Genomic DNA, 132912 nt, shown 5'->3' with positions numbered 1-132912 from the left:
CCCCGGTGTATGTATGCGCGAGAGCTGAAGATGGGGGGTGGTCGGGGTTTGGGAAGGAGGGGGGATGGGGGTTACTTGAGGGGGCTGTTTTTTTTCCCAGCTGCACCCCGGCCCTGACAACCAACGGCGCGCTCGTGAGCTGCCCCCCCCACCCCCGTCTCTTTTTGAGGCTCGCCATAAAGAGCGCGCGCCCACAGACCGCCCCGGCCGCGCGCGCGCGCGCTCGCTCGGGCGGCGGTGACGCGCCCCACTGTTGATCAGGTGCAGCGCAGCGCGCATGCGCATAAGCTATCAATCAAATATGCGTAATAGTTAAATATGCATGTATATTTGTATAAACAAACGCTTGATTTTCCATTTTGTCACTACCGAAACAATAACAGCGCTACTGAAACTTTACCAAATGTTTCAGTAGTGACTGTTTCGGTACTGACAATTTCAATTTTAGCTTATTTTGAGCAAGATTTGAAAACACAGCTTTGTACACCAGATAATCATCATATTTTTTATTAAAACGCAAAAAAAGTTTACTTAATTGTTTCGTTACTGACAACCCTCAATGTTCCACACTGATTTTCAGACTTTGGGACACAAAACAATGGGTTCTAACTGCTCAGCATGTGGTCGTGAGGGACAGGGATGCAGTCCAACTTCTTGCTCTAAAATGCAGGGGCGGGGCTAGAATAAGACCCCGCCCACATTGTAAAACTCTGTTTCTGTAGTGACATGAAAACGTAGGACAGCATTTTTTGAATGATTTTTTTTTTTATTTTAGAATGAAACTCATGATTTCATTAAAGAAAATGAAACGAAATTAAAAAGAACTTTTAAAAAATAAAAATGCAAATGTAATTTTTACAAGTGCAAATTTAGAAGTTAGGGTTTGGGACAGATACCTCACCTCAGGCTATGAAGTAAAACTGTGTTTCGGTAGTGACATGAAATACTGTGACATTTTTTTGAATAAAGTTTTTTGATTAAAAAATTAAACATGATTTCAGTAAAGAACATGAAAAGAAATAGAAATCTTTTTTCATGAACAAATGCAATAAAATTTAAATTTTTACAAGTGTAAATCATTTTTTAAGTGTAAATTCAGGAGTTTGAGTTTGGGACAGACACCTCCCAATAGAAAGTACCCTACACTCTTTAAAAAAATGGGTCTTCAAGGGTTCTTTAGTAAATGCAGTGACTCTATTTAGAACCATGGGTGCTAGATAGAACCATTTTGTGCTTAAAAGGTTCTTTGTATGATGAAATGGTTCTTCAGATTGATGGAGAATGTGTTGTATATGGTTCTGCATATGGTATTTTTGCAAATATAGCACAAAAAGAGTTCTTCTGTTAGAAGAACACTTGATTATTATTGTATATACACACACACACACACACACAACATATATATATATATATATATACATACATATATATGTTTTATGTCATATATATATATATATATATATATATATATATATATATATATATATATATGTATGAGTGGGGGGGCTAAACTGGTGTAGACTGAACAGGCTTATATGCAAAGGTCACATCACAACCATGACAACCATGACAAAGAGCTGTTTTTGCAGATATTTTTTATGTATATGGACTGTATGGATTGGGGAGTGAACAGTTCATTTTATGCTTTACAAACTACCCATGCTTTTTTTATTCAAAGTATTTATTTGAGTATTTGAACCAAATGTACTTTTTTCAAGTATTCAGAAGCTAAATAGCTACTTTAACAATTCTTTAAAATCTCCTGCATCTGATAGGCCTCATGAAGCGCCTTTATGAGCCCTTTGCTAACGAAGATTGCTGAACATTATACACATATCGGTAAAATTTGGGAGCCACTTCACGCTGACTGAAGTTTGGATTTTGGAGTTTGCAGAGCTGTGGCCTGGAAGGAACAGAGTTTGACACTCCTGGCATAGACATTGTGAAGTTTTACATGCATTTATCATATATTGCATTTATCATATATCTCTCCCTACTTTTAATGAGTTAATTTAATGAGTTACTGTTTCGAAATAATGGCAAAAGTAAGGAACTATTTCAGGATAATAGGTCGTTACTTTGAGCTTATTAGGCAAAATTAGGTAAATATGTCATTTTGCTCCGCCCCCTGTACCGCTCAGTCGGTGATTGACATCGGTTTCACCCATTCAGACATCAGCTTGGGGCCCTGCGTCACGTCCCGTTGGTCTGTTTTTGTTCCTGGAAGCCCACGTCATGGATTAAGGGTCCGTGCGTCCGTTGTGCTTGAGAAAATGGAGAGCTAGGTTAGCTAGAACTACCTGGTTAGAGAACAGTCCCTCAGGATCAGGATAGCCCACCGTGACCCTCAGCGAGACGCCCCGGTTCGTCTGACTGAAGAGAGGCTCCGTTCCTATGGAAACGAGCCGCCTTGAGAACAGGATGCCGTGTCAGAAGGAGCTGGTTAACGGCGGCAGGCAGCAGGAGGAGCACGCGGCGGTGGCGGCGGCCAAGCAGGTCCGCTTCTCGTCCAGCGCCGGCGGAGAGCACAGTCCTGACCGCGAACACGAACACGAACAGGACGGCGAGATCCAGAAGCAGATAGGACCTCAGCTCAAACTGCTGCCTTTAAACGACCAAATACGAGAGCTGCAGACCATCATCAGGGACAAGTGAGTGGCATCGGGTCCTGTCGCGATGCTTCTTAGTCCAATTTCCCGTTCCACCTTAAATGGTGCAGCAGTTACATTCGAGAGCTTGAATTTTAGGGGAAATTCCGCTGGTTTTTCAACATTTTTGCATAATTAAGTGGTCGAAACGTCAACAAAGTCATCCAGAGTGCTTTGATGTAAAAAGGTCCATTGTGGATGAAATTATACTCCGGTTTCTTTACAGTGGTGGTGACAGGAACCAGGGGTCGCCATGACTACAGCTCAGATATAGACATTTTATTTACTATCCAGAACCACCAGTGAACCTACACATGTCTTCTGAGTGCCTATATGTAATGATAATGATGGTAAAATAGTAATAAATCTGAGAAAAAAAAAGTTTTATGTGGGGACTATTTTGCCTCACAGCGCCCTGCATGTACCCCTCCACCATAAATAGATAGACTAAATGGATTAACGAGAGATTTTAGCCAAAACATTTCACAAAACTATCAAAATATAATGTCTTATTCGTTAGACAACATATTCATTTTCATTTTGTGTAGCAACTTTCTATGATGTGGATGTCTGGTTCCTATCACCACCACTGTGAACCATTCTGACTCTTTCTCTAGAACAGAGCATTTCACACCAAACTCTGAATGACTGTTTACATCTTAAACGTTTAGTTATGCAGACATTTTAAAAATTGGTTTCACTTTAACTGCTGCACCATTGCAGGTGGAACGGAAAATTCGAAGAGGATCCTGGAGCGCAAGAAGCATCTCCTGAGTAGGAGAGCTGATCTGCACCTAAAGGGGAACTCCACCGATTTTTACAAATTTCTGCATGATTAAATGTTTAAGATGTAAACAAAGTCATTCAGAGTGGCTTGGTGTGAAATGCTCCTTTCCAGGGAGTCAGAATTGTTCACAGTGCTGGTGATAGGAACCAGACGTCTGATGCCTCTAAAAGCTGCCCCCCTATTAAAGTCATTGTATGAAATGGTTATGAATATGCTGCCTGATGGCTGAGTCATTGTTTTAAACGTGTGTTGAGAAGATTGTGGCCTAAAAACAATCACTGGTGGTTTTGGATAGTAAATAAAATGTCTGTATTTGTGTTGTTATCATGGCGACCCCTGGTTCCCATCACCACCACTGTAAAGACATCTGAACCATTTCACATCGAACCACTCTGAATGACTGAATTGGGCAGAAATTCAAAATAATCAGTGGAATTCCCCTTCAGTGCACAAAGTGAGTCATCTTCTTGTTGGCTGTTGTGTCATTTCCTTGTATTGGCCAAGACATCATCGGTGCCATGTTCTGTCTCCCTCCCCTCCTCTTCCCCCCTCTCTCTCTCTCTCTCTCTCAGGTCTACTAGTAGAGGCGATTTTGTGTTTTGTGCTGATAGATTGGTAAGAACCAGTGAACTTTTTATCTTGGCTAATAATGTCTTCCTGTAGGCCGGTTTAGGGGAACATACTGTGTTTAAAAGTGTCCAGCAGCCCTGCAGATGAGTGGAATTCAGCTACTTTAAGGTCACCCATTACTGACACCAGTGTTCAACTGTGCACACACAGTGCTACAATCTCAATAGAAAAGCACTGACCAATAGAATGGAACGTTCTGGAGCAGCTGTACATGAGGGTCACGGTGCCCGATGCCAAGCGTGGACTAGAGGGGTATAAAGCCCCCCAGCACTGGGCTGTGGAGCAAATACATGTTCCAACCTCCAGTGTAAAGTCTTCTCAGAAGAGCAGAGGCTGTTACTGCATCAAAGGGACAAATTCTGTATTAATCACAGTGGTGCCTTCATAGTTTCAAATTGATTGAAATAGTGTTTTATAATTATTAACACTTATAGTCAATTAGAAAAGACTATTAAATATGATTGCTGATATAACTAGTTTTGGGATTTTAAAACTGTCAGTGCTTCTGAATGAAGAGTTTTGGAGCTCAAAAAGTCGGTTCTTATTGGTGATCTGAGCCAATTAATCCACAGTTTCGAATAAAAATTCTGCATTTAGGAGATTTTTCAGTTGTATAAAAAGTCTGTTTAGCTGCTGGTTGTTTTGGTTGCTTGTTTAAATCAGTACGCTTGGCTTTAATATGTTTGGGCCGTAGTGGCTAATAACCCCTGAGATTTGCAGGTGTCTGCAAACCTTTGGATGTATATTGTAGCCTGTTACCGTTCCATGTTTTGTGACACATGTCCAATTTGAACCCATTAGTCTTAATAAAAGAAACAACAATTTCAACATAATTTTTACTTTTTGAATGGGGCTGTGGACTTGGGACCAGGCCCAGAGTGCCACCTCTGAACCCTCATGCTTACCTGTGTTCTGTAACTGATGCAGGTTTTTTGCATTTCCTCATTCCCAAATTCATATGTTCATGCTTATGTTGGTGAATGACCAGTCCTAGATTGTGATTGGCTGTTTGTATTCATTCAGATAAGACTAGTGGTTGAAGAGGGACTCAATCAGCTTCCCTACAGCGAATGCACTGTGACCACGCCAACAGGTGAGCGTGAACCTGTGCTAACTAACCCCACCCGCTGTCACCTGTCAGAACAGTGACAAATAATTTAATCTATTTATTTAATAGCTCGCACTTCTCAAGTGTGATGTAATCATATTACACGCTAATTGTATGTCTGTGATGTTTCCTACACTTTGATTTCTCCACCATAACATTATCACCTACATTCTTAAAAAGAACCCTTGAAGAACCATATGTTTTTAACAGTGTAGCTTTTGTTTTGTTTTCTGCTCTGTTCAGGTCACAAGTATGAGGGAGTGAAGTTTGAGAAGGGGAACTGTGGTGTGAGCATCATGAGAAGTGGTGAGTGTCACTGTGTATTATGCTAAAGGAGAATTCCATCAACTTTGCAAAATTTCTGCATAATTCAGTCATTGAGATGTAAACAAGGTCATTCAGAGTGGTTTGCGGTGATGACTACAGCACAAATATAGCCAGTTTATTTACTATCCAAAACACCAGTGAACCTGCATGTGTCTTCTGAGGTTTAACATGTAATATTGATGATTAAAAATAGATTAAAAAAGAGAGAGATTAAAAAAACTTTTTTTTTTCAGATTTTTCTTTGGGGACTATTTTGCTTCACAATGCTCTGCATGTATCCCTCCACTATTGTTGTATTTTAATTGTACATTTTACATCAAAATCTTTTCAAAACTTTCATAAAACATGGTCTGTGTTCACATGCTAAGTTTTTCTCCAATCTGATTTATACAGTCTGAATATAGATTAAGACTGAGGGGTATATATCTTACTCTACTCAACAATCTGACGGAAAATCTCTGTTTACATGCTCACTACAAGTACAAAATTACGTGCATGTGTAGAGAACCACTTATTGTAGACGTTACCATGACAACCAGCATCACGTGAGTCAAGTCAGAGTGAGATGAGCAGCAGTGAGCAGCGCTTGTATTTTTGATGAGTTTAAAATGATGTCAGACTCAGGAAAATGTCCTTCACATGTCCTTATTAAAGAAGGCCGAGAGGAAGACGTCGTGTTCTGAGACACATAAGCTGGACGTCCGTCCCACCGCCGTCTTTTAAAGATCAGAGCATAAACTTTGTCTCCTCTGCAGACCAGTTTCTGCTCCGCCATGTTGAACGGTATAAACTCTCACTATGACGTGACGAACATGATCAGAACAGACTTAAACTTTCAGATAGGGCGGACAGAGCGTTTCACACCAAACCACTCTGAATGACTGTTTACATCTCATCCATTTAATTACGCAGAATTAAAAAAAGAAATCGATGGAATTCTCCTTTAAAGCTACCCAGCTGAGTTTGAAATAAATTATGTAAAATTACAACATGTTTTTTTTGTTTTGTTATTGTTGACGATAACCGTACAACTGAGGGTTGATGAAGGATTCCAAACCTTTGACTTAAAGGGTCCATATCGTACATTTTTCTTGTATTTATCTCTTACCCTGAAGTCTACCTGTAATGTTTGGGTAGTTCTATGTACTTAAAAACTGCTGTATTTCTTTTTTATATTACAATTTCCATCATATATTCATTCCTTTGAAGTAAACAGGCTGTTTTTGTTACTGTGCCTTTAAGACTGACGTATGTAAATGGCCTCTGATGTGATTGGCTGCCCTGTATTTTGCCTCATTTTGAAAGCAGTCTGGTTTGAAACGCTTATAACTTGTGTGACTGAGTGAGTGGGGCTAAACTAGTTGCATAGGTGGGTATATGCAAATATGTTGGTTTTTGTGATATCAAAAATATGTTGGTTTTTGTGAAACTGCGAAAATGGGCTGTTTTTTGCAGCTTAATTTGCATATATGAACTGGTCAGTGAACAGTAATAATGTTTACATACTACAACATACTCCTATTTTAAAAAAGGTGAGGAAAATTTATTTTTCCATTATAAGCGCCCTTTAATGGTCAGGAATCCTTCCATGGGTTTAATGAGGGAATGTATTTGATTTAGCTGAATTGATGGTCATTTGATGTGAGGAATGTTTGCTAATGTGTTTTTTTTTCCACAGTAAAGTATCCTGTACTGAGTAAAGAGTATATCATGAAGTACTTTAACGAGACTGGACCAGTGAGGTGTTTTATCATGTGCCTGTAGGTGAGGCTATGGAGCAGGGCCTGAGGGACTGCTGTAGGTCAATCCGCATTGGGAAAATTCTGATCCAAAGCGATGAGGAGACTCAGAAAGCCAAAGTTTTCTATGCCAAGTTTCCCCCCGACATCAGCCGCAGGAAGGTGCTGCTCATGTACCCCATACTGAGTGAGTATTAATCTGATCCATCCATCATCAGTGAGGTTTCAGAGAACGTGTCCTAGACGTTAATGATGAACTTTTATTAACTATTTACCACTTACATGTTTATTTAACCAAGTCTGGGATTTAAATCTGTTTGATTCAAGTGTCCAAGTATATTTTTGTTGGAGAGTACAGAATCAGTTGTGCTGTGATGGACGTGAACTGTTCATGTGTGTGTTCAGGGAAGAGTAACGCAGTCTTTATAATGTACAGGTACAGGTAACACAGTGATCGAGGCGGTGAGGGTGCTAACAGAACATGGGCTGCAAGCCAAACACATCATACTGCTCAGTCTCTTCTCCACCCCGCACGGTAAGACAAACGTTTGAAATCACTATTTTCAAAAAAATAGAATCAATTTGGTTGTACAGAAGAAAGCGAAGTAAAAGTGTAGAAAGGCTAGATGTGTCCAGAATGATGAACAGTCACCCAACATGTCACCCAACACTTCCCTCTCACTGCCATCCAACACGTCCCCCTCATCACTCAACACGTCATTCCTAATATGTCCCTCTCATCGTCTCCCAACATAGTCATCACCCAGCGCCTCAAGTCGAGTCAAAGTTTATTTTTGTAGCGCTTTCACAGCAGGTACCAATGAAACAGTATCTATGATTTAATAGTATGAGTCTGTGCAGCACCAGTATCATCAGAAGGGAGAGTGGCATGCAGGTGAGGCTTTCTGCACAGCACTGGGCAGCAGGAAGCTTCATGGTGGTCAGTCTGGTCCACCTCGCTCTCGTCATCGCCCAACACGTCCCTTCCAACACGTCTCTCTCACATCACCCAACATTTTTCTCTCACGTCATCCAACACGTTCTTTCCAGCATGTCCCTCCCAGCGAATCCCAAAACGTCCCTCTCAGTCACCCAACATTTTTCTCTCACGTCATCTATCAGGTTCTTCCCAACACACCCCTCTGTCACCTAACACTTCTCTCTCACATCATCCAACTCGTCCCTCTCGTCATCACCTAATACATCCCTCTCACCATCACCCAGCATGTCCCACCAAACACATCCTTCTCACCATCAGCCATCACGCCCCTCTTGTCATCACCCAAATCGTTCCTCTCAGTCACCCAACACCTCCCTTGTGTCATCACCCAACCCATCCTTCTCGTCATCTACCAACACGTCCCACGCGTCATCACCCAACCTGTCCCACCCAACACATTCCTTTCGTCATCCACCAACACGTCCCGCCCAACGCATCCCTTTCACCGTCACCCAATACGTTCCTCTCACCATCAGTCAATATGTCTTCTCTCACCGTCACCCAATATGTCCCTCGCATGCTCACCCAACACATCCCTCTTTTTATCACCCAACCTGTCCCACCCAACAATCCTTTTCATCATCCACCAAACACGTCCCACCCAACACATCCCTTTCACCATCACACAACACCTCCCTCTCATCATCCACCAACACGTCCCGCCCAACACATCTCTCTCACCGTCGCCCAACACGTCCCTCTTATCATCAACCAATGTGTCCCACCCAACAACACATCCCTCGGACCTCTAGTCCACACAACTGCCATTTCTTTCTCTGATCTTCTCTCCACCCGAATATGGTGTAGTTTGTAATGTGTGATTGCAGTAAACCTTATAAATCATCTTATAAATCATCATTCATGCTAATGTAACTGATTTGAACTGTGTGTGTTCATACAGGTGCGAGGTCCATCATTGAGGAGTTTCCTGAGATCACGATACTGACAACTGAAGTTCACCCAGTTGCTCCGACACACTTCGGCCAGAGATACTTCGGCACAGACTGACGATCACACCTCAGATGCAAACGCTGCATGTGTGTGAACTGACTAACTGACTTTGAGTGTGTTTTGCTATTCAGTTGGTCAGGAAATGATGTGCTCTGGCTTGTTTCTTATTGGTCCATTTGGGGGCTCCACTCTTGTCTTGATTGGTCCATTTTTCAGTGTTTCCAAAACTTGACTCGTCCAGCAAACTCAACATTTATTGACGTTCAGCCTTTCTAGGTTTCACAACTTTGAGTGCCAGAACGGAGGGGTGCGTTCTAGAATGTGCTAATGGTTTGGAACTGAGAAGACACATTCCAGCTTTGATGCATGTGTTGCCCCAGTGGATTTTTCTCTGCACTGTCAATCAGTGCAGAGCCTTTAGAAAAAAGGAACAAATATAAATAAAAGTATTTTGTATTAAACAGCTTTTGTCTTTATTTGTCATTTTTTTTACAATATTACAGAAAAACAAAATCTACAACTGCCAAATTCTCAGACAATAAACTTTAGCTTATTCCCAAACGTAGTATGAACGACACATACTGAAATTCTAATGTTAGCTATTGACGTCTCACGCATGATCAGAAAGAAACCTTTTACTACCAGAAAGATCTGGACGTATGGAACATTAGAAATACTGTAACAGCTACATGGAAAAATCTTCACGAAAAACCTTCGTTTTCCAGCTGACAGCTTGGTGTAGCAAAGCTCTCGTCTGACCACCCTCAGTGCCTCATACAGCTTCCGAAACAGCCTGAAAGAGCAACATGTACAAACATAATTATGTACTTACCTTAATCTAGAGTCAGTTCTGACATTCAGTCATGGTAAACATTTTGATAACACTGTAGATGCTTTGAACAGCACTGCAAAAGGATGACGCACTAGCATAAGGAATGAGGAAGTCGAATAAAAAAAAACAGGACTTTCTAAAACTGGAGTTCAAAAATGATTAATCTCTACAGAGAAAGTGGGGGTCCTAACTACCACCTGGAAGACCTGGTAGAGACCAAAACTGCCCCATCAGATAAACAGCACTTAAAGATCTCATCTTTGAGAGAGAGGAGAAAATCAAGCTGCTGTTTCGTAAAGTGTGTTTGGGATTACTTAGATCGAGAAAATACTAAACCAACTTCTAAGACTGAACTTTGGAGGTGTGTGCAGATTCTTTGAGGAACTGAAAGTGAGTCTCCTGAAAAGAATGGAAGCTGGAATAAAGAGCGGACAAACTAAACACTGATACATCTGATACTGTATTCAGTTGTTGAAGTTTCTATTAAAACCTCTTACATGGCCATTACACACCAGTGGGTACAAACTTTTATTCTTCTTTAACTTAATAATAACTCAGTCAGTTTGCAGTGTAGTTACTAAATAACACAACTTAAGATGTAATAAGAAAGTTAAGGATATTAACCCCTTAAAACCCAGGCTTATTAAATACTAAAGCATAATATTCAGTAACTACAAGGACTTCAACGCAAACAAGCTGAACTATTTTTAGGTTATAGACATCTGTAATAAAACTTTGGGCCCGCTTTGGTCATTTAAGCGGTTAAATCTAATCATAAACCCAAACTTAACCTTAATTTCGACTCAAAACCGAAATCTAATCTTTACCCTGACGCTTTTCTCATATGTAGAATATGTATGGGGGACTATCAAAATAAAGTGTGACCCATTTTACTTACCTTATAATTACTGCTGTCAGTCATCTATTGCTATGGAAACAGGGCTGTCCTGCTGGGAAACTGCAAAAGTTAAAGTTGGTTAGATAGTGTAGTCCAGGAATGGATTAGCCACAGCACAATGCATACAGACTGACCAACAGTAAGACCACTTTTACATTTAAAAAAAAATACTGAACTTTAATGGAATCAATCAGTTGAGACACTTTTGGTGTGTGAGGTTTGATTATTTAGTTGTAGAGCAAGGGAAAATGCATCCATTTCATCTGCAAGTCATGCAGTTTGGAAAGTAACTGCAGAAAATAACTGCAGTCAGCTTAAATAATTGCAGTTATCTCAAATAGCTGCGATCAGGTGACCATGTTGTAACTGTGACAGGCCTAGGGGTCACTTAAATAGAGAAATTTTAAAATCTGTCAAGCAGACAATGTGTGCAGCGCATTCATTCAGCCAGCAGGGGGCAGCAAGCGCTCACAGTTCAGATGTGTGCAACACTGCAGCATCCTGGTTTCACTTGGTTATTTTCCACTCCTAAGGCTGATCTAAGATCAGCAATCCTCACCACAAAGCACAGGGGGCAGTGTTTACATGCTCAATATCACTGCTCTCAGACAGAATGTGAATGACTGGCACTGAGTGACCTCTCATTAGGTCATTTGTAGCTGCCTTTCATGTCGCTGTTATTTTAAAGGGGAATTCCACCAATTTTTCATCTATTTCGTGTAATTCGGTGTTTGAGATGTGAAGAAAGTCATTCAGAGTGGTTTGATGTGAAATGGTTTATTCAAGAGAAACTGACTCAGATGTCCTTACAGTGGTGGTGATAGGAACCAGACATTTTATTTACTGTCCAAAACCACCAGTGAACCTACACGTTTCTTCTTTGATTTTCTTGTGCTGTTTATCTGATGGGGGCAGTTTTGGTGTCTACCAGGTCTTCCAGGTGGTTGTTAGGAGTCACATTTTGTCTGTAGCTTTAATTTTTTGAAATGCTGCCTGAAAAATGAATAACTTGTACTTGATGGCTGTTTTGACCATTTTGGAGTTTTGTACAGCACTGCAGCTTTTAGAGGCATTAAACTCTTCAGACGTCTGGTTCCTATCACCACCACTGTGAACAATTCTGACTCAGTAAGGCTAAGACACAAACACACACACACACACACACACACACACACACACACACACACACACACACATCCACTCACACACACACACACACACATCCACACACACACACATCCACACACACACACATCCACACACACACACACACACACACACACCATCTAAACCGCTTATCCTCCTGGGTCGCAGTGGGGTGCTGGAGCCTATCCCAGCTGTCGTTGGGCGGAAGACAGGATATACCCCCTCATTGAGTGTGCGCAACTCTGTGCGTGTGCGCTCTTAGCCATCAGTCGGGGTGGGGGTGTTGGTGGGGGCGAGTGTGTGACAGTAACTCTACTCTTTGAGGTAACACACTTAAGATAATGATGGAGAGAGGAGAGAGACAGATAGCCTGCAGAGACAGCGTGAGAAGTGGGCTGAATTTAGTCTCGGTTTAAATTACAGATTGACCAAATCACCACGTTGAGCCCGGACCGGCACACACCGGCACCGAATCAGGCGAATCTCTCAATACTGGATGAGTTGGAGCTGATTAGGTCACTAATTGATGGGGCTGAGGTTGATTAATTACATCTAAATTAATTACATGAAGCCACGTCTGGACTGAAATTCAATGATCTGATTAAAAAGGTGCAGCAAATAGAATTTTTAATTAAAAATTAGATGAAGGTTAAAATGCAATTAAATGATTAATAGTACCACAAAATGGAATTTTCCAAAGGTGATGGCAACTGAACTCAGAAATAAAGTATCGTTACGGATCCCAGTGGTGCTCAAGTATAATTTCTTTTGGGTAAAGTTTGAACCCCAGTGGGAACCCACCAGTTCGTCTAGGCCTGCAGGCGAGGCCTAATGATTTCCAGGAATTAAGACATATGAATCAGAATTTTTTTGTTTATTTTTATTTCATAGAATCATCATGTTTGTTGGATTTAAATCCTGCAAGTATTGTAGTAATGCATGTATTTTTATTAAGTCTTGACTAAAAATAAAAATGCTAAAATATTGAAATGCCCAAAAGAAATTAGTTCAGTTTAATTTGTTTCTTGGTGGTTTCCAGGTAGATACAGCCAAGCGAGCTCTCCCACTGGTTAGGACTTCAGGAGCTGGACTGAAGGCCCTACACGTTAGACTACCAACACAATAGGAAGCGACAGAGAAATCAACCAATCATGTTTTGATTTACACTGGGACCAAACATCACTTTAGGCCTTCTTGAAGTTCTGCATACGTCACTGATTTTAAATATGAGCAGCAGTCTAACCAGGTTGCAGGCAGTTTGTTAGGAATGGAAAACACTGACAGCAGGAATCTGTCACTGTAAAACTGATACATGCAAGCTCAAATATAGGTTAATGTCTGTTAAAAGCTTCAAACAAAACATTTTCAATGTCTTTTACAAGCTTCAAATGTCATGTTTAAACTGTTCACTTAGTGCTAACATACCATTAGAAATCCCATAGGTGGGCAGCAGAAATTAGCATTGTGGTAAAGGTATTTTTAGGAGTTTTAACATTTATGGCCTAAACTGAACTGAAAAAATGAGATAAAATAAAAAATCTGCCAGGACTCTATGGCTGTTTCGCTTACCCACAGTGCCTTCCTGCTCCCAGCATTCAGCACCATTCGCCATGATCAGATGGTGGGTTGTGGTCCGTCTTAGGGGAAAAGAGTGGCCATCGCCTTGACTACAAAGAAAACAAAAAGTGTATTTAAAACCAGGCTGTTTTTCAATCTCTGAATTTGCTTAAAGTGCTCTTCACTAGCGGTCAGTCAATGTATCCTACACTTGGAACGCACAGAGATCTCAAAAAGTACTTCAGATCGAAATAAAATATTTTATTTATTATTAAAAACAAACATCCTTCTACTAGTGGGTTGTCATGTATGTTGCAGCATCAGTTACTCTCTCTTGTCCACTAAGCAAGGCTTAAATATAGAGCTAAATATCTAATCTAAAGGGGAACTCCACCGATTTTGCAAAATTATTGAATCATTCAATGGTTTTTACAAAGACGTAAAAAAAAAATCATTCAGAGTGGTTTGGTGTGAAATGTGCCTTTTTAGAGAAATTTACAGTCAGAATTGTTCACCACTGTAGTACTAGGAACCAGACGTCGTTATGTCTACACTACAAATATCACCATTTTATCTGCTATCCAAAATGGGCCGTGACCTTGCATGTGTCTTATATGTGTTTATATGTAACGTTGATAATGGTAAAATAGTGCTAAATTTGAAAAAATATGTTTTCTTTGGGTACTATTTTTTCCTTACAACACCCTGCGTGCATCTCTCCACCCCGCATGCAGTTTGTACTGTTTGTGTAGGTGTTGTTGCGTCACATGGTGTCAGCAAAACTCGTTTTTCGTAACGTTATTCATCAGGGGAGCTGCGATAGATCACAGCGTGGTGGTGAACTGTGCTGAACCAGGACGCAAAAATAAATGGAGAAAATACAGGATGGTGCGTTTTCCAGTTGCCGTTACAAGTAACAGAAATACTAAATTGTGGCTAATTGTTTTGAAGCTACACACAAATACCGAAGTCGAACAGCTTCACTGATGAAGACTAACGTTTCTCGAGACCAGTGAAAAAATGCAAAGCGGATTTCTTCAAATGCGGCGGCTAAAGAGAGAAAGAGAACGGCTGTTCCCTCTGTTGCATTTTCCGCCACAGAAACTGGAAACAAGGTAAGAAACGTTTGTGAGTGAAATAAATTAGTCTTCCAAAAATATGTAAGAAAACTGTAAAAATAAATGCTAAACAAAACAGCTGGCGTTGGCTGTACTGAACAGCTGTAGTTACAGGCTAGTAACAATATATTAAAAATAAGTTTTAGGTAAAAACTTTATAACAAAACTAACACAAAACAGTGTCTCAGGTCTCAAGTAACACATTCATAACCATTTTTTGTAATAACTTACTGGGATGTAGCTTTTAGAGCCATAAAGTGCTTCGGACGTCTGGTTCCTAGTACTACAATGGTGAACAATTCTGACTCAATAAATTTCTCTAGAAGGGCACATTTCACACCAAACCACTCCAAATGATTTTATTTACATCTAAACTATTCGATGATTGAGTAATTTTGCAAAGTCGGTAGAGTTCCCCTTTATTAGCATAAGGTTTTAATGCTAATTTTTCTACTAGTCTTTTTTTTCAGCAGGATTCTCTCTAAATGAAGTTAATGTGGCTAAAAGCCAGTGGGAATCAGGTGGCATAGTCCAGTTAGCATACAAGCTAACTGGCCCCTGCTAGCTTTCAGTCATTGATATGCTAGCTGTGTACCTACGTTAGCATTTTGGTATCTCTTTCACTGCAACAGGAGAAGATACTCAGCATGGGTCTCAGATAAAGAGGGAGACTCCAAAACTGAAGCAGACGTGCTCTGAACACCACCTAATGCTAATAACTACCACTAGTAGTACTACTCAAACAACAATTAGCCTTTTAGCGTTTTTAGCATTTTTAGCACTTATAATGATCGAGCAATCAGTGCTAAACGCTTTATTTTTATACCCTTACCCTTTATACCCTTAGATTTGCTAAGGGTTTCAGTGAATGTACAAGGGGAGCAATGACCTGCTGGAAACAGGAAGTAGCCAGAGTCTCCAGTCCAGGCCAAACACCTGGAGGATGTTCTCTCTTACGCTCACATCAAATGCTCCGCCATCCGGGCCGTCTGGGAAAAATGGGGCTGATAACCACTCTGAGAGAGATTATTAGTGAGTTAGAGCGATGAAACATTGAAGTTTTGTTACTTCACAATAATGTAGAAATCACTGAGTGAATATAATGTGTAAAATTACATGAAAAGACAATGTTCCGCTCTGGAACTGTAGACAAATGACACTAGCACTACATCAGTGCTTCACCCAGAGCATTCATGAAGCTGGGCGAAGGTCCGATTAGCATTAAAGGGGCTAAAATGAAGAAGGTAACCATCATTATGTTCATTGTAAACATGTCTGGGTCGTTCTCCATTTGGAGTGAGATTTCAGGTGGATACATTTTTTAAAATTCAGTTTCTTTCATCCCAAAACTAAATAATCTAAATATGTCCATTAACAGCGCTGTCGCCTCACAGCAAGGAGGGCCTGGGTTCGATTCCCGGGTCTGGCGACCAGGGTCCTTTCTGTGTGGAGTTTGCATGTTCTCCCCGTGTCTGCGTGTGTTTCTTTCAGGTTCTCCGGTTTCCTCCCACAGCCCAAAGACATGCAGTCAGGCCAATTGGACACGCCAAATTGCCCCTAGGTGTGAGTGTGTGTGTGAATGTATATGTCTGTCTGTCTATCTGTCTGCCCTGCAATGGACTGGTGACCTGTCCAAGGTGTATCTTGCCTTTCACCCAATGACTGCTGAGATAGGCTCCAGCTCCAAAGATCCAAAGAAGCAGCTTAATAGAGCTGAAAATACTGTGTTAAAATGTAAAATAATATTCCTGATAACACCAGTGACCAAAATCTCTGTGACCAGTGAATTTTTTATAAAATACATGTTTTTTTTTAAACATAGTAAAACCTTAATTATATAAAAAGTAAACATGAATCTGTTTTATACAAATTTCTAAGTTAAACCTCTTAAAAATATTGTTTTATATTAAGAATGGTTTGAAAACTGGTTTTGTGACGAGCTGTTTTATAGATGCAGAGCGACTATGAAACAGGATAAAAAGAAAAATCAGAGAATCATAAGGGAAAAGTGTTATTTAATCTTAGCTCAACTGTGTAAATGTACATACTGACTTTTGGAGCTGTGCCTAATATTTTGAGCATCTTTTTAAGCCCTAAGACCTTTGTAACACGGTTTCCCCCCAAATGGAGAATGACCTGTCTACTTGACTTACACAGTGGTGCCACAGTGAGAGTGGTGCCACAGTGAGAGTGGTGCCTAGTTTAAAGACTAGGAAAACCCCTTCTAATGATGAATCTTGAAGGTGGGAGGAACTTTTGTACTACAGCTGCTTTGGGGATGATTTTTAGGGACTGACTGTTTGGAATGCTTCCCCCCTACTGCGTAGCTAATGCAGAAGAAAGGCAGATCACTAACATTAGTGCTACACAGTCAAATATCACATCTCTATTTATTAGCCTCTACATCAGTTGACTTCTTTATAGCTGTGGTGGTCCCGATGGTTGTATGTCATATTTGTGCAGTGCATGATGGGTATTGTAATGAGAGAACATTCATGGATGAAAGACATGAATTTGGTCAAATGAGGGACATGATTTTTGACAAACAACATATAAAAGTCCAATCGTAGGCCAAATTTCCCCTTTAACGCTAAATGGCATTAATGCTAAATGGTTTTCAAATCATTATCATCAATATTTTTGGGTGTAGTACTGTTTATCAACAGAAGTTCCAGGGGATGCACTGAGAGCACGTACCAAGGGTGGTTTTGTTGGTGGCGACCAGCCAGCAGTGGAAGAGCAGCAAACAGGACAGGGTCACCAGAAAGATGGCCGACACCAACGTCAAGAACAGCACATGCAGCTTAGCTGAACTGTCAAACAGCCCGGACTGAGGATGAGAGAGAGAAAGCGAGAGAACAGACCCAGAACGTGCAGAAGTAAGTGAGCATTTGATCAATCCTTTGTAACATATTCAAAAGTTCACTTTGGGTCACTGTGGTAACACTGGCCTAGACCAGGTTCTGTGGTTCTTCAGTGCTGGTTCTGGAGGGATGGTGTCCAGCACAGTTTGCTCAAACATACCTGGCTCAAGTGTTAAATATCAGGTTTTAGCAGGGAACCGAGCGTTGTCAAACACCAGCCCTCCAGGTCAGGAAGTGAAGATCCCCGGCCTAAACTAAACCTTGAAACATCTCGGCCAAAAGCTCAAAGCTACACAACTCAGTTGAGATTCTTTCTACCAAGCTGCATGGGTACAGTAGCACAATACTCCACTAGAATTGCAATAATTGGTCAACAAAGTTGATAAATCGTCAATAACGTTAATGCTAGAAAAAACATTGATGCATCAGTAAAAAACAAAAAATAAAACAAATTCCCCCAGTAATGCTCTGTAGTGTTCATATAGTACACATTGACATTCTGACAGACTATAGGAGGAATAGAGGGTGACTGATATATCGCTGTAATCAGAAGACTACATGATAAATGGTAGCTTTACAGGAGAAGGAATAACCCTATTTTACTTTTAATGTAAGTCAATGGAACCAAAATGTTTTCCGAGTAATTTAGGGTAATTTCTTTTAGTCCATTTATCATGATATATATATATTTCGCCTTCTTCTGTGAAGTTACCATTTTGGAGAAAAAAGTTTGTGCACCCCTGGTCAAAGTAAGTGCACATTTTATTGCACAGTTACTGTTTACTTGATGAATTTAGCATATTTTTAAAAATACACCATAAAACATGGCATAAACATTTTTTCAATATGTTAAACTCAGCAAATAAAAAGAAATTGTGCACTAAAATTAGCATATTTTGTATGCTAGTTTGTTCTCTGTAGAGGACGTGTTCACTTTTTTCTTTTAGAAATAAAAAAAAAATATATATAATTTGACAGGCGTTGTTCAAAAATATGGTTGCAGCCCTCCTCCGCTAAACATGTTGCTTCAAATCTTGGATGCTGAACCTGAACATCTGAGGGAGCCACTTTTACTGTGAGCCAAGGAGTAACGGCACTTTGTCACTTAAATTCTCTGCTAATCTAATCTGCATTAGTACATTAGCACGGTTTTCAGGTGATGTTCTACCTCTAATGGTAAAAACAAACTCTTGATAATTTTAAGTGCCACTAAATGATAAAAACGTGGACATCACTCACCAGCCACAGGTGAATGAAGGAGGGCGTAACTGTGGTGACAATGCAGAGGCAGTACAGTAGGGAATACAGGAGGAAAAGCAGGAAGAACTTGTAGTTGGAGAATCCGATACAGTTATTCAACCTGCACAGACACAGACAGTAAAACAGAGGTTGTTACTGCAATATTATTGTATTATATTATATAATATTACATAATATTACATAATATTATATTATATTATATTATAAAGTTTTAACCAGTTTTACATACCAGAGACAGTGATGATCCATTTTCAACACACAACTGCAGAGAGAGAATATTTTAGTTTTAATATAGTTTTTATAATACATAATGAGGAAGTGACAGAGAAATCAATTATGAAGTTTTGATTTACAATGGGTGTTGATTTTGAATTCTATGTCATTCTGGAAGTTCTAGATATGCCACTGACTGTGAATGCAGGCCGCAGTCTAAGCAGGTTCCGGGTAGTTGTTAGGAATGGAAAGGAATGGTGGCAGGACTCATTACTGAGCCACTGTAAAACTGATACATACAAATTCAAGTAATGTCTAACAAACTTCAAATACAACATATGGAATGTCTTTTACAAGCTTCTGATGTCTGTGTTTAATCTAAAATGGCCAAAGAAATCTTCATGTGCATTGCCATTAGCTTAACACTTACACTAGTAGACTACACAACTAGAACAAATTAGAACAGAAATTAGCATTATTGTAGATGTAGTTTCCCGCAGTTTTTGACCAAAATTCTGACAATTATGTCCCAAATTAAAGGCCTAGCTCTAACAGTCATGGCTCAATTGGTCAATAATATTGTTGATATTGATGACCCTCAGTTTTAACAGTATCAGATTCAATGAGCCTTTTACAAACTTCAAAAATGTCTTCAAATATATGAGTTTAAACTAGAAATGCCAAAAAAAGGTTTTTATGCACAAGCATTAGCTTAGTGCTAACATACTATTAGAAATCCCATAGAGGCACTACCAGGAAATCTGGGTGCCCATGATCAAATAACATTGATTTTCTAAGTGAAAATAAGTAAAGTTAATCAGTTAAGAAAATAAATTATTTGCTGAATTTGAGAACAACAAATTGAGGCCTGTGCAAAAGATAAGACACATTTTATATTTTATGTTTTATTCCTTTCCAATGTGTTAAACTCAGCAAATAAAGTTAAAAAATGTGCACTGAAATTTAAGTGAAATTGCAAATTTAGACACTTTTCCTGTAGAGGACGTGTTAGTTATCTTTTCTACAGAACCTGTCATTTGACCAGGGGTGTTCAAACTTTTGCTTACGACTTTATCGTAGCATTATTGTAGAGGTGTGGATTTTCTTGTTTTTTGATTAAGTTTTGACATTTATGCCTAAACCAATGGCCTAGCTCTGATAGCCAAAGTTCACAACTGGTTTACACAATAAATCCATGTGCAATATGTTTAAAATATCCTTATAATGTAAAGATTTTTGCTTTTTTATTTATAGTGTTTATATTGTTAATTCATCACCATACCCATGGGCAATCTAATAAATACTCCACGTGCAATATTTCCATGTGCAGTACATGTAAAACATAGTGCAAGGATTTTTTTGCTTTTTTGATTTTAGTGTTTATATTGTTAATTTTGTGAAGGATAGAGTTTTTTTTTTGTTTTTTATCTTTACTATTATATATATTGTCTAAACAGTAATAAATAGCAAACTGTAACCGTGTTAAGTACTTTCATTGTTTGTTAATTCTCTTCTTATCCTTATTATCCTCTTTTCTTGAGGGCCTTGCTCTCCTTTTGCTGCTGTAGCACTGATAATTTCCCTATAATGGAATTAAAAAAGGATGATCTTATCTTAAACAGTAAACATTTTTAATGCTGGTGATAATCTAAGATTTACATTTAATTTGTACATTTTATTTATTTTATTTAATGTAAATGAATGTAATTTGTAATCTAATACGGAAATGCACACGGTTCAGTAAAATATCCATCTGTGTGGTAGCCGTGCTGACTCGATTTCAGTGCGCATTTAAGCACTTTGAGTCCAGCTGATCTTGTGACTTGTATGAATGAGTTTGTGGAGGACGAGAGAGTCTTCCATCCGATCACTGTAGCTCTGTGGTCACAGGAACTACTCTCATCTCATTAAAGAGTAATGCGGAGTGTACCTCACACACACGCGCGCATCTGGACGTTAATCAAAGGCAGGTAACCGGAGAGGACAGTGAGTGCGGCTCATTTGAGAGCTTTCTTTCAGCCCACTCAAATAAATGTGACTAAGCACTTCAGCAACATCCTGTAATGCTTCCTCTCTCTCTCTCTCTCCCTCACCCACACTCACACTCTCAACATGCCTAATGCATTAATGTCCTAAACAGATTGACATACATTAAAGCAAACATACCTGCATGCTCCAATGCACATGCAATACTGTGCAAAAGTTAGAGACCACACTTCATTAATTTTCAGTCAAAACAGCAATTAAGTATAAGTTATTTAGTATTTAAAGTGTCCACTCTTCACTTCCATTCCAGCTTCCATTCTTTTCAGGAGACTCACTTTCAAAGAATCTGCAGACACGCCTCCAAAGTTCAGTCTTAGAAGCTGGTTGATCATTTTCTGAAGTAATCAAACACATTCAGTGGTGTTGAGGTCTGGACTCTGGGGTGGTCAGTCCATCGTTCAGCTTCTTTGTTTGATGTGTCCGTCTCCTTTTCTCAGTGAGGTTCTTCTTGACAGCTACACATCCATTTCAGACCCATAGCGCTGAGTCGTCTTCTCACAGTGGAAGGATGGACAGAAACACCTGTGGTTGTTTTCAGATCTGAAGCAGCTTGATTTTCTCCTCTCTCTCAAAGATGAAAGCTTTAAGTGCTGTTTATCTGATGGGGGCAGCTTTGGGGTCTAGCAGGTCTTCCAGGAGGTTGTTAGGAGTCTTGTTTCTCTGTAGCTTTTAATCATCATGATCATCATCATTATTCATCATTAAAAGGAATAACTTGTACTTAATGGTTGGTTTTGACTGGAACCTAAATGAATGGTGGTCTCTGACCTTTACACAGAACTGTTTCACACTAACAAAAACACAGGTTTCTTACATTTGGCAGGCTGAACAGTGATGGCAACGATCTGGCTTAATCAGCTGGCAGTGTCGACAAAACCTGAAAGCTGAGAAACACACACACACACACACACACACACATACACACATCCCTCAGGGTTTAGAAATGTATTCCTGTTTGTCTCACCCCACCTGATACCCTCAGATTAGCACGGTGCTAACTGCACGTCTAGATCATCACACACTCGCCTCAAGCTGTGAGGAGTTGTTCAGTATCTCTAATAGACTTGATTATGTGGTTACTGTATCTCTAAATATGGACAAAAGCACACACAAAATTCAGATTTCAAAAAAGGCTGCAGCTGTTTTTAGCACTGTGGGTATTTTTGTTGACTTCTGAAAACAGCTTCAAATCTCTTTCAAAAACTCCAGAGCTCTTTTTCCGACTTACTGTGAGCTGTGAATATGCCATAATTAGATCTGCCATAATTAGAGCTTTTAACTGTCTGGATATCTTTGAGTTGTCATTGTTTACTGCAAAGTTTCCAAAAAGACCTCTGCAGTGAGAAACTGTGGTCTAACAGTTCACAGAGCAGCAGGAAAATCCCTTCTTGGATCAAGAGAAGTCCGTTCAAAAAGGTGAGTATATTTTAATACTACCTCTTTTTTTATATGGTGAATTCACTGAGTTACTCAGTGACTCACTGAGTGACTTCTGAGCCTGTACTTTTGAGTTTTGCAGTCTGAAATTTTGTAGTAAATAAATTCACATGGACTTGTTGCAGGGATAGTGCATTCCTTTTTGTTTTTTTTTGTTTTTTTTGCCTTGCTGTATTGCAGTGAAGTTTGTAAAGGTTAGCATTTGCAGTGATTGTTACACTATTAGCCTGACAAAATTCTGTGAACACCTGACTGCAGCCCCACAGTTTGGTTTTTCCAACTTGATTATAGTCTGACAAAAGTTTTTCCCAATTTGAGTGAAGCCCAATAAAATTCTCTCTGATCCCAACTGTAGCCTGACAGAATTTTGTCTCAGAACTAAATAAAATTTCTACCCGAAGCTGACTATATTCTGACAAAATTCTGTCCCAACTTAACTGTAGCCCAACAAAATTCTGTCCAAACCCAACTGGAGCTTGACAAAATTATTTCAGAACTTGACTGCAGCCCACAAAAATCTGTCTGAACCCGACTGTAGCCCAACACAATTCTGTCTGAACCCGACTGTAGCCCAACAAAACTGTCTGAATCCAACCATAGCCCAACAAAACTCTGTTTGAACCCACCCATAATCCAATAAAATTTTGAGTGAATCCGACTGTAACCTGACAAAATTGTCTGAATCTGACTGTAACCCATCAAAATTCTGTCTGAATCCTACTGTAGCCCAAAAAAACTGTTGGAACCCATCTGAAATCAAATAAAATTGTTTGAATCCAACTGTACATAATCCAACCCGACAAAGTTGTCTGAAACCAACTGTAACATGACAAAGTTCTGTCTGAATCTGAAGGTTACCCAACAAAATTCTGTCTGAATCTGACTGTGACCCGACAAAAGTCTGTCTGAATCTGAATGTAACCTGACAAAATTTTGTCTGAATCCAACTGTAACCTGAAAAAAACCTGTCTAAACCCAAATGTAGCCCACAAAATTCTGTCCGAATCCGACTGCAGCCCACAAAATTCTGTCTGAACCCAAATGTAAACCTACAAAATTCTGTCAGAACCCAACTATAGCCAACAAAATTCTGTCCCAACCTGACAGTAGCCAGACAAAATTCAGTCCCAACCTGATTGTAGACCAGCAATATCCTGTTCCAATTTGACTGTAGCTGACAAAAATTGTGTGAACCTGATTTTAGCTCAACATGATTTTCTTTCTGACTCTGAACCTCACAAGATTTCTATCAGAACCTGTCTATAGTCTAACTAAATTCCATCCCAAACCAACTATAGCTCGACAAAATTCTGTCCCAATGTAACTGTAACCCAACAAAATTCTTTGCCAACTCGACTGTAGCCAACAAAATTCTCCAAACCTGACCTGAACACAACCACCACCTATAGACCAAATAAAACATGACATTCCTAATGACACTGACAGTTACATTACCGTGTAGCTTGAAAATATCCACCTATCCACTTTAACTAAAGCAAGGATGAATGCAGGTCAAAATCAATTTGACAAATGATGTCTGAACCCAACCAAATCTGACATAAACAGTAATGAATTATTGGGATTAACTGATTAATCTATCAACTATTACTCTATTTTTCAAAACCATTATGCCTTCTGCTGATTCCTCACACTTTGCTCCTGTCACAGCACCAGAGTAATCATTGCAGCCCGACAGAACAGAGACGAAAAACAGGTACAAAGTCTCAGCACAGCCATTCTGAATAAATAAAACTCTCAAAAAGCAGGCAGGGGAGTCACGTTGCAGCACCCTGGAGGAACAGGGGGTTAAACGCTCAAAGGAAGGGCAGAGACATTAGAACCAGCTGCCCTCCCCTGACCAAGTCAACAACCCCGCTGCCTTGAGCAATTTGAGCCAGTAGCCCTTCTGTTCCTAATGAGGAGTTCTGGCTATTACCACCTGATTCTGAGATAGCAGTCATGCTGGATGTTCCTGAAGATGTAAAAAATGCATCAGTGCCTCGTGATGAATCGATCTGAAGGTGGTGATTCAACTGTTTCCACCTGAGGATGTTACAGTCATGTATAATCAATTCGCAACTATGCAAACTACTTTGTCAGGCTACAGTTAGGAAGGGACAGAATTTTGTCAGGGTACTGTCAGGTTCAGAAAGAATTGAATTGAGCTACAGTCAGATTGGGACAGAAGAATTCTGTATGGCTACAGTTGGGTTCAGACAGAATTTGGATGGCCAAATTAGGGTTCAGTTAGAATTTTGTCAGGTTACTATCAGGTTCAGACAGAATTTTGTTGGGCTACAGACTGATTCAGGCAGAATTTCAGTCAGATTCAGACAGAATTTTCTTGAGCTACAGTCAGATAGGGACAGACAGAATTTTCTTGAGCTACAGTCAGATTGGGACAGACAGAATTTTCTTGAGCTACAGTCAGATAGGGACAGACAGAATTTTCTTGAGCTACAGTCAGATAGGGACAGACAGAATTTTCTTGAGCTACAGTCAGATTGGGACAGACAGAATTTGTTAGGCTACAGTCGGATTGGGAAAGACAGAATCTGTTAGGCTACAGTCGGATTGGGACAAACAGAAGTTTGTTGAGTTACAGTCAGATTGGGACAGAAGTTTGTTGGGCTACAGTCGGATTGGGACAGACAGAATTTTGTTTGGCTAGTCGGATTGGGACAGACAGAATTTTGTTGGGTTACAGTTAGATTGGGACAGACAGAATTTTGTTGGGTTACAGTCGGATTGGGACAGAATTTTGTTGGGCTACAGTCGGATTGAGACAGACAGAGTTGTTGGGTTACAGACGGATTGGGACAGACAGAATTGTTGGGTTACAGTCAGATTGGGACAGACAGAATTTTGTTGGGTTACAGACGGATTGGGACAGACAGAATTTTGTTGGGCTACAGTCGGATTGGGCACAGACAGAATTGTTGGGTTACAGACGGATTGGGACAGACAGAATTGTTGGGCTACAGTCGGATTGGGACAGACACAATTTTGTTGGGTTACAGTCAGATTGGGACAGACAGAATTGTTGGGCTACAGTCGGATGGGGAGAGACAGAATTGTTGGGCTACAGTCGGATTGGGACAGACAGAATTTTGTTGGGTTACAGTCGGATTGGGACAGACAGAATTGTTGGGCTAGTCGGAAAGTGTAACTACTTCTAAGACTGGACTTTGGAGGTGTGTCTGCAGAAACTGAGAACCTGAAAGTGAGTCTCCTGAAAAGAACGGAAGCTGGAATAAACGTAAACACTCAAACATCTGATATTAGATTTAGTTGTTTAGACCTCTGTGTTATTCTATGTCAAATATATGTTTTCTGCTTTTTTCCCAGATGTTGAAATACGAATAACTTTCACTTAATGGCTGTTTTGACTGGAAATTATATAAGTGAAGGGTGTTCTCTGACTTTTACATAGCACTGCCAGTCAAATATGACATTTTCTTCTTATCTGATTAACATTTTATTTATTGATTCCAGGAGGTATAACTGAGACTGATGCCTCATTCTCAGTGAGGTCTAATTCTGGTAGAATGGCTCATGCAAATAAATAAATAAATAAAGACTAAAGACTAAAAATTAACTGTGCTGCAGCATCAGCAGACAATCCTGTGTCTAAGTGTATCGTGTAACCTATAGGGTGTTTGTTTGTTTGTTTGTCCTGCTTGTTGAGTCTATTTACCTCCGGTCGCTGTGCGTGTGTGTAACGGAAGCTCGTGTGCAATCTTGTCGAGGATTTCCCCCTTCAGCTCTACACTGTCCAGCAGATCATAGTGCTGAGTGTCCGGGAGGTGGAACTACAACACACACACACACACATACACACACACACACACACACACACACACACACTTAAGCAGATTGCAGTAGGTGAAGTAGAGGTTTTGTTTTACACTCATTTGTAGCATCACTCTTCGGAGGCGGTAAACTTTAGACTTTGATTAATTGGATGGGATATTGCCCCTGCTGATGCCCCCCCTGAACTGCACAGCTTTGAGTTTTCTCTGCGCTGACACACACATGTCAGGCTCTCACTCACTGACCATTCTGTGGGGTGACAGTCGGGTTCAGACTTCAATTCTGTCAAGGATAAGTTGTTAAACTGGGACAAAAACAAAAAGCTGTGCAGCTCTGTGGAAAGCAGGGGCAGTAATTGAGCCGTCAATGTCAACTGCATTAGTAATCAAGTAATCTAGCAATTTTTCTGACATGTAATCTTATTTTAATGGTCTGTACAGGCCAGCTCTGCTTAAACATGAACGTGTGAAGCATTTAAAACTCGTAACAGACATTTACAGTATATTTTTTGTCATTTGTAAGCTTCAGTTTTATAGCTGTCTGTTCAGCTTTTCGGCCCAGACCTACTTACACTGATCAGGCATAACTTTATGACCACTTCCTTGTTTCTACACTCATTGTCCATTTTATCAGCTCTACTTACTATATAGGTGCACTTTGTAGTTCTGTTAGCCCCCTTTTACCCTGTTCTTCAGGACCCTCATCAACTGTGTGAGTGTCAGATAATTTCAGAGTCCTGTAACTGTAAAGCTGCTGAAGTGCATCTCCATTATCAGAAGTTCTTCTGGTGCTGATGTCAGCCCAGCAGAGTGTGTAAGAGGAACGTTCCTACCGTGGAGGAAGGACTCGAGGGTCCGGTGGAGAGAGTTTTCCAAAAACACCAGCAGAACATCAGAAAACACACATGGAACACTGACAGGTACACTACTGAGAGAGAGAGAGAGAGAGAGAGAGAGAGAGAGAGAGAGAGAGAGAGAGAGAGAGAGAGAGGAGAGAGAGAGAGAGAGAGAGAGAGAGAGAGAGAGAAAAAGAGAGAGCGAGAGAGAGAGATGAGAGAGAGAGATGAGAGATAGTTCAATTGACTTGTTGCTAAGTACTGAAGCAGACTGAGTGAATGTAAAGTGAATGTATGGTGCGGGTTAAAGGTTAAAGGTGTGGCACTGTGATGCTCTTACCTCTGTGTGTGCTGCACTTCAGAGTGACTGCAGAGAGAAACACAGCAGCACCATCACTCAACACAGGCTGAACTGACTATTCCCTCAACATCAACAGAGATGATAATCTACATCAGTACAGAATATCTACAACATCAGCACAGATGATAATCTACAACATCAGTACCGATAATAATCTACAACATCAGTACAGATAATAATCTACAACATCAGCACAGATAATAATCTACAACATCAGTACAGATCATAATCTACAACATCAGCACAGATAATAATCTACAACATCAGTACAGATGATAATCTACAACATCAGTACAGATCATAATCTACAACATCAGCACAGATCATAATCTACAACATCAGCACAGATAATAATCTACAACATCAGTACAGATAACAAGCTATAACATCAGTACCGATAATAATCTACAACATCAGCACAGATGATAATCTACAACATCAGTACAGATAATAATCTACATCAGCACAGATAATCTACATCAGCACAGATGATAATCTACAACATCAGTACAGATAATAATCTACATCAGCACAGATAATCTACATCAGTACAGATGATAATCTACAACATCAGTACAGATAATAATCTACATCAGCACAGATAATCTACATCAGTACAGATGATAATCTATAACTTCAATACAGATGATAACCTACAACATCAGTACAGATAATCTACAACATCAGTACAGATAATAATCTACATCAGCACAGATAATAATCTACATCAGCACAGATAATCTACATCAGTACAGATGATAATCTATAACTTCAATACAGATGATAACCTACAACATCAGTACAGATAATAATCTACAACATCAGTACAGATGATAACCTATAACATCAGTACAGATGATAACCTACAACATCAGTACAAATACTAATCTATAACATCAGTACAGATGATAATCTATAACATCAGTACAGATGATAATCTATAAGATCAGTACAGATGATAATCTATAACATCAGTACAGATGATAACCTACAACATCAGTACAAATAATAATCTATAACATCAGTACAGATGGTAATCTACAACATCAGTACAGATGATAATCTACAACATCAGCACAGATAATAATATATAACATCAGCACAGATAATAATCTACAACATCTCAGATAATAATCTACATCAGTACAGATAATAATCTATAACATCAGTACAGATAATAATATATAACATCAGTACAGATGATAATCTACAGCATCTCAGATGATAATCTACAACATCTCAGATAATAATCTCCATCAGTACAGATAATAATATATAACATCAGTACAGATGATAATCTATAACATCAGTACAGATGATAATCTACAGCATCTCAGATGATAATCTACAACATCTCAGATAATAATCTCCATCAGTACAGATAATAATATATAACATCAGTACAGATGATAATCTATAACATCAGTACAGATAATAATATATAACATCAGTACAGATGATAATCTACAACATCTCAAATAATAATCTACAGCCGTACAGATAATAATATATAACATCAGTACAGATGATAATCTACAACATCAGTACAGATGATAATCTATAACATCAGTACAGATAATAATATATAACATCAGTACAGATGATAATCTACAACAAACAACTGAACAATTAAAATCAATATAAACACACAAACAAGAACAATATCTAAAAACAAACAGTTACAACTACTACTACTAATAATGATAATGCTGAAATAGTGCTGAGTCAAGTTTAATCTCAGTTATGCTTCTGTTTCCCAAATGTGACCCAATAATTAAGACGTACATTTTGAGAAATGTCTCAGCAAAACGGGTTCTAGATAGTACCAAAAGTGTTCTTTGCCTTGTAACAATAGTGGAACCCTTTTTGGTGCTATATAGAACCCTTTCCAAAAAGGTTTTATGTAAAACCATCTACAGCACATTCTTAAAAACCTTTCACAATGCAAAGAACCGTTTAAGCATGCAAAGGGTTCTTTGAGTGTTTATGGTTCTACACAGGAGCATTTTCTTTACTAAAGGGTTCTTCCATTGTTATGATGTCAAGCTTATAACAACTGAAGAACCCTTTGGGTGCTATACAGAACCCTTGTCAGAAAGGTCCTATATAGAACAACCTACAGCACTTTCTCCATTAATCTGAGGAAACCATTTTATGATGCAAAGAACTCTTTAATCATGCAAAGGGTTCTTTGAGTGATCATGGTTCTATATAGAACCATTTTTTTTTACTAAAGAAACATCATCTTTTTTAAGTGTGTAACAACAGAGGAACCATTTTTGGTGCTATATAGAACCCTTTTCAAAAAGGTTCTATATAGAACCATCTACAGCAGATTCCTAAGAACCCTTTAATTATGCAAAAACACTTAGAGCAAAAAGTTCTTTTTGTGCTCATGCTTCTATATAGAACCATTTTCTTGACTAAAGAACCCTTAAAGAACCATCATTATGAGAGTAAATTAAACTTACACAGACAGAGCTGAATGACATAAGCGTAGTAGGACCACACGACCACGGCGGTCACTATCAGTACCGGAACCCACCGGAGAACCTTCATACTGGAACAGCAGCAGCTTCTAACCTGCCGCGGCGAACAGGGCTGATTTAGGCTTTTAAAACCCACCCGTATTCCGGCAGGCCCCGCCCTTTGCGCCTCTATTGGTTAGTTCATTTTTTTTTAACTGCCACAAAAAAATGTAACGAGAGGTACAAATAACATTCAATTACCGACAGTATACATACATTTACTGCCGGAAGTGCGTAGAGAAAATAAAAAGAATAATGAATTAATAATAAATAAATAAATGACAATTCCATCAAATGATATTCAATTCTTTGAACGCATTGATTGTCTTTAGTGCTTTATTTCACGAGTATCGTATAAAAATACTGCATTAAAAACTGCACACAATTAGCTACAGAGACCATTTAATACTTTATGAATATGAAATCTCTCTTCTGTGTGATATACTAATTTATAATTCTCTCCAAACTCGGCAAATCTAAAATAAGCATCGAACATATCAACCCATACGATATTCCCAAGATTTTTCCTAATAGCTTTGCAAATCTATCCAAAACACTCCTTTGTAAACACAGAAACAAATCATTTCTCTAAACCACAAAAATATACATATGTACATCAAATATTTCTATAACATGTTTCAGCGGATACATTCTGTGTAATTATCTTATCAATACACTATTATTTGAGATTTTCCATTGCAAGATGACCAAAAATATCTCACAGCAGGGAATCACATTATAAAGAACATGTCTAACCTTATTACTACTTATTTTCAACAATATCAACACTGCCAAAAAGATGTTGCCAGAATTATCAAACATACTTAAGTCAGTTAAACAAAAGGTCCTAAAAATGATGATATACATTTGGGGTTTGCATCAAATTCAGCTCAGTTCTTTTGGCTTTGACAACATCTGGCCATCTGCATTAAACAGCTGCCCTGCCAGGAGAAGCACAGCATCAAAAACACTGATGTAACAGCGTTACATACCTGTGTGGTGAAGTTATGTTTGTACTGGATAGTTCACTCGCAATCCGCGCTTGGTTGAAGCCCCGCCCATCCTATGACGGACCGTTCATGCCCCGCCCCTCCGGCGCTACTATTGGCTCGTAGCTCATACTGACAGGCTGCCTAAAAGACCAAGACCACCAGCATGCTGTTTGCTGACCAATCCCAGCGCAGATGGGCGGGGTTTATCACGTTTTCGCTTGCTGCCTATTAAAAACTAAGCCACAGCGCCGCCTAGTGAAAACAAAACGCCAGCGTTTGTGGTACATTTTTATTTATTAAAGTCTTACAATCACAAAATCACACAGACAGACACAAAACCAAAACAAACACATTACCCAGCTGTCTCAGCAGCTCAGACTGATACTCAGCCTGTTATTCAGCTTGTTGTAAACATGTTAAGGAGATCAAAACACAAAAAAAAAAAAAAGGAAAAAAAAATTATATATGTATGTGATATATATATATATATATATATATATATATATATATATATATATATATATATATTTGTACTCTTTCGTCTTTGGCTGTGTCTTATGACACTTCTGTGCACATGCAGTGTTAGACTAGTCCACAGGTTTTACTTCAAGTTTACATTCTTTTTAATTCTTCTATGAGGTAGAAAACACTCCAGCTGAGACCCCTCAGGCAGGACCCCTCAGTTAAACACGCGGCCCACCACAGAACAGAACTGTTCACACTAATACTCTGAGCTTCTGAAAACAGGTTTAAGTAGGATTGTGCCAACAATGAGAGCTAATAACTAACATTTCAGTTCACTCTTGTGCTCATTCCTCATCTACTGTAAACTGCACATGGATTAGAACCCGTCTGCCCTTTAGATTCCTATGATTAGAAGAACTTTAACGCAATGGAGAAGAAAACCAGGAAATACTGAAAACCTGCTTGACTTCACAGATGCTTTTTTACTAAAATAAAGCCATTTTCTGGCCAATAACGCCAACATACCTAGACGTCAGCAATGACACGAACATGAACGGGCATTAATCCCAGAAATCAGCAAAAGCATGATCATCTGCACACTTCAACAAGGTTCTTCAAGGGTTAAGACCATTTCTTTACTAAAGAACCCTTGAAAGCACTGCATTGTGAAAGCGCTCTTCAGATTGATGGAGAATGTGCTGTGGATCTTTCTATACAGGACCTTCTTGAAAAGGTATACATAGCACCAAAAAGGGTTCTTCTGTTATTACACACTTAAATGAGATGGTTCTTTGAGGGTTCTTTAGTAAAGAAAATGGTTCTATATACAACCATGGACACTCAACCATTTGCACGATTACACCCTTTTAGAAAAAGGTTCTTCTATTGTTACAAGCTTGACATAACAGAAGAACACTTTTTGGTGCTATATAGAACCCTTTTCAAAAAGATTTCATATAGTCATCTACTGCACATTCTTAAGAACCCTTTCATGATGCAAAGAACCCTTTACTCATAGGGTTCTTTGAGTGTTCATGGTTCTATATTGGACTATTTTCATCACTAAAGAACCCTTGAGAAACCATTATTAAGAGTGTATGATATGTTTTTTACAACAGAAGAACACTTTTTGGTGCTATATAGAACCCTTTTCAAAAAGGTTGAACCAAAGCATCTACAGCACATTCTTCAGAACCCTTTCATGATGCAAAGAACCATTTAATCATGCAAAGGGTTCTTTGAGTGTTCATGGCTCTATATTGAACCCTTTCTTTACTAAAGAACCCTTGAAGAACCATCTTTAAGAGTGTATGATATCAAGCTTGTTACAATAGAAGAATATAGAACCCTTTTTTAAAAAAAACGTTCTATATAGAACCATCTACAACACATTCTCCATCAATCTGAAGAACCCATTCATGATGCAAAGAATCCTTTCATCATGCAAAAGCGTTCCTTGACTCTCCATGGTTCTATATAGAACTTTACTAAAGAACCCTTGAAGAACCATTTATTTTTTAAATGGGTACAATTTCAAGCTTGTTACAACAGAAGAATCTACAAATCATCCTCCATCAATCTGAAGAACGCTTTCACAATGCAAAGAGTCTGTTAATCATGCAAAGGGTTCTTTGAGTGTTCATGGTTCTATGTAGAACTTTTCTTTACTAAAGAACCCTTGAAGAACCATTATCTTTAAGGCTGTACTTGGCTTCATTGCCCAGTTAAAAACTCTTTTCAGCCTCATTCTCTTCTCAGACTGAACCTCCCTTTAAAAACACTGACTCCACCCTGAAGCTCCTCAGCGCAGCAGTACCAGCTCAAAGCTACCGCAGCTCAAAAGTCCTCCCTGCTGTTCTAGACAGAAGGAAGGACAGAGGGGCCGGGCAGTGCGTCCGGTCTTAGAGTTGAAGAGCTTTGCCCTGGTTCTCTGGAAGGCATGTTCATTAGCTGCAAAAGCGAGTTGTTGGAGTGAGTACCGGGGCCTTGAGGAATGGGAGGAGCCGTAGAGAACCTGCCCCCTGCCTGTCTGAGAAGGGTCAGTGCAGTGGGAGGAGTTTGGCTGAGGTCGCGGTTAGAGGCAGGGGGGTCTATTCTTTTAGCCAGAATCTGCTGCGTACAGATAATGAGCTGAGAGAGAGAGAGAGAGAGAGAGAGAGAGAGAGAGAGAGAGAGAGAGAGAGAGAGAGAGAGAGAGAGAGAGGGAGATTATTTCTGCAGTAAAGGTAAAACACTGATCGCCACAACACAGATTAGAAAGTAAAATTCATTCTGAATAAAATACAGGCCGTTTCTGAGGGAGGGTAGAGAGGTGGAGTAGAGAGAGAGAGTGGGGAGAAAAAGAGGATGGAGGGGAGAGAGAGATGAGAAAAAAGAGGACGGAGGAGAGAGGAAAGTGTGAAAGAAAAAGAGTAAGACAGGCAGAGGGGGAAGACAGAGAGAGAAAGAGATGAGAAAGACAAAGAAAAGGAGAAGAAAAAGGACGGAGGAGAGTGAGAGACAAAGAGACAAAGGGAGGAAGAAAGGAGAGAGTCAGAAAGAGAGAAGAGAAAAAGAGAAAGGCAGGTGAGACAGGAGAGGAAGAGAGGAGAGAGTAAGAGAGAGAAAGGTGAGACAGCAAGTGAAGGACAAAGAAAGGACAAGGGGAGAAAAAGGGAGAAAGAAAGAATAAGAAAGAATTAACATTTCTATGTTGCTTTTTATTGACTTAGATGTGTTAATTAACTAGAGCTGTCAAATGATATTTAATGAACTGGGATTAAACAGATTATTTTGTGTAGTTAATGACGATCACTTGACTTAGTTGCTGTAATTTTTCCCCAAACAAAGTTGTTTTTCATTTATGAAGCAGTGCATTTTGTTATAAGTAAACAAGCTTCACCAGAGCGCATGTACTACTTTTAATAATTCAGTAACATTATTGTCATATGAAGGCAGCACCTGAACATGAAAATCATGTGACTTCCACAGAGTGAACGCAGTGTCCAGCATTAATCAGACATCCAGTGAGAGCAACAGTGTCTATGTGTTCCAACCAATGAGTGCATATATCATATATATAGTCAGTGAGTGTATTTTTCATATATATCATTTACACAGTCAGAGCTCTATACATCATATATACAATGAGTATATACACACTATATGGACAAAAGTATTGGGACACCTCTTAATCATTGAATTCAAGTGTTTCATTCAGTCTCATTGCCACAGGTGTATAAAATCAAGCAGCTAGCCATGCAGTCTGTCAGTTTGTGAAGTTTCTTCCCTCCTAGAAACTCCACTATCAATTGTGAGTGGTATTATTAAAAAGTGGACGCGTTTAAGAATCACAGCAACTCAGACACAAAGTGTCAGACCACGTAAAGTTACAGAGCAGGTCGCCAACAGCTGAGGAGCTTAGTGCTTAAAAGTCACCCACACTCTGTTGATCAATAACTGCAGAGTTCAAACCTCCTCTGACACCAAAATCAGCACAAAAACTGCACCGGGAGCTTCATGGCAGGGTTTTCATGGCTGAGCAGCTGCATGTAAGCCTTACCTCACCAAGCACAGTGACAAGCGCAGAATAGAGTGGTGTAAAGCACCTCCACTGGACTCTGGAGCAGTGGAAACGTATTCTGTGTAGTGATGAATCAGCTTCTCTATCTGTCAGTCTGATGGATGAGTCTGGGTTTGGCGAATGCCAGGAGAACCTTACCTGCCTGACTGCACTGTGCCAGCTGTAAAGTTTGGTGGAGGAGGGATGATGATATGGGGTTGTTTTTCAGGGGTTGGTCTAGAACCCTTAGTTCCAGTGAAGGGAAATCTTAAGGCTTCAGCACCAAGACATTTTGGACAATTGTACACTCCCAACTTTGTGGGAACAGTTTGGGGAAGAACCTTTCCTGTTCCAGCATGACTGAGCCCCAGTGCTCAAAGCAGCTCCATAAAGGCCTGGCTGGGTGAGTTTGGTGTGGAAGAGCTTGACTGGCCCTCACAGAGCCCTGACCTCAAGCCAATCAAATACCTTTGGGATGAACTAGAACGGAGACTGTGAGCCAGGCCCTCTCGTCCAACATCAGTGTCTGACCTCACAAATGCTCCCCTGGATGAATGGCCAAAAAGTCCTACAGACTCTCCAAAATCTGAAGAAAGCTTCCCAGAAGAGTGGAAGCTGTTAGAGCTGCAAAGGGGACCAACTCCATATTCACGTCTAAGGATTTAGAATGGGATTCATGAATGCGCCTGCAGGTGTCCCAATACTTTTGTCCATATAGTCTATCACACCAAGCTGCTGCTCTTGACAGTTTGCGGCTGGTTGAGTCTGCTGGAGCTGCTGAAGGTTTACAATTAATATAATTCTGCGATTGCAGGTAAAGTACTGGTCACTACAGAACAGATTAAACATTCACCCTCATTAACAGCAGGTAGAGGTAGAAGTAGAAGCAGAGGGAGAGGGAGAGGCTGTTCTTTTAGCCAGGATCTTCTGTGTACCCAGAATAAGCTGGGAGAAAACAACAGGGAGAGAGAGAAAGAAGGAGAAAGCGATTAAATTTATATTTATGCAATCTAGGTAAAGTACTGCTAGGATTTATTACAGGTTAAATATTCAGAAAAAATGGAATGTAAGAAAAGAGAGAGAGCACAAATGGAGGAAAAGAAAGAGAGGGAAAGGGGATATAAAGAGGGAGTGATGAAGTGATTGATGATTATAATTTTGTGATTTTTCCATGGTTATGAAGTGTAGTTACGCACAATACTAAGCAGACAAAACAGCGAGAAACCAATGAGAGAAAACACACATAAATTCAATAATAATCAATATTAATACTGATCAGAATAAGCAATTCTTCCACCAAGCAATGTGGTTCGTTTAAAGTAGGCTTTTGCTGCCAAGCAACATAAGACCCTGGTGCATTCGGTGCTGTCATAGGAGTGTACAGTACAGTGCAAAGCCACCCCTCATTTATTGATTCTTTCATGCATTCATTTAAGTACAAATTATTCATTTTATAGCGTCAAGAAAAAAAATCAAACTCACATATCTGACAGCAAAAGCCTCAACACTTGTTTCAGTATTTAACCTGAATTGCCACCTTATGACCTGATCTGATTGGTCATAATGCATTTTACACCTACAGTATCTGTACAGTATCACAACTCCCCCACTGCACTAGCAGGTGTTGTGTGTACGTACTGATTGTTGAGCCTGTAGCTTGCGCTGGTAATTCTCAATCTTGCGCTGTCTCTCTCTTTCAAAGCTCACTTGAGCCTGGAGAGCCATCTGCTTCATTTGCTCCCCACTCAGCGAAGGGTTGTGCTTCATCTACACACACAATAAAGAGTGATTTACACACAGAACAATAAACAATCCTGATAGTGTCTTTGTTTACATGCAAAGATTTGTGCCAATCTAAATAAAACATTCCGATTATAGATGAAGACTGATGTGTTTATACTCTCACTCTACTCAACAATCTGATGAAAATCTCCGTTTACATGCTCACTACAAGCAATCAGATTCAAAATTACATGTATGCATTGAGAACCACTTAGAGTAGATGTTACCATGACAACGAGCATCATGTCCAGTCAGAGTGAGACGAGCAGCAGTGAGCAGCGCTTGTGTTTTTAATTGCTTTAAAATGATGTCAGACTCAGGAAAACGTCCTTCACATGTCCTTATTAAAGAAGGCCGAGAGGAAGACGTCGTGTTCCGAGACACATAAGCTGGACGTCCGTCCCACCGCTGTCTTTTAAAGATCAGAGCAGAAACTTCGTCTCCTCTGCAGACCAGTTTCTGCTCCGCCATGTTGAACGGTATAAACTTTCACTATGACGTGACAAACATGATCAGAACGGACTTAAACTTTCCGATAGGGAATGTAATCAGATACAGACATTTACATAGATATTATTCTTCTATTTAACAGATTATTTACAGGATTACCCACCTCGTTCAATCGGATGGAAATTGTATTCCGAAAGGCCTCAATCGCACTAGACTATACCTATTGAGGTGTGTACCAGGACGCATTCAATTCCGATTGAGCTATTATTAATGGATTATCAGGCTGAAGGTCAACATGACTAATGTAATAAATAAATGTGTCTTACTTTCGTCTTACTTTTACCTTTATGTTTCTATTTATTGCAACATTATGTAGCGCTTTACTGGTAAAAATGATAAACAAAAAAAGATTATTTTCACTCATACACACAAACTCACTACTTCATGTATGAAGAAGTCCGGACTCCGGGACTCAATGTTCTGCAGAGCCCTCTGAAGGTCCAAGCGGCCTTTCTTCAACATAGCCTGGAGGAGGACCACAAACAAATGACTGCTGGTACATCCACTGTACTCAGTACGAACTCACATTCACAATCTTCTCTGTGGTTTTTATTGCTTTCATGTGTCACTTTCAAATACTCCTTCAAGAAATGTTAAATGTTAAATGTTAAACTCTTCTGAACTCCTCCCCCAACTGACCCTGGTGCTCATCATTGACCACTAAGGCGAGGCGAGTTCCTCTCGAATAAGCCCACACTGTTTACTCGATGAATATCAAAGCGTTCTTGTGAACGTGGCCCTGAAGTCACAGTGCACTTCAAACAGAAACAATATTTTGAAACAAGTCTTTTTGGCCAAAATGGCTTCAAGGTCTGAGTTTGTACAGTGCAGGGTGGGCTGCCTCTGACTATGATTGGTCTATTGCATTAAGCAGGCTTCTAGCAGTGCTGAGAAGTACATGGAGTTCCCTTTAAGTCTACATACAACAGCATGTTCAGCAGTAGTTCGGTTTCATTTAGTTCTTTAGATGTTTGAAGTTCACTGCCAGCTTTAGCCTGCACTTTTAGTTTCAGCACCATGAACAGCATTTTGGCAGGACCACAGACAGCTCCATCAACCACAACACACACACACACACACACACACACACACACACACACACACACGCGCACACACACAGCTCCCTTTGGGTGACTCACCTCCAGCTCTTGGTTGGATTTCTGCCAGAGGCTGCTGAAGAAACCTCGCTGACCTCCATCCTGTACAAACACAGGGGGACAAACACAACCAAATCAGGACCTCTGAGTTAGAGAGGACTGCATACATGTATTTACAGTCAAATGCCAACGTTTCAACATTCCCAAATTACGTTTCGTTGACCTTCTAAGTGAAAGTTACACAGTTAAATATGATTAAATATGATAGATTTTCTGTGAATTTTAGTGCACAATTTCTATATATTTTCTGTGTTTAACATACTGGAAATGAAAGAAATACAACATAAAATATTAGTATTATATTACAGTTTCATTCCTGATGTCCGACCGTTTTCTAAGTCATTTTAGAATCATCTCTTCACTGTTGCAGACATGAAAATTTCATTTATTCTTTGACATCTATGAAGTTGTGGAGTATTAGCATTATATTAGAATCATTTTATACACTTATCCTCAACCAGAATGGCTTTTTTATCAGGGAAAATACTGATTATAAAAATGTGGATGGTGATTCTAAACTTAGGTGTGTGTACCACTTGAATTTAGCTCTGCTTAATTCTCCTCCCACATCTCGCACAAAATAGTCTTGCACAAAACGGGGCATCAGACAAAACAGCATTAGAGAAAGTGACCCTGCACAAAACAGTCTTCCACAAAACGTCAACAAGCAATGCAAAGCTAACCAAAACGATCTGGCAGAAAATGGCATCAGGTGAAACAGCCCCACATGAAACAGTCTGGCAACAGTTCACCAATAGCAATTGGCTGCCAATGCAAGGTGCAGTTTATCTTGAACAAGCTGAATGAATCTTGATGAATAAAGAGCTACTAACTTGGCTTCACATTAGGGGGGCAGTCGTGGGCTAGAGGTTAGTGGGCCAGCCTTGTGACCGGAAGGTCGCTGGTTTGATCCCCTGAGTTGACAGTACCTGACAGAAGTGCCCTTTAGCAAGGCACCTAACCCCCAACTGCTCCTCGGGCACAGTGGTTAGGGCTGCCCACTGCACCCTAGTGTGTGTGAGTTTCACTGCACGGATGGGTTAAACGCAAAGGTCAAATTCCTTCCTGTGCAAGCTTCTTCCTGGACAAAACTAATTGTTATTCCAGCGTGTTCAACAATAGGATGGTTTCATTTAGCTCTTTAGTTGTATTACATACACTGCCAGCTTTAGACTTGAGCTGCATTTTCAGTTTCAGCACCACATACAGTGCATTTCAGCAGACTAACACATCTACAGCCCAGAACCCAGAGTTCAGGACCACGGACAGCACCATCAACCACAACACTGAGCTTTGCGAAGTCATTCTGATGGTTTTGTAGGTCAGTCCTGTTTTTTTCTGGATTTACTACAAGCTCAGAAAACACTTTAGGTGACTCACCTCCTGCTTGGTTTTCTTTGCAGCTGAACTTTGCTCACCTCCATCCTGTACGGCAGCCTGAAAGGGACATACACAACCAAATCAGGGCTGAATATGAGTCAAGGAACAAACCTAAACATGACACATCTCTGCAAATTTTAGTGCACACACTGTCTGTTCTTTGCTGAGTTTAACATATTGGAAAAAAAAACATAGCATAAAGTATAATACGCCATACCTCAGTCATTTTAGAATAATCTACAGCTCAATTCATCATTCTAGACATTAGTATGTAATTTCTTTGCTTTTTACAGTTTTATACTAATTATTTGATATATATATGAAGTTGTATATATTAAGACTATATACAAAACTGACTTGGTTGAGTCTGTTGGAAAAATAATAGCCGCTTTTAAACTTGTGTGTGTACCGTCTCCTCGGCTTGATACTCCTCCCACGCTTCCTTCCTCTCCTCCACACTCAGCTCCTCCTCCTTCCTGTGGTCCAGCAGCGAATCGTGTTCATGGAAACTCACTATGCTCTGCCCACACTGCTGTAACAGCACTGCCAGCACCTTATCCTAAACAAACACACACACACACACAGGTAAGTATCTGCAGTGTATCTTATTATGTACGCTGGCCCAAAGGGGGTAAATTGGTGTGTGTGCACATGTGTGTGTGAATGGTGTACATTTTAAAACACCCTTAGACCAGAACACCTAGTTTGAGAAATCAGACCAAGTGGCATCATTCCTCGGAGCTAACCGTGTCATATCTTGGGAAAAACATTGTCATAACTCAGTGCTTGTATAACTGGACATCAAGACAAACGGACACAGACATTACAGCCTCAAACAATATGACAGACAAAACTACCTCCCAGAAAACGGCAACAGGCAAAACAGCCTTGCACAAAACATTCTTGCACAAAATAGCATCAGGCAGGGGCATCGCTAGGTCACAAATAAATGTAGCTCTAAGTTCAAATCAGTCGTGATTCTCATTCATTCTGCATTGTTTACCCATGCCATCGTGTCTCCAAATTCACAGTACACAAACTACAAAAGAGACAGATCTGCTGTGCGCCCATTTGACCACAGAGCCATTTTATATATATTTTCTGGCTGTTTTTACTCTAAAGGTTCAGAATAACATTTTAGGACCACTAAAAAAAATCTACTAGGGGACCAAGCCCCCAGAATGCTCTAGCTTAGCCCCACTATCTATAAACCTCAAGTGATGTCCACGTCCCTAGCATGAAATTTCCTTGCACAAAAAGCCAACAAGTTTCTGCTTATAACGGAACAAAATGACAGAAGCTGTACAGGCCTTGTGTGTATGGAGTGTACTCAACCTGTCAGAAATAGAGCATATCGCTGCTGTCCCAAAAAAAAAAACCCATGTCCAAACCTCCATTGTTATCGAAGGGACCAATTGAGATGCCCCAAAAAGTGGAGCTGAACCTCTTTATATCAACTTGCACTGAAAGTTCAGAAAGTTTTTTTCTCCTGCTACTCTTATGGAGATGCATGTTTTTCATTGGACAGCAATGACTAACATTTTTTACACCACATCAATATTAAAGAAATCTGTCAATTTTTTTTTTATCAATTTTGTCGCCTTTGTCCAGGAATCAACGCAACCCTAATTGTTAAACTAATCAAGAATAGTGAATAATTAATTGCAGTCCTATAGTGTGTGTGTATGTGCTTACAGAGGGCAGGCTGTTGTGCGTTTTGGGGTGCAGGTCGGGCCGAAAGCGGTACAGTTCGCTGAGCTGGCTGTGTGTGAAGTGTCGCTGGATCTGCTGCTGGTCCACAACACGGGACGACAGAGACTGCTTAGCAACCTGGCGTTCGTAAATCTTCTGCTCCATTGTACCCTGTCCAGAGTCATCATAGTATCAGAACAGGCAAGGGGTGAAATTCTCTGACCTCGCAATGGTTCAATTTGTTTGTGATTCTCTTGGTATGGATTAAAATTATTATTTTTTTAATATACAAGTGCAACCTGAGTAGCTATTAACCTAAATATAGAATATATGAAAAATAGATTCTAACATTACAAAATAGATGCAGGTGAAACACCACCTTCAGGTCAATGCATCATGACTACACCCCTAGTGTGTGTGTACACACCTGTGCCAGAAAGCGGTAGACGTAAACAGGTTTTCTCTGTCCGAAGCGATAGACCCTGAAGATGCTCTGAACGTCATAAGTAGGATTCCACGAAGCATCGAACAGCACAACCCTGTTAGCAGCTACTAGATTGATACCTAATGAGCCGGCCTTTGTAGAGATCAGAAACAACCGTCCACTGAGAGAGAGAGACAGAGAGTGAGAGTGAGTTAATACAGGGGTCGGCAACCCAAATGTTAAGAAGAGCCATTTTGTCCTTTCAGCCACAATATCTTATGCCCATTTTACCATCTTGGCTGTAAATATGGCTCAGTATGTTTTAATGTGCTAGTAAAGGCTAACAAAATGTAGTAATAGTAATAATAATAATAATAATAATAAAAATAAAAAATGACATTTGTATAGCGCTTTTCTAGGACCCAAAGACGCTACAGACTGCAATAATAATAATTTAACATGAACAAAATTGCACTCATTTTGCTCTGCTTTAAGCTTTAGCTCAGCTACAACAGCTTTTCTCGCATCTCTGGCAGGAAACTTTTCCAAAAGTAGAACAGTTTCTGTCAAAATGTCTCTCAACATTGGACTTTTTACAAGGCTGAATTCGCTTCTCATTCAAATTCTCCCATTCCACCTTAAATGGTGCAGCAGACTTCAGCTTCACGACTTTTTAGTGTTTGACAGTTTCTCAGTGCACATTAAACATATCAGGAAACCAGCTGGAGTGATTATAAATGCAAATAAGTCCATTCATCTCCAAATTATCGATGTTCATCTTAAATCTTTCTCTTTGCCATTTCGTTTGCTACTAGCTAGACGAGATTGTTGTCTGTGTTGCTACGGTGACCAGCAGTCTGCGCTGATCTTCAGGGTTAAAGGGTGAATTAGCAGTTCTACATTAACTCCAGAGTTTAAGACCATTTACTGTTAAACTGTGTTGAACGATCAGCAGAGCTTTATTTTACTGTAAAGGAGGATTATTTTATTTTTACCTACAAATCTGATTCTGCTGTGGAGCCGCAACAGGACAGTAAAAGTGCCGCATGTTGCCGACACCTAAATGAATACAATCCACTTTCTTCAGTGGGGAACCACCTACATGTCTTCAGAAAAAAAACTTACTGATTTCTATAAAATAAAAAGTTAATTTTTAAAATCAGAACAAGTAGCTTCATTTCAAGCGGCCAACAGAAAATTATCCTGCCAGACTTGTTTTCTCTGTGGTATCTTGGTAGATACAGCCAAACAAGCTCTCCTATTGGCTAGGATTTCAGGAACTGGACTGATCTTACATGCTAGATTAACTACCAGCATGATCAGGAAGTGACAGAGGAATCAGCCAATATTGTTTTGAGTGTACCCAATTTTACAAGGGGGAAAAATTGTCAATTGGCCTTCTGGAGTTCTAGATTCATCACTCACTGTGAATACTAGTGGGAGTCTCAGATAGTTGTTATGAATGGAAAACAGCAGCAGGAGGATTACTGAAGGAGCCACTGTAAAACTGATACAAACTAAAATGTGTTAATGTCTGTTTATAGCTTCAAACAAAACATACTGAATGTCTTTTACAAGCTTCACATGTCTGTGTTTCATCTAGAATGGACAAAAAAATGTTTATGTGAACTGTAATTAGTTTATTGCTAACATACTTCAAGTCCAGCTGCAGAAATTAGCATTGCAATATTTTCATGTAATTAAGTTTTGACATTTAAGGCGAGGACAGCAGGCCATGCTCAAATATTAAACAGTAATACAGAAAAAGATCACTAGAAACACTAGAATATACACAGTTCGGGCACAACATTCTGACCACCTCCTTGTTTCTGCGCTCATTGTCCATTTTATCAGCTCCACTTACTATATAGGTGCACTCTGTAGTTTTACAATTACAGACTGTAGTCCATCTGATTTTCTGCGTACTTTGTTAGCCCCCTTTTACTCTGTTCTTCAGTGGTCAGGACCCCCATGGACCCTCACAGAGCAGGTACTATTTGGGTGGTGGATCATTCTCAGCACTGCAGTAACACTGACGTGGTGGTGGTGTGTTAGTGTGTGTTGTGCTGGTAGAGTGGATCAGACACAGCAGTGCTGCTGGAGTTTTTAATCATGTCAGTGTCACTGCTGGACTGAGAATAGTCCAGCAACCAAAAATATCCAGCCAACAGCATCTGGTGGGCAGCGTCCTGTGACCACTGATGAAGGACTAGAGGATGACCAACACAAACTGTGCAGCAGCAGATGAGCTATCGTCTCTGACTTTACATCTACAAGGTGGACTGACAAGGTAGGAGTGTCTAATAGAGTGGACACAGTGTTTGTGTGTTACCGTGTATTCCTGACGTTGTTGAACTCTTGAGTCCATTTTTTGCGCTCTGTTGCACTGGTAGAACCGTCCAAGCGATAGTAGTCTTTATCTCGTAACCAAGACTTCTCTCCTAGTGTGGACAAACATATATGCACAGATCTGCTTTTATTCATTCAACAAACAACACATGTTCAGAGACTGAAGTGTGACAGACTAAATAAAGTGCACATGGGGTGCATGTGTTTGTGTGTTCTACCTTTATACAGAGATTCCTTTCCCTCTCGCTTTGCCTTGTCAGCCAACTCAAGAAACTTTTCAATCAGATCCAGTGAAACTAGAGACTGACTGAACACCAACCTGCACAACACAAGTGTTATTTATTATTATTATTTTTATTATTATTATTATTATTATTATTATTATGTGTGTTAAAACTTAGCACATCATTATAATACTATTTACTGGCCACTTAGGGGACATTCTGTATATATCTGTAAGACAAGATCCTCAAAAACACCTGCCAGGCCAGCAATCAACAGAAAGCAAATTCTAACAAGCTAGAAATTCTGACAGTAAAATTCTAATTAGCTACACTTTGCACATATGAAATTTCAACAGTGAAATTCTAATACATCAGACATTTCAACAGTGAAATTTTAACAAGCTATGCAATCTAACAGCAAAATTCTAACAGTGACTTTAAATCAGGTGTGTTTAATTAGGCAGTGTGTTGAAGTCTGCAGTGTTTTGGCCCACAATGACTGGAGCCTGACACGTGAGCTGGACATTTGAACAGTAAAATTCTAACAGTGAAATTCTAATTGAACATATATTCTAATAGCTAAATTCTAACAAGCTAGACAGTAACAGTAAAATTTTTACAAGCTACAAATTGTATCAGTAAAATTCTAACAGTCAGATTCTATTAAGCTACACTTTCCAGCAGTTAAAGTCTAATATTTCCGACATTCTAACTGTGAAATTCTTACAAGTTACATTCTATTACAGAAAAATTCTAACAGTGAAATTTTAACAAGTTACACATTCTAACTGCGAAATTCTTAAAAGCTACACTTTCTATCAGTAAAATTCTAATAAGCTAGACCGGGCATGTCAAACCACAGACCTTCCAAGCCAAAGTGCAGTGGAGACTAGCAGCCTGACACATGAGCTAGACATCTGAACAGTTAAATTTAAAATAAGCTACACTTTCTAACAATGCAATTCTAACAGTGAAATTTTAGCAATGAAATTGTAATTGGCCATACAGTCTAACAGCTAAATTTTAACAAGCTAATAGCTAAATTCCGACAAGCCTGCCACTCTAACAGTCAATTTCTAACAAGCTACAGTTTCTAACATCTCAATTCTAACAGTGAAATTCTAACACTGGTACTCCAATAATGCCAGTGAAATTTTAAAAGTGAAATTCTAACAGCAAAATCGAATATGGTAGATTCCTAACAGTGAAATTCTAACTCGATAGACATTCTAAATGTGGAACTGTAAAAGTGAAATTCTAATATGCTAAACATCCTAATGATCAATTTTTAACTTGCCTTTCAAAAAGCTCTCATATCAAAAATATGATAAGGTCACTCCATCTTGCCCACTTGCTAGGGCTTTACTTGATGGGCTTTCTATAAGCTAGTTTAAATGGCTAAAACAAAAGTAGCTAAAACATCTTGAAGCCTAAATTCTGTCTGTACTATTGTCCATTTTCATAGACAAAAGTACATAATTCACTGTGAGAAAGAACTTGAGGCAATTTTGTGATGATTTAGATCTGCAGTTTATATGATGCTAATATATGTTTCCATTAAGTTGGCCTTGTAGCCTCAGTGCTAAAACTAAAGAGTCAAAGTTCAGCCATTTGGCTGATTGACTACATTTGGGGTAAAGCGGTTGGGGTGTTTTTTTAAATTTTAAATTTTTTTAAATTTAAATTTTTTCAACAAACTATTCCTTAAAATTTGGCTTTGGTCATACCCCGCAATGTGGCCTCAGGTGTGTGCCTTACTCACACTTTATTCTGCAGCTGTTCAGCCAAGTGCAGTATCTCCATCAGTAGTACTAATTTCCCAGAATGCTCCAGGATAGCAGCATCAGCATCACTCACAAACTCCCTGTACCAGCCTACCGGTGGCCCGCTGAACATACTCGGCACTGTGTATTGTGTGTAGAAAAAACAGAGAGAGAGGACTTTTAATATTATGTACTTTAAAAAGCAGTGCATGTTTAAACAGATGTAAAGATGTGCACTACCTTCCTCTTCTGAGGGTCCTCCAGTATTGGCAGCGCTCCTCCTCTCCTCTGCCGCACTGAATAATAGATGGAGAGAGGAGGTTAGACAGAAAGGGCTGTGTTTGTGCACGAGCAGGAGAAGTTATGTTTTGAAACACCTGTTTTGATATTTAACAATCTCTCAATCAAATTTCATTAAAACAGAGAAATTATGCATAAAGTGTAGATTATAAACTTTCAAATCTATAGCATGTCTGTGTTTGCAAGTAGAAGGCAAGATACTTTATGATTTGAATTTAATAAGTTGTTGGCCCATCATCAAAGTATCATCAAAGCAAAAGAGTATTTAGAGGCTCATGAGTTTATTGCTGTGCTCATGGGTGGAGTTTGAGGTAGAACATGTGATTGTGCAGTTTGGTTATTTTCCTAAAACACCATACAATAAACGCTATGAAAACTGTTTTACTGCAGTGCATGAGATGCTTCTGCATTAGCTGCATTCTTTATTTTTTTGGCCAGTACTATAAAACAAAAGGACAGTGTAATACGTCTTCAACGGAAACTTGGAATAGCTGGAATATTCTTGTTATCGACTATTTTTATTCTTATCTTATTTCTTAACAGTATTACAGATGATACTGATAATAGTTTTGGTTAGTTAACTGCAAATCAAGCAGACATGAAAGACAAACCAAAGCATAAACTGTAAAATTAATGTATGCTTATTTTACGATCAGATTTGATGGCACACAACTTTAATGAACATGGGCAACTGTGTATACAGACTACATTTTTGCCATGTTTTTGTCATTTTTGACACTGAAACAAAGGCAGAAGTGCAGACATGAAGTTACCCTACCATTCAAAGTTTGGAGTCATTGTTTCAACATTATCAATAATTTAAAACCAATTTTGCTGCAGAAAAATGTCTAAGTTTGGGCGTCCCTGGTCAAATGACATTTTTGTCCATTTTCTAAGTGAAAATAACGAACATTTAAATGCACAAATACAGGTTTTAATTTGTTGAATTTGACATACTGGGGAAAAAAAAACTAATTAGGCATGTACAAAGGTTCTGGCACATTTAATGTTGTTTGATTTTTCCACAATTTGTTAATACATAGAAATTGTACATTAAAATTAGCATAAACTGTGTCATATTTAGGTGCATCCTCTGTAGAATGTATTTATTTTCCACTTAGAAAAATCAACAAAACAAGTAAACTGAGCTTTTGCATACATCTGTAGGCATATTGTCAGGCTTACAGGAACAAACCCCACATTTCAACAAACAGGAATGAATAAATATGCACAAATTTAGATAAATGAACACATTAATTGCAAACACAATACCATTCACTGTTCTTCTGCCCACTTGACAGTTCACTCGTAGTCACCGTGGAGACCGGAGCAGGATCCTCCGCTCTTACCTGTAATACACACAAACCAAAAATACCGCTTTTATGAAGATCTTCCCAGAATATCTTCAGTAGAGGATAGAGTCAACAATAAGCTGATAATGAAATAATAATAAAAATAATCAAATAACAGTTGGTGGCTGTGTAATGAATATACACACCTTGTACCCTTTGTTAAGGTCAGAGAGCTGTAAGCACCACGGATGAATCCAAATCAGACTCAAAATCCGAAAATCCTGAAACAACCTGTTCACACCATCTCCTTCTCCTACACACATACACACACACATACACACACACACACACACACACAAACACAGACAGACAGTTCAAAGCCTTGACCATTAGTAGTGATTCCCCAAAGTACAATCATGTAAAAAAAAAAATATTCTCACATTTGTCTACATTACTCAAATTTGACGTAAAGATAGATTTTTCCATTTATAAAGCAGTGCATTTTTTTTCATATCTAAATAAGTGAACAAAGTATTCATCAGATGTCCAGCGAGAGCAACAGTGGCTGAACGTTCCAACCAGTAGGTGTATATTCAATGCATACCATATATCATCATCTTGTTTTGATTTGGTTAACCATTTATTGCATTACATGTGTTATTAAAAGTTAACTCTGATGCAAAACATAACATCATGATGTATTTTTATAATGATATTGCTCAAATATTGCAATACTGACCATCCCTAGTAATATATGCCCACAGTGGTTAAAAGGAAATAAAAAGACCAAAATTGAGCTCCTCTAGAGACGCTAACTAAGCACAGAACTAAAGGACTGTCACATTGCAGCACTGTACAGGATGCGTGAGTGATAGATTTACCTGTATAGTTCTGTAGGTAGTGTGCGTACAGTTTACACTGCAGTGGTGTCATCCTGATTGACAGGACATACTCGTGTTTTGGGGGCAGGAAGCGGGTCAGAACAGAATAGTCCCGTCTCTACAAAAAACACAACAGCAGATAATTATACACCAGGGAGGGGCTGATTACTGGCTTTACAGATGCACCTGAGGATAAAACCTAATAATAACTAGAAGGGGAAAGTTTGTGAACAAAGTGGCTTATCAAAGCTGTTGCTATGAAATCCCAGGTGGTCGCTAAGGTGCTGCCATGCTATCCTGGGTGGTTGCTAAGATGTTGACAGGAATCCCAGGCGGTTGCTAAGGTGCTGCCATGCTATCCTGGGTGGTTGCTAAGATGTTGACAGGAATCCCAGGCGGTTGCTAAGGTGCTGCCATGCTATCCTGGGAGGTTGCTAAGATGTTGATAGGACACTTCTGTAGAATCCCAGGTGGTTGCTAAGGTGTTGCTAGACATTGCTATGGTATTCAAGGTGGTTGCTAAGGTGTTACTAGGTTACCCTGGGTGGTTGCTAAGATGTTCATAGGCCATTCTGTAGAATCCCAGGTGGTTGCTAAGGTGCTGCTATGCTATCCTGGGTGGTTGCTAAGATGTTGACAGGCTATTTCTGTAGAATCCCAGGTGGTTGCTAAGGTGCTGCTATGCTATCCCGGGTGGTTGCTAAGATGTTGATAGGCCATTCTGTAGAATCCCAGGTGGTTGCTAAGGTGCTGCAATGCTATCCCGGGTGGTTGCTAAGATGTTGACAGGCTATTTCTGCAGAATCCCAGGTGGTTGCTAAGGTGCTGCTAGGCATTGCTATGGTATTCTAAGTGGATGCTAAGGTGTTACCATGCCACTGCTTTAGCATCCCAGGTGGTTGCTAAGGTGTTACTACATTATCCTGGGAGGTTGCTAAGATGTTGACAGGCCATTTCTGTAGAATCCCAGGTGGTTGCTAAGGTGTTGCTAGGCATTGCTATGGTATTCCAAGTGGTTGCTAAGATGCTGATAGGCCATTTCTGTAGAAACCCAGGTGGTTGCTAAGGTGCTGCCATGCTATTCTCGGTGGTTGCTAAGATATTGATAGGTCATTTCTGTAGAATCCCAGGTGGTTGCTAAGGTGTTGCTATACTATCCTGGGTGGTTGCTAAGATGCTGATAGGCCATTTCTGTAGAAACCCAGGTGGTTGCTAAGGTGCTGCCATGCTATTCTCGGTGGTTGCTAAGATATTGATAGGTCATTTCTGTAGAATCCCAGGTGGTTGCTAAGGTGTTGCTATACTATCCTGGGTGGTTGCTAAGATGTTGATGGGCCATTTTTGTAGAATCCCAGGTGGTTGCTAAGGTGTTGCTATGCTATCCTGGGTGGTTGTTAAAATGTCGATGGGCCATTTTTGTAGAATCCCAGGTGGTTGCTAAGGTGTTGCTATTCCACTGCTATAGCATCCCAGGTGGTTGCTAAGGTGACCATTGCTGTGTGTGAATAGGTGTGTTAGTGCTCTCACTCTCTCTCACTCGCATCGTATCTCTTTGTCTCTGACCTGAACACATCCACCGAGGAGCTCATGGAGGACGTGGACTCGTTTCTTCATCAGTCGGACGTCAGAAGGGGTGGAGTCAGCACACTGGCCATTCTGGATGGGGTTAATGAAGCGGTTCCTAAACTCACGCAGAGAACCCAGCAGGTTCTGCTTTACGAAATTCACCATACAGTGATCTACAATGCGGAACAAATGCACATTTAAGATGATTAGAGGCACTTCTTTGGATATGATTGCAGTACCTGTCAAAAGTTAAGACATGCCTGCTAATGATCCAATCAGACAATGCTGACTTTCTGTCAAACAGAGCTGTTTAGACAACAACACACTTGACTGGCTTTAAGGGCCAAATTACTTGGAATAAAACTTAAGTTAGAAAGTTCTTTACACTTTAACTGTAAAGGTACCGTTTCAGGCATATGAGGTTTTGCTACAATATGAAGAAATTATTTTGGTTTTGAAAATAAATTGAAAGGCATCAACTTCACTGCTTACATTTAACCAGAAATCTTTAGATCAAAACATCTTTGAAATTATGGAAAACATTCTACAGTATAGAAATACAACAGTATTACTAAGTAGTACAAAATCCAACTAAACAGCAAAATACATTTCTACGCAATACAAATACACTAAAATCTATTGTAGTTATAAGAAAATATTAGTCATGGTAAGCAAGTCTATTTGACACTGCTTAACCACGTAGAGTTTGCGTCAAATGGTGATTCAGGCATGCAGTTAGCACCATGCTAATTAGTAAAGGATAAGATTCTGTTACTTGTCAGCAACATTAGCCCTTAAAAAGGTTTAAAGTGATAATTGAGAGGTGCAGGTGACGAAGGAGGGGTTAAAGGTGAGGACAGAGGTTAAAGGTGATAACAGAGGTTAGAGGTGACTGATTATTACACCCATTACACCGTGCAAGGATGTTAAAGATTAAAGGTCATTACACTCTGAGAGATTGTTCTGGAGTGGCGTCCCCGTTAGGACAATTCTCCGGCGTGTGCGGATGGAGCTCATGGCCTTAAAAATGCCCGTCGCATCGTTCCTCAGGATGTGACCTTCATCACAGATCACCACATCTGGACCTATTACAAACAAAAACATATACACAAAAACAAATATCCACACAAACATACATACAGAGTCATTCAAGTGTGAAGCCACTATACTATGTAAAATATTATACTATTATATAAAATTATTATACAATACACTATACTATTATTTAGCATAATATAAACACCAAGATTTACGTTCTAATAAAGTTATCAATAATGAAATTTCCAGAAATAAGTTATTTGGAAGTGTTTGTTTTACAAAGCAGTGTGGAAGGACTAGACTATGTGGCAGGTGTGTATCTGGCTGGGTGGATCAGTATTTGGCAGGGTGCATTTCACAGTGCAGTGTGGAAGGATTGGACAATGTGGCAGGTGTGTATCAGGCTGGGTGGATCAGTATTTGGCAGGGTGCATTTTACAGAGCAATGTGGAAGGATTGGACAATGTGGCAGGTGCGTATCTGGATTGGTGGATCTGTATTTGGCAGGGTGCATTTCACAGAGCAGTGTGGAAGGATTGGACAATGTGGCAGGTGCATATCTGGCAGGGTGCATTTCACAGAGCAGTGTGGAAGGACTGGACAATGTGGCAGGTGCGTATCTGGATTGATGCATCAGTATTTGCCAGGGTGCATTTCACAGAGCAATGCTGACTGTGTAAAGAATGTGGCACGTTTGTACTTATATGGTGGATCAGTATTCTGCAGGGTGTTTTTATTACAGTGCAGTGCGGAATGGATGGAGAATATGGCTGGTTTGCACTTGAATAGTGGATCAGTAATTGGCAGGGTGTGTTTTACAGCAGTGTGGACAGGCTGGAAAATGTGGCAGGTGTGTACCTGGATTCTGAAGTGCTGTTCGCAGACTCTGCTGGTGTTTGGCATATTTGGCTTGCTGCCCATGCGTGAGGATGCGGTAGATTTCGTAGCTCACAATCATCACACCACCTTTCCTATGCCACATGCTCAAAGCCTCCACTCGACAGAGCACAGACTTCACTGTAACAAGCTCAATCACCTGAACAACGGTGGATGTGTGAGAGAGAGAGAGAGAGAGAGAGAGAGAGAAAGAGAGAGGGAGAAAGAGAGAGAGAGAAAGAGAGGGGGGGTACATACATTTTAGTGTAGAGTGTATGCAAGTTATGATTGAACTACACCTCACTAAAGAGAAGCTTATCAATTCTACCTATTATAAATAAAACTGAGAAAGCAGACAAAAACACAGAGCTTCAAGATAGCCGATACAGCTTTTTGTTATGCGATGTATGTTTGTTCATGTTTATAGATGAATAACTAATTCAAAGTTTTTCATTACTGAGTTATACTTTGCACAGTACAGTAACCCAACAACAGAGTTAAAATGCTGAGTCAAAGTAACCATTTTTTTCGCTAATGATAACCCAGCCTATAGGATTAATCATATAACCTGGTAATGCTGGGTCAGTTTAACCCAGTATCTGTTCTAATATACAATGACCCAGCACTAGGTTATGAATATGACCCAAATTGATTGTTTTTAACTGAGCATTTTTTAGTGTAAGGCTAAATAAGGATAAACTAATTTCCTCTCTCACACTAATAGATCATTCAGCCATCAGTTGGCTTTGTTCAAACCTGGAAAAACGCTTCCATTGGGAAAAAAGTTGTTAGAAGTGGGCAAATCAGGCTTAAAGTCAAGCTACAAATCATGTAGTGTATGCCAAGCTGCAAGCATGTAGTTCATACAGTGCTAACAGCTGGGCTATTACATTAGCCTCGCAGCTAAGGGTGGGTGATATGACAAAAGAATCATATCATGACACATTTCCACGATACGCAATACGTATCACGATATAGTGACACACACTGCACCAGCAGTGGCAGGTTTGAAAACTCTGAAAACAACTATTTTCATTCAACTTTACATTCTTTACTGCACTAACTCCAATTAAACAAGACTAATTATGCTCTATATTTAATGAAACATGCAGTTAGTCAGTGTGCATGTGATTTTTCAGTAAACTTTCACTTTAAGCAACAAATTTGTTTTATTCAGTGGTTAATTACACAATGTTGTACACTGTGAAAGACTCACCTCTAGCTTGTGTGTTTTAATGCCACTTTGCCATTTGTCAAACTCTGCCCTCCAGTTCAGGACTGTATTTAGTGGACAAACCACTAACGCTGTCTTCAGCGCAACCAGCTCACAGGACAACACTGTGTGCAGGAACGCTATTACCTGAAAAACCAACACTAAATTTATATTCCACAACTTAAAACATCACAAATGTACTGAGGTTAGGAAACTCACTGAATTAACACTGACTCATTAAATTACTTCTTTATATTTAATATATATTTAAGCCATATCACCCCCTACACTTCCTGCAGTGTATTACAGTCTGTCAGAATGACTGTGTGGATCATATGAACATTATAGAGCCTTTTTAAATGAAACAGTAGAAGCCATATCGCCCCCTACACTTCCTGTAGTTTATTACAGTCTGTCAGAATGACTGTGTGGATCATATGAACATTATAGAGTTTTTTAAATGAAACAGTAGAAGCCATATTGCCCCCTACACTTCCTGTAGTGTATTACAGTCTGTCAGAGTGACTGTGTGGATCATATGAACATTATAGAGCACTTTTTAAATGAAACAACAGAAGCCATATCACCCCCTACACTTCCTGTAGTGTATTACAGTCTGTCAGAATGTCTGTGTGGATCATATGAACATTAAAGCATTTTATAATTAAATCATAGACACTTTATCACCCCCTACACTTCATGTAGTGTATTACAATGTCAGAATGACTGTGTGGACCATATGAACATTACAGAGCTACATACTAGGCTTGGGCAATATCTAAAAGTAATTAACACGATTTTCTAGTTAAAAAATTGTGAGTATCAATACCGCCCGCACACCCCCAAGTACATGCGGTCTGCAGCAGCTTTAACCTACTTTCTATACAATTTTAGTTTAGTTTTTAATATTAACTCTTCATGAAAATCTTTTATAAACCTCACATATTAAATAACATGACACTGAGTAGCCCAACATCTTTTGAGAACTACTTCACGTGGCGTTATAATAAACAGTACTGCAAACACAGAGGTTCATGAGCTTCAACTGCTGCAGACTTGCATGCTTATAACACTCCCTGCTGGAGAAACTTAAGACTGCAAGTGATTTTCAAACCCTTGTAAAAACAGTAAAACAAGGTGTTTTCATTATTCTAAAGCTAAAGAAAGGCAAAAAAGCTAACCACAATTAATCTGTACAGAAAGCAGCGGGAGATTACTTCACTAGAGCTTTAAAGGCCCCCATTAATCACTCAATGTTTTACAAGTAAAAGTGACAAACATTTTATAGATTTTATTTAATATAATTTATTACCTTTTTCAGAGAATACCAGCTGTAGATGAGGATCAGAGGAACTTTCTCACCAGGTAAGAGTAAACTTAGCTGGTCTATGCTAACATCCAGTCATTTCAGCTCGTTTTTTTTTTACTACTGGTGTTTGAGCCTGCACACTTCTTAAACATGAACCCGAGCTTCCCCACGTATTTTGCAGGCTATTTAACGACAAATTAGTCCTCTCTAATTCTCTCTCAGTTCTTTTACCAAAACGGTCTTACCTCCTTTTACACATCGCCATCAGGGTACTCGTACATCATCGACAATATCTGATAATATGGCCCTATCTTTTTCTCTTTCTCACTCTGTCTCTCTCAGTACCTGTAGTGTTTTTCCGAGGCCCATGCAGTGGGCGAGAATGCAGCCGGAACCAGAAGACTCCTTCACCTTCACAATCGACTCACAACAACTGTCCCACATGAACTGCACACCTACATGGTGATATACATTATTTATATTATTTAACAACAAATTATGGTTCTGAGAAAAAAATACAGAGGTACTTCCTGTGAAATATTCAGAGTGTCAAATCATACCAGTCATATCCAATAATGCACTATTTTCTAGTATTCTGACTTGTCAAACGTGTTGCTTACCATACCAAGGTCAAAAGGCCAATGTGTACAAAATTTGGCAGACATCATCTTTTGACTGCACATCCATTACATATAGAGGCCATTCTAAAATCATTAGTGTTGTAATGACGCATAGTGCTTGGACCCCAATAATCACCATTTGCAATGTAACAGATGGTCGGTAAGCCCTCATATCAGTAATGACAGTCCCTAGAAATCAATGCGTTCTAAATCCATTTCAGACAAAAACTAAATGGAAGCTGATTGTCTTGGTTAATAACACTGATCATTTAAGTCTTTTAAAAATATTTTTTATATCTTTTTACCGTAGTTAACTCTTCATCTATGAGATTATGTTTGTTTGTGCCAACTGACCTGTTGAGATGATTTATCTCCTGTTTTATCCATTTTCTTAATTATGATTCTTTTTGGTGTTCTTGTAATTCTGCACTTTCTCTACTGAATTTTACAATCTTTTTTTTTTATTTGTAATGCTTCATTTTTTACTTTTTTGGGCTAAAATCACATCAGAGAAATTATTAACATCTCTTACCTTCTCGTTGGTGAGGTTTCAGTTTACTCAACAGGTGTGCGTCCACCTGCACAAGAGCTTTACGTGTTGCATCATCTTGCTCTAGAACCAGAGGGGTGACGTTGGGGGCGGGTCTTTCAGACACTATCATCACCTGATTGGTAGAGCCAAAACCATACTTAGTACTGTGCTTTTAGAATCAATAAACCAATAATTATCAAAATCTAACTTTTTTTTTTACTATTGATAATGTGTGTTTGGGTTAGCATGGGGTAGTCCTTCATCCATGATCACAAAACGCTGCCCACAGGACGCTGTTGGCCGGTTGTTTTTGGTTCTTAGTCCAGCAGCGACACTGAAGTGTTTAAAACCTCCAGCAGCACTGCTGTGTCTGATCCACTTAGACCAGCGCAACACACTAACACACCACCACCACCACCACCACCACGTCAGTGTTACTGCAGTGCTGAGAATGATCCACCACAAATAATACCTGCTCTGTGGGGGTCCTGTGGGGGTCCTGACCACTGAAGAACAGGGTAACAAAGTATGCAGAGAAACAGATGGACTACAGTCTGTAACTGTAGAACTACAAAGTGAAACTACATGGTCCGTGGGGCTGATAAGATGGACAGTGAGTGTAGAAACATGGAGGTGGTTTTAATGAAGTGGCCGGTTGGTAAATATCATGAGATTTTTGTCAATATCATCCGATCTCAGTGCTTGCAAATTATTTCCTTATAGTAAATTATTCATTTATTACTGAACACATTATTATTTATTCACTGTAATCAAATTTCAATTATCTATACTAAAAAGTGACCCTTGCATGTCTTTCAGTAGCAATTAATTTATTAATTTTCTAATTATTGTTCAGATTGTTCTAGTTTGTTAAGAGTTTATTTGTTCTAAATATTTTCATTGTTTTATATGTTTGTTTTTTTGACTGTGATGGAGAAAGAAATGATATACAAAAACATTATCCAATTACCATAGTCAAATTTTATAACATTTTAATTTTGTGTTATGACGTATGTTGAAACGTATGTAAGTTTCAATTACATACAATGGAGCTTGAAAGTGTGTGAACCCTTTCGAATTTTTTATATTTCTGCAAAATTTAACCTAAAACTTCATCAGATTGTCTCATTTGTTTACATTTTTTCTCTGTATCTACTATTTAAACTTGTGTGAAAATCTGATGAAGTTTTAGGTCAAATTTATGCAGAAAAATAGAAAATTCTAAAGGGTTCACAAACTTTCGATCACCGCTGTTTTAATTAGATAAACAGATTTAATCCATGTGGATAACACAAACATTTTTTTTGCACCTCGTCATCTTTCCCTTGTTCTCTGCTCTCCTCTTGCTGCCTCTGCCTGTCTCTCTCCTCCAGCCTCTTTCTCCTCTCCTCCTCCTCCCTCAGCGCCTCCTGTGTCTCCTTGGCCAGCTGGCCCACCTCCATGATCCTTCGAATCTTTCTCCGACCTTTAGGAGTACCACTGACATCTTCAGCATCCTTAACATCTTCATCACCACCTTCAGCAGCATCAGGAGCATCCTAACAGCACATAATGATACAGGCATCTTCATTAAGCTTAGTGTACTGTTTTTACAATATTCTACTACTGCATAAACATTTCCTCCAGTTACATTTGTGTATTTCTGCATTTTTAAAAATACAGTTGTGTACAAATGTTTGCACACCCCCAGTTTAATTACGATTTGTTGATTTTCTAAGTGAAAATAAGTAAACACATCCTCTCCAGAGAACACACTTCTGCACATTTGAATGCACTAATTACTGTTTATTTGCAGGTTTAACATACTGGAAAAAATAAAACATAAAATATGAAAAGTGCCATAACTTTTGCACAGGCTTTGCTCTATTTTTATCTATTTTTATTAAATTCAGTAAATAATAAGTAATTGTGCATTGAAATGTGCAGGAGTGTGTATGTGTAATACATTGATTCTAACTACACAATTAATGCATGTAAGCAGAATTTTCTTATCACATTATGTATAAGGGCATTTGGTCCTCAGCAATACAGAGATACAACTACACATTTACACACACATTAGAAGGACTAAAACAGCCCACACACACACACACACACCCCATACCTGTTGAGTAGGTGTGTGAGCTCCACCATCACTGGCTGAATTCTTCTCTTTAGGACTGAGTAACGTCATGGAGGAATTCAGAATGCAGAAAAAAACATTAAAATCATAAATCAATGATTCATCACCTTCTTATATTACACTCAGTATAAAGGGGATACAGATTACTGCGCAAAATTCAGAGACCACCCTTCATTTTTTATTTCCAGTCAAAACATGCATTAATTATAAGTTATTCATTTTTCATTATTTGTTTTCACTGGACGTTTTTTTTTTGGAAATTAAACAAACGAAGCTTGGTCTTTGACTTTTAGGCTTAGTTATTACTGAAATCACCATGGCAACTTGTCTCGCACACCTAACCTGATCCAGGACAGGATGAATTGGGAATTTTGGATCATAAATAGCTCTTCGATCAATAAGGGCCGAGATTCTGACCAATCAGGCACAACTTTCTGAGGGGGGAAGGTCACTGTTTTTGTGATGTTTGTGGCAAGTCAAAAAATCGAGCTTATATTAAAAGTTGCAATAATGATTCCTGTTATATTTATCACTAATCTCTGATTGGCTGTTTCACCTCTTGTCTTCATCCTCTGATTGGCTGAGCTCCTCACTCAAAGCTGACTCCTCACTGGCTGAATCGTGACCATCACTGCTCACTGCAGAGAAAACATAAATTGATTTGTAAAATTACACTTTAATTTTAATTAAAGTAATTTTCGCTGGAGTGTCGTTAAAGGATCTCACACGGCTGGCTGTGTCTGTACAAGGGTTATGTATAAATTATCACTGTTAGCAACCAAGACAGTCCGCTTTCATTTAGTTTTCAACAGAAACTGATTTTGTAACCACTGTGAGAGCTTGCATCACAAATGGCAATTATCGGGGTCCAAGCACTGTGCGCCATTATGGAGCCAGCGGAAGATAAATATTTATAATAGATGTGGGGTCTCAAAAGATGATGTCTACCAAATTTCATACACATTGGCCTTTTGAACTCGATGTAGTAAGCAGGAGACTACCAAAAATAAGTCAGAACACCTAGTACTGTAAAATATTTAGACATGACTTGTATTTGCATAGCTAAACTTACTGAACATGATAACCGCTGTGGAAATACGCCTTTAGTTGGTCTGAAATCACAAATGTCCTCCATGGAACGATGCCACTGGATCTCTCTAAAGGGGACTGGTCTCTGAACTTGTCACTTTTTTCACTGCTCATTAATTTTCTAAACTTTAGGGTCATTAGGGTTAATCAATCAAAATCACTTCACTAACCAACAATCAGTTCTTTGTCCTGATTTGTTTTCTTCCTCTTCAGATTGTCTGGATCCTTATTATGGCCTTTAGCCTCCGCCTCCAGTGGGGCGAGACCACAGCTCAGCAGGTGGTGACGGGTCAGTGGTTTTGAAGTTGGATTGTCAGGATCAGAGCTGTTATCAGTCGGCTCACCTACAGATGTAACAGTATTTACTCAGATGAATACAATCTAACATTTATGGGCAGAGAAATGTCAAAATACTTTACTATATATTGTAATACTATACTACAATACGTACAGTAATGTGCAAAAGTCAGATTATTAAATTTCCAGTCAAAACAGCCAAAATACATCTTAATTTTCTCAGTGTTTTCCAAAAAAAGGAGTAAAGATACAGTATATTTAACAGAAAATTACACAGAAGTTTAAACAACTAACTCTAATATACAATTCTTCAGTGTTTAGTGGGTCCACTCTACCTTTATTACAGTTAATCATTCTTTTCAGGAGACTCATTTTCAGTTTTTCAAAGAAACCTGCAGGGATATTTTTCCACACTTCCAAAGTTCAGTCTTACAAGTTGGTTTTGTTTTCCTGCTTTTCACAATCCATGTAATCCCAAACACATTTACTGATGTTGAGGTCTGGACTCTGGAATGGTTGCTCCATTTCCTTTTCTCAGTAACAGCTTCACAATTTTTTCAGATCTGAAATAGCTTGATTTTCTCCTCTCCCTCAAAAATGAAACCTGTTTATCTGATGGGGGCAGTTTTGGCGTTTACCAGGTCTTCCAGGTTGTTGTCAGGAGTCTCATTTTCTCTGTAGCTTTTTATCACAATTTGAACTCCAGTTTTGGAAAATCCTGTTTTTTCACATCGACTTTCTCCTTCCTGATGCAAATGGATTATCTCACATCTAATCTCCTCAGAAATACCTCCTGGAAAAATGAGTAACTCAGTGGACATTGAGTTCCAAATTTGGAATTCTGGATCATAAACAGCTCTGGGAACAAAAAGGGACGAGATTCCTCGTTTTCATTTTGAACCCTTTTTGTCCCTTCTTATGTAAGTGGATCATCTTATATGTAATCTCCTCAGACATATCTCCTCAAAAATCAATAACTTGTACCTAACTGCTGTTTTGACTGGAAATTAAATGAACGAAGGGTGGGGTGGTCTCTGACTTTTACACAGTACTGCATGTATCTGCATGATATTTAGTATGACTATGTTTGAAACAGTACTTTTATCATATTTTTAGCATTTTAGACATACTGACCATACTCCAGCTAAGCTCAAAAAGGCATAAAACAAACCATTAAACCATTAATTTTGACAGATTTTGCTTAAATTTTAGCACACTGGGCCATTTTGGGCCTTCATAACCTAATTGCCAATTTGATTTGATTGATTTTGCTTAATTTTCTGCATGCTGGGCCATTTTAGCCTTAATAACCTAAACATCATATTGATTTTTATTCGGCCTGGTCCTACAATATGCTGAAATAACACAAACATAAGTCAGGATTACATGCAAATAAGCATGTACAGTACAGTTGGGAACAAGCTATTACTACAATTCTGAGAATTCATTCAAATAAATGATATTTTAAAAAGTTGAATATCTCTCAAACATCCCAAAGAAACCCTCCCAAACATTAATTAATAGCCTACTTTTTCTAGTACACTGTTTGCTGCAAATAATGCACCATATCTAATATCACAAATCTTAATATATCATGCTAATGCCAACCTGAGTTTTATCACGTCTGCTTTTGAATGTTAGAAAACTATAGATAAAGCATTAAGGAAGTCCTGTACTACACATTTTGAAATGTATCGATTGCTTTGAAAGAAATAATGAAGATATTCATGAAAAGTTTCTAAATATGGCACTTAATTTACAGAAACATTAGGAGTGTTGGTGTTTCTTACTTTATTAAACATGGAGGAAATACTTACTGACATCAGTCAAGTTTTCATTCTTTTCCTTTTCATTGTTCTCCCTCAACCCCTCCTCATCCTCACTCTCTGCTCCCTCGCTGTCGTCGGACATGCTCTCCTGGTCAGACTCGGATGAAAGATTGGCTCTGATCTGAGCCAACAGAATCTGCTTAGCAATTCTACACAGATCCAGCAGCAGGGGAGGAAGAGGAGAAACGCTGTTTAGTTGTCTATTTTATTTTTTTCTTTTTAAACTGTCTTGTTTGGGAATCCTTTATCAAATGTTTGAGTATGCTCATACAGGAAGTATAAGCATATACAGTAAAGCTATTATTAATCAATTAACAGAAAGCAGAAATGGCAAAGTGATAGTGCTATTCTTAAAGACTTAAATTTGGCAGTCAAATTGTGAAAAATTAAAAAAGGTATAAAAATGCATCGACATCCATTTGAAGGTGGCGATTTGACTGCACTGATTTTAGAAACAAATAATCTACCTATATAATATTTAATAAGGTATAATTCTCATTTTGCACTAAAATAAAATTCTGATGCATGTAAAAATCCAAATTAAAGTTGTTGTTTTTTTTGCATTGTTTTAATGACTAACTTTGAGCTAACATTTTTTCATACTCGGACACCGTTTTATGTTTGGCAGGAAGCACACAGTCATGCCCCAATCAAATCGCTGCTGTCTGAGCAAAACCTTGTATCTCCAAAACGGTACTTTTTTTTTCTTGGTAAAAAGCATACTTTAATTTTAATGTAAGTCAATGGAACCAGATTTTCTTCCATGTCTTTTTGGGACGATTCTTTTGGTCCATTCTCCATTAAATTTACACACAATGTAAAGAACAACAGACCTTTTCAAATTATGTCAAAAACTGAAAAATGGAGATGGAGATACGAGGTTTTGTTCCGACAGCAGTGAAAAGTTTCTTTAAAACGCTGACGTCCCTCCGTTCAGCTGTTTTTCAAAGGCAGCACAGACGTATCCTTCGCTGCCTGGGGTCGGGGGGTATTAAATAAGATCTCACACTGGAATTTAACATAATAATAATAATAATAATAATAATAAAAACATCTTCAGATTACCGTCTAAGAAATTAGGTTAAAATAACTGGCCCATTCTGGGAAGAGTTTTCTTCCAACACAGATTTTTTTTTTATATGGATTTTTTAATATCTGATCATTGTCTTAAATATTGTTGCACAATTCTAATCTTATTTAAATCCCCAAATATCACTGAACGCAGAATGGGCTAATCGTACTTAAGCTTGTGCATCCGACTCTCAATGTCAGGTGACTGTGTAAACAAAAAACAGTTACAAAAAGAAAAATATATATGAATGAATAAATAAAGGCACAGAGACGAGACTAGTGTGGGGTAAATTTATTTATTACAACGGCGCTTACATACACTGGTACTTACAATTCGGTTTATTCTTGATCCATTTCTTCTGCATGCAGTTTTTAAAACTTAAAAAGGAAATTTCTTTACAAGTTTAAATGTGTGAGAACTGAAATGAGAAGGAAAAAAAACGTAATAAATAATAGAAAAAGTGACATTAGCATGCAGTCATTTTGGAATTTGTTTTTGTTTGTTTCTCTTTTCCTGACACGAAGGTTGTGGTCCAACTACGGAAGCGAGGAAGGGTCCAGTGAAAAGAGAACAGAGAGGAAAAGAAAGAGACAGCCAGAGAAACAGAGCAATGGAGGGTTAGAAAGAAAGATCACAAGAGCACGGAATAAAGAAAATGTTAAGATAGCACAAAGAGAATGACAGAGCAGAAGGGAAGAAAGAAGAGGGAGAAAAAGGAGGAGAGCAGGTGTGAATAGCTGGGCTGGGCAACCTGGAAAAGCGGCTCACCTCACCCTATGCTGCAGAAACAAAGAAAAACACGGGAGAGAAGAAAAAGAAAAACATTCACACTCTTCCTCAAGCTTTCCATTTACCCCACACAGCCTCTGGCTCTGCTCACTTCAAACAGAAACCCTCCCAACTGAAGTACAAACACCGTCAGCAAACCGCCAACATGAGAACAGTTTGCAACGTTCTAACGAAAATGTCGGCCCTGAAAGGCTGAAAGACAGCAAGTGGATAAAAGCACCTCCCACCCCAAAAAAGGATATAAAATTATGAATTCTCAGCCGACTGACCCATGCTCCACCCACTTACGCAATCATTTGCTGTTAGTAGGTCGGACAGGCTTCGCAGAACGCTGGTAAAACCCATTTATCCTAATCAGAACCTGTAACACTCCGTTGTTGTCCAAATGTCTGAATTCAGAGTGTCATTTTTTTTTAAATAATATTTATTTTGTGTTTGTGAGAAGTCTGATTCATACTTCTGCATATGTAGGTGTCATGCAATGCCTGCCAACACACTCGAATCCTCACTGTTTTGAAGACGGGCGGTGTAAATGTTTATAATGTCGCACTTCTCCCACCAGCCGATCCTCAAACTGCTCCTTTTGGTTCAGTTCTGGTTTGTGTCAAGTGTCTCGTCTTACCACGAATGCTACCAGAGAGCCAATCAATATTCGCTTCATATTTAGGACTTTATGAGCCTTATGCTTACCCATGAACCCCTTTTCTAAGGCAGACAGCTCGCATGCATCTTTGTAGAAGTATAAATCAGTCTTTAAGACAGATGGACTGTAGTTTGTTTCTGTAATCAAAGTTTTAAGCGATAAACAGCTGCCAGCTTGCAATGAGTTGCCTTTTTTTGCTGTAATATCAGTCAAATGGCAAATACAACAGGTAAAACATTGTGAGAAAGTTTGTCAAAATGCTGAAGTTATTAGTGTCAAATTATGCTTATTTTTGTATGCTTGTGAAAGATCACACTGTTCAGGTATAGTTCGTTTTTGGTCATGCAATCAAAGCTTTAGGATATAAGCATTAAATTACAGGCTTAGCATAAATATTTCCAGCTTCGGCTGTTTCTAACACTGCTAGCTGGTTAAGCTGACGTTGCGGCCTACGCTGCTAGCTAGTGTAGCATGGTTTCACTGAGGTAGTTTGAGACAGTATACTGTGGTGCTTCGCAATTTTTGTGGTAATATCAGTATAAAATTACAAAAACTGCTAAAATACACTGGGGAAGCTTCAGAAATTAGGAAACTGAGAAACTGTAGCACATCAATTTTTGACAAAATACAATATTTATTTTTTGTGTGTGAGAAAAGTTGCACTGTTGGGATGGATCGATTATAGTCTGTTTTTGACTGTGTATTTAAAGCCTTAGGAGATAAACAGCAAATTAACAGGCTGAGCAGAAAGACCAGCATCCGCCGTTTTAAGGTAAGGTAGCTTGAGACAGTATAACCGTTGTGCTCTGCATTTTTTGTAGTAATCTCAGTATAAGTCACAAAAAACTGCTAAAATACATTTAAGTATGTGTCAGAATACTTATATTTATTTTGTGTGCATGTGAAAATGTTCACTGTTACGTTAAAACGATTATAGTTCATCATCGGACAGGCTTGGCAGAAGATTTCCATCTTTAGCCATTTTAACCGTTGCTAGCTTGCCAAGTTAACACTGCAGCCTACACTGCTAGCTATTGTAGCTTGATTTAACTGATATAATTCGAGGTAGCATATTGTTTTTAGCTGCTGTAATCAGGATATATGGTATGTGTGACGAGGAAAATCAGAAATTTCTCAAATTATATTTCTTTCGTTTGCATGTGAAAGGTTCTTGAGATTGTGTAGCACTTTTTTGGCATGCCATCACATTCAATTCCAACCTGTCTAATTTGGCTACAACAGTCCAGCTTAGTAGCACAGTTTTTATACTGGAACTCAACACTGTAGCAGCCCAATGTGAAGCTCTACGGTTGAATTTGATTTTTACCAGCATTTTGTAAGACTCATCTAACCTGGCAACACTAGCAAAAAAGATGACGTCTGTGGGCGGAGCACGGCTAGATTATTTCTAACTTAAGAAAAAAAAGGTGTCTTGACAGTATATAGATCACACAGGCAGACTGTAGAAAATGGTGTTCTACTTCTAACATGCGATTCCAATCAGTCTTGAAACACCACAGGTATTGTTTTTCATTCTTTCTGCAAACACTTCACCCACAGCGCTCCTAACCAGTGAGAGACGCAGGCCGATAAGCTACAAAATCATACAGTCACTGATCGTCATTACTGTATCAATCTTTACATTATATAAAAAAACACCACATCATTACAAACACAAACTTCTAAGCACTGATGTTTTTATCACAGGCACTACAACTTTAACGTAAGCCACTTTGGTCATCCTATTTAAGGAGGCACACTAGAAACTGGACACGTAACACAGTTATTTTGATGTTTCTTGTACATAATGTCTCCATAGTTTTGTTTGTGCAGCCCCCTCAGTCCATTATAACAATAACTGTTTAATGGCTAATGCTATTTTCTGAATCTGGACACACGATTCTCCCATTGCACGTTTTTTTGGCTAATGTTGTCCCACCATAAACACACCGAACTGTCACAGTTCCAACAATTAAATATATAAACAAAACAAAGGATGACGTATTGTGAAAACCCTGCTACAAATTCAAGAGTGTGCCTTTGCATCGTATTGAGTGCAAGGGTTGCCAAAAACAAAACCCTTCTTCTTCTTTTAGCCGAACACAATCTTGTCCAATAATACCATAAATACGAATAGTAATAAGAACAAATTTCGTAAAATAATCAAACTAAGTAATTCTAAAATCTCCATCTATAAATGCCGGCCCCCTCCCAAACTCTCTCCCTCTTGCTACATACATACAAAATATACACTACCTTCTCTGATCGCAACTTGTAAACGCATTTAGCGATGTAAACTGCCTCGGTAAAAATACTGACACGTTTGTCTCCCAATATGACACTTAACGCCGCAAGACCGATCTATATAGCTTGTTTTTATTGTTTGTTTTATATAGCGCACCTACCGTTAGCAAACCAAACAGCCCTTGAAATGTCTGACCGACAATACTGCACTTCCAGAACCGTCAGGTTGCGGCCTACAACACACACAAGACAAACACAGCGATAAGTGCTTTCTTGCCAACAAGAGCCGCTGACAGGTGTGGCGTGCAGCCCCTACACTGAAACTAACACTAAAACGTTAATAATAACGGAAATAAGCAGCCGCTAATTTCTCAGAATAGGAAAAAAGTGTAGAAAAATAGATGTAGATATCTAAGGGAAGTTCTTACCAAAGGAAAAGGAGGAAAGAATAAAAACAATAATCCTCTGGCAACAAAAAAGCCAAGTCACAGGACCAGATTCCTGGGGGCAATGGATGTTCAAAAGCTCAAGACGCCATCACTAAGTAACATCCATCAGTTTCCTCAAGGTGCAAACACACTGAAAGGCAGTTACATACGGCTACTTGAACGCTCTCGGGGCCAACGTGACATGAAATGTACAGAAAATACATGACTGGTGAGGAGAGGGGGCCACCCCACGCATTATAGGGACATTTTCTGCAAAACAGGACTGTTTTTTTTTTTCTTTCTTTTTTCGGGTGATTGGGTGAAGGGGGTGTCAGTAATATGTACATAAGTAGTGAAATTCTTCAGGTATAAAGAGAAAACGAAAGGAAGGCAACACATCTGATTGAAATAAATAAACACGCCTCAACCAAATACGAGCTACCGTCAGTTTGGTACACACTTAGAGTGTAAGGCTGTCTTCATATACAACTAAAACGGTGGTGTTTAATTTAGATCCCTCCAAATTTAGGAGAATCATGTATGTGTGTAGATGTGGGTGGGCGTTACATGTTGAGCCGGCGGAGCACGAGCCCGGTGCTGGCCGCTGCACGAGCGTGACGCGTGCGTGTGGGTGTGAGCGACACTTCTGAAGCCGGCGAGGGCTTTTTTAAGCGTGCTTGGACCGCCTCGCTGTTTGGAGGGTTACGCTCTGCAGGACAGCTCCTGAGGTCCGAGTGTGTGTGAGAAACGCCAGCACACTCTGAATCCGAATCGTACCTATTCTCAACATCATCCTCCTCCAGGACCAGAGACGGACTGGGCTGGGCTTCCATTTCATCTCCTGGAGGGAGAGAGAAGGGAAAAAAACATTGAACATTGAGTGAATGCAAATTACATATCCCATTTTCTGTTTGGTCTCAATTTTTGAATTTTGAGAAAGAAAAAGAAAATACTGAAGTTTTAACTTAGCAATTGTAAAAGATACTTGATACCGTACCTGATGGTTGGGATTTATCTTTGTGTTCAGTTCTGTATAACAATCATTATTTTACTTATTGTTTATCTTTGTGTTTGTAGGTCAATATAGTGATTAATTATAGTGATGCATTTTCAGCTTTTAAGACTTATCTTTGTGTTGTAGGCTGATTTAGGTGTTTCTCTTTGCATTTTAAACTAATTTTTGATTTCCTCTTGGACTTTAGACTGATATGTCATTTTTTTGGGTTCATCATTGGTCAATCACTGGTATTTCTGAACGAATATGCCAATATTCATTTTCACATTCACCTTCAAAAACTCTCTTATGTTCATTACTACAATCTCAAAGATGCCCAGCAGGCAGCAACAAGGCTAAAGCCCAGCTGCTTAGGCACCTTAAGCTGTTATAGAAGCCATTTACAGCTTTTATAAGCTCTGAAGACACTAAGGGTCAATTATTGTTTTAACTATCATCACGGTTTTAGTTGGGTGCTTTTATTTTATTTGTATTATTTTAATTGGCCAGTTTTCTAATGCAAATGCAAAGCAGCACTGAGTGGAGCCCAGTCATCGGCAAACTAAAAAGAGTTTAACAGAGGACTGAGGAGATTTTATAACTATATGGTAGTGTGAATGCGAGGACCACCCAGGAAACAGCTCACAAGTTCTCTGTACAGCTAGTGCAGCCTGTCCTCCTGGACCTGGTACCAGCTCTGAGAACACGGTGCAAAGCATCGTGATCCTTTCTACCACAGGCTGTGAGTAGGGCTGAAAGATTAATCGTGTTTATATCATACTCACAATTTAAGTGCAATTCTTAAATCCCAAGAGCTGCAGTTTTTTTAAATTTAAGCCTGTGTTATCAAAAACGCTGCCTTGAGTTTTAATTGGGGAAATTTAACCTAATAACATAGAAATTTGTGAACTGCCTGTAGATGAGTTAGACCAATCAGAGGCAAACAAACCCCCATGTGTTGTGACATCACAACCACAACTTACTGGCAGTCTGGCGCATGACATTCAGGGGTCAAGCCTAAAGCTAGAAAACATAGATATTCTGAACTGAAAGGCCAAAAAAAACAAAACAAAACAAAAAAAAAACTGGCATGAACCTCATACCTTACAGATGATAATCGCAATTTAAATTGCAGTTGCAATATTAGTCAGAAAGATCGCAATTAGATACTCTCCCCAAATCGTTCAGCCCTAGCTCTGAAGCAAGGTAAAGTGGACGCATGAATTCATGACGTACTCAGCTAAACCAGCTGTAACTTTATTTTAATATTTTTTCACATTAACAATAACTCTTCTACTTAAAGGCTTTTGCTGATAAAAGGTGTTGTAGTTTTGGCTACAACAGCAAAATCTATTACATACTACATATAGAATCCAAGACCAACTTAATCAACAAATACGTGACTATTCAAATTAAGGCTAGCCCTAGTTTTAGGTTGATTCAGTGATTCATCATGTGCCAAAAGAACATTGGTAAAAATCAGTCTTAACCCTTTAGTTAATGAACAGTTAACATCTGTTCATTAACTTTTACGGATACTTAAATATCAACATTATACAAATCAGGATGTGCCTTTTGACTATACAGCCTTAAACACTAATCTCTATATTATATATACACAGTACTGTGGAAAAGAGACCACCCTTCATTTATTCACTTTCCAGTCAAAATTAAGAACAAGCTATAATTTTTTAGTATCTATTTCTGAGGAAATTAGATACAAGATTATCCGCTTGCATAAGGAAGGAAGTCAAGAGGTCCAAAACTGGAGTTATTAAAAGCTGCAGAGAAAATGGGACTCCAAAAAAACTGTCAAAACCTGATAGACACCAAAACTGCCCCAATCAGATAAACAGCACTGAAAGCTTTCATCTTTGAGAGAGAAGAGAAAATCAAGCCGCTTCAGATCTGAAAACATCCACAGGTGTTTCTGTCCATCCTTCCACTGTGAGAAGACGACTCAATGCTATGGGTCTGAAAGGATGTGTAGCTGTCAAGAAGAACCTCACTGAGAAAAGGAGACGGACACGTCAAACAAAGAAGCTGAACAATGGACTGACCACCCCAGAGTCCAGACCTCAACACCACTGAATGTGTTTGATTACTTCAGAAAATGATCAACCAACTTCTAAGACTGAACTTTGGAGGCGTGTCTGCAGATTTCTTTCTTTTCTGCTGCCAAAAAATTAATAACTTGCACTTAATGGCAGTAAAATGGACTGGAAATCAAACAAATGAAGGATGGTCTGTAGACGGTACAGATTAACAAACACATACATAAAACAAAGAGCTCACCAGAGGACTGCTGGTGGAATGTTCCGGACGCCAGCAGCGTGACGTCACTCAAGGGTTTAATCTTCTGGTCCTGATACTCCGAGTCACTGCTCCGCCCACTCTCGATTTCCTGTCCCCCAAGATCACTCGACAAACTCTCGCTATCGGCCGTTGTCTTAGGGACCTTGTGCGGGTGAACCACAGGCCTCCTGACCTTTGATCCCGAACCGCTCGAAGCAGAAGTTGAGGAGGAGGACGACGATGAAGACGATGACGATCTCTCTTTTAGTTTACGTTTTCGTGAGTTCCTGTCTTGGCAAGGTGGCGTAGTTTTCACCAAACCGAAGAGACACTTTTTCCGAACTTCCTGGTTCGCTCCATCGCTGTCAGCCGCACCTTCCTCGTCGCTGGTTGCTCCAGCTGTGGTCTGCAGCAACACAGCAGGAACTTCATCGGAATCAGAGTCCTCCGCTAGGTGAGAGTGCGTTGCGACCACGTCCGTGTCCGTGCGTCGTCGCCGTGGCGTCGTCTTCACGCGGGGAGAACGTTTGTTTGCTTCTGCTAACGTCAAATCTTCACTTTCATCCTCCTCATCCTCGGAATTCTCCACCAACACTACATCGGCTGTCTCTTCATCGACATCTTCCACTTTCACCTCCTCTTTCACCCCGACCCCTCCATCCATCCTCTCTCGCACCTCCACCTCGTCTCTTTTCACCTTCTCCTCCTTCACTCTCCGTGTGGCCTGTGCTTCAGCCTTGGTTATGGCGGTAGCAGCTCTAACATTAGAGTTAGCGTTAGCATTAGGGGCGCGGCGTAATGGTACCGGCGTCAGTTTCACCACCAGCTCCTTAGTGATCCCCGCACCCCTGGTGGCTGCACCCTTCCGCGGTCGACCTCTCGCCTTCGACCCGGCGCCGGCTGGTTTGGACGCACCCAACTCTCGATCTAGTGCGTTCTTCAAAGAGATAAAGATCACAGGATCAAACACCTCTGCTCTTCTGAACAGTTTCTGAATGAAAAGCAAAGTCTAAGCAAACAGTACTAACAAAATTAAACAAATGATGGTTAAAATTGTTAGTTTTACATAAACACAAAAAATAACCAAAGAAACAAAGGAAATCGTCACTGTGCAAAAACCCAGTCTCCACTTCTGTCATCTGTCTTTTTTTTTTGCAGAATTTAAAAGTCCAGTTACTACAATATTTCATGATAAATGCACCACTAGAAACGGTCCAAAATTACTTCGGGAAAAAATATCAACTTACAAGTTAATTTTTTTTTCTTCTAAAAAATGTACATTTTGGAGATACAGGATTTTGCTTTTAGTGATGCACCAAAATGAAAACTCACGACCACACAAAACTGAAATTCGAGACACACCGAAAACAAAACAAAGAAAAAGTTCTCTCTCTTCTTCTTTTTTTTAATTAAACTGCCAAATTATTCAGACCATTAATAAATCATACTAAACTTAAACTATTAGATAAAATTATTATACAGTGTCCAGGCTACAGAAGGTGCCACAAGTCCTTGATAGAGAACGCCTGGTCATCCATGGAAGTAAACTGCATTATTTTTTAGTATTATTTTTTTTGGTTTTAACACTTTAGCTGTCGTTTGTGAATATTTTTTCATCACTTCATGAAAGGAGTCTACAGATGGCGCTGGTGTGCTCACAAGAACCTTCCTTTCTGCTTCTATTTTACTGAGTTCTGCGTAAAGCTGGACATTATTTTTAGTGGTATTAAACCTGTAGTGGAGAAATTCTTGGACGTCGTAACCACTCAATGCTTGGGATGAACAGCAATTAATCACTTGTCTTATGTTCCTTAAAGAAACTGATTACTTTTCCCCTACTGTTGTTGCTCAGACTCTTTGAACACACCAAAAACTTTTTTTTTTTTTTAAATCACTAGCTCTCCCTTTCACTCACATTATTTAAGTATTGGATTTAAAAAAAATCTGTTGTAGTCCTACTTATTTTTTTTTTTTCCCTCACTGCCACAATTTTTCACCTTTTTTCTCTCTTTCAACCAAAAGCAAACACTCCATTTTTGGCCTGCTTGTTTCGGTACATCCATTATATTTAAATACATGTTTTGGGTCGACAGTTCAACATCAGTTTGAAGAGACTAACTGTGAAATTCTAATGAAATCAACATCAGCACAATTCACATAACAGTTGACTGTCAATTCCTAGCTCAGATTAGCCAATCTGACAAATTTAAACATTTTCTTGAAGTTTTTGTGACTTTAACACTACATAACACACACCTGCAGCTCGCCCTGGGCCTCGCGCAGATCCCGCAGTATTGTGCGAAACATCATCAGCCTCCTGGCTCTCTCTACATCTTCTTCCTCACTGGCCTCTTCATCCTTTTCGCTCTGCATGAAGGCCGTGAAAGACTGGTTCAGCGATGCCGTCATTTCCACCACTCGCTGCATGCGCTGGCAGAGCCCCTGAGAGGGCGCCATGCCCACTGGAAGCACCGCCCCCATTCCACTGCGCCCACCTCTCGGCCTCCCGCGGCCTCCGCCCCCCATGCCTCGGCCCATGGAGTTGCCTCGTTCGTTGGATCGTTTCCGGGCCCAGATCTTCTCAAGGTTCTGCAGAACCGCGTCACAGGCCAACACAAGGTCCATGAGCGGTTCTGGGCTACACACGTAACAGTACCACTTCCGCTCCTCCTCCAAAATAGCCGACAGCTCCCTCCTCCCCAAATTCCGCAGGACACACTTCTTACAGAAAGCATTACTGCAGTAATCACAGCCAATCAGACTGCCTCCCTCAGCACACCACCTGTAGAAACAACCACAACACAGGAATGCATTTAATTAATAGTTCGACAGAACTGAGCATGAAATCAGTCTCTGCTCTGTATTACGACTCCAATCAGTCCAGACTGAACAACTAATGAAATTCAGCGAGAACATGCAACCTAAACCTGGCGACGCTCATGGGGGCTCGGACACAGATTTTACTGTAAAATCGCTAGATAAACAAACTTTGACCTGACTTTTGGAACAAAGGAATTCACTGATTTTTCAAAAATTCTGCACTGAACAAATTCATTTAAAGTTAATAACTATTTATGGACCATATGTAACGAGGAGCAAATGTTGTTCACATCAATGATGTTGTTCACATCATATAAAGCCAGCTAGATTGTAATGATTTAACTGTTAGGGTATACTGCACTCATTTACAATAACAGCTTCTTAATTCAGCTAGTAGGTTACTCCATATGTTATCAGACTCAGCATTGGTAAATATTTAAACACAAACACCATACTCGTATTCTGAAAAAAATTTACAACACATTGTTATTAAACTATGTGAAAATGTCACATTACAAAATCTTACCTGCACTGTTCATCCATCCCCTCTGCGTCTTTACTGATGTCATCACTCATGTAGTACTTAAAACATGACTGAGAGGCAGAACACAGAGACAATATCTTAAAAATTTAGTACAACGCTGCAAACTGAGTATACTTTATCTCATTCTGAGCTCTCCTGCATTACAAAAGCAGTAAACCTGCATTAAAAGTTCTTTCTACTGTAAAAGTTACCATTTTGGAGATAAGGTTTTTGTTCAACAACAGTTCCATAAAAAGTTCTATAAATACTGATGACACCTGCAATGTGTTCAGGAAAATGTACTGTGAATACTTTATTTGTAACACACCTTGCAGATAAGTACTTTCAGGGCCGGGTGCTGATAGACTGAGTCTCTCAGGAAATGGTTCACCTGCTGGCCGCATGCTGTACAGTTCACTCTCTCCGTGTCATACCCGACTAAACACAAAGCAAGATTGAAAACTACTGATTAGAACACAATTCACACAGTTCACAGCAAACTCAACTAAACAAATCACATCCTACTGCACACAAAAACAAATTCACACTACCACAGCTCCACAAACATCCGCATTTGATCACTGATGGTCAGTGTAATCGTTCACTGACCCAGGTTCAGTAGAAAGCAGGTTTCTCACCTTTGCGTCTGTCTGAAACGTCTCTGTTCTGCTTGTAGACACGTTTACTGCGGAACTCTGGGCCACGGAACTCATCACGAACTTCATTACCCACAGGCTCCGGCAGCACAAAAACGGTACCTGTGTGATGGTAATGAAAATGAATAAAATACAAATGAATAAACAAGTCAGCCCTCAACCTTATGACCCATGTTCAAGTCTTAGAATTAACGCAATTACTAAAACCATAAATAAATCCCAGTGTGTCTGCAGGCATCATTAAGACTTCAATGCCACTTCAAACATAATTCAGGACCAAAATTGCAATGACCACACAACAAACTGAAAAATAAAGCCAGCTGCATCAAAGCAGATTTAACTGTAACCACTGTGAGCTAATGTGATGGTGTGGTGACTGCGGTTGTCCCCCTGCTGAGCTGATCCGTTTCTCTGTTCCGCTGGCTAAAATTTGCAAACAATTCTCCATGAAATAATGCCTTAGAGAATGTGTCAAATAAGCTGGTGTTGCCCCTCTCATATCCAAAATAGATTCGAGATTTAATACATTCAAAAAACAAAATTCGCATTAAGAGGCTGTTTTTATAAGGCCTGGCGTCCACTCTTCTCCCCGCTGGAGGAGGAACTGAAAGCTGTGGATTTGAGAACATAACACTGACTTGTTTTATATATTTCTTTGCATTTGCGCACATTATTACTACTATTACTATTATTATTTAAATGTTTACTGCCTTAACTGCTGAACACTTTTAGTTTTGCTGTCTGTTTGTTGTTTGAAAACCACTATGAAAATTATAATAATAAATAATCATAAAATAAAATAGCCAAAAAAAAGAAAAAAGAGCTGGTGTTACTGTGATAGTCTCTCCATGCAGTAGCCAAACAATACCTAAAATGATATACCCAAGATCGGATGAGGTCAGATCGACAGGAAGGACCACCACAGTCACCTTAAAGGCAATAATCTTAATGAAAAATGAAAACTAAACTTTCATTTTTAAATAAATACCTGACTTTTTTCGGGGCTAAACAATGCTTGTTTATTTTAAACGCATCTAACACAGTCAAAACTTTTTTTTAATCCAACCAAGATATATACCGTTTTGTTCAGACACCAGTGAGTAATGACGTGTTATGTTTATTACTTTGGGCACAAATTATTTGTTTTGGCCACAAGATTCATTGGCTTGGTGGTCGGAGTGCCCAGTGCAAGTGTTTGTATCCATCTATGCATTCTGATATCTGTGTCTGTAACACCACCCACCCCGAATGCGCACCTTTGGGTAAGCAGGTTGTGTCTGGCTCGCTGGAGTTGATGGACAAGACCTCCTCTGTTTCGCTTTCAGAAGAAACGTCAGACTCGTTCAGCCCGCTGTGCTTAGTCACCACCAACGGCTTCCTAGTTTTTTAAAAACATTAATAAATGTTTACTGTATACTAAACAAAACACTCAGACTTCAGTCTGAAAACAGAACACATACTGACATTAAACAGACCTTTTGGAACGCGGTGCGGGGGCTGGCTTAGTCTCTGAAGAGCTGCTGGGCTGAAAACACACACACAAAATACTACAAAAACACTTTCGATTAAACTGAGGCTTAATGTGTACAGTGAAGAGAAATACCTCAGAGCAAAGCTACTGGTGTGCTAAAAATTTATGTTTTAATCTGTGCGTTTGTGAGTGTTGGTACCTCTTTTGCAGCCTGTGCTGCCGCCTGCTGCTGCTGCTCAACGAAATCCTGGGCCATTGCACCTGTGAACACCACAACCAACTAAATTACAATCTGTCAATAACCTTGGTGAACACCAGGGACTTATTTATCATAGTATGTATAAACTGTGCACATCTCTCTGTACAGAAAGTGATTTATTTACTGTGCATAAGAATGTACAAACATTCATAACTACAAATTATTTGGAACACGTAGAAAAAGCCCCAGTGGAGAAGTGTCATCGCTGTTAAACTGATTCCAAGACATCCAACCGCCCATTTATTATAAGCTATTTGAGCATAATGCGGCATATTTAGAATGAATGGCAACAATGGTTTGAACACTAAAAAAAATTAACACTTATTTTACCTTGATTAGGATTAATGAACGATTCTTTTGTTTTTGGTTCCGTTTGTTTTTTTTTGCCCTCAGTTCACTGACACTGTAAATATAATTTTTACACTGTAAAAAATAATTTGTACTGTAAATATGCTCTGCATATCTTAATGTAAATCGTCTCAAGAGCCAGATCGGAATTCACGCATCTTTTATGTCAATCCTCACCCACAGCATTTGACTGACAGGAGCGCCTCATTGACTGGGAAAATGCAACTGCTAACAAGGTTGCAAGTACATTTTCATTTTAGCAGAGCTGAAGCACGACGATGAGGAAATATAATTGCAAATGGCTGACATTTTTAATGTGTCAGAGTCACACTGTTAAGACACTGAAAGTGAAATGTCAAAAGGACCTCGCTTTTCCATGTTAACCTTTTCCAGCGTTTACACAAAATTGCCATTTGAATTTGAATCATCTTACATAGTAAACGCTCACATGGGAAACAGTTGTAAATTTGCAATTTAACCGGCATTTTCAAATTTGCATTTGAATTTGAAGAAACAATGAAGTTTGCTACCATATAATAATACAACAGATACACAAAATTAATATTTTTCATCAAATCTCACAAATTTGTCCCTGTTCAATTTTCAGCATACAGACAAGATGCAAACAGGTGAAATGAGACAGCTAAGGGCTCACAGTAAAAACAGAGTAAAATTCTACAAAAGGCATATCTAAAAATTTAGGAAAAAATAAAAGATTCAATTTTGTGACACACAGTGGCACAAAATAAACCTCAATATCAGAAATTCAAGCTAAACAACAAACAAAATATAAATACTAGTAAAAATAATTTAAAACAGGACAGAGAACACTATGCCTTTTTATGGATAACTGACAACTTCAGCTTTGCTATAACATGTTTTTGCCCCAAACAGTAAATATTTATTATACATATTTACATTATGTATGTCAATCTTTAATTAAGATTAAAAACCACAGAGAGCATAAACAAGACTACCGCTACTTTACAGAACTTTTACTAAGGCTAATCACTATGGAATATTAAGTCTGTTGAATTCAACAACTATGCAAAACACAAGTTACGTCCTAATTTACTTAGTTTTCTAGGCATATTGAAAAATCTGTTGCTTCCCATACCATGGTTAAAAGAATTTGGCAGAAACCTTTGTCAGACTTCTTTTGAGACCTCACATCTATTATAAGGAGAGGCACTTGTTAAAACTTTGCTGGTCTTATGTTCTTTTAAAAGGCCTGTAACTGGCTCCATAACAGGGCATAGTGCTTGGACCCCAATCATTGCCACTTGTGATGTACTTTGAAGACTCAATTATCTTTTATAGTGGTTATTACAGTTCACAGAAATTATGTCCTGTCAATTCCAGACAAAGACAAAGCGGAAGCTGATTGTGTCGGTTGGTAATAATTAGAATTTACACAAACTTTTTTTGTCGTTCGAAGCTACTGAGAAAAATCCAAAGATGTGAAAATGAAACCAACCCCACCACTCATGAAACTTTTTTTTTACGTTTTGATAACGATATCTGTTCTGGCCCATAAAAAGAAACACTATATCTGGGTTGTCTGTAAACTGCTGACGAGTTTGCATGTATGTTTCTGTACTTTTATTCACTGGGGCAGAGAGGATCAGCGGTTGTGAAACTAACACTGAATAGCAAAATATATTCATGAACGTCAGCCACAAAACACACACAGAGCTCCAGACTGGGCTCACGCAGGGCTCAAGAACCGTCTTGAAAAACACTGTCAGCCATTACAAAGTGAAAACGGACCATCCAAAATATTAAACTGCTTTGTTTACATTACATGGATTCCCAAAAATGACAAATATAACAGTTTTGCAATACACAGAATACATGCTTAGCACACATGCACACACATTTGTGTGTGTACAGCATCTATGACAGCTTGTGTATCAAAAGTTTGGTAACTGAATACCCATGCAGTCTTGAACTGTTGAGCACCTGAAATCAAGCATGAATTGAAAAAATTTCACTTTCAAAACTACAAAAAAAAACTAAACAAATTAATAAAAACAACAATAAATCAAATTACATATATACATACATATATATATGGAAAATATATACACAATAGCCTCTAAATATATACACATATACACATTAATATATGCTAGTATTGCATATATTACTGCACAGTTTTGTACAGTAATAAATTATGAAATAAAGCTATGACACGTACAGTACAGAGTCTGAGGTAGATAATAAATGAGATGTACACAGGGGATAGAATATTGATATAGAAATCTTCCAGATTATACAAGATGGATAGAACAAGTATTAATACTTATTTTTTTTCCTCATTTATGGGTCGCTTTGGAAAAAAAAAATACAGCAAGTTCATCACTGTGCCTTGGAACATAATTTGGATCTGAAAGGTTGTGTTCAGATGCTCCGAGATTGGCTAATTACGGCACACAACACTTGACCAGTCTGCATGTTACTAACTAACCACGTTCAAGAAGATTCTAGAGAGACTGTAAAGCAACAAGCAATGTAAGAAAATCTTAAATGTTTGCTTCAGGTTTTAACTGTCCATGTTTAAGGTAATGCTAACATTACACTGCAATGCCTAATGATGTGCTAATGGAAATTAGAATCATGCCTACAGAAGAAATTTGATGAAAGCGAATTAAAAGCAGTTTATGGACTATTATATTTAGGATGAGCGTGGATGGCTGGCACGTTCACGATTTTATGACTGTTTTACAGACATCAAGTTAATCTTCCCAGAAGTGTCCAAAATTGTTAAAACAATGTCCTGCGTGCTGTTTTTTATCATCCCCGGGACGGCGTTAGTCTGGAGCCCTGCACACAGCACAATAATCATCCATTTACTTTTTAATTGCACTACAACACAAAACAGCTTTCTCTCAACCACAGCAGACTACAAACTAATCAATATTTTGAGCTCTACTGACACTAACATTCTACGTTTCTGGCAACATTACCACTTATCACAGTGGTCAGGCACATTGGGCCACAACAACCCAGTGTGTCACAGTTTCTAGTGCTCACAGCACTAGTCACTTATGTGATTTATATGCTGTTAAATCACAACTTATGAAATCCACAGCAGGCCAAGAATAAGTTAGCTCACAAATAGAGCTGAAACACAAGCATGTTTACTCTCTCCAGTTAAAGCAGGCTTCTCTGTGTTATTACCAGCCACCGTGAAACAACGTGAAGTTGCCTTAAAGTTATTGTCATGACGTAGGGCTGTCGCAATAATGAAATGCTACAGGCTGTGGTGCCGTGGCTTAGTTGGTCAAAGTGCATGTCTAGTCAACGGGAGACCCTGGGTTTGAATCCCAGTGGTGCCTGGTGTTTATGGGGGCAGTCGTGGGCTGGAGGTTAGGAAACCACGGCAGTATGTGACTGAAGTGCCCTTGAGCAAGACACCTAACCCGCAACTGCTCCCCGGGCACCGTGGATAGGGCTGCCCACTGCCCCGGGCAAACGTGCTCACTGCCCCGGGCAAACGTGCTCACTGCCCCGGGCAAACGTGCTCACTGCCCCCTTGTGTGTGTGCATTCACTAGTGTATGTGGTGTTTCACTGCACGGATGGGTCAAAATGCGGAGGTGAATTTCCACGTTGTGGTACTAATAAGGGTCACTTAACTTAAACTTAAATTTTAGCTGACATTGTCATGTCATGTTCAGCTACATGTTCATCTGAATATGCGTTCATGTGATGAAATTTTACTAAAACTAAACACATTCTGATGAAGCTTATTTTGTCAACTTGTAGCTAAAAAAAAACCACTGCTTTTTAAATGGGGAAAAAAATCTTTAGGGTTTTTTAAGGATTATTTTGATTACTTGACAGCCCTACTTACAATTAAGTTGACTTGACTTCATTTTTTAACAGTGCAGTGTGTTTATTTGTGCGTAAAACTCACCACTCCAGTGTCCAGGCAGGCTGTGTTCGCTGCCTTGCTCTGTAGACACCGCCAGAAATTCATGGAGTTTATTGATCAGCACTCCCAGCTTTCCACCGCCACTTCTGCTACCCCCAGCAACAGGTTCAGGCCTACAACAAAAAATATTAAGCTCAGTGGATCTTTACGGCAAGACCTGTCAACAGCTTCAACATGGAGACCCCACAACAGATACTGCGTACAAACAGGGGAGCACTGAGAGCCATAGCACAACGCTAATTTTAGGTTTGGAAACACTGAGTGGGTTTATATGCACTCAGTCTGATCATAATCAAATATCTGCAGTTATTTGATTATTCAAATGGTCATGTAAACAGCACACTCTGATTTCTTAGCTCAGAGTAAAGTCTAGAAGATTAAGAAATCTGATAAAGAGGCTGGATTTTAGCTTAGTAATCAGATTTCTCAGTGCATGTAAACTCTTACTCTGATTTCTTTCGCATTTCTCAGTCTGTGCATGTGTGAAAACAGATGGCGGTACCAGAAATAAGTGAGCAGCGTCGCCGCGAGACACAGCAAAACACTTTTGGAGCCATTTGAAACCAAACACACACTTGACAAAATGAAGGATTTAAATATTCATCTTCTAGATGATGTATGTTCATATTTCAGTTCAAAGTGGTGCGATATTTTAAAAAAGCCGCGCAATGAAGTTTGAGTTTTACATGACATTTACTGGCTGGTTGCAATGCAGAAATCTGATTACTGTCTGACTCAGGTAAACCTGAAATTTCCCCATTATCTGATTACTCAAGTGCATGTAAATGTATTGATCAGATTACTGACAAAATCCAGTTAAGCTAATCCAGATAACCTCAGAAAAGGGGGGGAAAATCCATTTGAAACCAGCCGAGGGAAACCGGTAGGTTTTCATACATTATAATGTAGCCTAGGCTTTGGAAAACACATGAACTTTGATTTTACGAGCAGTGAGCAACAACACAGAGTGCATCCACAATAAACAGTAATGACGCACAATTTCACAAAGCAGAATTTCTCAGAAAGCTGGATAACTTAAGGCAAAGGTTGAGGGCAGAACAATAGGAATTCACTTAGCTCTTCTGCTGTTGGACAGGCTTTTCTGGCCCAAGTTACCAGGCTAACCAAGAACTACCCCAAAGGTCATGCGCTGTCCAGTGACCACAGATTCAGATGCTCCGCCCACATCATTTGCACACACAGCCATTCATAACTACCAGGATTTTTCAATGACTTTTCTGACTACCCACACGTTCATGCATGCACACTTTCACACAGCGTTTTTTTTATCATCATTCAGATGTGAAACAACGTTCAACACTAGCCAGAAATAGTGAACAGCTGCCTGCACTGGGCACTGTGACCAAAGAAAAAAAAAAAAAAGAGCCTTTCAGAGCAAAATATGAGTCAAATTTCCACCATCACTTCATCTACACACCAGGCCAAAGCAGAAGGCTGTGACTGGTCATTTGGTATGTCAGTCAAACGGCCTCTTCCTGGTTAGTTCTTGGTCACATTAGCTATGTTTACATGCGGCCTGATAATCCGTTAATAACCCGACTAATAGCTCAATCGGAATAGAATACTTCCATGTAAACACCTCAATCGGAATAGTCTAGTCCGATTGAGGCCTTTCTGAAAACAGTTTCTATCTGACTGATTGAGGTGGGTAATCCTGTAAGTAATCTGGTAAATATAAGAATAATATCCATGTAACACCTGTATCTTATTACATTCCCAATCGGAAAGTTTAAGTACGTTCTGATCATGTGCGTCGCTTCCTAGTGAATGTTCATTCCATTCAACATGGCGGAGCAGAAACTGGTCTGCAGAGGAGACAAAGTTTATGCTCTGATCTTTAAAAGGCGGCGGTGGGACGGACGTCCAGCTTGTGTGTCTCAGAACACGACGTCTTCCTCTCGGCCTTCTTTAATAAGGACATGTGAAGGACGTTTTCCTGAATCTGACATCATTTTAAAGCAATTAAAAACATAAGCACTGCTCACTGCTGCTCATCTCACTCTGACTGGACTCACGTGATGCTCATTGTCATGGTAATGTCTACAGTAAGCGGTTCTCTACGCATGCATGTAATTTTGGATCAGATTACTTGTGAGCATGTAAACAGAGATTTTACGTCAGGTTGTTGAGTAGAGTGAGAATATAAACACATCAGTCTTAATAATGTAGTATAACCAGAATGTACTGAACCGGATTGGAGAAAATCTTTGCATGTAAACACAGCCATAATATGGTGAAGCTGTCTGGCTTGCAAGACTGAGCTATCATGAAGAAAATCACAGTTGTGATCTGGAAAGCATGAGCTGAATGCACAGGCGTGATGTTATTCACAATGACACACATCCTCTCATGCTTAAATACAAACTTACTAACATGTTAATGCTTCTATTTACCATTTTTTGAGCATTAACCATTATAAAAATACAATATTAGAAACCTGTGAATGGCACAGCGGACTTCAGCCTGATCCACTCTATTTTCTTGTAGCAGCATCAGTAGAAGCAGAAACACTAAAGCCTTGGGTTCACTACACAACTTTTAAAGTCAGAACAGACTATAAAAATCTGTTCAAGTGTCTCACACTATCCAGCTGGTTTTTGCTGATTTTTTTTTTAGCTGAGATATTGGGGATCCACACTAAACGATTAGGGATCACACACTACTCAACTTTTCAGCTGTTGCTGAACCAAACTAACTCACTGAACTCACGCAAACTCTCTCGTTCTCCCATTACTAGGAGACGCAAATAAACAAACATGGGGCTGCTGCTGCTGTTTTCTCTGCCGTTTGCATTAATGCAGTAAAGAAGATCATGGATTGAAAAATGTGATCAGTGTGATTTTTTTTTTTTGTTTTAAACGTACACAAACTTGGTTGTGCCTTAAAATCAGCTCATTAAAAAGCTTTGATCCACACGTGAGAGACTTTTCACCATTTTACCTTGTTTACTTGCTATATTTTCTTCTTTCGCACTCTTGGTTTTCACCGGCTGCTGCAGGAATCTGTTCAGATTAAGTATTTGATCAGTTTACACTAGATTGCACTCAGAGTCAGGTCGAAAAAAACGACTAATAAACTCTGACTGGTCTGAAACGCAATCGGGAGGCAGTAAATCTGAGTCTGTGCACCTCACACGACTCGGCTCTCTCTCCAACTGTTGACTCCGACTGACCCAAAAATCTGCAGACTAGAGCAAACCAGCTCAGGCTCAGCCAGACTGAGAATCAAGGCTAAAATCAGGGTAAATGTCGTGTAGTGTAACCCCGACTTAATCAGATTTATAAAGAAAAAATAAATAAATAAATAAAACAAAAACCCCAGAAAATATCGTCTTAGATTTATTAACCATTGATTTGCATATCGCTCTGAATCAGAACATCTGCGAAGAGACTAGATGTAAGTGTAAAGAACTACAGCATAAAACTCTAACTGTTGGTGGTGTGTGCAGATGTACGGACATGCCATTGCAGCCCTGAGCTAAACGGGAACATACAAGCTTACTTACTCATCTAATGTTCTTACTCATGTTCTTTTACTTAACTGGGTATTTAAACATGCAGCTGCAGGACGTCACCACAGAAATGTTAAAACACAAGCAGCTGATATGGCGTCTCATGTTACACTAAATGTGCTTTTGCTGATACATAAAATATTTAGGAATCTGTTAAAGTGGGACAAACGGGGAACTGGAAATAGTTAAAATGGCTCAAAATATACTTGGGTGGTTGTGAACATACTTGAGGGGACCACCCAGACCACTAGTTCCAGACCACCCAGTCATTATCTGCTAACTTGTACAGAAAAGTAAAAGTACAGTACAGAAAACTAATTCACAAAGAATTCTGGGTAGCCCCACCCAAGCGCTACAATATTTATAGAGGAACTCAACCGATTTTTTTAAAATTTCACATTATTACATGTCGAGATGTGAAGAAAGTCATTCAGAGTGGTTTGGTGTGAAACACTCTGCTCTAGAGAAACTTGCTGATTCAGCAGTGGTGATAGGAACCAGACATCTGAAGTGTTTAATGCCTCTGAAAGCTCCCTCATACATTTATTACACAGAATGGCTATGATTACTCTGCCTGATGTCTGAGGCATTGTTTTATGATAGTTTTCTGGTCATGTTTTGGCTTAAAATGTATTTTAATCCACTTATTTCAATTCATTTATGGCAGAGAAGTGCATGCAGGGCACTGTGAGGCAAAAATACGTTAAAGAAAACTCTTTTCAGATTTATGACTATTTTACCGTCGTCAAAATTCCATATAAAAACTCAGAAGACATGTGTAGGTTCACTGGTGGTTTTGGATAGTAATTAAAATGGCTATATTTGTGTTGTAGATATTGTGACCCTTGGTTCCCATTACCACCACTGTAAAGACATCTGAGTTTTTCTACAAAGAAGCACTTCACACCAAACCACTCTGAATGCCTTTGTTTACATCTCAGCCACTAAATGAGTTCATAAATATTAAATTATACTGGCCGTTATTAAAGGCTACTGGAGATTCTCAGTTGGTTTTATCAGCTGTCTCTCCAGAAAGCAATCACATTAGTTAGTGAAGTGCTGTTAATTAAAAATATTGGGAGTCTCATTTTAACTATATTAAATTATACCTGCTGATATCAGAAAATGTACAGAAATACTAGCGCTCTAAAACTGGCATCCATATCTGTCAGGCCTTATTGCAATAGTTCCCACTGCTTGTGTGTCTACAAAACCCCAGTAACTTCTACAACTGTCCAAACAGTTCATACATTAAGGCCCTGTAGCACAGTGTTAGTTCCTGGCTAAGCGTTTAGCAGTGACAAGAAAGCACACAGCCTGTTCTACTCTAAATAAATGCCTTAACTGCCAGCTTCTAAATAAGGTGTGTTTACTTGTTTTTCAACTTCTTGTGAGTTGATTCATCAGTCATGGCCCACACAGCTGTTGTGTCACAACCAACAAGCCAAACTGTGGTGTAATATTTTGTCCTCTAATACAGTATTTTTCAAAAATTAAACATGTTTCTCAGTCTAGCCTACCACTTGTGAGCTCTAGGGATGATGGGGTTACACACAGAACATGGCAACAAAAAAACAATGCAAATAAAAATATTCAGGCAATTTCTATACCACACACACGACAAGGCTTTTTAATTTATTTTAAAAATGGCAGAACGTCTTCAAGTGACAGAAAAAACATGCTCTGCTTCCCACAGAGCAGGCAAACAGTGATCATAAACAACCTACTTTCCATTTTGGAAACGCGAAAGGAGAACGCAGCACCGTTCCACCTCATTCAGGAAATGAAACTATGACTGCTTTCATATACAGCGCAGATGTCTGTAACTCTGAGCTGCATTTTGAGATGCAGGCAGCAAACTAATTCTCAACATTTGCCAAAATGTAGTTGCTGGGACACAAATCGGTCATCTTGGTTGTTACCATGCCAACGCCAGAGACAACCACGATCACTGATGTGGATGCGCATAATCACTTCAGTAACTAATGTGATTGTCAGCTGTCTCTCTAAAAAGTAGAGCAACTGACAAATTCCAGTTGCTATTATTAATGGCCAGTGTAATTTAATATTTATACTCCGGTAGTTTTATTTAACTCCAAATGTGTTTAAATATCGTAGCACAGGGGTGTCCAATTTTATCCGCAAAGAGCCGGTGTGACTGCAGATTTCCATCCCAAACAAGCTTTAGCACACCTATACACACAATTTTTTGCACTGTTTTCTTGCCACGCTCTGTATGTAACTCCTATATACCATAGCTCAATAAGTGGTAGGATAGACTGTGTAGACTTGTAATTGCAATTATTTCCAGTGATGATGATGACGACAATAATAATAATAATAATAATAATAATAATGACATCTGAAGTTTTCAGTAATTTGAACATAGCAAAGACCCATTTGTGCTTGTTTTAGAGTGGTGTTTGTATTTTTCTATTTTTCCTTTGTATTTTTTCAAATTTTCCAATAACACTAACCTTTTCAATCCCTTGAGACCACCCGTGGTTCCAAACCGCACTTCATCTTATTCTTCGTAACTTTCATATTTCATAAGCTACATTCAAAAGGTGGGGTGTCATATGAGAGCTGTAACTGTCTTCTGTCCAGTCAAATAGATGGATGATGTAATTTTAAACCCTTATAATAAAAGAAGCTGAACTCAATTTTGTCTATTGAAAGTCGACCCATTTTTCCACAAATCTGGGCTATGAACTATAAACAGATGGCGTCTCTTCAGTGATCTGCTCTGTAAAAATTATTTTTATAAAATAATACAAAGAGTGTCTAAGATTTTTGGCTTTCAGCAGTAAATTGTAAGCATATAGCAACATGTGTATGATCATAAAACATTCTCTGTTAATCTGAGGGGAGCTTTTACAAAAAATAAATAAAAATAAAATAAAAATGTACATTTATTTCATGCAGTTACTGAATAATTTGCCTTATAATTTGGCCATGTAAATTCAAATGGTAAAACCAAAATATACCCTGGTCAATAAGAGGTTAAGTAAACTATTTTCATAACAGTGAGCTGAACCGCTTTCCTTGACAACAGTTAGGAGCTTTGGGGCACATCGCTAAACACGTAGGCTGAGGATCAAGGAGCAAGGCCTGAATGGCGAAGTAGCATAAAGGCTCGTTTATATTACAGTTACATAACAACACGTCCGTTTCAAACGATGTAACCATCACTGCCCACATACTTCCACGCATCCTTTATGTTGACATGGATGTTAAGCAGTAAATCCACTAGAGGGCAGTCCAGAGACAAAAACTTCTGACAGCAAACATGGCAACGGTCATCGTCACGCAAAGGTTCAAGGGTTCTTTAATGAAGAAAATGGTTCTATATAGATCTATGAAAACTCAAATCCCTCTGCATGGTGACAAGGTTCTTCAAATTGATGAATATGCTGCAGATGGTTCTACACAGAACCTTTTCTAAAAGGGTTCTATATAGCACCCAGGAGTTTTTCCATTGATACAAGCATGACATCGTAATAACAGCAGAACCCCTTTTGGTGCTATACAGAACCATTTTTAAAAAGGTTCTATATAGAACCATCTACAGCACATCGCACCATCAATCTGAAGAATTCTAATCATGCAAAGGGTTCTTTGAGTGTTTATGGTTCTATATAGAACCATTTTCTTTACTTAAGAAGGTTCAAGCAATCATTTTTCAATGTAAAGCTTGACACTGTAACAACAGCAGAACCCTTCTGGGTGCTATATGAAGCCATTTGCAAAAAGGTTCTATACAGAACCATCTACAGCACATTCTCCATCAATCTAAAAAACGCTTTAATCGTGCAATGGGTTCTTTGAGTGTTCATGGTTCTATATAGAACCATTTTCTTTACTAAAACAACCCTTAAACAAACAATTTAAGTGTGAAGCTTGACATTGTAACAAAAAAAAAAAACAACAAAACATTTTGGGTGACATATGGAACCACATTCTGAACTTTAATCATGATAAGGGTTCTTTGAGTGCTAAGGTTCTTTAGAGAACCATCTTCTTTACTAAAGAACCCTTGAAGGAACCATCTTTAGGAATGTATTGGATCATGACATAATTATCACAATAACAATTAATACTGTCCTTCTACAAATTTAAGGCTAATTTTTAATTTAGTTATGTTAGTTATATTGCAAATTTGGCTAATAGGTTTTGCCCAGATAGATGGACAAAATGACCACAAATACACTGGAATCAGATATAAAAATTCATGGCTGCTGACTCATTGACAATTAGTAAAATCGATTTTTTTTCAACATATAATGTCACATATTGTGAATTCATCCAGATCAGTGTTTTGTCTACTGACTGCTCACTGCTGCATCGGGTTCTAGGTTCGAGCCTCACGGAAAAAGGCCAACATTGCTCTAAAATCCTGCCTGGTACATGCTAGATTAACCAGATGCACCAGCATGCAAGCAGCTTTCCCTAAACTGAATCTGTGTTGGATTTAAAGGGGGTCTGGAGTGTGTGACTGCACAAAATCTGAGAACAATAAAGTTTAGCCTATATGGAAAAAAGCAGCTTTCATTTTCCAAGGGTTTATGGAGGAGGGATTAACAAGTGGGCACGCAGATCGTGTGTAGTGTAGTCTACCCTATTTTCTCCCAAATCTCCAAAACTAGCTCCAGCACACTGGAATAAACTTAATTAGCCAGCCATGCAATAGAGAAAGAATCGGAGCAAACACACAAAAAAGCAGTGCATGAAGCTTCTAAGCTGTTCAATTACTGAAAAACAGCAATGTCTTTACTAATGTTGTAACATTCACACCAAATCCTTCAACAACGTACAGCTGATTTATCTGGTCACTTTTATTTACGCAGCACTAATCTCTGAGATTCATAACAGAACTTAGGCCAAGTGCCAAAATCAGAGACAAACAGCACAAGCTAACTAAATACTCTAAACTAAGCCAACAGATCCAAGTTACAACCTTTTCAGCAATTAAAAATCCAATATAGGTTACCGTATAAGAGTGCAATGTGGAATAACAGTTTCGTGATTGCCAAATAAAAATGTGTAATAAAGGACGAGGCTGAGCTAGGTTAAGTTTTCTGCTGCTTCTTATTTATTAGAATTTTCCGTTCCACCTTAAATAGCGCAGCAGTTTCAATCCGGCGCCGGCACAATTAATCATAATTAATAATCACTGTTAACCAGGTGCTTAACAATAATATCGCGATGACGGATATCGTGAAGCTGGCGCCACCACAGACACCTTGACGGGATTATACAATATGTGGCTACAAGTTTTCCAGCTACGCTAGCGCAAGCTAGCTAATCCACTCTTTGTCTATGGTTATTTTGTTAGCTAACGCTAACCAGCTTCCAAGCTAGCTTAACTGTCATACGCCGAACTAAAACACACTGAAAAAGCTCGCTTAGCGGGTGAAAAGGGGCATAAAATTGCTATTTGGCTCGCCGGCGAGGCTGAAAAGACGTTTTATTTGCTATCAGCTCTCCGGAGAACCGTTAAAAATCAGGGCAGCTGCGTTAGCTGAGCGGCTAACTGTGAACTACTTCACTTCGAATAAAGCATAAATATCTCCGCTCACCTCAGAACCTCGGTCGACATCCTGCTCTCGGAGGGGGCACCTTTATACAGACGACGTTGCTCCTAATTTCAGGAGAGCCACAACCATTCTCAGTTTTACTCAACAAACTGTGAAAAAGCTGCGCTGCACAAATTTTCAACCCTGTTTTAAAAAAAAATTTACACGCTCTCCGCCATCTTGCCGGCTAAAGTTGCACCCGACGCACTAAAATGGCGGCCAAGTGTGGACGTGCTCCCGTCATTTCCTTTGGGGGGGCGGGGGTGAACATTAATTAACACAAAACTTTAATATTAAAGCGATTTAAAATATATATATATATCCATATAATTTAATGGTGGGGGTGTAAACAGAGTCATTTAGAGTGGTTTGGTGTGAAACTCTCAATCCTAGAGAAGCTTGAAGAGTCAGACTCTTTCACAACGGCGGTGATGGCCTTGCTGAAAAGAATAGAAACCATTAAAGTTTTCTGTTGGTTCCTGGTGGTGTCCAGTAGTCTCTAATGGTATTTTGTGTTTTACTAATGGGTTGATATCACAGTGTAAAGGACTCTAATGGTTCAACAGGTATTCTGGAACTGATTCCAGGAATATTTGATGGAATCTAGAGGTGTCCTACAGGAAACTAGTGGTGACCAATAAGCCAATTTCCCCTAGAAAGCAAAATCATCAGGATTTAATCCTAATGGTTCCAATGGTACACAAGTACACAAATCATGTACTTGAGATACAGTTGAGATACCCAAGATAAAATATTCCTCCAGTAAAAGTAGAAGTTCCTCCTTTTAGACCTCCACTTGAGTAAAAGTACAAAAGTATTTCCTTCAAATGTACTTAAGTATCGGAAGTAAAAGTACTAAAATATTAATTATGACTTTAATGTCCTATTACTGTTTTTGTAACAAGACTCTGCTTCATTAACTCGTTTTAGGTGAAAATACTCCAGTGTTACTCTTGTAACACCAATCTATCAATAGAATGTCATTAATTAGTGTCACTGATGTCTATTAAAATCATCATAAGCACAAAACACTGAAGGCAAACAGTTTCCATTAGGTAGAACTGAGTGGCTCTGAAATAACCTTTTGCGAACAAGCAAAGTTTCAGGTTAAGATTTATTTGCAACTTAGTTACAAGTTTAATAAAAACTTTAATCACAGGTTCACAAATGAGTTTTCCTTTACTATATTGCATCTGTAGGTCTCTGTTCATAAACATAAACTAACAATACAAATTTACTATAAAATGAAATTGTGTTTGTATAAATTCAGAAAAAAGACACATCAGTCACAACTGCATATGTGTACATATTTCTATATTGTGGTCTGCTGCACTGATGTTGAACCGTATGACCAACAGGTCAAAACAAGCCCAAAACTAAGTGCGTGCTGTGCCCTGATTGGTGTTCTTGCTTTGCGCTTCTTTTGTTTTGACATGTTATGTTTTTTATACACACATAAGCCAAAAGGAACGACAGATTACGCATAATGTAGTGGAGTAAAAAGTAAGATATTTGACTTTGAAATGTAGTGGAGTGAAAGTAAAAAGTCGCCCAAAATGGAAATACTTCAGTAAAGTACAGATACACGAAAAAACTACTTAAGTGCAGTAACGAATTACATTTACTTCATTACTGTCCACACCTGAAAATATATATATATATATATATATATATATATATATATATATATAAAAAACTCTAATCATGCAAAGGGTTCTATGAGTGTTTATGGTTCTATATAGAACCATTTTCTTTACTTAAGAATGCTTGAACCATCATTTTTCAGTGTAAAGCTTCACATTGTAACAATAGAAGAACGCTTCTGGGTGCTACATGAAGCCACTTGCAAAAGGTTCTATACAAAACCATCTACAGCACATTCTCCATCAATCTAAGGTGCCCTTTAATCAAGCAAAGAACCCTTTATCATACAAAGAAAACTTTATAATGCAAAGAACCCTTTATCATGTAGTGGGTTCTTTGAGTGTTCATGGTACTATATAGAACCATTTTCTTTAATAAAGAACCCTTAAAAAGCTATTTAAGTATGAAGCTTGACATCGTAACATAAAAAAAAAACATTTTGGGTGCTATATAGACCCCATTACAGAAAGGTTCTATACAGAACAACATTCTGAACTGATTCTCAGTTTTACTCAACAAACTGTGAAAAAGCTGCGCTGCACAAATTTTCAACCCTGTTTAAAAAAATTCACACGCTCTCCGCCATCTTGACGGCTAAAGTTGAACCAGAGCCGGTTTATGAGGCTCTGGTCAAGAGCAGACCAGAGCCTACAAGTTCTCTGGTTGGACCCGGTGCACTAAAATGGTGGCCAAGTGTGGACGTGCTCTCATCATTTCCTTTGGGGGGCGGTGAACGTTAATTAACACAAAACTTTAATACAGGGTGTCCCAAAAAAATTGACATCATTTGAGATGTGAATATCTGAGTAACTACATGTCGTAGGCAAACGATATTAAACAGGCTTCATGTTGAACAGCACAAGATTTATTTGTCAAAATTCGAACAAGAAATTCAGAGGGATGTAGATTTTATAACCGATTTCACAGCTTCACAAATGTAAAATCTTCTGATACTGGTGGTCGTCCAGATCCCTTTGCCCACAGACAGCCTTCCTCTTTGAATTTTTTGTGTCATGTCCAAATCTGCTTTCCAGTTGGTGCATTTTTATTGAATTTTCTCGAAAATGCGTGCTGCACACTCTTGACAGTGTTCAAGCATATTCTAACACACAAAATGTCTTTTCATTTCTAGTGAGCGCCATTCTTCAACCCGAAAAAATTAAACTAAAATATTAAAAATTAAACTTAGTTTTTACACAATTTGTTAAAATTTGAGATCATTTGAGGGAGAATTGGCTGTTATTAGACTATGAAATGATGTAAATTTTTTTGGGACACCCTGTATTAAAGCGATTTCATAAAAATATATATCCATGATTGAATGGTGGGGATGTAAACAGAGTCATTCAGAGTGGTTTGGTGTGAAACTCTCAATCCTAGAGAAGCCTGAAGAGTCAGACTCTTTCACAGCGGCGGTGATGGCCTTGCTGAAAAGAATAGAAACCATTAAAGGTTTCTGTTGGTTCCTGGTGATGCTAAGTAGTCTTTAATGGTATTTTGTGTTTTACTAATGGGTTGATATTACAGTGTAAAGGACTCTAATGGTTCAACAGGTGTTCTGGAACTGATTCCAGGAACATTTGATGGGATCTAGAGGTGTCCTACAGGACACTAGTGGTGACCAATAAGCCAATTCCCCTTAGAAAGCAAAATCATCAGGATTTAATCTTAATGGTTCCAATGGCTCTGGGCTTTTTTCAGCAAGTAGGAACCAGACATCTGCCTCTAAAAGCTCCCTCACAGAAAGTTATTACATGAATTGGTTATGAATTCACTGCCTGATGTCTGAGACACTGTTTTATGATAGTTTTGTGATGAAAGTTTTGGCTTAAAATGTACTTTAATCCATTTATTTGGCCATTCTTGTGGGAGGGCTACATGCAGGGTGTTGTGAGCAAAAGGAAACTTACTTATTCAGATTTATGACCATTTTTACCATCATCAACATTACATACAGAAGCTCATAAGACTTGTGTAGGTTCACTGGTGGTTTTGGATGGTAAATAAAATGTCTATATTTGTGTTGTAGTCATTGTGACCGCTGGTTCCTATCATCACCACTGTAAAGACATCTGATCCTGTAAGTTCCTCAACAATAAATCATGTTACATCAAACCACTCTGAATGAATCCGTTTACATTTCAAGGACTGAATTATTCAGATTTTTTTTTAAAAATTGGTGGAATTCCTCTTTAACTTATTACTTTCTATTACTAATGGAACAATACTAAAATACACACATCTGAGTCTCATTTTGATACTACATTAATGTATTATTCAGTATTATAATAAGTTGCATCTCCTGACATTAGCTAGCTATATTTGTGTTAAAAGGGGATTAACATAATTGTTTCCCAAATTTCCAGAATAATTAAGTGGTTAAGATGTAAACAAAGTCATTCAGAGTGGTTTGATGTGAAATATTTCATTGTAGAGACTCTTTACACTGGTGGTGAACCTACACGTCTTCTGATGTGTAATGCTTTGATATATCATGCTGATGAGGTCACTTTAAAGGTATAACCTTATTTGCCAAATTATAGATTGAAATAAATTATTCATTTTAAAAATTAAGTAAATAATTAGAAGGTCCTCAGTGTTCTCATGCTTAACATAGACGGTAGTTAACTGTGATCTGTGATTAAGATAATTCTGTGCTACAAACTCCACCCTGTTACTTATTTAAGCCACTGTCAGCTAAAAACACTGTGTTTACATGCACTCAGTAATCCGATCATAATCGGATTTCTGCAGTTATCTAATTATTTAAATGGCTACGTAAACAGCATACTCCGATTTCTTAGAGTATGTAAACTCTTACAACTCTTACAATCAGACTGTGCTGTTTACATGACAATTTGAAAAATCAGATTACTGCAGAAATCTGATTATGATCAGATTATTAAGTGTATGTAAACACACTCATTGGCTTTGGGTTTTTTCAAGGTGTATCCTAATTCTCCCTGTAAACGTCTGCACTCATTAGCATAAACTCTTCTGGTTGCCTAAACACATAGATATAGGCTTTGTATCGTTTAGTTATGCTTTATTATGAATGTACAGACCTACACGACATTATAATAAGTTTAATATAATAAGTTGAATAAGTTTATCACTTGTGTGATATTGTGTAAATTCCTGTGGGGGTGAAAAGATTGCAGGAGCTCCCGAATGGCGCAACCATCGAAGCCTTATTATCAGGATCCCTGGCAGTGCCACAAGCATCCAGGGCCAGGAGTCCAAGACAGCATAACTGGGTAGGATGGCATGTGCAAGCATCTGTTAGTTAACATAACAGAACTGGCAGTTAGCGTTCTCCTTCAAGCATGTTGAACTCTGAGCAGCAGTTCAAAATGGTGGTGCATCACGGGTCTTGATAGAAGCATGCTAGCCTTCTCCCTCCCTGTGCCTGGCCGCTTCCTATTTCCCCTGTTATATCAAAAACAGGACTGCAAAACGCCAGAGGGGCCCGCGAGCGAGTCCTCAGTTAATGGGAGTAAATGGAGCTAACCGCCAAAAAACGAAAAGTTAAAATAGTTTCTAATCACTCACCCAGAACTTTACGTTAATTTTAGAAAGTAGAAGGATGTATTTCACTAAAAAAGCAGAGAAAACTTACCTGTATGTTTCCTTTTTTCTACAGTTTCTACAGGGGTTTTGGGCAGCAGGACATTAACATTACTGCTACTGAGTGCTGATTGGTTAGCATTACTGTTAGTGAGTGCTACCTGGTTGGCGAGCGGAGAAGCTGATTGGCTGTTTGCGCTCACAGGCGTCATGAACATATATGAGGTGCCGTTTTAAACTCCTATAACTCGAGTTTAAAAGCTCTTAAAATATAACAGCGGTGTTAAAATGTTTTATACTGCTCTGTGTTGAGGAAATGAATGTATTCTTTCACATTAAAAATAAGCATTTATAAACTATGATTTTGCTCAAATGCTCCATCTTAACCCATTCATTTTGGACTCGCTCAGGAGCGCCCTCTAGTGTCTGAAAAACCCGGAAGACATTACAGAGTGGAAATTCTTAATTATATATTGCAAAATAAGTATGGAAATATTTACTCATACGCCTGGTTGTCATGTTAACATTTATTTAAAACATTCAAAAACTGTATTTGGTTAATTTCTGTGTGATTCATGTGTGTGGGGCTCTGGCCAAATGAGTGTGTATGTAGGTCCATAAACTTTTGAGAAGCAGGTGACCTGAGGCTGCTCTTTAACTGGTTGCTTCAGATTTTTCACAGGGCGCAGCTGTCTGCGCCCCGGACACATCTGCTTTTATTGATAGCTCATCAGTAATTTTTTTTATTGTTTTTAATTCATGTGACTGGACTATCCTTTACTGGTTAAGCCGGGGTTACACTACACCAGGGGGTCTCAACCTTTTCCACCCCAAGGCCTAAGGCTTTTTTGAATGCAACTGAAAACCTGAAAATTAGGGCCTGTAAAAGACTGGATCAGCCGTTCTGGTTGTCAGTAGGTATGTTAAAAACATAAAACGTGTTAAAAAACACATGGTTATAGTGATGTTAAAAAGTGGAAAAAAAAAAGAATAGAAATTTATGAGATAGATGTGGATTGTGATTTGGAGCTGCAGTTTCTCGTGTCTTCACTGAAAATACTCCACTGGCTTCCCAAAAGAGTAACTGTTTGGTCTTGAGATGCCTCTAGTTTTGAAGGTTTTTGTGATTCATTTGAAATAAACCTCACTGGGCTTTTGGATTAGCGTTGTTACGATCAACAATAAAGCTAAATCTTCTTTGTCATTGGTTTAGCAAAGTGAGTTTAACCATTGATGCTTGGCCAAAAGGCGTTCCGCTATGATCCATGGCTTGAAATCAAGCGCATAACTTTGCTGTTATTTTATATCTATCAGTTTTAACAGCAGCTCATGCTGAGAGTCTGTAAAGAGTCAGTTGTTAAAACAGTCACTATGCTGACTGTACAGCACCGATGTGCTGCTAGAACAGAAGGAGAATCAACTCTGTTGATGAATTCCATCAGCAGTGAACTGAACAAGGATCAGTTTTAAGCGGACTGAGACCCATGGGTTTCTGCCGGACCGGTTCAGCTGTTTGCTAAAGACCCGAATATGGGTGGAGTGTTCACACATGTCAAAACTGAGTGAACTAAACAAAAAGGTGTGAGAAGTCCACACCAAACAAAGCACCCTGAGAAACTTCTCCATCTCTGGCTAGCTGTCTGCACCGCACGCCCACGGCTGCACTGTCTCAGACTGATGATGTCTAATTAGCCACTACTGCAACAATTTTATTTGTATGTCTCTATTACTATTCATATTGGTTATAATGTGAAAACGTTTAATTTACAGATTCTTAATAATTAAGCTAATCTGTTTTCCCACTTTTTTTATGACTTACAGTTATGTTCCCGGCCCACTATGAAGTACTGACTCCCCTTGTGAACAGGCCCGCGGACCACCACAGAGTGCTTGTTACGTCCCTCGGACGTATGATTTTGTTTTACTTGTTTCTTTCTTGTTCTTTTTCTCTCTCTCTTACTCTTGCTTATTAGGAACCTGCCCTCTGGTGTGATTGCCTGGAGACGTGATGATGCTTGCGTCTGATTGGCTGGCTGCGATTGCATGGGGTATTTCTTCCATGGCTGTGCCTGATGTCCTCGAGGCTTGCCTCCATGGCGGCATATTTTCACCTGTTTTGGTGTAGTCAGGGAGTCAGGGAAGACTGTCTGTATTTTTGTTTTTTTTTATCGTGGCGTAGGTAAGGTAATTCGCTAAAATCCCTAGCTCTTGTGTTGTGCATACAAAAAAGCAGCAAAAGAAAAGAAAATAACACAACGTGATCTGTTTAAACATCAAATGGCTCTCTGTTGTCTTCTTTATGTTATGACCATCACAAACCCCTAGACAGGTCATAACAGTGCTTCACGGTCCACTGGTGGTCCGCGGCCCACAGGTTGAGAAACCCTAATCTACAGCAAGGAAGAGTTCAGAGCCTGTTGTGGTGCTGTGGGCTACTCCAGTTGTGTACAACAAATAATATTGAAGAAGTCTTTTCAGAGACTGTTACTCTCCTAAAGATGCTCATCACGACACTCATGACAACAGCAGAAGCTAAGAGGTGGTTCTCAACCTCTCAGCTTTTCTGAGAAGCACCATGACGCAGGACAGGCTGAATGCATTGACCATGCTGTCAATGGAAAAGAGCCTGGTGACTGAGGTTACTGACTTTAACCAGAACGTCATTGAGAAATGTGCAGGCCAGAAGGAAAGGAGGGCAAAACATATTGTGCTTTAGGCAACATTACAGTGTGTTGTTCTAAGTCTTGTTTTGATTTTTGTTTTGTTCTGATTTTTCAGTTTGTTTGCACCCCCCTCAAAATTTTTAGCACCAGCCTCCACTGGTGGAAAAGCATTAACATGTGCAAAGCAGTTCTACTTCATTCATGGTCCTGTTTTTGGCTCAGGCCGTGAAGCTTCCACGTCTGAGTTACTTCTCACCACAGAGTTTGTAGAAGTCCTGATGTGTGTCTCTGAACGTGTATGTATGTCTGCATGTGTTTGAGTGACCGCCTGGTCGGTCTCTCCTTCCGTGTCGTTATCTGACAGAAGTCCGAGTCCTGTGTGGCACAGCTGCCTCTCCAACGCTGTGATTCGCTGTTTAAGACGACGTTGCGTTGTTGTGAACTCCCCCAGCAACCGAGCAAAGCGTGTCTGCAAGATGTCCAGAGAAGCTTCCAGATGCTCCACCTTCTCCTCAGTATCCATGACACCCAGCCCTCCAGCCGCTGCACTTTCATCCAGTAGGCCCTGCTTCTTCAGGATCTCCCTCCCACGCTCTTCCAGAACTTTCTGAGCATCTGGATATTCTGTCACAGCCTCCATGAGATCCTCTTTCGAGAGGCAGAATAGATCCGAGTAGCCTATGCTACGTATGTTGGCGGTTCGGCGGTTGCCCATCTTGCTACCCTGAATGTTCAGGATGCTAATTTCTCCAAAGCACCCTCCTGCAGTCAGCAATGCAAACTGTGTCACGCCGTCATCTGCAACCACACCCAGTTTTCCCTCCTTGATGATGTACATTTCCTTCCCGATATCGCCCTTCCTGCAGATGTAGTCGCCAGGGCTGTACACCTGGGGGCGCAGTTTCAGAACCAGCTCCACTAACAGTCCCGCTTCGCAGTCTTGAAAGATACGAACCTTCTTCAGCGTGTCCAGATGGACGTTGATAGCGATTTCCGCCCGCAACTTGTTCGGAAGGTTCTTCAGCACCTCATGTTCATCCACGGCTTTCTGATTGGTCCAGAGGTAGTCGAACCACTTTATGACACGGGTCTCGAGGTTGCGGCTGACCTTGCGGAAGTGCATGTAGTGTTTAATGGCGTCAATCCGTGCCTGGAACTCCGCCCTCGTGGCATTCATGTTGGAGATCATGGAACCCACGTTACCAACGATTGTGGCAAAGATCAGCACGCCAACCAGAAAGTCGAACACCACAAAGACGAACTCCTCATCCCTCACCGGGGGAGGCATTTCTCCGATAGTGGTAAGTGTTAGCGTGGACCAGTAGAAGCAGTAGACATAGCAACGGGTTAATGCTCCAAACTCTGTGTTGGTCGTGTTGGGATACACCCACTGATCCGAACCAAGACCCAACGACTTGGAAATGGCATAGTAGATACAAGCGTTCCAGTGGATGATGACCAGGATATAGAGGACCAGGTTGCAGATACGGAAGGTGTTGGGATAGTTGGTGCGCGTCTCAGTGCGATCGAAGAACTCAAACATGCGGGAGAAACGGAGCAGGCGGTTGAAGCGGAGCTGAGGCATATTAATCCCTGTGACGATGTAGATCAGGTCCGTGGGCACGATAGAGAGAACATCCACTTTGAACTGGAAGGTTCGGATATAGTTGTCTCTCAGTTTGGCCAAGTCTTTCACCAGCAGACCCTGTTCCAGAAATCCTGCAGAAGAAAAGTACTTGTTATGGATTTGTTGAATGCAAAACGTCATAGTATGTCATAACATGATACAGTGTCATTGATGAGAAACACGGGCCTTATGAAGCGTCAAAACTTGACAGCTAATGGTGCCCCCTTGTGGAGAATATTTAGCCTGCTAAATGGGAGTAAGTGAGTGTATATTTTATAAGCCAGTTTCATAAAGTGCTTCGCATCTAACCATCAAAAGACCAGTAAAAGATAGCGCTACACTTTACACTTGGCCTGGGTAATATCTAAAAATAATTGGCACTATATTTTCTTCCCAAAACCTCAGTCAGGATTATTAATTATACACCCCCTCCCTCCGACCTCCCTGTAAATCTGCAGACCTATGTTCTTTGCCATCTTCAGCTTATATGCTTTGTAGCATTAACTGATTTAATGAAACATTTTGAGGAAAATCACATAACAATAATCATATAATATAATACTGATTAACTCAACATCTTTTGCTAATTAACTATTTCAACTATTTCAAGGAGTGGCAGCAAATGTGCATTCGTGAGCTCCTGCTGGTGTGGATTCATGGGTGTTTCTTTCCTTCAAATGACGCACAAAAAAGTGTTCCTAACTAATACAAAGTATAATAGCTCCCCCTGCTGGAGAACCTTCAGACTGCTAAACAGGCATGAGTGAGTGAGTGAGTGAGTGAGTTCTAAAGCCAAGTCAATATGCTTTACGTATATAAGAAAAACAATAGGGGTTTTCTGTCATTTTAGCAAAAATTCAGTTACAGATGCATGTGGGAAACCATGAAGTATTATATTTTCATAATTTTACAACTCATCTGGAATGTCAGGACTCTAAATCTGTACATAAAACAGCTAGTAGCTGTTAATGAAGTAGTGCTCTTTTTATTTGAGGGTCCCATTTCACTGGGGGAAGACTTCAACCACTACCCCTTGTAACTCAGTTCCAAGGGGCAAGGTGACACTAGAAAACAAGGGGTAGTGGTAAAAATAAGAAATGGGATTGGGCCTTAGACACTGTATGAGTTTAACATACTGGAAAAATGTGGCTTGTGCAAATGTTACAGCTTATTTTAAATAATGTTAAACTCAGCAAATAAATAGAAATTGTGTATTAAAATTTGCAGAGAATTGTCATATTTGAGTGTGTTCCCTGTAGAGAATGTGTTAACTTATTTTCACTTAGAAAATCTCCTAAACGTGTCGTTTGACTAGGGCTGCCCAAACTTTTCCATACAACTGGTTATCCACATAGATTCAGTTAATATAAAACCATTTAGCAAATCCCTGCGTGTGTTTGTGTGTGTGTGTGTGTGTGTGTGTGTGTGTGTGTGTGTGTAAATTTGCATGTACCTGTCCTCAGTCGCACAAAGGAGTCTAGTATGTAAATGAGGTCGCAGATGTAATCAAGCACCAGCCACAGGATGTAGTTCTGAGTCTGTAGATCATCAAAGCAAGCTCTAAAGAAAACAGTGGGAAGTACATAAAGAGAGGAAGGAAATGAGAACAGGCCAGTAGAAGCTCAAAACATGTTATTTAAAGAGGAACTCCACTGATTTTTCAAAGTATGTGTATCACAGTGGTTTGAAGTGAAATGCTCTGTTCAGAATGACCAAGTCAGAATTTTACAGTGATGGTCATAGGAACCAGACATCTGAGTTTAGCTTCCTCAAAGGAAGTTATTACATGAAGAGATTATAAATAAACTGCCAGATGTCTGAAACATTGTTTTATGATAGTTTTGAGATGGTTCTGGTCTAAAGCATGGTCCATCCATGGTGGAGGGATACATGCAGAGCAGTGGTCGCAGCAGAAATTTTGTCCTTTCAACAAAAATCAAACCACCTTGAGAGTCACAACATTTCATGTCCATTTTACCATCTTGGCTGTAAATATGTCTCAGTATGTGCTGATGTACTAGTATAGACTAAAAAATATGATATAAACCAAAAAATGCAGACTTACTTTGCTCTGCTTTAAGCTTTACCTCAGCTGTAGCTGCTTTTCTCATAGCTCTGGCAGGAAACTTTTCCAAAAGTAGAACAGTTTCTTGTAAAATGTCTCTTAACATTCGACTTTTTAAGAGGCTGCTCGCTTCTCATTCGCCAGCTTCTTGTTCAAATTTTCCCGTTCCACCTTAAATGATGCCTGAGGTGCCAGAATGCAACTGCAGCACCATTTAAGGTGGAACGGGACAATTCGAATAAGAAGCCAACTGCAGCTTCGCGTTGCAGATTAAACATATCAGGAATCCAGCTGGAGTGATTATAAATGCAAATAAGTCCATTCGTCTCCAAATTATCGATGTTCATCTTAAATCTCTCTCTTTGCCGTTTCGTTAGCTACTACCTATGCGAGATTGTTGTCTGTGTTGCTATGGTGACCAGCAGTCTGCGCTGATCTTCAGGGTAAAAGGGTGAATTAGCAGTTCTACATTAACTCCAGAGTTTAAGACCATTTATTGTTAAACTGTGTTGAACGATCAGCAGAGCTTTATTTTACTGTAAAATAGGATTATTTTATTTTTACCTACAAATCTGATTCTGCTGTGGAGCCACAACAGGGCCGTAAAAGAGCCGCATGTTGCCGACCTCTGATGCAGGGTGTTGTGAGGAAAAATTGTCCCGAAAGAAAGCTTATTATTTCAGATTTTCCACTATTTTACCATCATCAACATTCCATATAAAGTCAGAAGACACATGTAGGTTCAAAGGGGGTTTTGGATAATAAATAAAATGGCTATATTTGTATTGTAGTCATGGCGACACCTGGTTCCTATTTCCACCACTGTAAAGAAGTCCCTACAATCAACCAATTAGAAAATTTGAAACATTTTTAGGAAAGTCAGTTGAATTCCCCTTTAAAACAGTACATTTTAAATATACTGCTTTTGTTCACTGTAGCACCAGACATCCTTCTGGAACCCCAGGGTCAGAATCAAGTCCAGTTCCAAACAAAGCACTTTCAGATAAGATTAAATGTGCTGTGGTTTGACAGGATTGGGGAATGTCAGATGGAAGCAGTTAGAAGACGGTTTCTGAGCGTTTTTCTCTGGTTGAACAGACTGAAAAGTGAAGACAGACAGCCGTTCTCTCTGAGGATTCTTCTGCTTGCATGAATAAGATCTGCAGGGCCAAACAGCAGCAGAATCTATCCTATTAGTCACACTAGTGCTGTTTCATGCTGTGCGCGCACAGATTCACTCACTAAAGCATGGAAACTTTTTTCCAGAGATAAAGATACCAACTTAACCTGAAAACATTCACCCTACACTTTTAAAAAACATGCCACAAAAGGGTTCTTTAGGAGATGCCAGAGAAGAACCACTTCTGGTGCAACAAAATGAGAGTAAGGAACAACTTAAAAGAATGTATCACAAGGCTAGACAGATATAAAATTCTGCACGGGCCACTAGGGCTGCTGATTAGTCACGTGGCTTAAATTGTGGCCACAATAATAGAAACACGTTTATTGTACATACAATGTATTCACAATTAATAAGCGTGCTCCGGTACCAAAAAACAGAGGTGTATTTTTATTCAAAGCTTTACATTAATAAGAATATCGCCTTCGTTGTGACTGTGGTGGTCCCTCCTGCCCATCTGACCTTATCCAATCTAGGTAATATCAGTATTACCACTCTGTAATGTCTTCCTGGCATCTCAAACACTGGACGAGTCCAAAATGAGTTAAGATGGAGCATTTGAGCAAAATCATAGTTTAAAAAAGCTACATTTTTAATATAAAAGAATTAAATGATATCCTAAACACAGAATGGCATAAAACATTTTAACATTGCTGTTACATATTTTAGGAGTTTTATATATATATATATATATATATATATATATATATAAAACTCAAGTTACAGGAGTTGAAAACACATGTACATTCATGACGTGAGTGACAGTGAACAGCCAATGAGCTGCTCTGCTTGCCAACCAATCAGTACTCAGTAGCAGTGATATTAGTGTCTTGCTGCCCAAAACCGGTTTGCTGTAGAAAAAAAGGAAACATACAGGAAGGACTGGGCGATAAAACGATGACAATAATTTTTGCGTTATAACTTTCCTCAAAAGAAATATAAGAAATGTTCAATAAATGTTCCATATAATAGACTAGAATATAATAGAATAGAAATTCTCACACTTCTGTGTTCTAGCGACAGCCCTGGAGGTGTTTTCTATTGCAAGGAAAGCGATACTACTCTGCTGTTGCCACAAGAGGGTGCACTTCTGAGTTTTTCCACATGATTAGAGAGGGTGGGGGCGACAACTAAAATGAGTCACCAAATATACTATATAGTATATTTGACGATGTTTAAAACGTGACGTTCCCTGTTTGAGTGGAGCGATCGGTGATCTGTTCTCCTGTGACCGAGTGTGAGTGACGAGATAAGTGGTGTAACTGTACTGTCCTACAGCAAACTCACTTCTGTCCTAACAGCCGAGCTAAAAAGTGTTAGCAGCGTTAAATCACGTCTGCTCCTCAAAACTACAGCACCGTTACAGTGCTCAATCATATTTTAGTATTAGTGCATTCCCAAAAAAGAAAAGTGAAAGAAAGAAGTGGGTTCATGCAAGTTACAGCCCTGATTTAAACAAAAGTAAACTGAGGAAGCTGTGTGGCATTAGAAACTATTTTCACTTTTTGTTTTAGCCGTTTAGTTCCATTCACCCACATTCATTCAGGACTGGCTCATGGGCACCCTCTGGTGTTTTGCAGTCCTGTTTTCGATATAGTTTGGGAAATAGGAAGAGGCCAGGCTCCTCACAAACCAGCTTTGGTTATACCATTAAGTACTGTTTGGCTACTGCAGTGACTCTCAGTGTAACTACAGCTTATTTACACATTATTTTATTTAAGACCTTCATTCACAAAGTGATGATAGCAAACTTAAGCCAGTGGAACAACACTTGTGGCACCAGGTGGACCAGCTCGACGGGAGGGACCACCAGTCACCACACCATGACATTGGCTATGTCAGTGGTTACAGTCAATTCGGACAAAATCAGATTTGTCTGATTAGTTCCGTGTCCACACAGGTTTGTAAATGAATGCAAAAAAAATTCTAAGGCGAGTGACCACTCGGGGGACATACTCTGCTTTTTTGGAGGCCAAAATCTAAAATCTTGTGGCCAGGAGCACTTGGCAGTGTCCACCACCACATAATGGAAAGGATGTGTTCCCGTTAAGGGGAGGCGGAATTCAGCCACTGCGTTCAGCTACGCAGTCGAGTTTTGTTTATTTAATAGCTCATGGAAAGTCACACTGTGTCCTAAACCACATCAAGAAGTTTGTGCGACCTTAATGAAGATCTGGCAGTGTTTTGAGCCGGTTGAGTAAAGTTTTGGTGATAGTTCCAGCACTAAACTAAAGAAGCAAAATTTGGACTCCGGAGATAATTTGGCTGATCAGTTACATTTGTCGTAAATATAAATTATGTAAATCAGATTTTTTTTGCTGAGCTATTCCTTTAAGTTAACTATACTGAGATAATGGTGAAATGTTACCTGGTGCATTTAATGTAGTTTAATGATATAAAAGTGAATGATGGATGACTGATTATTAATTAAGACAGATTAATCATATATTGGCTACAACTGGCTAATTACAAATAAAGCAGTGGTTACCTGGCAACCAGCAGGACCCAGTTATAGAGCACTGCCAAGGCGATGAAGAACAGCCAATAATAATATACATCATCAGACTGAGATATGATGAGACCCTCCCACTTCTCCCTAACGCACAAACACACAAACATTTCATTACTCTACTTATGAGCAATTATGACTTTAAACATATAAACTTCAAATAATTGTTTTTTACAAAAAGTTAGTTTCCATATGATATACGTTTAATGTGAAATCCAAATCCAATCCCATTTTTATCATCATTTTTCATAGTGTCTTTTTCCCTTATTTAAACAGGTTAATACGCATTTAAGACTCATCTGTGTAAATGACTCCTTAAACTGTTGTAGGTTGAATAGGTGGAGCTAAACTGCTATAGGCTGAATGGGTGGGGCTAAACTGCTATAGGCTGAATGGGCGGGGCTAAACTGCTATAGGCTGAATGGTGGGGCTAAACTGCTGTAGGCTGAATGGGTGGAGCTAAACTGATGTAGGTTGAATGGGTGAAGCTAAACTCCTGTAGGTTGAATGGGTGGGGCTAAACTGCTATAGGCTGAATGGGTTGAGCCAAACTGCTGTAGGCTGAATGGGTGTGGCTAAACTGCTGTAGGCTGAATGGGTGGGGCTAAACTGCTATAGGCTGAATGGGTGGGGCTAAACTGCTGAATGGTGAATGGTGCTGAATGGGCGAGGCTAAACTGCTGTAGGCTGACTGGGTGGAGCCAAACTGCTATGATATGGACCCTCTAAAACGAACATATGTAAAAAAGACTCCACAAAAGCTATTTAAACGATATTTAAGAACTCAGGAGGGTGTTTCATATCTGGAACATGTGCAGAAGTGTGTGCTGTACTTAATGGTCTGCTTTGTTTTGGTTCCACCGGCTCCTGCTTGGTCAGTTCCGTGGCTGGTTGCAGCTCTAATCTCGGGGCCTCGGAATCGCTCGAGGAAGGAGTCGGGCCGCTCCTCCTCCTCCATCAGACTCCTGTGAGCCCATTCTCTCAGAGTCACCACCAGGTTCACCAGCCTGATGGAGAGGAGAACAAATCACAATCAGTACAGGAGCCAAATATGTTTACATGGATAATTACTTTTCATGCTGAAACTGTTTGAAACAAAAAAAAATCAAATATAAGAAATTAAGTGAATGAAAGGTGATCCCTGACTTTTGCACAGTACTGTATATTCTGTATACTGTATATATATACTATATACTGTATACTCTGAAGTGTATGTGTGCGTGTTCTGTACCTGGACAGAGCCCCCCTCCCCCTGAAAGAATTTCTGGACGCTGCGCCCTGAGGTTCAAGAGCGGCCACGCGCTGCAGCTCGGAGGACGTGTCATCATCTCCATCACACACTGACTGAGTCCTATAGGGAAAGAGAGAGAGAGACAGAGAAAGAGACTAGAGCACATGTGTCAGGCTCCAGTCCTCCAAAACACTGCAGACTTCAGCTTACTGCCTCATTAAACACACCTGACTCAGCTCATCAGCTAATTAGCAAGGACTTCATGAACTGAATTCAGAGCGTCAGATGAGGGTAAACACTGATCGCCACAGCACTTTGGACTGGAAGGTCTCCATTTTGACCTGCCTGGACTAGAGGAATTTTGGGGATGGGGTTTTGGAGCATACCTTTGTTTGAGCTGGGGTTCGCCACAATCCAGCACCAAGTTGACCCCCCAGATATATATTTTCATTTCAAGATCATGTCTGAATGTTATGAGATTATTCAAGCTACTGTATTAAAAGCCCATATCCTACATTTTTATTGTGTTTGATTTTTTTCCTTGGAGACCACTTAAATAATTTGTGTGGTTTTATTTATTTCTACACTACCATTTCCACCTTTCTGTATCCTTTACAGTTAAACAGGCTGTTTTCACTATGGCACCTTTAAGAATCATACAGTCATGTGCAAAAGTTTGGACACCTGTGGTCAAATAACATGTTACTGTTGATTTTCTTAATGAAAACAAGTGAACGCACCCTCTACAGAGAACACACTTCTGTGTGTGTCAAACACGAGGCCCGCAGGTCAGATCAGGCCCGTAACATAATCCTATCCGGCCTCTGACATTATTTTAATTTTCTAATAATATTAGTCCGTTTCACAAAGCGCTGCACTACAATCCCCAGCATGCACTGCAGCATAATGTGCGTAATGTAATGTAGCCTATTGTAATGTGCATAATGTTGTGTACTGTAGCCTATTATTTATTTATTTATTTATTTTTTAATATTTCAAGTATTCATTATGTAATATTTCAAGGTTCACTACAACTGCCTCTATTTTGATGTTGGTGTTTTGGTGTATTTTTAATAAACGATGTCCAGCTCAGTAGCAAAATATTATTTAACAATCAAATAAAGACACAGACATTCTCTGGGCCACAGCTGTGTAGATGTTTTTAAATATGGCCCTTTTAGTTGTTGAGTATGACACCCCTGTTTTAACACACAATTACTGTTTATTTGCTGCATTTAATATACATACATACATACATCATCTAAACCGCTTATCCTTCTGGGTCGCGGTGGGGTGCTGGAGCCTATCCCAGCTGTCTTTGGGCGGAAGGCAGGATTGCATTTAATATATGGGAGAAAAAAAAATATAAAATGTGGTCAGTGCGAAAATCATGGTGCATTTTATATTTTGTGTGGATGTGTTTTTTTTTTATGTGCACTACATTTTGCAGAAAAGGGTCATATCTAGGTGTCTCTGTAGAGGATGTGTTAACTTATTTTCACTTAGAGAATCACCAAAACATTTGACCAAAGGCGTTCAAACTTTCGCATATGACTGTATAGGTTAGTGAGCTCTGCTCTGATTGGCTGCCCTGTACTGTACCAGTTCAAGCTGAAACATTCCTTATAACAGCGGAGCTAAACTGCTGTAGACTGAATAGGTGGCTGCTGTGACATCATAAAATCAATTCATTCAAATGTTTTTGCAGCTTAGTTTCCATATATAGACTGTATGTTCAATGTTTACATTTTAAACTTTATTTCAAATGAGCCAGAAAAATGAGAAAAACTTTTTGCAATTTGAGTGTGAAAGTGTAATGATATTTTTTCAATGGCAGATTATTTTGCTTGTTGCAAAAAGATCAGTTTTAGGATTTCACAGATGATCTGATTATCGTTTTTTTGTGATCTGAAGAAACATGACAGATCAATCTACCTGGGCATGAATAGAGAATACCAGCCCCCCTCCCCTCCCCACTGACCTGCTTAGTGTGGTCTCTGCTCTGTCCATCTCCTCCTCCAGTGTGCTCCTGACCGAGAGACGGTGAGAGGAGAGCGACCTCTCCACTGCAGCCTGACCCGTCATTCTGCACACAAGAAGTTGTTTTAGGTTACTACTGGACACATAACGTTAGACAATAGGATCAATTCTGACTGAGTGTTTGTCAGATGTGCTTAATATTTTAATACTATAATGTCATTTTGCTTAATAAATAGTGTACAGGAGAGAAAGAGAGACCACCCAAGAGAAGATGTGTTTAATATGAGCTCTTAAAACTTTGATTTTTTTATTTCAAAATGAGATAAATTACAGAAAACAAACAGCACAAGAAAAATGGACAGTTCGCCTGGTGAGTTTCTCCAGTAAGACTGGAGTTTAAGCGCTGAGCGAGGGAGCATTGATGCTGATGATGCTTTGTTTGTTTCCAGCTTATGAAGGCGAACTTGAGCTCTAGCAGACATTTGGGGACGTTGCTGTTTATTCAATTTAAGGACGGAAACAAATTCATTCACATGAAAAATAATCGACTGTGTAGAGAGTCCTGTAAGCAGTAAAACACCTCTCCAAGCTTCTTTCACTTGGAGTCTTGAGTCTTTCCAAGTCATGACGCTCAAGTCTGAGTCAGAGTCTGAGCCACTGGTGTTAAAGTTAAAGTCGAGTCCCAAGTCTTTCTTGAACTCAAGTTCACACCTCTGGAGCTTAATACCATACAGTAGCAGGTGAAATACAGAGGAAAAAAAGGAAAAGCTAACCAGACACTGCTAACTCCGCTAAGCTTGCTGAAGCTGCTAATCTGACAGTTACTGTAAGCCTCCTCTCATTTTTCAAAAAATTGCTATACAGCCTTACAATAGACCACTGTAGTCGTGGGTCATTCTGTAGTCCTCGTTATGCCCATATTAGGAACTGCGGGTTTAAGCTCCTTTTCTCTATGGCCAGATTGAGGGTTTTCAAAAAAATTGCCTCTATCGCCCCCCGTGGTAGATGAAAATGTTCAGGACCCGATACATTCTGTCCTATGAACATTTTTAGCTTAGACTTGGAACTCCTAATATGGGCATAAGAGTATGGCGCCGACTACAAAATCTACAGGTCCTCATCATGATCTTGCCATCTCATTCGAGAACTCTTAAATTGTTCTCAGCTCATATCGCGAACCTAACTCTGTCATGCAGATTTCTCCTGTGCAACATCCGGAGGATCTGACCCTTTCTCACTCAAGAGGCCGCCCAGGTGCTCGTTCAGTCTCTTGTCATCTCAAGGCTTGACTACTGCAACTCGCTCTTGGCTGGTCTTCCTAGACGGCCATCAAGCCTCTGCAACTCATCCAGAATGCAGCAGCACGGCTCATCTTCAATCTCCCTAAGTTTAGTCACGTCACTCCACTGCTGTGCTCCCTTCACTGGCTTCCTGTAGCTGCATCAGGTTTAAAACCCTGATGCCTACAAAGCCAAAAATGGACCAGCCCCTCCCTCCCTGATGGCAATGGTCAAAACTCAAACTGTACCTTGAGCCCTTCGAGCTTCAAGTACAGCTCGGCTTGACCCTCCATCCTTCAAGATGCGTGGAAGACTTTTCTCTGTCCTGGCACCAAGATGGTGGAACGAACTCCCACTGGCTGTCCCAACAGCAGACTTTCACGGTCTTCAAAGGCAGACTGAAGACTGTCTCTTTTTACAGCACTTGAGTGAGCACTGAGTTGAGTATTTATTGTAATGTATTGCACTGTTCTGTGTTTAATTCTGTTTCTTTTTTCTAGGTATCAACATGGGCTTTTGTTTCTAGCAGTATCTGAGCTCACGACCAGCTTTCTCTCGTAATCAGCAAAGATAATTTCTCTGAGGAGACAACAAAGCACTTTTGTTAGTTGGTCTGGATAAGAGTGTCTGCTAAATGCTGTAAATGTAAATGTAATCAACTCCAATGTAAAAATCCTACCAGGGGACAAGCTCTTCCCAGGTCAAACAGCATCGAAAATATGGTGCCCAAACATAAGAGATGCCCACAGAATACTCTCTGACCCCAACCTCGGCACTCCCAAATACATCATTATCCACACTGGCACCAATGACCTCAGAGTAGGAGGACTGGTGTGCAGAGTAGCAGAGAGAGCTGCTGAATCCTTTCCAAACACCAAAATTATCATCTCTACCCTTCCGCCCCGTAAGGACTTCCACCCTGCCACCATCCAGAGGTCAACACAGACATCTCTAGAGGAAGTGCCCTCCGGCCCACCACTTCACCGTAACCCCCTACCACCTTTACGACCTTGTGCACCTAAACAAGCACATGGTGAAGGAATTTGCCAGAACACTTAAAGATGTTGCATGTGGCAGACATTACACAGCACATCATCACAGAGTCCCCAAAACTGCAGCATCACCACCACAGATACAGAGCCATCAGCCCAGACATCCATAAACTCTTCCTGAGAGCTCGACACCTGCCAGGGCAGCGCAGGGCAGCACAGTCCACATCAGCCTGCACACCATGCCCCACCGACTGGACCAGCTCACTGAGTGACACCATCTGGACCAGAACTACAGCCCCATCCAACAACATCAGCTCGCAATACATTAACACCTGGACTAGCTCAGCACCCACCACCAACCAGACCAGCACACCAGCATCACTCTGAACCCACACCTCGAGAAGCCCCTCTGTCTCAGGACAGTGTCCTACAGCAGCAGCGCAGCTACACAGAGGCCCTCCAAACTTTTTCAGCAGGCCTAAAATTACATTTTATTTTTATCATAACATTTTCGTAAATATAAAGTATATTTGCCACTTCAATAAATATTGTTTGTCTCACGATACCAATTTCATATTTGACACATTTGCTAACAAAAAAGTGCTCTTTTCAACAATAGAAATTATTTTGTGGTAGCCCTATCATCATGATCAACGTGAATTTAAAATGCAGCCACAAAGTAACTTTTTTTATTTTTAACAGCCTAAAATTCAGAAACCCCTATTATAATGAAGTAAATACCTAGTCGGCAAAAGTGTACTATAATCTAAGTAATAAGTACCAAAATTTGAAAGATCTGATGTGCTTCAGTGTGGAGATATTGAGGATCAAAGTTGCCCCAATGCAGTTTTAATCTTTTTATTTTTATTTTTTTGGATTTTCAGCAAGCCTAAAATGACAAATGTGCATTTCTATATCTCATGCTTTTGTACGTAACCACATTTTAATTTAAAGAATAATTACTTTTATGCATCTAGCATCAGTAGTTCAAAAGTTATGACCTGTTAAATTTTGCAACTTTCTTCATTTCAGAGCAAAAATGAGGAATTAAGGCATTTTTAAAGTTTCTTTATCTCAGAAAATAATGAAGATACAAGTCTAAAAATTTGCAGAGTATCTGTTGAGCATAATTACATGATTCTCTGGGACTATTAAGCAAATTCGAGGTGATCAGTGCAGAACTTTAGCTAAAATCTAGTGATTTGAGGTGGATTTACTCTAAAGAGAGGCTGTGATGTTAGGAAAATCATAAGCTGTTCACTTATAGAGACACAGAGTGACCGAGTGCAGTGGGTTGAGGAAGTTCTGAGCACATTACAACAACAAACAGTCACCTGAGGCTGTGGTCACTATAGCGATAACCTCATTTTACAGCAGTAGAGAGAGTTCGAGAGAGAGGAGGTAAGAAAGGAGTGAGAGAAAGAGAGAGGGGTAGGACACGCCTTAAATAGCTTAAAGGGGAACACCGATTTTTAAAAAATGCTGCATAATTAAATGGTTAAGATGTAACCAAAGTCATTCAGAGTAGTTTGGTGCAAAATGCTTAATACAAATGAACCATTTTGCATCAAACCACTCTAAATGACAATGTTCACATTTAAACCACTGAATTATGAAAAATTGGTGAAATTCCCCTTTAAGGTCCTGAAGGCCATATTAAATGTAACTGACTGATCTCAGATGTGCTTAATATTTTCAGCCTGAAATGTCAATGTGCCCAGCAGATTGTATGCATCTTCATTAATTCCTGAGATATAAAGACTATTAAAAACTATGAAGAAAAGTGGGTGTGGCCTTTAGTCAAAACATAATTGAGTACATAATTGAGTGTTTGAGATGTGATTCAGAGTAGTTTGGTGTGAAATGGTTCAGATGTCTTTACAGTGGTGGTGATAGGAACCAGGGGTCGCCATGACTACAACACAAATATAGACATTTTATTTACTATCAAAACCACCAGTGAACCTACATGAGTCCTCTGAGTTTATATGGAATGTTAATGATAGGAAAATAGTGGAAGGTCTGGTAAAATAAGTTTTCTTTGGGGACTATTTTTGCCTCACCGCACTATGCATATTATGTATCCCTCCACCATGAATGGAATTTAAGACCAAAATCTTCTCAAATGATCATAAAACTGTCTCAGACATCAGGCAGTGAATTCTTGCATGTAATAACTTCCTTTGAGGGAGCTTTTAGAGGTGGACGCCTGGTTTCTATCATCACCACTGTGAACAATTCTGACTCGGTAAGTTTGTCTAGAACTCTCAAATTTTTGTATTACTCACATTGGAGTACACTTTTGCCAGGTTTCGGCTCACAGTAATAAAAGTCTATGAATTGTAAGATTAAATTTCTTAGCCAAATGAAAAGCCATGCAAGAGATAAGAGCTGATCGTATTAGATCTTGACCGCTGAACTATCAAATTTTCCACAATCCACAATTATGCCACCCCTAAAAAAGTATGTAGATGGTGGATAAATGTATGTTTACACAAGAGTTTTGGGTGAATGGACAGTGATCTGGGTGATCACCAATGTTTGTGAATGAATAGAAAGAGGAATGTATGAATAGATGGACAAGCAGCTTATATTATGTTTTAAAGGGCCCATATCCTACATTTGTCTTTATGTTATTTGTCATTTTATTTTCCCTTTAAGTCCACCTATGGCACGTGCGTGGTTTATGTACCAAAAACAGTTTTAATTCATTTCTACACGATCACTTTCTCTTTATCCCTTAGAATGAAACAGGCTGTTTTTGTTACTGTGCCTTTAAAACAAACAGTCGTGTGAATCAAATTCCATGTTTGTGTTGATTTTCTAGTGAATATAAGTCAACGCATCTTTATTTGCAGAGCCTACTAACCTACTAGACAAAAATAAAACCTAAAATATAAAATGTGCCATAACTTTTGCGCATTTTATGTTTATTTTTCTCCCCAATATGTTAAATTCAGCAGATAAACAGTAACAGTGCACTAAAATGTGCAGAAGTGTGTTCTCTGTAGAAGATGTGTTCACTTACTTTCACCTAAAAAAGTCGACAACATATGCCGTTTGATCGCCCAAACTTTTGCATATGTTTGTATATGTAAATAAGCTCTGTTCTGATTGGCTGCCCTTTATAGCACCTAACTCAAAAAGCACTCCATGATGAAACACTCTTAGCTGCAGTGTGAGCTGGCGGGGCTAAACTGCTGTAGGCCGATAAGGCGGATTTACACCGAAGAGCCAAAACATTGTGACCACTCACAGATGAAGGGAGTAACGTTGATTATCTCGTAACAGCGGTGCAGGTGAAGGTCTGGGATATATTAGAAAAGTCGGTTCTCATAGCCGACATGATGGATGTGGAGAAATGGCCAGCCGTGAGGACCTGAGCAACTTTGACGAGGATCAAATTGTTCTGTCCAGATCACAGGGTCAGCCCATCCCTGAAACAGCAAGGTCTGTGGAGCGTTACCGGTCAGCAATGCCTAAGGCCCATCAATGCACAAGGGCGATGAAGGATATCCAGTCTGGTGAGAACTCACAGAGGGGATCAGTGTTAAAGGAGGAATGTGTCACAACACAGAGTACAGCACACTCTGCTGCGTAAGGGGCCGTGTAGCCGCAGACCAATCAGTCCACACTGACCTCTGTCCACCATCAAAAGCCCCAACAGTGGGCATGCGAAAGTCAGAACTGGAACTTGGAGGGAAAGAAGATCACCTGGTCTGATAAGTCCTGCTTTCTTTTACATCATGTGGATGACTTTTCCCTGGAGAAGTGATGGCACCTCGATGCACTGTGAGAATAAGACAAGCCACACTCTTAAAAATGATGGTTCTTCAAGGGTTCTTTAGTAAAGAAAATAGTTCTATATACAACTATGGACTCTCAAAGAGCCCTTTGCATGATTAAAGGGTTCTCTGCACTGGGAAAGTGTTCTTCAGATTGATGGAGAATGTGCTGTAGATGGTTCCTTTTTTCAAAAGAGTTCTATATAGCACCAAAAAGGGTCCTGTATTGTTACAATCTATTTAGAACCATCTACAGCATATTCTCCATCAATCTGAAGAACACTTGATCTTTTTTAAGTGTGCAGTGGAGGGAGTGTGACGCCCTAGGCAACGTTCCGCTAGGAAACCCTGGGTCCAGCATTCGTGTGGACGTCAGTTTGACATGTGCCACCTGCCTAAACATTGTTATGGACCAGATACCCCCCTTTTGAGTTTGAGGTGTTGCTGTGACCTCCAAACTTCCCAGATCTCCAGCCGATCCAGCATCTGTGGGATGTGCTGGAACAACAAAGGTGATCCACGGTGGTTCCACCTCACAACTTACACGACTTAAATGATCTGCTGCCAAATATCGTACAGTTTAGCTCCAAGCCTAATCTAACACACCTGATCCAGGTAATGAGGGGCTTCAGGTGCATCAGACAATTAGAGCCAGGTGTGTTGGGTCTGAATCCTCAGGGGTGGTAGATCTCCAGGACCAGGATTGAGCACCCCTGCCTTCAGAGGTCTTGTGGAGTCCATGTCCTGGCGGGTCGGAGCTGTTTTGGCAGTGTGTGGAGAACCAACAGTATATTATGCAGGTGGTCACAATGTTTTGCCTCATTGCTGCATGTAAATATCTTAGTTTTCATGACATCACAAAAATAATATGTGTATTTACAGCTTAGATTCCATGTATGGACTGTATGGACTGAGGAGTGAATGGTAAGGAAAGTGAGGAAATTTCAGTTTTACGTGATAAAGGCCCTTTAAAGCAGCACTCATAGAGTTCCGTAATGGCTAAATGGATGGATGTATGATGCCGTGTTTAGACGAGTGTTGAACAATGTTTTCGTAATTGGTTCATCATTAGGGGAACTCCAGACGGCACACACTGCTCGGAGAAACGTCCCAGAAGAATCACACATTCACAGCGAGGTGGTCTCAAGAGAAACCGTCACCGCTGACAACCAAACACACACCGCTGATGACAAGCTGCTGTTATAAAACACATATAAACCCTTCAAGAGTTCAGCAGCCGCTCGCTCGTCTCAGCTTCCCTGGCAGCTCTTTACTGTAGTGTTCATAAGACTAGGAGACACCTGTATAAGCCATTAATAACAAATGACATAGACCTATAGAGACACTTAATAAAGCTTATTCCAACATGTTTCGTCTGTCATTAAGGCTGCTTTTGTCACCTTTGATGTCAAGCATTATGTCATCTATTTCTGACATTTAGTTATATAATGACATATTATGTATATCACAGTGACATAATACTGATGACACGGCTTATCCGCTATTGCACACATTATTATAGATCAATTTTTTATAAAACATTTGATTCAGTTTCTTGCATAAAATTGAACTGATTATTAAAATCAACGACAATATATATTTGTTTAAATGATGTGTGCTGATGTCCTTTTGGGGTATGTTGCTTTTGAGGCAACATTGTGCAAATATATCTATAAAATCTATTTTTATTTATTTTATTTTATTTCAAATTAAACAAATAACAGTTTAACCTATTCAAAAAATGTAAAATAATCAATGAATCTTTAAGCACTTTCCAAAAAAAAAAAGAAGAAAAAAGAAAAGAAAAAAAAAATTTAAAAATGGCAGTGGATAAAACACAATGAATGCTTAACACTACATTACAGAATTAACTCGAATGGCCTTCTAGCCAAAATAAACAACAACAAAAAATATTCTAAATTTAAAAAAAAAAAAATCTTAATGAATAACTAAACAATAACTTGTCAGTGTTCCCTCAAGTGGCTGCATAAGAGACATCTCACTTGCTACTAGCTAATTTATTATACTGTCAATGTTGCTTGTAGGCAACAAGCATACTTAAACTCATTTCTCACAACATGTATGTGATTCTGAATGTTGCAAAATGAACTTCACGCTCCAACAGATGTGAATCATAACTTTGATGGATGAACAATGATGAACATGTGCTTTTCTAAGGGAAACGGTCCAGAATAGAAACATGTCATCCGCAGAAAAAAATGATAAAAAAGCCCAGCAATTAATATGTGCAGCAATTAAAAGCATTTTATTGATTTATTCAAACTCTCCCCTTCATTATTATTCCTTTTTTTGCAGATAAATATGCATCATGTCATTGTAAAGTGATAATAATAGATATGTTGCCCTCAGGCAACACCACGCAATAGAGGGTTAAATCTTGTTCAAGCAGCCTGATTTGGCAAGACATATCATCAGCGTTATGTCACTGTGACTCTCAACAAAGCCGATCATTTCACCCTAGAAAGTGTCATGAAAAATCTAATGCCAGAAAATATAACCATCGTCACCTGACACAGGTGTTGTGTCCACTTTACATTAAAGCTGGCAAATTAAACCTTTATGATAAACGTTTTTAAATGTCTATGTATGAATGTCATGAAGGCCTGGTGAACACTGCCCTACAGTAAAGTATTACCACTATTACTTTTCTGTAATTGAATGTCTACGACATGAAAAATATCTCCTTCTACACTATTTACATATCGTCGCTGTCCAAAAAAAAATTAAATAAACAAAAAATCTCTATTTTTTGTGATTTTTACTTCTCTAAACCTGAGGCAACTCTTATGTTTGTTAACAGTAAAATGTGCAGGGTGGCTCCAGGAGCAGCGTTGGGAACCTGTGACCTAAAACAAAAACACATTTGTCTGAAATAATGGACAAAATCAGAGACGTTAAGACTTGGAAACAAGCTTTAGATCCAGCATATAAAAGTTTGATGACCCCTTTATTCCATTTACAGTCAAAACAGCCATTAAGTACAAGTTACTCTTTCCTCAGCATCAGGAAAAAAAAATGGTAAACACATATTTAACAGTAATATAATTACCCAGAAGCCTCAGCAACTAAATATATATCAACTGTGTGAGAGTTCAGTGAGTCACTCTTTACCCTTATTCCGGCTTTCATTCTTTTCAGGAGACTCACTTTCAGCTCCTCAAAGAATCTGCAGACACACCTCCAAAGTTCAGTCTTAGAAGCTGGTTGATCATTTTCTGAAGTAATCAATCACATTCAGTGGTGTTAAGGTCTGGACTCTGGGGTGGTCAGTCCATTGTTCATTTCTTATTCTTTGTTTGATGTGTCTGTCTCCTTTTCTCAGTGAGGTTCTTCTTGACAGCTACACATCCTTTCAGACCCACAGCGCTGAGTCGTCTTCTCACAGTGGAAGGATGGACAGAAACACCTGTGGATGTTTTCAGATCTGAAGCAGCTTGATTTTCTCCTCTCTCTCAAAGATGAAAGCTTTAAGTGCTGTTTATCTGATGGGGGCAGTTTTGGGGTCTACCAGGGTCTTTCAGGTGGTTGTTAGGAGCCCCATTTTCTCTGTAGCTTCAGTTTTGGAAGCTCCTGTTTTTTTTCATTTTTACTTCCTCCTTCATTATGTAAGTGGATTATATTACATCTAATCTCCTCAGAAATGTCTCCTGAGAAATGAATGAATGAACCTGTACTTAGTGGCTGTTTTTCACTTCAAATAGGCAAATGAAGAGTGGCCTGATTTGCACTTAGCAGTACAGAAGAATCTATGAGTATTCATTTAAAATCAGATAAGACAATGGCACAGATCAAATTAAAAAGATTAAAAAAAACCAGAATAGACGTAGAATTTTAATTAAACGCTAAATTAAAGAGATACGTTTCCAGATGTTTATTAAAAGTGAGCTCTGAGCTTTACTGTCTAATAAAAGCTAAACTGAGCTCCACAGTTTAGAAGCAGAATAATAGAAAGAGTCTTTCCATGTTTTCTGTATTTTACAGAAGGTGTTTGCAGAAGGTCAGTATGGTTCTTCAAGGGTTCTTTAGTAAAGAAAATGGTTCTATATAGAACCATGAACACTCAAAAAACCCTTTGCACGATTAAAGCGTTTTTCAGATTGATTACGAGTGTGTTTTATATATATATATATATATATATATATATATATATATATATATATATATATATATATATACATATATATATAGTGAAACAGGATGTTTTACTTTATATCTACAAGTATTATTATTACATATTATATTTTAAATTACAGCTGTACATTATTTAACATACAGTTAACATTTTTAACACATATATTATTATAAACATTTAGAAATTAACTACTACTTAATCTGGAAAAAATCAACCAATAATATCTTAGAATGAATGTGTGTAAACCAAGAATCTTCACTGTATAACTATAATTATATATCTATAGATATTGAATTTTTCACTATGACTACACATTTATTTAACAACATGGTACATAAACAACTACTACGAATTGATGCAGTACAAATTAAACCACTACTAATTCAAAAAATAAAAAAACAAATATTTTACAAAATAAATGTAAAAGGATGTTTCACTATAACTTTATATGTTGCACTATAGAACTATAGTTATAGTTTTCTTAACTAAAATTATCCATTTCCTTAAAAATATAGTATATAAAAAAATTTACTAAAGATCTGATCTACTACAAATTTAACTACCACTAAATCAGAAAATATATTAAAAAATAACTCAAATATTTCATTAAATAAAGAGGATGTTTCACAATATAACTTTTATATAACTATATACATACATAACTATACACTATATAACAATAAAACTATAGTTGTAGTATTTTAACTATTTTAACATACATTTAACACTTCTAATAACTATCTAATATGAACTGATCTAAAAAGTGTGTGTGTGTGTGTGTGTGTGTGTGTGTGTGAACTCACCTGTTGTTGTTTCCGCAGGTTCAGGATAACGGGATACACTGCAGCGCTGATGAAGAACACATCTCACTCTTCACCGCGATACACACTCCCCGTCTCCTCATACACACTCCTCACAGTGCTCAGCGCTGCGTCATCACTCCACTCCACACAGCACTGAGGACGAGAGAGCAGCAGGTAAGATGTAGAGAGGAGGAGGAGGAGGAGGTGGTGGGGGGGGGGAGTGGGAGGAGACACTAGAACTTATGTAGACGTCCTCAGTCCGGGTCACCTGTGGTCATCCCAGAGGATCCCAGTCCAAATAATACACTCCATTCTCATCTTTAACTCCTCCTTCGAAAGTTTACACCCAATTAAAAAGCCTTTATACTCAAAATCTGGACGATGTAAATTCCTATTGAACGTGACTCGGAAGTGTTGAGCAAATGTTAAAGGCCTGAATGGACATCATGTTTCAAGCATGGGATGTTAAATTGATTCACACATTAATGCACAAATAAGATTTCTGATGTATTTTAATGATTATATTTTATATAAAGTAATATATATTTTTGGTAAAGTGGAGCTGCAGTCGGACAAAAATACAGCAGGGATGTTCCGAACGATACTGAAATATCGATACTTCCGATTCTGACGTTTCTTTTTTAAAAATCGATCCTCACCTGACGATATCGATACTAGATGTTCTCTTTAAGCAGTAGACAGAATGTGTATTTATATCATTGTTTTTGGAAGAAAATCTTGTATCTCCAAAATAGTAACTTTACAGGAGAAGGAAAAAGCACACTTTACTTTTAATGTAAGTCAATGGAACCGGCTGTTTCTTTTAGTCCATTCTTCATGAAATTCACATACAATGTAAAGAACAACAGACATTTTCAAATTATGTCAAAAACTGAAAAACAACAAAAATGGAGATACAAGGTTTTGTTCCAACAACAGCAATAACCATGACCAGCTATAACCAGCAATGACCATGAACACAAGTTCTCTGCAGTGTGAAATCGCTCTTCAGATTGATGGAGAATGTGCTGTAAATGGTTATAAATAGGACCCTTTTTGAAAAGATTCTATGGAGCACCAAAAAGTTTGACGTCATAACAACAGAAAAACCCTTTTTGGTGCTATTTAAAACCATTTTCAAACAGGTTCTATATAGAACCATTTACAGCACATTCTCCATCAATCTGAAGAACCCCCATTGGTGCTATATAGAACCATCTACAGTACATTCTCCATCAATCTGAAGAACCCTTTTTTGGTGCTATATAGAATCACCTACAGCACATTCTCCATCAATCTGAAGAACGCTTTTCAATGCTATATAAAACCATTTACAGCACATTCTTCGTCAATCTGAAGAACTCTTTTTGGTGCTTTACTAAAGAAAAGAACCATGAAAACTCAAAGAACACTTTGTGTGATTAAAGGGTTCTTTGCATCATTATTGGGCTTCAGTTGTATAAAGCATAAAAAGGGTTCTTCCATTGTTATGATGTCAAGCTTGTAATAATAGAAGAACCCTTTTCAAAAAGGTTCTACATAGAACCATATAAACACACTCTCAATCAATCTGAAGAACCATTTCATGATGCAAAGAACCCTTTAGTCATGCAAAGGGTTCTTTGAGTGTTCATGATATAGAACCATTTTCTTTACTAAAGAACCTTTGAAGAATCATCATTTTAAAGAGTGTAATTTATTAAATTATTATAGAATAGTAATTCATACTAATGTAAAGGCTTCCGGATATCATTTTAAACGTCACTTACAGATTCTCACTTTAGAATAACAGAGAATTCCCTCTTTTAAAAGTCTCTGTATCAGTATCTTTTACAGCAAGCTTAAACTTCAGTTTTCTAAAATTATGAAAACTAAACGTAATATATATATATATATATATATATATATATATATATATATATATATATATACACACATAAAGTGTGAAGGTTATAGCACATTTTATGTATTATATTTTGAATGTGTTAAAACTTGAATAAAAATTGTAAACAAAATTGCATAATAAATACAATATTTAATCTGCAGGGAACTTATTTTCACTGTCATTTGACCAGAGGGATTTTCCACAAAGCAGGATTTCTCAGTTTAGCTGGATAACTTAAGCCCAAAGTCAAGCCTGTCCAATAGGAAGAGCTGAGGGACATTCCAATTGGACAGTCCTCAGTTTTGGGCTTAAGTTATCTGGAGTATTTAAACTTTTGCACACGACTATAACTGCTACATATGAATGTTGTTTAAAGCAGAATCACTTACCTGTTTAAACCTCCACGTCCAACCACTCTGAAAGGCTTTGTTTACAACTCAACCATTTAATTATGAAGGAATTTTGAAATATCGGTGGAATTCCCCTTTTGAGTTCATCCTTATTTATTTATTTCTGCTTTGTTTTCCTCTCTGCCTTTAAAATGCAAAGTCCTGCCTGTCACTTCTCTGTTAAATGATGGGCAGCTTCAGTGGGAAAACACGAAAAACCATCTTCCTGTTACAGGTTGTCATTGCAACAAACTCAACGGACCAATCACAGCGCTTCACTCTGCTTACTCTGAACCCAGTGGACCACACGCCGTCCTCCGCTCTGCTAATTCTGAACCCAGTGGACCAATCATAAACCTCCGCTCTGCTAGCTCAGAGACGCTGCAGTGAGATGATGATACAATAACAATTACACAGGAGAAGGTAGTAAATGTTATAAAATATTTATTTTAATTCTTTATCTTTGTCAGCAGACAGTATTTCCCCCAAAAGAAAACAAAACATAATGAACTTCTGATATGGATCATCTAGCCTAATAAAGAAATGAAAATAAATAATTGAGATTTTGCCTTAAAGCTTCCATATCATTTTAAATTGTACATAAATTTAGGTACCCTGGGAAAATAAAAAAAAAAAGAAAAAAGAAATCATTCACCATTAATGTTCAGATATGTGTCATATTACACAAACACAGGAAAAAGAAAACTGAAAAGAAAATCGGAGGAAGAGATATATAACCCAATATTGCATAAACTGAGAGAAATACATTCTCACACAGTCAGGAGAGAAAACATTTTGTAGCACTTTATCTTCAGCCTTTAGTTATAACATCTGTTCAGGGCTGTCAACGTTACTCCATCCGCAGGTCATCATAAAGCTGCGTTTAGCTGTCTGTAGATTCTCCACAAGGGGGTGCTAGTAGCACTCAAATTGCTTGTGTGTGCAAGTTGGAAAGGGAGGAAACCCACACCAGCAGGATCTCAATAAAAATAACTCAGTGAGTGCATTTACATGTACTTAATGATCTGATAAAAGCAGAAAATCAGATTTTGTCAGTAGTCCGATCAACATATGCACTTGAGTAATCAGATAATGGGGAAACTCCGGGCCTACATGAGTCAGGCAGTAATCAGATTTCTGCTTTGCAACCAGCCAATACACTCACAGAAAAAGTTGTGATGTAAGCGTAATGTAAAACTCAAACTTCATGCCGCATCTTCATTTTATAAAGCATTGCATAACGTAAACACACTCAGTGATTTATACTGACAGACATACATCTGTTATTAAAAGCACTCTAATCTTTTCATTTTAGCTAATATTATTTTGTTCTTCACCCCCACAGTGCTGAACTAAAGAAAGCACCAATAAAAATGCTAACACTGCTAAAAGCACAGAACCTGTTAGCTAATAATTAGCATTAGGCAGAAGGGAGCAGGCAAATTCATGGCTACAACATTTGACCATATTAGCATCATGTTATAAATCAAGGCTTTAGATAAAGTGCTACAGCATAACAGTGAGAAAGGAGTAACTGAGGTAAGTATTTACACATTACACAAGTATTTCACCATCATAGTGTTTGGTTATGGTGCTATCGTGTTGGGTAGGAGTTCCTGTGTCCACACAAAGAGCTTTTTAATCCTTTTTTCAATGTCTTATCTGCAAAAACAGTGATGTTGAGCTTGATGTTGTCCCACAAGCTTAGCGCGGTCAACATCTGCAGATGGAAAATCAACATTGAACACACACAGTGAAGGTCAGGCAGACCTAAAGAAACGGCCAGCGTTATTGATAAACAAACTGATTGGTTCGTTTTTGAAGCAGCAGGCAGGTGTGATGAGATCAGAAACACATTCCTGAATGCTTGAAGTGCAAGACTTTCTGTGTAGAGCCTCGTAAAAAAGCAGCCTTGTGTGGACACAAGGTTTAAATGTCATTAAACCGTAAAGACGCACAAGAATGGAGAATAATGATGAAGTCCGGATCTTCTGACGGACATTAAACACAATATCTGTTCCACACACACACACACAGTCAGTCTGTCCTCTCTCACAAACACACACTCACGTTGATCTGCTCACATCTGATCTCTGAGTTTGGCAAGTCTCTGAGAAAGCTCATCCTAGAGAGAGCGAGAGAGAGCGAGAGAGAGAGAGAGAGAGAGAGAGAGAGAGAGAGAGAGAGAGAGAGAGAGAGAGAGAGAGATTGGATATGTTAACTAGGGTCCAAACAGTAGTTACATCACGCATACAATTATGCATTTTGCAGACAATCTTATCCAGAGCCAGCAGCTTGTCTGGATATAGTATTTTAGAGCCTTTACGTCCAATAGGTTGTATGAATATAGCCTGCTCTAGCATTTAGATCCAGCAGCTTTTCTGAACATAGCCTGTTAGAGCCTTTAGGTCCAGCAGGTTGTCTGAACATAGCATGTTAGAGCTTTTAGGTCCAGCAGCTTGTCTGAACATAGCATGTTAGAGCCTTTAGGTCCAGCAGCTTGTCTGAACATAGCATGTTAGAGCCTTTAGGTCCAGCAGCTTGTCTGAACATAGCATATTAGAGTCTTTAGGTCCAACAGGTTGTATGAATATAGCATGTTAGAGACATTAGGTCCAGCAGCTTGTCTGAGCATAGCATGTTAGAGACATTAGGTCCAGTAGCTTGTCTGAACATGGTATATTAGAGTCTTTAGGTCCAACAGGTTGTATGAATAAAGCCTGTTCTAGCATTTAGGTCCAGCAGCTTGTCTCAACCCACTATACTACACCAACTGCATATGGAAAACACTCCAATACTTAGTTAAATACTGATATGTTTATTTAGACTGATATAATTGTCATTGTCATTTGTTAGCTGTGAACTGCTAAATATGATTGTCTGCTCTTAATGGTTACACTTCTTAAACTCAAATAAAACAGCAGAAATAGACAAGTGAACAATAATATAAATATTGCAGAACCAGGGGTGGGGCTACACAAAATTCTCTGCAGTTTTATTTCTTGTTATTTATACTTTTTTTATTAGCTTTTTCTTTTGGCTTTAATAAAGGCTCTAATTATCAGGGCATAATATATCAGTTGATATACTGACCCAGAGCAACAGAGGTATGTATATGCATTCATATTTTTATGAAATTATGTTGTGTGTTTGGAAGTGCAGATGAGTTTCTATGTGTATGGGTGTATTATTACCTGTTCTGTGGACGCCACGCTGCTGGCCACTGTTCCAGTTTGTCCCTGTGGAAGCTCCATGTTGAGATCCAACCTACACAAATAAGAACACACACAAAATTGTCCGTTCACACGGCATTTTGCTAAATGTACAACTTATCTATGCAGCTACCTGTCTATATGCAGTGTACCAGAGCATTTAGGTCCAACAGTCTGTCTGAATATAGTTGTTAGAGCCTTTAGGTCCAACAGCCTGTCTGAATATACTGTTAGAGCCTTTAGGTCCAACAGCCTGTCTGAATATAGTGTTAGAGCCTTTAGGTCCAACAGTCTCTCTGATATAGTGTGAGAGCCTTTAGGTCCAACAGTCTCTATAAATATAGTGTTAGAGCCTTTAGGTCCAACAGCCTGACTGAATATAGTGTGAGAGCCTTTAGATCCAACAGTTGCTCTGAAAATAGTGTTAGAGCCTTTAGGTCCACAGTCTGTTTGAATATAGTGTGAAAGCCTTTAGGCCCAACAGTTTGTCTGAACTTAACATGTTCGAGCTTTTAGTTCCAGCAGCTGGCCAGAACATATATAGTATATTAGAGCCTTTAGGTCCAACAGCTTGTCTGAACGTAGTGTGTTCAAGCCTTCAGGTCCAGCAGCTGACCAGAAAATGGCATGTTAGAGCCTTTAGGTCCAACAGCTTGTCTGAACGTAGTGTGTTCAAGCCTTCAGGTCCGGCAGCTGACCAGAAAATGGCATGTTAGAGCCTTTAGGTCCAACAGCTTGTCTGAATGTAGTATGTTGGAGCTAGAGGATGACGTTGACTTTCTTACCCTGCTTCATCTGCCATCTCCTGCATCAGAGTGTCCACTTGGCTCTGAAATATAAGAACACACCTCTTACAAATTATGAACACAGAGCACCAATTCACATGTGTGTGCATGAAGAAGCCTGTATTATATGTGATATTATGCAATGATCATCATGTCTGTGTGTGTTACCTGTGGGGTTGTAAGTGTCGTTGTACTGCTCATGGTGTCCTCCATCTGTTGTGTCTGAACATCCAGAGTTTCAAACTGGCGCTCGAATTTGTCCATCAGGCTTGAAATCTAACCAATGAGAAAACAGCACAACTACACTGTGACCGGTGAAAGACTCGACCAATGAAAAGTGAGATTTACCCAATGAGGAGACAAACATTATATCAAAATTGCGTCTCCTTTGAAATACAAACTTCCTTTTTCTCCATTTCTCCTCGCATAGTTTCACCCACGCCACTCACCTTCTCCAGGTTCATGCTCTTCAGAGTTATGTCCATTCCCTTCACCACTCCTGCCATGGACTTAGTGACCTGTGGGGAAAAAAAAAGGGTCAAAGGGTTTACTTGCCTTTTCTCCATGTTTGTGTAGCATGTTCAATATAATAGAAGTTACAATAGTCTGCATGTGTGTATCTTATTCATAGTAGGGCTGCCACGATTACTGAACTGTAACCGATTATTTAGTCTAAAAAATGTACATATATTGAGTAAAAATGTTTTTGAATTGGCTTATTGATTAATCTGCAGTTTGAATGACAGACATGGGAGGAGCGATTAGCATTCGAGTTGCTTTTTCAGGTTCCAGGGGCTTCACTACACTCAATTTATTAAACCACATGCCCCAGTTGTTCACGTGCCCCACTATAATCACAGAGTCAATAAACAAAAAAGTTATAAATTTCCCCGCTTTAACTGCGATTTCTGTAGCCAGAACATTCAATCTAGGTTAAAATGGGAAAAAGTTGATACGCAAGCTATTAATTTCCACACTTGATCGCAGACTGAACAGCACAGCACAAACATTACGATCACACACATTCACAACAGACACTACATTTCCCACAATGCCCCAGCGTCTTTTCTTTGAACACTTTCAGTTTACATAGCCAGGCTGTATGACAACTGTTCTTAATATGGAGCCAGCAGCAGGTGGTCGCTGACATGCGTAAGTATATAACAGCGTAGCTATACATACGTTTGTCTATGTATGCTTCAGGAACTGAATTTAACGCACCAACAATAATGCTTTTTATTTTTAAAGGTTCCATATACAACATTTTAAACACTAATATAGCAGCAAACATTTACATTTTCTATGCAAAGATATAGCAAATTAATCCTGAGCAGAGAATGAAGTCGCGACCCCTTTGTGTGCGTGTGTATAATCCGAGCTGAGGCACCTAAATATAGTCTAGTTAAGGCACCATTTAAGGTGGAATAGGAAAATTCGAACAAGTAGCTGAGGCACCTGAATGTAGTCTAGTTGATGCACCATTTAAGGTGGAACGGGAAAATTTGAACAAGTAGCTGAGGCACCTGAATGTAGTCTAGTTAAGGCACCACTTAGGGTGGAACGGGAAAATTCTAACAAGTAGCTGAAGCACCTGAATGTAGTCTAGTTGATGCACCATTTAAGGTGGAACGGGAGAATCTGAAAAAAGCTGCCGAAAAAGAAGCTGACTTCAGCTTCATTGAGAGTTAAATGCATGAAAATGGATGAGGAGGTCGCTCCTGCCGGTCATGTGGGTAACATTAACTCATTTTTGCTGTTTCACAGTACCAGTAGGTCAGTATTGTTTTGTCCTGTTTGCGAATGTTTGTGAAAGCAACTTCACAACAGCAATCGTAATGACAGTTTGCTAATCTACAACCTGGCTATTGTTCTCCAGAATCATTTACTGCGCCTTTAAATGAAAGTGACATTGTACAGTTGGATAACTTCTCATTTTCCTAGCTTGTGTTATCTAACTGGCCTGAACTGATTATGCAAAAACAAAATCACACACAGTAGCATGTAGTTTTGTTGTCTCAAATTAATTATTTCACACAGAATTTAAATGTAAGCATCAGTAGAATGGCGAGATGACATGTCCAAAGCAAATAAGCCTGTTTGAGTATCCACATCAGTATCTGGCACAAATAAAGAACTTTTAATTGTGTATGTTTAGAAAGTTTCCTTGGTTAGAATATTTGATCAAGAAAGATTTTATTGCAGACTGTCTCTATGACTGACCAGCAAAGAGGCTGAGCTTTAGTCCAGTAATTTAGAGTGTGCCCCAGTATAGCCAGAAGTCCAGAAACAGCCCTGCAGCAATAGCGTTCACATCAGATATACTGTTGATCAGATACAGAGACAGAGGAATCTGACAGGATTTCTGCTTACCTATATAGCAGCGATAATATGGAACCAAAATGTGATGTAAATCTTTTTAAAATTTTTGTTTAGCCATGCGTGTTCATGGCTATTGTCAGCTATATGAATCAGCTAAAGCGCTTAGCTAAGCCTTTTCCAATTTCCAGCTAGCCTTTTGGTCCCACAACTTCCCTGAGTATTTTAGAGCCTTTAGGTCCAACAGCTTGTCTGAACACAGCATGTTAAAGTCTATAGGTCCGGCAGCTTGTCTGAACACAGCATGTTAGAGCCATTAGGTCCAACAGCGTTCCTGAACACTGTTTGTTAGATCCTTTAGGTCCTGCAGCTTGTCTGAACACAGCATATAAGAGCCTTTAGGTCCGACAGCTTATCTTAAAATAGCAAGTTAGAGCCTTTAGGTCCAACAGCTTGTCTGAAAACAGCATGTTAGAGCCGTTAGAGCCAACAACTTGTCTCAACACAGCATATTAGAGCCTTTAGGTCCAACAACTTGTTGGAACACAGCATGTTAGAGCCTTTAGGTCCACCAACTTGTTGTAACACAGCATATTAGAGCCTATAGGTCTGACAGCTTGTCTGAACACAGCATGTTAGAGCCTTTAGGTCCAATAGCGTTTGCTATTGAACAAGCTATAGGTCAGACAAGCTGTACTTGCTCATGGTAAATGTATGCGTTTGTGTACTTACCTTGTTCATAGTGACTGCTGTCTGCACTCTTGCTGCCACAGCGTCAACTCTGGCACTCATCCTGAGGAAGTTCACTGATTGGTTCTTCTGTCTGATGGCGTTTTCGGCGTGAATACGAGCCACCTCCATATTACCCTTTTGGATCGCCTAGGCAACCAAGACACAATGATTCTATGTTAATTTTTGTTTATACAACACCTGGCATTTATATAAACGCAGCTTAAAGTCAAACTGAAATCAAAATGCTACTTTTTCTTATTTATTTTTTTTTTGTTTTTATCTTGTCTGTGGTGACATGAAACACAACTTATCATAACATTTAAAAAGACTAAATTCTTGTTTTAGTGTAACCAAAACGTAATGACTTTTTCCCACGTCTAAAACGGCCACAGATTTTTGATGACATCACCATGCACCAGAGGGCGAGGAAAAATAATGATTTCCCATTCACCTTAAACATGGTTTGCAGATAAAAGTGTAAATAAAACAGGGTATAATAATAATGAAAACACAAAATTAAAAGAACTTTGCTGCTAAATAAGTTACAAAAAAAATCAAGAAAGTATTAAAATAGAGAAAAGGCGATATAAATAAACGATTGTTTAAACAAAGGAAAGAAAATGGTTCTATATAGAACCCCTTTGCATGATTAAATGGTTCTTTGCATCATGAAAGCATTCTTCAGATTGATGGAGAATGTGCTGTAGATGGTTCTACATAGAACTTTTTGGAAATTCGTCCTATATATAGCACCCAGGGTTCTTCTATTGTTACCATATTGACACTGTCACAATAGAAGAAGTCTTTTCAAAAAGGTTTAGGACTGTCTACAGCACATTTTCCATCAATCTGAACTCTTTAACTATGCAAAGGATTCTCTGAGTGTTCATGGTCCTATAATAGAACCGTCTTCTTTACTAAATAACTCTTTTTAAAAAGACTGTGGTGGTAATAATTTGTTGTCTCTACAAAAACACATATCTAGATATAAGAAATCCTGAAGCCAGATTATTTATCAGAGATCACACCAAATATTTAACTGTAATAATGGAAAAAGAAGAGATTGTATCTGAGACCCATATCTACTAAAACCATCTGTAATGGATACGTTACCATCCTGGCCAGAGTTAATGTGTAGAAACTAGATTTACTGGAGCTGAACAAATGCTGAACTGAGGCTTCGTCTCTGCGAGCAAATCAACTTACCTTTTTCACTTTCGCTTTCTCCACCTTCTCTTCTTTGTCGCATTTTTTGGAGTTTCGCTGCAACTCTTTGGCCGCGAACTTCAGGTTAAACAAATGCTCTGGAGTCAAAGGTTAAGGAGTTACAAGGAAGTACAGCTGAGATGCGCCTGACGTCATTAAACACACTGACATTTGAAAGCAGGACATATTAGTGTGTCAGGGTCAGTGTTTATATGTAACAGTGACTCAGTGGAGTAACATGAGCTCAGTGTACTTTAACAAAAGCGGGCAGGGAAGCCTGAACCCATACCCAAATAAAAGAACTATGACTTCAATGAATTAAGGACTCAAGTAGAAAGAAATGTTGGCAAAAAACAACCTAAACAAAACAAAAAAAGTGCTGGGTTCCCCTATAGAACTGCAGTGGATCTGTTTAGTCAGTCCAGCTTCTATCAGCATAGGGAGTGAAGTTTGTTAGGCTCTATTCTTCTCTTTTTTGGAGAAAAGAAGGCTAAACTTCCATAGTGAGAGGTGTGAGAAACAGTAAAGCAATTCAGGAGCTGAACCAACACAAGAGAATTAAATTACATATACCAATATACCAACAAACCACATGTAAATATAAACAAATATAACACACTTGAGTATAAGTTTTACCATTTAAAACAGCATATATTAATATAAATCAGGGGCGGGTAATATGGCGATATTTTATTGTTATTGTGATAAATCACACCACAATGCGCTTTCTGAATCATCAGTACTTTAAGAACATTGATCGACTAGATGTTTTTACAAAGAAAGCATGATTAGTCCTATTTAACTGAATGTAATGCAGTGCAGTATGTAAAACACTGAATAAATGTAGCACTACCAGTTCTTTTTTGTTTGTACCAACTTACCCAACATCAGAAAAGCTAATTACCATGGTGCATATTGTTTATGAAGAAAGGTCTTGAAGTACAGTGATATATTTTTGTCTTATCGCCCAACCCTACTGGAAAACAATACAAAACTGGGAATTATGCCAAACCGATGAGGCCGAGGGATGCAATGTCGAGCTACAGAACGCTGCAATAACATGACAAATAACATAGCAAAGGAGAAGTCAATCCATTTTTCTCAATTCCTGCATAATTTAACAGTTAAAATGTAAACCAAGTCATTCAACGTGGTTTGGTGTGAGATTCTCCGTTCTAGAGAGTCAGAACTGTTCACAGTGATGGTGATAGGAACCAGACGTCCACCTCTAAAAGCTCCCTCACAGAAAGTTATTACATGAAGTGGTTATGAATGTGCCGCCTGAGGCATTGACTTATTCAGCTTTTAGAAGATTTTGGCCTAAAACTTTTAAAATCTTTTTTTTTTTACCCCTAGAACGGACATTGTGAGACAAAATAGTTCCCAAAGAAAACTTATTTTTCAGATTTATCACTTTTTCTCAATCATTAACATACCATACAAAACTCAGAAGAATCGTGTAGGTTCACTGGTGATTTTGATAGTAAATAAAATGTCTGTATTTGTGTTGTAGTCATGGTGACCCCTGGTTCCTATCACCACCACTGTAAAGACATCTGAACCATTTCACACCAAACCACTCTGAATAACTGAATTTTTACATCAACAGCTGAGATATGCTAAAATTGAGAAAAATTGGTGTATTTCCCCTCTAAAACTCTAGTTTCAGGGTGGAATGCCCCTTTAAAGACACGCAACTGAGATAAGCAGACAGTCACCATCACTGTACTTCACTGCCAAACCCATCTAACCTGTAATGCAGGTGTGGACGTAAAGGCAGACACCACGTCACAGGAACAATCAGATTCACCAAATATGACCTGTTTATTTCATTTTTACAGACAGAAATTGTAATAAAAGTTATTTTTCTTGATCCTACAAAGTTATACGGACGCTAAGGTCAGTCAGGTGAACTCAGTCTGTCAACAAACCCCGGCAGATGTGGCCTGACACAGCAAAGTAGTATCTCTAAATCGATACGAGCCTGAAACTGGCTTCCTACCTGAATTCCCCGTTCCACCTTAAATGATACTGCAGTTACATCCTGGCAACCCTTACAGACTGCTGCGCCATTTAAGCCATTTAAGGTGGAACGGGAAAATTGGAACAAGAAGCTAACTTCAGCTTCGTCAAATCTGTTCCTGATCAGACACAAACACGTAAACAAATACAAAAACAGCGACACGGTGGATATTAGAAGGACAGAAATCCTATTATTTAAGATCAGGAATCGGAAAGTCAGGCCTACAGTTTCAGTCGGTAAACAAAACAAACCCTCAGTCTTGGTTTAGCGACGTTGCCGCCTCGGAGTGGGACGGTTTTCAGGCCTACCGAAGCCTCGACTCGACTCCAGCCGCCTTTTTACGAAAGGATACGCTCCATATTCGGCATGGTGCTCCTCTGAGATCAGACACAGCCCGACACGACAAACAGAAAAAGGGTTTTAAAGTGTGTGTTTTCCTCTTTCTGCACTCACTCCCTCACCCGTCGCTGACTTCCGTCTCCTCTGCGCAGCTGGAGTGACGACAGAGTCATGCGGTTGGGGTGACGTCATCGTCAGCGGTTCCGTTCAGCCAATAGGAATCGGAATCTCGAGTTCTGACTGTCGGCCACGCCCAAAGGGGAAATTTCATCCAGTGGTACCAGCAGATCTTTACTGTTTTGTCAGTGCTCGAAATTCAGTGGCTTTACTTAAATATAATTCTTTAAAATTCTGTGTTGTTCAATGCCAAATTTTACAGAGCCCCCCCTAAGAGCCCGTTTCACCGAGATGCACTACAGTCAGTGGTGGACAGCAACGAAGTAAATGTAATTCGTTTCTGTACATAAGTAGTTTTTTCGTGTATCTGTACTTTACTGAAGTATTTCCATTTTGGGCGACTTTTCACTTTTACTCCACTACATTATGAGAAATCTGTCGTTCCTTTTGGCTTCTGTGTGTATAAAAACGTAACATGTCAAAACAAAAGAAGCGCACAGCAAGAACACCAATCAGGGCACAGGGGTCACTTTGTTTTGAGCTTGTTTTGACCTGTTGGTCATACTGACCCAGTGCAGCACACGGTTCAACATCAGTGCAGCAGTGTAAAATTTTGGGAGAGTCTATTCAACATAAATGATGAACTAACCTAACTTTGTGTAAACAGACCACAATATAGAAATATGTACACATATGCAGTTGTGACTGATGTGTCTTTTTTCTGAATTTATACAAACACAATTTCATTTTATAGTAAATTTGTTTTGGCTAGTTTATGTTTATGAACAGAGACCTACAGATGCAGTTTAGTAAAGGAAACTCATTTGTGAATCTGAGTTTAAAGTTTTTATTAAACTTAAACTTGTAACTAAGTAATAAATCTTAAACTGAAACTTTGCTTGATCGCAAAAAGTTATTTTACAGCCACTTGGTTCTACCTAATGGAAACTGTTCGCCTTCAGTGTTTTGTGCTTATGATAATTTTAATAGACATCAGTGACACTAATTAATGACATTCTATTAAAAGATTGCTTTGCCAAGAGTGACACTGGAGTATTTTCACCTAAAATGAGTTAATGAAGCAGAGTCTTGTTAGAAAAACAGTAATAGGACACTAAAGTCATAATTAATCTTTTAGTACTTTTACTTCCGATACTTAAGTACATTTGAAGGCAAATACTTTTGTACTTTTACTCAAGTGGAGGTCTAAAGGGAGGAACTTCTACTTTTACTGGAGGAATATTTTACCTTGGGTATCTCTACTTTAACTCAAGTACTTCATTTGTGTACTTCGTCCATCACTGACTACAGTCCCCAACATGCACTGCAACATAGTGTGTGTTCTGAAGAAAGTATTAAAACAGAGAAAAGGCGATATTAATAAACGATTATTTAAACAAATAAAATAGGAAATATGAATTAAAGTTTTGAAAATTAAAGAAGTAATGCTAAGTGCCTGATGAATATTCATAGCATAGAATCCAAACAAATAACTGAGA

At 39.1% G+C, this 132912-nt stretch overlaps 4 protein-coding genes across 6 annotated transcripts; 1 reads left to right on the top strand and 3 right to left on the bottom strand.

Moving 5' to 3' along the window:
• The first annotated feature begins 2206 nt into the window (after positions 1–2206).
• Positions 2207–9653, top strand: uprt (uracil phosphoribosyltransferase (FUR1) homolog (S. cerevisiae)). Its single transcript, XM_036580029.1, has 7 exons — positions 2207–2651; positions 4008–4050; positions 5089–5158; positions 5417–5479; positions 7265–7426; positions 7676–7774; positions 9141–9653. Exons 1-7 carry the CDS (start codon positions 2395–2397, stop codon positions 9245–9247), a joined length of 801 nt encoding a protein of 266 aa, XP_036435922.1. The 5' UTR covers positions 2207–2394; the 3' UTR covers positions 9248–9653.
• Positions 9654–9862: 209 nt separating this feature from the next.
• Positions 9863–30129, bottom strand: zdhhc15a (zinc finger DHHC-type palmitoyltransferase 15a). The gene is made up of 12 exons (XM_036580977.1): positions 30042–30129; positions 27550–27576; positions 27207–27301; positions 26259–26373; positions 21939–22008; positions 19095–19127; positions 18845–18965; positions 17439–17571; positions 15631–15757; positions 13636–13733; positions 10921–10980; positions 9863–9983 (listed from the first exon to the last, which is right to left on the bottom strand). The coding sequence occupies exons 1-11, from the start codon at positions 30127–30129 to the stop codon at positions 10937–10939; spliced, it is 951 nt and encodes a 316-aa protein (XP_036436870.1). The 3' UTR covers positions 9863–9983; positions 10921–10936.
• Positions 30130–37431: 7302 nt separating this feature from the next.
• LOC118814426 (transcriptional regulator ATRX-like) lies at positions 37432–89137 on the bottom strand. Of its 3 annotated transcripts, XM_036580025.1 has the most exons (35): positions 88934–89137; positions 79805–79935; positions 75476–75537; positions 75281–75330; positions 75062–75183; positions 73788–73907; positions 73478–73587; positions 73153–73220; positions 72063–72588; positions 69807–70743; positions 67295–67358; positions 61330–61490; positions 59386–59559; positions 58683–58764; positions 58109–58163; positions 57315–57542; positions 56005–56137; positions 55198–55307; positions 53547–53690; positions 52313–52490; positions 51364–51501; positions 50414–50589; positions 48851–48968; positions 48176–48282; positions 47950–48026; positions 46618–46673; positions 46377–46518; positions 44609–44709; positions 44374–44482; positions 42045–42222; positions 41621–41788; positions 40335–40484; positions 39926–39982; positions 38528–38587; positions 37432–37853 (listed from the first exon to the last, which is right to left on the bottom strand). In XM_036580025.1, exons 1-35 carry the CDS (start codon positions 88951–88953, stop codon positions 37749–37751), a joined length of 5217 nt encoding a protein of 1738 aa, XP_036435918.1. In that variant the 5' UTR covers positions 88954–89137; the 3' UTR covers positions 37432–37748. The 3 variants fall into 3 exon arrangements, with proteins under 3 accessions (XP_036435918.1, XP_036435919.1, XP_036435920.1); XM_036580026.1 differs by lacking the exons at positions 37432–37853; positions 38528–38587; positions 39926–39982; ... (19 more) ...; positions 59386–59559; positions 61330–61490 and adding an exon at positions 62690–66322; XM_036580027.1 differs by lacking the exons at positions 37432–37853; positions 38528–38587; positions 39926–39982; ... (19 more) ...; positions 59386–59559; positions 61330–61490 and adding an exon at positions 62690–63192.
• A 31973-nt stretch (positions 89138–121110) lies between these two features.
• Positions 121111–131461, bottom strand: chmp1b (chromatin modifying protein 1B). The gene is made up of 8 exons (XM_036580024.1): positions 131310–131461; positions 128935–129032; positions 127729–127875; positions 125130–125198; positions 124849–124956; positions 124681–124724; positions 123878–123950; positions 121111–122808 (listed from the first exon to the last, which is right to left on the bottom strand). The coding sequence occupies exons 1-8, from the start codon at positions 131323–131325 to the stop codon at positions 122764–122766; spliced, it is 600 nt and encodes a 199-aa protein (XP_036435917.1). The 5' UTR covers positions 131326–131461; the 3' UTR covers positions 121111–122763.
• Between the last annotated feature and the right edge of the window lie 1451 nt (positions 131462–132912).

This window comes from Colossoma macropomum, unplaced genomic scaffold, assembly GCF_904425465.1.
Source record: "Colossoma macropomum unplaced genomic scaffold, Colossoma_macropomum, whole genome shotgun sequence".
Classification (NCBI taxonomy): Eukaryota; Metazoa; Chordata; class Actinopteri; order Characiformes; family Serrasalmidae; genus Colossoma; species Colossoma macropomum.
The sequence above is the reverse complement of the archived record's forward strand: the minus strand, read 5'-3'. Positions and strand labels throughout refer to the sequence as shown.

Coding starts and splice junctions, on each gene's coding strand:
- zdhhc15a (XM_036580977.1), bottom strand. CDS start 30,129: ATGAAGGTTCTCCGGTGGGTTCCGGTACTGATAGTGACCGCCGTGGTC. Junction 19,128..21,938: donor CACTGTTCAGCCTGCCAAAT/GTAAGAAACCTG, acceptor CTCTCTCTGCAG/TTGTGTGTTGAAAATGGATC. Junction 18,966..19,094: donor ATGGATCATCACTGTCTCTG/GTATGTAAAACT, acceptor GTGTCTGTGCAG/GTTGAATAACTGTATCGGAT.
- LOC118814426 (XM_036580025.1), bottom strand. CDS start 88,953: ATGTCGACCGAGGTTCTGAG. Junction 75,538..79,804: donor CCTGCCTGGACACTGGAGTG/GTGAGTTTTACG, acceptor TGGTGTTCACAG/GTGCAATGGCCCAGGATTTC. Junction 59,560..61,329: donor TGAAAACTTGACTGATGTCA/GTAAGTATTTCC, acceptor TTACATCTGTAG/GTGAGCCGACTGATAACAGC.
- chmp1b (XM_036580024.1), bottom strand. Junction 124,957..125,129: donor AGAGCATGAACCTGGAGAAG/GTGAGTGGCGTG, acceptor CTCATTGGTTAG/ATTTCAAGCCTGATGGACAA. Junction 123,951..124,680: donor GAGATGGCAGATGAAGCAGG/GTAAGAAAGTCA, acceptor TTATTTGTGTAG/GTTGGATCTCAACATGGAGC.
- uprt (XM_036580029.1), top strand. CDS start 2,395: ATGGAAACGAGCCGCCTTGAGAACAGGATGCCGTGTCAGAAGGAGCTG. Junction 4,051..5,088: donor TGTTTTGTGCTGATAGATTG/GTAAGAACCAGT, acceptor GTATTCATTCAG/ATAAGACTAGTGGTTGAAGA. Junction 7,775..9,140: donor TCTCTTCTCCACCCCGCACG/GTAAGACAAACG, acceptor GTGTTCATACAG/GTGCGAGGTCCATCATTGAG.